The 144179-nt window shown below is 35.9% G+C and overlaps 1 protein-coding gene and 1 long non-coding RNA gene across 2 annotated transcripts; both read right to left on the minus strand.

Annotated features, from left to right (window-relative positions):
• Window positions 1–42918: 42918 nt before the first annotated feature.
• CDH19 (cadherin 19) lies at window positions 42919–82546 on the minus strand. Its single transcript, XM_013942347.2, has 11 exons — window positions 82336–82546; window positions 78189–78483; window positions 70189–70308; window positions 69342–69506; window positions 68480–68664; window positions 67000–67253; window positions 64374–64510; window positions 58937–59058; window positions 50455–50572; window positions 48027–48278; window positions 42919–43969 (listed from the first exon to the last, which is right to left on the minus strand). The coding sequence occupies exons 1-11, from the start codon at window positions 82531–82533 to the stop codon at window positions 43479–43481; spliced, it is 2337 nt and encodes a 778-aa protein (XP_013797801.1). The 5' UTR covers window positions 82534–82546; the 3' UTR covers window positions 42919–43478.
• Window positions 82542–110510, minus strand: LOC106484205 (uncharacterized). Its single transcript, XR_001292536.1, has 3 exons — window positions 110423–110510; window positions 99019–99101; window positions 82542–82562 (listed from the first exon to the last, which is right to left on the minus strand). It is a non-coding gene; the product is annotated as an uncharacterized lncRNA (long non-coding RNA).
• Between the last annotated feature and the right edge of the window lie 33669 nt (window positions 110511–144179).

The following is a 144179-nucleotide window of genomic DNA, read 5'->3' on the forward strand; positions in this document are numbered from 1 at the left end:
ATTAAAAAGGATTCTGCAGATTTAATCATTCTTGCCTGCGGTAAAAATCCATGTGTCAAAGTGGATGTATTTTTAAACTGTGAGAATATTGCCACCTTTTTCCATTTGAAATGAAAACAGTTGCTGTAACTCTTCAATCAATCAAAAACATAGACAGTGCGTCTATACCTCAGTTTATATAAATCAATGAAACTCCACCAATTTTTGTATTTGTATATCAATATACAAATTGCTGGGGATCTAGAAAAATCCATACTGATTTAATTCAAAATAGCTGTATCTGGGTCCAGAAAAACAAAACATAACATCTTTCAATAAGAAATACTTAACAGATACCAGGTATCTGATACAAACTGTCCATTTCAGGTGCAAAAGAAAAGGCCTTGCTCTTAAGAATTAGTCTTTTAGAAGTAGTGAGTGACCCCTAACACAACCAGGAATTTTTCCTCATAACTCTCCAGTTTGATAGTGCCTACCAAGAAATGCCTGAGAACTCAGGAGCGCCTCACTAAAACCATTGGTAGTCCTATCGCAACTGTACAGGAAAAAAAAAATAGTATCATCCACTCAGAAATCAGGTGCTCGGATTGAGGGTAGACGTCAAAGCTACAGACAATGTTTTGAATTTTAACCTCTAGGTTAGACTCTTATCATACTTGATTTTATGATCTTTCTGTGAAAATGCTGCGGAGACTACAACTTGGGCAAAATGGTATAGTCAGAATTTTCCTCTCACTAAGTGAACCTCAGCATGTCACTTGTATCCTGAAGGGAATACACTGGCTCACTGTCAAACATCAAATTGATTTTCAAATTGCTTTGATGGCTTATAAGGCAGTGCAGTTTGAGAACTGTGTGTTTATCAGAATTGCTTTCTTTGCACGAGCCCAGTCTCTCTCTATGATCATAAAAAATGAGTAAATTGGCAATTTTGGAATGGACAGTATGGTAAAAACTCGGGAACACATATTTAGCTGTTTTACAACTCAAATATGTAACTGATTCTTTGGCCAGGGCCTGCAATATGATTTCATACATTCATTTAGAGCTCTAGAATTATACAGTATTATTTCAGACACATGTAAATGATGAGTAGTATTTCTTTGTCTCTACATCCATGTAATGAACTAGACCAGGACTGAGGAACTCAACTCACCTTTGAGGGAAGGTATCTGGTTTGAAGAAAGCCTTATAGCTAACGAAGAAAGGACTGGTTGGTCTATGTGCTGGAGCTGGTATGCTTAAAGTTGACCTATAAATGTGCAGAGGGCTTTATATTGCATAGGCAACAAAACTATGACTACTGCACATGCCATGTGGAGTTCTTTATAAATGTTCAGAATTTTGCATTTGCAGGTGCTGAGCCCAGAGCTAAAGATGACCTGCTCTAAATAATCTCCTTTTGGTACCCTTCAACTCAGAGACTCAATGTCAAAATCAATGAATTCAACTCTTAAGGAAATTTGAGCTATGGACTGAGCAAACAAAAGGCTTTCTTTGTTCAAAAATACCCCCCCCCCCAAAAAAAAAAAGACTTTATTATTCCTTAACTTAAATACTGTAGTAGGGGACGAATACCTGTTTGCTTTGACTCCATTGTGCTAGAAACTGTTGGTCATATAATAAATGATAACTCCTACATCAAAGAGATTATAAAATAAATACAAGAATCAAAGAACACTAAGGTAAGACTAAATTTCTGAGTTTCTGAGTGAATTTCAAGAACTAAAGGCATTTTACAAGCATATCATGCCCTTCCAAAGGGAGAATAGTGGCCCTTTAAATTGGGGCTCTGCCCAGCTTTCTATCAAATCATCCATTTGCTCTCAGTTTTAGGTGTTGCAGAACCAGAACTCAATTTCTCTCAAAAGCAGTAATCAAATTCTGTGGCTAGTATTTCTTTTTCCCCACTCTATCTGTCACTGTTCACCGATATTTTTTGTTAACAAAATTTATGTGCACAAATGAAGGTGTTTAAGCAATGATAATGAAATACTAACTATCTCTACTTTCCAGCAGAGACATCTGTGAAATTAAGAGATATAGTTTAGATACAGGGAGCTGATGATGCCTGTTGCCTAAATGAGTCTGGGGTGAGTGAGAGGGGAAGAAGTGAAAAAGAAAAAGGAGAGTTGTATTTAGTTTGGAGTTGTGTTTGAAAGTGTGTCCTTTTTTAGGATGATCTTAACTCTACTTTCATATTTATAGTGCCATTATTCATGTGACCCCAAGAATGTATAAAATGAGCCATATTTATTCTCTCATTAATAAAGCTTGTCTTTTCTTTAGTGATGCAATATCATTTGTCAAAATTCAAGGAGTCTTTAAATGTTCATCCATAACTACATTAACACTTTTTTTTTTTTGAAAGTAACTCTCACCAGTTGTAAACCATCAAAACCATGTGATTTCAAGGCAGCTTAGAAATCTTTTTCTATAGCAACATACCATGTTATATCCCATAATATGCAAAGCAAAAATTATGAAAGCAAGTAACACTGTCATTAAAAATGACCTCTTTGTAGATAGGGAATGTTTTGTGCTCTTAAATAGTGAGAACCACATAAAATAAAAGAAATTTATGTATACTGGGGAAAAAAATTCAAAGAATTATGAAATGCCATGTAACCTAATCTATTATTTTTAACAGTCTAGGTTCTGACATGTATTCTGTTTCTGACTCTCCTCGGCTATGCAAAGGATTTTGAGGAAGTCAGTTTTCCTGTTTTCTTCTTACTGAATTTTGTTTCAGGAACATAAATTGTAAGCACTCTTATTCTGTATTTGTATAACAGTTAAGACAAAAGTTGTTTGTCTCAGATGAAGGAGCTCAATAATTACAATAATAAATATTTTTCAGCTTTTGAAAATAAAGATCTTTCTGGCACTGTAAAATTATTTTTCAATTGTATTCTGTAATTTTAATAACAAATATAATTGTTCAAGCTGACATTTTCAATATGACTATCAAGGATGTCCTTCATTAACATTGTCTGAAGGGGCTGAACTTTATAATGAGACAGGGTAGCTGCAATTTCATTGAAACTGGATTTTATGTTTTCTTAACAAGCCTCTTTCTTTGAGTTAAGTTAAAAAAAAAAGAAAAAAGATTTTTTTTCTGTTCAAAACATACAAATCATTTAAAATGTCAGAAAAAATACATTAAATTATATAAAGACATAAATAAGGATTTTGACAACTTAAGTAAAATTATGTCAAAAAGTTTAAAGCTTTTTTAACTGAATTTGATTGCATGCAAAATTTTTAAGGATTATGACTCATGTTGCTTGATTATGATGGATATTTTGTCTGTGCTTTTGAAAACAGAACAATTTGGCTGGTGGTGAGATATTATATCTGTGACATAGTACTAATTTTATGTTATAAATCCAGAATTCCACATATTTGTGCATATATTTCACCTTGGATATGACAGGTAGCTGCTGCAGCTGTATTTAGAACCTTATTGTTTGTTTGTAAAAAGAATCTCATTGAGCTCAGTATTACCAATAAGTAACAGGAGTTAAACAGGAGTTTAATAAGTATTAAGTAATAACAGGAGTTAAATAAGTAATTTACCATATATACAGTATGCCAGTATTTTTGTATTGGGTCCCTGTATTCCCAGGGTCATTATCAGGCATGAAAGCATGATGTTTTCACAGAGCGTCCTACCTTTACCTGTTTCAATATATAAGCCACTCTACTAATTTGATAATATTCATGCCCTACTCATCTTAACACTTAAAAAAAAATCAATATTTATGCTGAATAAAGTGAATATTGTTCCTTCATTTTGTCTATTAAAATTTGTTTGAAATCTAATCAAATTTCCATTCTTATTTTCTTTGTCAGAAGGCATTAAATGTCATATTGAACCTAATTTTATTCTCCCAATTTTTTTAAAGGACATTTTAAATACTATGGAGCAGACCCCTAAGCATAATAGGGCTTATTATTAATTTATAATGACTGATGGATGTTAACTATATAATAGCAGATTTTATATTTTAAGTACATGATCAATACATTTAATTTATTTAAAATCATAATTTATATGGAATTCATTTTCTTATAACCTTACACATTAAGGATTACTTTGAGCTAGACTACAACACTGAAAAAATTAAATATTTGACTTGAAATGCTGTCTTTCATAGTATAGGTTGGAAATCATCCTTTCCAATCCCAGATACAGGGAGAAATGTTATCTGTATGATACGTGGAGGGAATAAAGAAGGATAAATGAATATTATTGATACCACTCCATCAAACTTTATCTCAGCTCAGCAAGAGGTAGGGGTATTGTTCATTACCTCAAACACAGCAAATAATTTACTTGTTTTCTTCACCCCAGAAAAAATAACGTCTAGGACAATCTACAGTATGTCCCTGTGTTAGTAGTTCCTTGGACAGGTTCTTGGCAGGAATATAGGGTTGAACAGAAATAATCAACCCGTTCAACATTGAGATAAAAAAGAGAGTCGGAGCTCAGGTTTTTTGCTCCTCACATGTTTGGTTTTTTTTTCTCCCTATCTGCCAACAGTTAATATTGAAAAAAACAAACCTCCCTCTTACAGGGAGGAAGATTATCAGTAATATATTTAAGGACATTTTGTGAGAGAGTATCCTTCTACTTTGATGCAGTGAATGAAAGAAGGAAAAATTAGAAGTTTTTTGTAGTGACCTACATAAAGTTGAAACACTTTGTACACTACAAGCTGAAAAGTGTCCAAGGGAAATTTAAGGAAGACCAACACCTACATCATTGCATGGGAAAACATTCTTCATTAAAATGTGTTTTATAACCAGATGAGAATTCATAATGTAGAGAAAAAGAAATGTTGGATTTCACAGTATTAACTAACACTTCTGAAGAAACATCATTTTGAGTATAGAGGGTGACAGGCAGGCAAGAGAGTCTTGCTTTTTATAACCAGATTAACTATAGTGAGGAATAGCTCTTGATTTACATCAATATATCTAGGAGAGCCTAATTAGCTGTGAAGGAGGATTCATACAGATGACTAACATTTAGCGTAGTTGTTTTTGAGATGTTGTTACTAAAATTTATAATATTAGCAGCTACAATTAGGATTATTCTCTATATGGTAAATTATTAATTATTAAGTAATTACACAATATAACTGTACTCATAACTAGAACATTGGCTGCCACCACAAATAATTTTAGTTTAATGATCATATAACTATATCACTAATAGTTTATAATATTTATATTAAAATATCCTTTACTATTGACTGATTTAAACAAATAGCTGATACAAATAGATTTTTTTTTATACAGGAATTACACATTTCATGGTATATTATATACTTTGAGTTTATCTATTTAGATTTATATTAGATTGCAATGGGCAGCCTGATTTAGATAGGATATAGACTTTACCATAAAAACAGACTGTATCATCTTAGAAAATAACCTATTGCTCTTTCTCACAGATATACATCCATGCCTTCTTCTGATAAAACAATACTGATTAGTATGCAGTAGCAAAGCTTTAAATCAAAACTGACTACCAACTACCTTTCTACATATTATATATTATACATTACATATTATATATCAAATCATGTATCATACACCATATACCACATACCATATATTATATACAACATACTACATATTATAGTATATAGTATATAGTATATATTACCTATAAATAAGTCACTTCCATCAAAGATATCTATGCAATCCGTGTCATTGTATTTCCAGTCCTTGATTCCAGGTCTTGATTCATGTATAGGCATCTACTGCCAATTGACAGTATCCCTCCTGACCTTCAGCTGCCATTTCCAAGATGGAAAAGCCATTTTGTTTTGCATGAAGTTCACAGTATCCATTTGGAAACATTATAATTGCATCAATTTTATAGACTGCAAAACTGTCGTATAATGGGGCAAGAATATAAGCTGTAGCTGTGGATGAAATTTGACAATGCAACAAACTGTGGTATACCGGGGTTTTAGGTCAACGCCTGTGTGTGTGTACCCTGCCCAAGTAGTCACCAGTTTCCTGAATGGTCCAAGAACTCCCCAGCTGGTCTCTGCACAGAGGAAACAATGGACTGACTTGAGACAAAGTGATTGACTGAACTACTACCCTCCCTTCACAACAAAGGAATTTACTAATCTGAATTAGTCACAGCAAAGGAATTGACTAATTGTTGCAGGACATCTCCAGAAGGGAATTTCAGACAGTTCCAGAGATTCCCCCAAGCAGCTACTAGTGTACTAATAGACACTAACTGTATGTTCAGATGGGTTGATTAATGTCTGGGTGGAAGAATTCTGGACAGTCCCTGGGACTCCTGCCAGCCAGTTCCTGCTGTTGAGTTGACCAAACTGTACATAGATAATATTAAACAGTCAATAGAACCTTTTCCTGCATATGCAGCAATGGTCAATACGTAAAAAATGTGTGTGTGAGTGTGAGTGTGTGTGTGTGTGTTTGGGGGAGGGGTTGGACATATCAATAGCAATGGATCAAGCCTATGCTGGATTGATCACATAGGACCATGGCTCAGCTGACTATAAGAACAGAGCAGAGCAGCAGTTTGGGGAGTTTCATCTCATCCAGCTGAAGATGCCGTTGCAAGGACTTTTGCAACAGATTCCTGCTGCTATCCAGACAGCAACTGCCCAATCAGTTCAAGAGACTGGATTCCCCACACAAGCCTTACTCTATTAAAAAAAAAAAAAAAGTAAATTAATATTTTTGTTTGTTTGTTTGTTTGTTTGTTCATTTGTTTGTTTGTTTTAACAAGCACTCTGACCATGAGTGTCTGTGTAGCAATAGGAAGGCTTAAATAAACTTTTTCAAAATAGGATAGTAGTTTATTTGTCTCAGCTCTTATGTGTACTACTTGAAAGACATTAGACTAAATTCTTAGATACACAGTTTTCAGAATTGAAGATCCAAATGATGTACACTTGGACACTAAGCTCAATTTGTTGTAAGCAGGCCTTTTCAGACTCTCGTTAGTTGTTCAAACATATGTTTGCTTTTTGTAAAAGAAAAAGAAGAATAATTATCTTTCTTCAAAATCTTTAAGATGTTACTTGGTGGATTACACTGCAAGGTCATGTGGTGAGAAAGAATGATAGAATCTTAAAATCAACATGCTCACTTATTACACAAACGAGCATCTCTGCTTAGTCCAGATGATTCTTCTTTATGAATAGGCAGTGATGTGGCCTCCCTCTTGGTCTGGTGACAAGGCCAACCACCATTTTGGAAGGAAAAGGACCAAGTTTGAATGCTAGCATTCTTCCTCCTTCTTATGGTTGGTCTTGTCCAATTTTGTTCAAAGGGACATCACTGGAGTCACAAGTCAGCCAAATTCAGCCAGTTCCTTGTGGCACATGGGTGGTGTTATCACACAGCAGGGTTAAACTTAGGTCAGACAACTTCTTGTTATGTAAGGGTGTGCACATACATCAAACACAGGGCAAATAAAGAGCGAAATAGAGTCCCATTCACTTGCAATGCTACAAAGTAATTAGTAAACATTATGAACAGCCTGAGTCCATTACTTCAATTTCATTGTTTGACCTGGACAAGTCAAGTATTTGTAATCTCGGAATGGATGTATGTATCTTTTCAAAGCAGGTCTTCATGGTGAGTATTCATGAACATGAACTTCATTTTTGAGAAGTATTATTTTTTCTTATTTTAAGTTAGTTCAATTAACATTCCTGTTGGTCATTAGGAACAGTAGTTGCATAAAGCAGATCAAAATGGCTAAATACACACATCTGTAGCATGCTAGAAAACACCAACAAAATGTTCTGGAGATATTCTATACCCATGCAATTAGCTCTACTTCAAAAAATTATGGTGTAGTATTTTTATTTTACAAGAGCATAAAGAACTCTTAACTGAGAACAGTCTCTTATTTTGATGGAGAATGTGCAAACATATAGACTCAGGAAATTATTCATACTCCACAGACATGAAACCAAACTCATAAGATATAGACAAAAAAATGCACAGAACTTGCTTAAGTTCACAGAACCTATTTCTAAAAGTGACACCTACAGCAATTTTCCAAACTCCAGCATGCAGTTTCATGTTATACTGAGAGGAGACAGTGGACAATAAGGACAAATAAGGTATCCTGGTGTCTGTGGAAGCCATAAGGGAGCTGTACCCACCCAGATGAGATGACCGGGACTTTGGTAATGTCATTAATGTGCATCTTCTGCATATTGTAAAAGTAGTAATTTAATGATTCAGGAATAGGATTCAGATTTATAGATTCAGTATTCTTACCTTCTGAACTGTTGTGTGACATCTGTGCAAGACAGTGCAAAATAGTATTTTCATTAGCATGGATTATAGCCTGTGGGCTCAGAAGTTCATTTCCGCAACCTACTGAGGCACCTGATAAGATCCTTCTTCCTCTTAACTAGCTCTGATTTCTGTGGAAATTGAAGGTATTCAACATTTTGCAAGAGCTAAATCAGAAGGATAAGTCTGTAACTTGACATGACATAAATCAGTATAGCTCCAACAGAAATGAGCTGATTTATACCTACTGAAATCCAGCCTCATAAAAGTTCCTAATAAGTCGGTAGGCATTTTCTAAAATTAAAGAAAGCTTATCAGTTTTGAATATCTAAAATTTATTTTTAAACAGTATGTTTGGGGAAAAAGAATTTAGTATGATCATCTACAATTTGGTTACCCTTTTTTAATACTGTTGAAATAAAGCTCTCAGAATTCAAAACCTCATGCTAAGTATTTCATGCTAAGTATTTGAAAGGTATTTAAAACTCCTACAATAAATAGAATTAATTGAACTTAAAGAATTTAGAGAAGACCTAAAGAAATATGGGTTATGAATGAGGTATCCATTCGGTATCTATTCTCTCAACATTGTTGAAGCTCATGTCCAAAAATATTCAGTTCCTATATTTTTGCCCCCTGGACATCACTGTTTTATTATTTCTTTTCCTGTATTCATGTACACTAAGAAGACCTAAAAATACCTTAAAAACAAGATTTACTTTTCCTCTCAAAATATATTTACCAAGCTGCTCCCTCTTAGATGGCAAAAACAATTGCATCTTTTAAGAAGATACAATGATCTCCAAATGCCAAACTTTAATGAAAAATTTAAATATTCTATTCTACTGTAAACTTCATAGCTGTGCTAATATCTGTTTTGATATATATTTGCATATATATTTGACTGGCATTTGGCAAATGTGTTGAAGTCGCACCACAGCCAGTGTAGCATATACTTCTACAGAATGCCTGAAGAAAACAGACTGCAAAAACACTTGATTTCCGAAGCATGTATAATTCATTCTAGAGATTTATGGCTGCTTTTTAGTGTTTATGTATAAACAACCCCTTTAACACATACCACAGAAATAGGTAATGAATAATATGCTATGGAAAGAAGACAGAGTCTTTTGAGAAAAGCTAGATAACTGGTAAACACAGTAGATTATCAGCAACCAGTGCTTAGCTGCAGAATTGTTTTTTGTGGGGCAGACAGTGGGTTCTTTGTCCCCCAGCTTGGTTTCAGAACTTCAGGAAACACAGAAATTTATAGGAGAAGCTGTTTACATGGGCAAAGAGAGAGAATTCTATACTTCTAAGATCTTATCCCCAGACTAGGTTAAGAGAAAATGCAATCACTGAAACCCAGAGAGCCCCAGATAGTGAGATAATGTCCCTGCAGGCCAGAGGAAGAGGAATGACCATCAGTGCCCCATCTGAACCTCAGTTACTGAACCCTGTTGTCCATTCACCAAAGCAATGAGATGGCTTGTCTCCATATCCTGCTTTACTGCACTTCCAGGCACTGCAGGTCAGTGAAAGGGGAAGAGGACAGAGGGGAAAGGCTAAGTCTTGTTTTAGCTCTTGTGACTATCCGGAGAGTTAAAAGATGAATGTTTTGTGTTTCTTATTCATCTTTTAAAAGTTTTCTCAAAAAACTGATAATGATATGCTTTCTTTTCTATCATTAAGATAAATGTAAAACTACACTTGAAAGTGTTTCTGAAAGGAACATATAATGTCAATAAATATAAATTTTTGTTAAAGAGCCACATTTTGCTTTACTAAAATCCTTTTTTCCTTTTCTTTATGTCCAGATCAACTCAGCTGTGGATGAAATACAATCCCATTCTTTCATGTTTTCTCAGAGCTCTCTGCTTTGACAAGTGTCAAACCACTTTTGTCCATCATTTCTTAATGGCACAAAATAGCATAAGCTGTATGTACTGGGTTAAAATAAAAATATGAGATATGCCAATATAATGCCTGTCAAAAAAAAAAAAATCTCATGATGTTAACACTGCAATTAAAAGCAAGTCTGGTTTTGTAAGCATGTTTTCAAAGCCTCATAAAGGTTAAAATATTGACTTGAATTTGTAAACTAAATGTAGAAAAATTTTTCAAAGGAGCTGAAACTAAATAATTTTTTTTAAATGCCCAAAATATTAATAAATATGCATTCTTATTATTATTTCTCTTAGAAATGATCTTTCCCGGTGGGGGACCCACAGTGATAAAAGATTTAGCAAGAATAATCCCCAGCTTCCCTCCTGCAGAGGTGTTTAAAGGCTCAAGAAAGACATACGTGGAGTCAATCATGGGTCAGGAGGACAATACGACACATTGAGAAGATTCTAATTTTAATGTATACCAAGTTTCATGAACAACCGGAAACTCAAACCTATGTTAACCCGAATGCAATTTATAGCTTAATGCGTATACCTCACACACACACATAATATCTGGAGGAAAAGAGTATAAAGGTTTAAACTACTGTTGAATTTTTGCTCTGTCCACTCAACCACGAGCTGGTAATGTTCTACTTGTGTTCTAGGAATACACACTCTTACATGTTTGCAGGATTTACAGTGTATTAAGATCTTCCATAGTCCTCACCTTTAAACTATGTAGGGAATACAGACCTTTCAAAGGGTTTGTTTTGTTGGAAAGGGGGAAGGGAAAGGGTGAATTCTGAGTTGCTATCAGCTTCCAGAGCTTTTTGGAGAAGATTTAATGGCTGTCAAAAGATCCACAGCTGAGACTGTCCATTGGTTAAGTGATTCTGCATCTAACTCATGGAAGGAGTAAGCAGATTCACATCTTCTGTCTGAAGAAGTGGACATTCACCAGTATGGAAGGATTTTATTGTTACTATAACTTTTTAAAAACTATAGTATTCAATGGCTGTATGATGAGGATAAAACATATAATAGAACTGATACAGAAATATGGAATAATGAACTATTGGACAAAAAATACCTTATGTGCAGATTATTAATTTCTTTACTTACCTGAATTTATCAGAAATTATAGGCTAAAGAAGAAGAATGAGCCACTGAAAGAAGACTCTGGAAAAATGCCCATATGTTTTTTTTCTAAAGATTGTCTTGCAAGTCAAAGAAGGGCTGACTACAAGAAAGTATATTTTATCCTCCACTATTCCTTAGTCAGATGCCCCGAGCTGTGTAATTTATGTGAAGTCCAGATTAGTCTCTGCAGCAGTCTGGAACTGGGAATGCATAGGGATTGTTTAATACTCTAGGATTCCTCTTTTGAAGGGTTATAGATTTTGTTCTGTACCTGTTAATCTGCACTAGAGTAGTCTTATTGAATGGTTTTACCATTTGAATATGAAATGTACTCTTCTGAGGGAGTGTATGCATTATAATCATATAGTTTGCAGCAACAAAATGCATAAAGTAGCAATTTATTTTGAATTGTGTCTGTGTGTATCTTTCATATAATTATTTTAGATTGCAGAAAAGGACTATCTTAATACTCTGTAGAAATTATTACCAAAATAGTGGTAATCTATTCACCTTCAGAGAGATTAGAATTCTCTGGGCTTTTTGTACTTTTTTTTGGTTATTTCTTTAAATATTTAAAGTATTTTTTTATTGACAAAATAGAAGAAAACTAATTGCACAATAATTTATACAAAATTGTCTCTAGACACTGGTTCTGTGTCCCTTCTCTTGAGAGAAAGTCTTCTTTAAAGGTCCAAGAAATATTAATTTACTCTAACTGTCTATAATTAAAGCATAAAAATAGCTAAAAATACCATTCCCCATTAACACAAAAATATTAAATTTCAGACAGTGAACATTGTGGATGGGTAGTGACGGGCGAGTGAAGAGTTAACAGGACTGAAGTTTGTCAATTGATATGCAGAAGAACTGATAGCACCAGAGCTGACGTGCGCAAAGCTGTTGAACAGAGGACTTAACAGGACTAAAGAAGTCTACCAACCGATATGCGCAAGGACTGATATGTGCAAGGCTGCGGAATGATTAACAAGACTGGAGAAGTGAAGTCTGCCACCTGGAATCTGAACGGACCCCCGGGGAGGGAAGAAGCAATACGGAGGTGTTGTGGTCTTGCCTCGCCAGCAGGGTCCCCCCAAGCAGACAAACAGACAGTCCTGTGATTGCGAAACTCGCAAAAAGTCAGCAAAAGCAGTGTTTGCCCAGAGCCCCGGCCGTATAAAAAGAGACTTGGGAGCTAGGAGAGTTTGAGCAGGGACGGGAACGTGACCTGACCATCCTCTCCGGCTGGACCGTGAGTATCCCCCCCCTCCCCTTTTCCTGGGACGCTGGGTTAAGGTAACTCCCCGAGGCTGAGAGCCCTCTCACTAGGAGAGTGAACAAGCTAGCTTTCAAGTGGGGATAAGCAGTCCTTCCAATTAATAACGCAGTAATCGACGGTTTCAGGTTATCCGTTCTAAATTAGTAACTGATGGTTTTGTGTTATCCTTCCTAAATTAGTAATCGCATTATTTTAATGGATGTTACTAATCCAAGAACTTGTGTGAGGACATAAACATCTTTTTTATTATTATTACATTACTGTCGCAGTCGTTGCTATCAAACCTTCATAGCATGACAGCGTGACAGGTAGAATAAACCATAGTATACTTTTCTAATTTATGTTCAGTAAATATAACAATGTGCTCAGTAGAACTGTTAAAAAGGATTAGTAGTATATTAAATTATCCTCTGTAAATATTCAATAGTAAATAACAAAATTTTTATTGCTCCCTTAAAAATAATCCACAGAAATACACATTGTTTCTGGTGTATGTGTAACAATAGTTATGTTGAAAAACTTTCAGGAAAAAAAACAGAAAGATAACATAACAAGACTCTCTCTGATTAGCCAAAATTTTGTCCTTATACCCCTAAAAAATTAGAGATGCTTAAGCGAGCAGTTAGAACATAGAGTTTTTATGATACAAGATTTATTTCTCAGAACATGCTATGTGTATGTGTACACCAATCATCCCTAACAATATATGATTATTACTTTTTTCAGCCTTAGCTGGACATCAGCTGCTCATTAATTCAGATTAACAAATGGGAGTTCATGGCTTTCTATTTGAGGGTGACATATCTAGGACATTTTTGAAAACCATAGTACTACCAACAGTGTAGGCATATGTTAAGTGTTAAGAAGGTTAAAATTCCCCCACTTCATGGCTATCATAGGTCATAACTCTGCCCAGACAAATAATGAAAAATAAGATTTTTCTCTGAGATATAGGCATTCATTTTTGTTGTACATATTGCCTTCTCCCATCACAAAATATGGAAATATTTGGTCATGAAACAAAAGATGCAATTCTAGTTTCAGGTCATCTGGTAACAAAACTTCTCTTGACTTTACTGGTTTCTGTGATACATATAATTTTAGTATTTATTATAGAGATTATACACCAATTACACATAGTGCATAAAACTATAGTCACAATACACTTTCTGTTTCCTTGTCTTAGTCTAGGTTTTAAATACATTCCAAAATCTTAAAATATAATTGTTACTTTCATCATATTTCAAAACAAAGATGTAATAAAGATATCTTCTTTCAGAACTCCAGATGGTGATAATTAGAGTAGTTCCACAGACCTCAGTGGAGTTATGTTGATTTACATCACAAAATACTCAAAACCAGGTACAACTAATTCAGTACTTAGCAGGGTGTGTGTGTGTGATTGTGGTAATGAGGCCTGCAAGATAAGGCCCCTATACCATAAAGCCTCAGAGTCAGTGTCACCTTCTTGTCTCAGTTATTATAAGGTGTCTGCTATTAAAAGCTGTTTTGGTCATCTAAAAGTGGTGAGCAAACCTCCACAGCATGAATGGTTGGATCATGGATCCATGCTTGGATCTGGAGGCATAAAACAATAAGACACTGCAGCAATGTGGCAACAAATGTCTTTTGGATGTGTTGGTGCCTACTGGAATTCACAGTTGTAAGTAAACAGCCTTGGTTTCTCCTGCAGTTTCTGGGGGAGGTCAATTGCCCAGTTATAGAAGAAACAAAGGCCAGTCTCTTTATCAAAGAGTAACCTGCTACAGGCAAATATCCTTAAGCAGGAAATCCCCAAACAAAATTAAAAGCTAAACTCTAGTTGGCAAGGATGTATAACTTTCACCTTGACATTCATGTCCAAGAACCATTTCTAGGTATAACATTTCTCAAAAAAGAAAGCCAGATATATCTCTTTTCCTCCTACCCCTGCTCCTCTCGTTTAAAGCCCAGAATGAATAATATTGTCAAGGTTTGAGACTATGAGGCTGAAGTTCCTGCTTTATCAGTTGCAACTTGGATGTTCTTATCTATGCCACCCAGCGGTATTTTCTCACCACTGGGATATATTCTCATGAGCTACATTTTAAATGAGAAATAGTTAGATATAATGCCAATTGATTTCTGTTAGATTTAGGCGTATAATTGTCTTTAAACATCATGTGTGTTTTGAGAAGCCTAAAAAGATTTATAAACTTGCCCAGTGTGCCTCATTAATATACAAATGATATAAGAGATAACATCCTTCTAAATGTATACTCTTTTATGCTATCTTTCTGCATGTTTTGATGTAAGCTTTTGGATGAGATGGAATAGAATACCAATTTTAACTTGGTGCTGAAGTTTCTCAAACCCTGAAAGTAAGTGTTAATTTCATAAAGGCATGCAAATTTATACAAGCAGAGACAATAGCCCGTTGGCACTAAAACCTTGCTTTCTTCATGTTTCCATATCCTGCTGAGTGGAGAAGGTTAACCTGTCATTGTCTGGTTCATTAACTTTTTGGAGTGAGATTTCTGAATAATATCTTACATAAATTTACATGGCAAGAGATTCTCTTAACTCTGTAACCGAACATTTCAGAATCTCCCAAGTATAGCATTTGGAAATGAGCCTTTGGACTAGCAGATATTATTCAGAATGTACTTTTTAAATGGCACTGGAATGCTGTCACTGAGGTACAAGAATGAAGAATGCACCAGGTAAACAGAGAAAGAAAAGTTCTCTCTGTTTTCTTCATGAAAAGGTTCACATTCCCTGAAGATAAATTTGTTTAATGGTGTGACAATTTGATGACTACAAATAACTTCCTATTCTTTTCAGTCACTTTTGAAAAACAAGTGCAATAAAGAGAAAAATAAAGTCCTACCAAGTATGTTTTGTTTGTATTCAAATAATGTTAGAGAAACTCAAAGCAGCTGCATACCCTCATAAATTTTCCACAGGTTTCTGGCATTTTCACCTACTTTCTCCTACAGTTGTCTTCTGTCCCACAAAGTGTAACAGTGCCATGCATCCATACACACCAGCTTTCTGACAACAATTAAAATTGGCAAGCAGAAGCTTTCTGAGATGAGATCTTGTAATTGACAGACTGAGGCACTAGCCAAAGGGGTATACGTTTGGGTAATTCCTGGGCTGAAATACTGCTGGTTTGTCAGCCTCTAAAATTATTGGCAATCGCATAGTCCATATCTAGCAGCTGATAGGAAGCTGTGCCAACTGGTCGCAGGTTTCAGTAGGTTTTAGAAAAGCCGTCAGTGTAATTGTTGTCTTTAACACTGAGAAGTGCTTAGAATGCCATTGTGATAAGCATGCTGGAAACGGCATAAATAGAAAAGAGCCAGTAGAGTCCTGGAAAAGGCATTCTGCATTTGCTGTCCCCCACTGCTCTGAACTGCCTGTAAACAGAAATTATTAAACAACCAACAAGTAGCAATTAGCACAAGCCCAAAATATTAAAAGAATGTCCTTGGTGAATTGTTCTAATTATTCATGCTACACAGCATAATATAACTGGAAAATTTGGAAGAGGCTAAGAGGTGGCAGAAGCTCCATGAATCACATGGTTGCATGATCAGAACATTTCAGTGCTCTCGGATTGTCGAGCCGAGGTGTCTTGCTGCTTTGATTTAGTTCAAGGTTCCTACCACAGAGAGAGCCTAAAAGTGAAGGGGGAAGATAAGCACTGATTGGAATCTTTTGCTATTGGTATCTTTCTTTATCCTGGGGAGGACAGGAAAAAGCTAGTATTGTCAATATTTTAAGCACCTCAATACAACATCCTTCAGAGGAGTACAGAAAAAAAGTATTAAAGCTATTCAAATCATGTTGCATAGTAGGAGCCCGATAAGCTTTTTTCAAAACCAACCAACCAACCAACAAACGAACCAACAAACAAACAAGCTTCTGTGGCTTTGTCATTGTACCAAGATGGTTACCTGCTGATAGACGGAAAAGAATTGCTTGACCAACATCCCCAACCACAAGTAAGTGCTAGAACATGATGTTATAAAAAGTGTGGATTATTATATACTCATTTCATTGTTCAGTGTCATATTAGTAAATGGAATAAACACATGAGACAGCTGAGCGGAAGGTTTTCTATAATAAAGTATCTGGAAGAAGCTGTCTTTTTCTAATAACTATTAAATTAATTAATTAATAATTTAATTTTAATTCTAATAATTATTATTTTAAGCAAGCAAGCTGGAAATACAGGAAAGAGGACCAATTCTGACTAGTTGATAAAGTATTTGCTTTCCTGCTTTTTCCAAACAATATAGCATATATACACATGTACACACATTCACAAATACTATTATGTTTCAAATGGAATTATACATAATGCTCGTCAATCTCTCTGTCCAAGTACTTTACATGCAGAGAGGCAAACCCAGTGAGGATGCACGGAATGTCATTTAAGGGAAAATAGTGCTACTTGTTGCTTTGTTTGAGTTTTGCTTGAGGTGAAGATTTCCAAATGGGCAGCAGAAAAATGCCACTTGTGATTGAATTGGCAATTTTTTTAGATATTTTTAGAGATTTTTTAGATATACTATTTTTAAAGTAGAATCAGAAGCTCACTAAAAATAGAATTTCAGGGAATTTTGTATGTATTTTCCTCAATGCACATTTTGACCAAGGACTACAAGGCCATATCAGTAAAGGTATTTAGGCATTTATTACGATATTGGGATATAAGCTCAGTGTTTGTCTCAGGCTCAGAAAAAGATTTCTTGTTATAAGTGGATCAGCTCATGTCTGCTGAATCTAGCTCTACCCAGAATGCAGTAAGAGCTAATGCTTCTCTTCACATACCTCTGTTCAAAGAGCCATGGCTTAATGGAACAGACCAGTGCTTTATTTACCCTAAACAAAAAGAGAGTTGTGTTGAATTCGCTGCATAGGGAGTTCAAATAACTTCTAGGAAAGTGTCATAAACATCAAGATAAAGAGACCCAACGAGCTGGATTAAAAAGGTCTTTCACCGACATTAGGTTTTGCTATAAATTGATTTTAAAGATTACCTGGGGCAGAGTAAGGAAAAGACAAGGATGATCCTCCAGCCTGAAGATCAGGCCCCTTAACCAGGGCCCCAGTGAAGAGCTCTATGTTTGAGGAACAACTGGGCTGTGTTTGCACAGACTCTTCTCTGCCGTGTCTCATACGGGGTTCCTGGTTCCCCAAACCCTCTGTGTTAGAGGCCTATTTGGGTATGTCCTGCCTCCTGGCTGATGTGCGTGCAGTTCAAGTGACGTGCGCAGCTTGAAAACCAAGCTGTGAGATGGGGCTGGTAAGCACTGTCTCAGCGCTGGGTCAGGAAGTTCAGCCAACACTTGAGTCTGGGTGCATAGAGGAAGATCCTCCAATTTCTAAGGTTACGCACAGATTTTGTATATACTTTTCTTTAAGCAGCTGAATAAACTACAGAAGTGATCCTTAGAATAAAGATGAGAAGTTGGGTCTTTTCTCTCCTAGCCTGTAAATTGGGGAGCAAAACTGGGAAAGCCCTTTTTGTCATTTAAGAAAATTAACAATAATAAACACATTTTATAATAAGCTTTTTTGTAGAGAAGACTTACTTTATTAAAATGCCTAATAAATTACTTTAAAAAATCATATTATCAATAAAAATGCAGTTTATTTAGAGTATTTCCTGTACTACTGATGTAGGAAGTAGGTATGCTGAGCATTTGGAGCATTGGTATGACTTCAGCATAGGGTTGACCCTGGACAGATACAAATATTGCAGCCAGCAGCAGCTGGCTTGTAAGAGTCTTTTTAGACCTGTTTGGTAAGAAGAGTGCAGCCTTTCCTTTGTACACATGATGTTCTGCCATGTAATAACAAAATAAGTAGAGATTAATTAATGCATTAATAAAGTATCTTATTAATAAAATAACAATTCAGAAACATTTGCTTACGCAAACTCATTTAGTAAATAAACCACTCTTTGGATAATTGTGGTGATATAGTACATGCAAAATATCACCAGCAGTCTTCCCATATTTTACCAACTAACTTAAAAGGATATAATTTATTGATACATAACACTGAAAATATTTTAATGCAACCCCAAGGAAATATATTTCTTTCTGAATTTCTCTAAGATTATAGTTACTTTATACTTCATGCAAATAAGGCTAATGAGGTTCACTAGTTTAATAACATCTTCTTCTAATCTCAGAAGTAATTACCATCAGCCACTTAGTGTAGATGGGACATTTGGTGTATATTTGCTGAAAACAGAATGTCTATGCTAATGAAAATGCAAATTATGTTTTTTATTTGTATTCACTTATAGGAGATACCTGAAATGTTTAGTGTTTGTATTAAACAAAGAAAATAGCTGGAGATTAAATTAGCTACAGGAAAAAAATAAAAAAAACCCTTTTTATAAAAAAAATCCCATGAATTGCACCACACAGCTCCTAGTCACAGTATTAGCTGCTATCTTTTTTCCTTCTGGTTCTCTGCTAATAATCATTTTCAACACCACTGTTTGTCATGGAATGCATTCAATAAAAACCTAGAGAGTGAGTCTCATGTTTGATATTTTTATTCAATAGCAGTGGTACAAGAATGGTCACCTATACACTAAGGGCAAGACTGTAAGACAGTACAATAGGAAGTGTAACCTGCACACAGAAAAATGGAATATTTCTATATCAGATAAAGATTCACCAACAGAATATGATCCAAGTTCCATTAATTTAAGGATTTTATGACCTCACTATACTGCTTTTTTCTTCAAAGCTAGTTGTTTGGAACTACAAACAAATTTTTACACAGTCCAGACAAGCTTCGATCTTTTTTCGTAAACTCTATAGAATTATGTGGATCTTACTGTTCTTTTATGTCCTGCTAAAGAATTGATCAGAATGATTCAACAAGTGATATAGAAAGGATATATTTTTCGTTACATTCTGTAATAATTGTCTACAACATCTACAACATTTTCCCGCTCTTTTTTAGAATGTCCTGGACTTTGGGAGTCTTAATTTCATGGCAGCTTCATTGATTCTCCATATTAAAAAAAAATACCCCTACAATGTTTTTAAAATTCTTGCTCCAGCCCTAAACCCCTTGTTGACTTTCTGGTCTGTTATAAACTCTTAATAGCATCAGTATGAGAGTCACTCAAGAAAGACTTTGCCTGTTCACTATTGTTTTCACTCAGACTCTACCAGTAGCATGTTAAAGCATTTGTCCTCATGCACCTTAGTGTGTGTAAATTTACTTTCTTCATAAACAACAGAAAAAAAATATATCACTACTGGATAAAGTACCCTGGAGGCCAGTGATCTTCTCTGACTTTGAAATATTTAAAATCTGCTATCTACCCATTTTCTCATACAGTTTAATGCATATAGCCTAAACATATGCTTAAAAGAGTAGGTCAATCAACCTGTGTCAAAGGAGGACTCCAGTTCAGCCAGCTTCGTTTTTTTTTTTTGTTGTTGTTGTTGTTAGATGTCTTGAGCACAGGCTACTAAGTATCTCTCTTTTTAAGATACATCTTTAAGCAAGTATATGGCTGAATGAAATATACAGTGAACAGCTAAACTTTTCATGGTTATATTCTTGGAGTGATCCTCAGCAATATTTCACCTTACCAACTGAAAGAAAACCCTAAGGAAAAAAAATCTATAGCAATTAAATAATCAGATAATATGTAAAAGCATACAATAAAGAAATAAAGATTAAGCCTCTCTTGGAAATCAGCTTACTTTGTAAATTCTGATATAGATTTGGTTGGTTTTCATGCTGGGTAGAAAAAGTCAGGTATAATAAGTGTCAGATGAATCAACATGGCTTAGTATTTAATGAAGATAAAAATAAAACAAGTAAACATGAAAAGAAAATTGAAAGATCAATTGATGTGAGCAATAAACTGCCATGGTACTTTTGAAGCGTAACCTCAGAAAAGAAAGAATAATAAATAGCAAGAACATCTAGATTAATAAGAACAGTGATGAGCCAAGATGATTATAGTATTTTGAAAATTGTTTTCCAGCACTTTCTTCCCTTTATATGTTAGAATAAAAACCTATAATTTTTTTGCAATAGAATAGCAAGCAACAATTTTACAGGCATTTGACACTAGAATGCTTCATAAAAAGAAGTAAAAAAACATTATGAATGAGGATGAGAATTTAAACGGCTGCATTTTGTAATTTTGGGGTCATTCAGTGAACATACATACTTTCCATATATAACTGAGTAAGAAAAAATTACCAAGCAGTATACACAGAATAAAGTTAAAGTCTTTTTATTATTACTATTATTATGATTTTCCAAAGCAACTGTTGAAAAGATAACAAATTTTATGAAATACTTTGAAATCATTAAGAATAAATCTTTTGTTAAATGTTGACTTATTTATTTATTTATTTTTAATACAATGCCATTAGACCTTTCAGACTCCATCTGGCCTTGTTAATGAGCATCTTTCTTCTCATCTTAGTGGTAATTAGGTACTATGGCCCTCACTCAGGAAAACTGGGAGCATGTTAAGGCTGTTGAAGTAGAAGCTCAGCATGAAATTAAGTAAATGCTTATGAGTTCTGTTAAATTAGAGGAGGTTTCTGAATCAATGGGTTAGGCTTCATCTGGACTGTAAAACATACATGTTTTGAAGCTACCACATCTGAGTTCACTTATACATCCTGACTCCGTATCAGCTGAGGAGATGAGTGTGTATCATTCCTACATTTCTTTTCTATTAATTCCACTTCCACACAAACACAACATGATTTAGTGAACTCTTGATGGTCTATCAGGCTTCTGATCTGGATGAGTGGACAAAGAGTCTGGGCTTCCTTGTGGCATCTCCCAAATAGAAAAGTATAGTTACAGCTGTAGAAATTCAAACAGACAAATCATATGGAAAGAACAGTCTGACTGGTTGCTTTGGGGTAGTGAACTGCTTCAAATATAATGTATTACTGAAACTCCAGATAGGAAACAAACCTGTTCAAATTACATTATGTGGATCATAACTCATCTTGTAGGTTTCTTTTTACCCCCATTCAGGTTGATGTGCTCTGTGTATTTACTGTGATACCTAGAGTTATCACGTGTTGGCTTCCTTAATTACACTGATGAGAATTAATCTTCCTTAAATTTAGCTGCCCAAAAGTTAATCATGATGAAGACTACAGTGAGTTGCTGAGTTGGATAAATACATTGTTAAAAAGAAGTCCTTTACATTGTGAAGGGTGAAAGAGAGTTCCAAAAAAAGTTAGAGAGAGACCAGTTGAATGCATAGGGCATTGTAAATAATTGCAGTGAAAATAAATGTAAAACTTTTTGGGAAAAAACAAACAAACAAAAAAACAAAACAAACATATCTGAACTGAAAAACATTCATTTGTTTAGCATGTTACTGGTCTGATTAGGGAGCCTATTTAGAGCAAACTACAGTTTCCTTTCAACCGGCATGTCCAGTTTTCTTTTAAATCAAACTATGGTGTGAGAGGGAGACAGTGACCATTTATATCTTATTCTGACTTGGTATCTAGATACACAACTGTACTCAAAAGTTGAGAAGTGCTCCTGTGTCTCACTAGATAGATTTTGACATTGGTTTAATTCTGTCCATAACAGAATGAACAAAAATTGCTATCCTAATACTTCTTTTGCTGAGAAAATCTGCATTGAGGTACATAAAAAGAAGAAATAATCAGCTACTCCAAGAAAGAAGTTAATTCATTTACTTCCTAGAAGATCAAGGACTGCCTGTGAATCACACGTCTACTGATGTTTTTCTTGGGTACAGCAACTTTACTGCTCAAGGCTATGTCTTCAGGGTCCTGCCTTCATGGCTATGCTCCTGGTACCACTTTAGTTTTATCATATCTGTCTAACCTTAATTTTCATTTGAGAGATTGTATTTATTGAGTGAATAGAAATTGAAAAAGTTATTTAAACTTCTAAAACATTATCAGCCAAATGTTTTTGTTGACTCATAACAGTTCTATTAATAAACTCAACCAATGGTTTCCACAGGCTCTTAAAAAAAGGAAAATCTATTTTTTATCTCACTCAGGTGTTTCTGATTCACAGAATTTTAAATGTGTGAACACTGTTAAAGGCTTCTTTCATCTCTAGTTTCTTTCCTGTTTTTTCTCCTTCTCAGATACAGTTCAGCTTGATTTTATGTCTCCCTAAAATGAGCTGTTAATGACGTTCATGTAGGTTTATGGATTTGTTGGATAACCTAAACAAACAAACAGACAAACTAACAGAAGCTTGGCCATCTTAATGTGGTCAGCTTGTTAATCCCCACTGGTCTTAGAGCTGGGGTGTACAGCTTCAGCAGTACTAGTCAGTTGTTATACAAATATCTCTGTTCTCATACAAGACAGAAAGTCTACTGTCAGCTTCGTAACACGGAAGTGGTATTAGGTAGCACACAAACACTGCAAAACTGAAGTCCATAGTTCTGTTTTCCCCATTCTTCCTCAACAACAATCTCCCTGATCTCACAAGTAAATATATTAGCACAGATCTCTCCCTCAGCCTCCATAGCTATCTGATCAAGTGAAGAATGCATATATCAACACCAAAAAAAGCAGATCAAAAGTCCAAAATATTTGACAACTTGGCATACCTACTTAATGCTTTCTTTATTGTTGTCATTAAGAAATGGAGGATTAAATTGTTTCTCACAAAAATACTAGATTTTTCTCAATATTTTTCTTCATATTTTTCAATATTTTTATTTCTTCATATTTTTCAACTGAGATACTAAATATAATCAAGCTTCATTAGAGCTAAACATATTTCCTCTCTAGAGTCTAATGTTTTAGAATGTGTATCTGCATTAGGTTCCCAAAGAAAGAGGATTCTGAAATGTTCTCTTGGCACTTTGAGATACATGAGGCTTTCATTTAGAAATTTCTATAGCTTTTTGAAAATGAGAGAAATATCCTAAATCACAGCCTCATTACACTGATCATATGTTTGTTATTTGAGGGAGGAAAGTGTGCTTGTAATAAGTATTTCAAGGTTAAACCCTGGGTATTAATTTTTAAAAAAGAGCTTCTCTAATTTTCAGAGTACCTCATTTGATAGGTATAAACGGTTTATTTGTCAAGTTAGCATACCTTTATGCAGAGCTAATGGTCCTGAGAAATTTAGAGAGTCTTTGTTGAGTTCTCAGCAGCAACACTACTTATGGGCAAAGGTGGTGCGGAGGGAAGGTGAGAGTGACAAACTGGGATGACTCCTGCATTAGTTTTATCATATGCTGAGATGACTCCTGCATTTCATACATACAAGTCCAGGCTCTCTGCTGTCTGCAGGAGAATGTGATGGGTTCTCAAAACACCTAGTACAGGGAAAGACACCTGTGGCTACCGTGGCACAAGGCCCTTTAAAAGTTCATGAAAAGCCAGGTCAAATTATAACTTTTCATAGGATGGACATGTTTCCCCAACTAGCGTTGGGGATATCCTGTTTGTTGGGTTTGTCTTCTGTCAGGGCTATGATGTTCATGTGGTACTTTCTAAGCCCTAGTCTGTGGGACTTTTACGCTTTTAACCAATAATGAAAGGAGTGTCATGGGAGAAGGTAGGTGTGTGCTAAGACTGGAAAAATTGAGATTGTTTCTGGTGCAGGTAGAAAGTCATTAATTTCAAGTGATTAAACATACTAAATTGTCTAAAAAATTTAGATGATGTTGTCTTTTAGCTGTAGGGGATGTCTCACCACCTCTGAACTAAATAGAACGAGCGTAGCCAGGAGCCTTTGATCAGTTCGAAAATTACAAGTTATCATTTTGAATTTTCAATATCACAGCATAGATTTTAATTAAGGCAACACACCTAAGAGGCTACTTTGCAAATATCAGTATAGCATGGAAATCCAGGAACTTCAACACAAGAAGTTTAAATAACTTGTCAAAGGTCACCTAGCAAACCAGAAAGAAACAGAAGTGGAAATCAAATCTCCTTACAAACCTCTATTTCCTGTTCCAAGGGAAAAGACTTTGTTCTGTTATCCTTTCCTAGTAAAGTAATATATTATTTATTAAATAAATAAATAAATAAAAGCTCTATGCTTCTTCACTCTGTGGTATAAAAGAAAACATTAATAAAATACCATCTAGAAAGGGAACATAAGATTAGAAGTAATGCTTCAGCCACAGGGCCTTCCTTGAACTGTAGCAAAATATTGAACAACATTAGATTAATGTTGCTTCTAATCTTTTAATTTCCTTTTATTTTTCTCAAGACTTTTAAAAATCCCAAATTCAAATGATCTGGGGACTTGGTCTCTTGAGTACAACAAAGAGTTACAATTCCTTTAATAATACTATGCCTCAAGCCTTCTGCTCAAAAACAATTTTAGTTTATGTTTAAGTGTTCCTACCAATAAATCACATCCATCTGATTTTCTTACAATCTTTATTCATTCACCCCCTAGAAAAGAACATAAGCATATGCGGTGCTTTGAAATAAGTCCAATATGTTTCTTTTCTTGCTTGCTTGTTTTGGGGGGTTTTGTTTGTTTATTTGCTTTTCTTTCCAGTGAAACAGGCATCTGTGTGCTTTGTTGGCATAAAAATTTAGCAGAGCTGCTACAATGAACACAAGATAGCAGCTCTTTAAAATAATTGTCTTATGCCTAGTTCTATTTGGAAATAAATAAATAAATATATATATATACACACACACACACACGTTTATACATACACACACACATATATATATATCAGTGAAAAATAAATATCATGAAAAAACAGAAAAAATTGTAAAACTATGACCTGTCCAGCTGTATTTACCTCCTTTTTGTTCTCCATCTTCCATAGCTTTTTGAAACATTCACGTATGGAGCATTATTTTTTTTCGGAAAGAAAACTCTCTATTATTTTCAAGACTGTGCTTGAGCCCAGGTTTACCTTTATCCAAACTGGCTCTACAGAAATCAGCTTTTAGAGGCAGACTTAGGGAAAGCTTCCAAACAAGGAATGCAGAACACTATAAGGTCATTTTGTATAAAACCATAAATGACTGAATTTTCAGTCTGGCTAAACCTTGCCACAGGTCCATCACTATCGTACTATTATGATTTGCAATCTTATTATGAGACCAGCATCCGACAGCCAAGTCAATCCCCTAAAATTCCAGAAAATTCCAGCATTTATGTTTCAGGACACTGTAGATCACAAACATGTGCAGTACATGACAGATTATGTTTATACTTCTAAACTACAGGCAGCCTGGCGCAGACACACAGATTGCAAGCCATGGTGAAAGTTTTGCCATAGCTCCTTGTCTAACTCTGTTCATTGTGCAACTTGTGTGCTAAGAGGGCTGGCTCCCAACTCCTATATCATTTTGGAGACATGTAAACAGGATTTATGTTTTAACTAACAACAAAGGAGGAATCACCTTTTATCCTAAAACCTGTGGGACCCTCAGGCTCTTTGCTGTTAAAGCTCTGAAGTGTTTTTGAAAGAGTTGAACCTTTGCTGTTTTGTATGACTTTGAAGAGTCTAAACAACACAGAGCTTTATTTTAATCACAAAAAGAATGAGAGGAATGAAAAATGGCACCTCTACAATGAGAAGACATGTCTAAAAGAAGATCAGACAAAAATGTATCACAGAAATGCTAAACATGCTCAAGACAAAACTGCAAATTTAGGTTTAGTTTCATCATATGCTAATCTCAAGTCTTAAAAGTCTGACCTAGTGGTGGAAATTAAGAGTAAATCTGGGAGGATAAGTAGGTGAAAGAGAACTATATCTGATAATCTTGTTGACTGTACTAGATTGTTTACAACAGTAGTTTTCATAATTTTACTGGAGAGCTGTGTCCTCTCTCTAAAATTCATTTTTATTAAGAATAAAGGAAGGAGAAGAAGCTGGCAGAAATCCTTCTGTCAAAGAGGTAAATATACTATTGAAAATGCAGTTAAGAGAGAAAATAAGTAGCCTTTTCACTTTTTGTGTAATTAGTTGTCATATAGCAACAGGAAGGGTATAGAGAGAAAATTTTGGGTGGCACAGCATCTTTCACTGATATTAGAAGCACTTTAAGACATTCATGAAAATCTTAGTGATAAGGACACTAAAAGCTGACACCAGAATTAGCATTGTTGAGTTCCACATTCATTTTCTCTCAGTGATTTCTGTATCAGATTTCTTCAGTCTTTGAATTTGAAGGTTGTTTTCTTTTTGATGTTTTTGTCCTCTCTAACTGCCAGATACATATATGCCACCAGGCATATGAAATTAAAGCTGTGTGATTTTTTTAACTTCTAAAAAATTTGAAAGCACATGCACTAAACATTTAGCTGATAATTTTTCCAGTTGGTATTCAAGCAGAAAACAATAACACTGTCTTTTTTTTTTTTTTTTTTTTAGTAACTGCTACTTTTTAAGTTGATGCGTAAGTAAAACCTTCTTTGATTTGGAAAATAGCATTTGTATCTAAAAACTGCTTAAACTCACAAAAAATGGAAGGGAGGAGAGGAAATAATAAGTTGTATTGTATTTCTCTATTAGCCATTACATTTTAATTTTAGATGTGCCAATGAGAATATCTTTAAAGTAATAGCTTCTACTACTCACAAGTGTCAGATGTTATCTATTGCAAGCCAGGGAAGAAAACCATCTCTTCTCTATGGTCTCATTATCTTTGATGGTGCATAGGCAAAAATGAAGCACTCTCAAATAGACTATTTTAATAGAAGCCAGTATTTGATATGAAAAGTGAACACTGACAAGCTTTTCATCAAATTAATTATCTGAAATTTGTAAATAAATTACACAAAACGGCTCATCTTCTCTGCAGATTAGTGATGTCGCTACTTGGTTTCCATGTTTAGAATTCAGTGCTAACTATTTATTGCCAACATGAATTTGGAAGTTAGTCTATGAAATCAACGCCTTTATAAATGGAAACTGGAAAGACCTTTCTATGAATGCTAATTTAGTGCTAATTACTTTCTTTCTTTCTTTCTTTGAAATCCTAGATCATTTTCCAGAATTCTGTTACGCTTTGAATATGACAGTTTAATGATCTAGCATCTAGAGAACTATATATTCTAAATGTAACAAAATTGTGATATTATGTAGTATTTGAACATATTCTTGAGTCTAAATGTATAATAAATTAATTGATCTAAGACTGTTGAAGCTGTTCCAGCTGTCTAGATGTGTCAGAACACAATAATAAAAATAACAAAAAGCAATTTAGAGAATACTTCTAATCTAGAAGGCAATTAAAAATAAACTCAAACGCAAGTAGATATATATGAAATAGATGAAATATTTTTAGCCTGCTTTACAGATAGCAAAACTGATCACAAACATTCTCAAAGTTTCTGGCATTCCTCTAGAGGCTCAGAAGTTTACCTGCATGAGGTTTCATTGTGTCACTGGCACACAATACAGTAGAACATAGAAAATAAATGAAAAATAAAATCCTGGAAGTATGATAATCAGTTTCAATATCTACATTTTATGAAAAAGAATTAAAGTGTTTTAGCACATTATCTAGATCTTTAACAGAGGCTTGTGAGGAACTAGGGGTAACTTAGATATTTTCCCTGCCGCGCTAGATATGGCAGTGTGGGTCAATGGTTAAATAATACATAAGTCAAAAGCAGTGCTGAACAGGGTAGTTATTCTTCTGAAAAAGTTAATTCAAAGAAATGGTAGAAGTGGGAAAAGTTATTTGTGAAAAGTAAGGACAAGTGTTGCAATTCCTGTTTTCCTTATCATCTCATTTTTCAACTCCTCTCCCAAAGCAACAAAAATACCAGGAGTATTTAGTTGTTAGGTATAAAATTTGAAATATTTGGGCTTTCAATGATTTCTCATTGAAAAAGTTTACTTTTTAAAGTCTAAATACTTCATCTATTTTTAAAAAGAAAACAAAAACACTCTGACAGATGCCTCTTACAAATAGATGTTAATATATAACATAAAAAAAATTGTCTTTTAAAAACAATGCCAAAAAAAGATGAGACAGTGATAAAAGAGGAAGTTAATATTATACTTTCAAAGTCAGTGCCTGAAATCTTAGACTGAGTGGGCAAGAAACACACCAAAACAGCTGTTAACACAGACTGGGGCTGTCTTGCTCTTCTCTGGCCTGATGTTGTTATCCTGTCATACCTGACAAATTCATGTGAAAGTCATGCCATAGTCTCAAATTTTCATTAGCAAGACACATATCTATGAAAGTGATATAATAGCTGCAAAGAACCTCACCTCAAAGACATCTACTAAGAAGAACTTGAATAAAAAGAAGAGTTATTTTAGTGAAGCTGAATGAGTGAGTGCAATCAACAGTGATACTTGATGATGTAAATCCTGTCACATGCTGAAAAACCAGAATTTGTCATTCCTACCTGGTGCCAACTATCTGCCCTGGGATATCAGCTGAGCAGCCTGATCAACCCAGTGGACCCTTCATATACAATTTTGTAAAACACGGTAAGGGAGAAAGAATTACAGTTATGTAGGATCCTCTCTCAGAACAGCCCTAAGTGGAATTTTAGAATATTTTGGAATTTTGCATTCTCCATTACACAGACAGTACAGGGAAAGCCCATCATGCTCTAGAGAAGTTTAAGCTGCAACAGTTTTCCTTGGGGGCTAGCAATTTAACTATTTGAGCACTAGGCTATTTTCTTTACATCAATCATCCAGCCTAGTCTACTGTCAGCCAGGCAAACTATCATATAGGCAGTGAGGTTTATTCTGAAAACCGCATAATCTTCAGACAGCCTGAGGTCAGTACGGTGAATAATCCTTGCTTTTGTTCTCTAGTTAACTGTCTGTATGAGCGGGAAAAACACTATATGCAAAAAGCACAAGTCTCATATCTCTTAGTCTTTGAGAAATAGTCAAAAATGTGTCCATGTTGTGGTACTCAAAATCATCACCAAGGTTTTCATACAGAGTACAGATGTAGAAACATAACCCCATCATGCAGAAAGTGGGTTCTCTTCCCTTGCCCCCTACACAAACAACTTCTTTCACTAATTTATGAGATCTATCGTCTTATTAGAAGGAGTCTGGTAACAAGTTACCTTCGTGTGCCCCCTAGTGCTGCAGAAGTGTGTATCAGCTCTCCATGCAATCTCTGCTGAGGAGAGAAAGGCATTTTACGTAAGCTCTGACCTCATCACCAACAAGAAGGATGAGACCACTACTTCTTACAACTCTAACCTCTGCCACCCTTAAGAGGAAGCTGGTTATTTGATTTACTGTTCCTATTCCCCGGCCTTTGGCTCTCCTACAGAAGTTACTGCAGCACCAGAACAGCAGGAGGCCCACTGTAGCAGAGAAACAATGAAGCTCAGTCCATGACCTCTTTTATTCTTTTCTCTTTTTCCATCATATGAATCCTTCCTTCATTCTTTTTGTTAGACACCTTTTTATGTAATGCTTTCTCTTTGTTTGATTTCTCAATTTGTGCAATATTTCAAAGCTCTTTGTTTACAGCAAAAACATTTCTCCATTAGCTGGGATCTCTCGTTCTTCATTCTTTTTATTTGCAACAATAATAATAACAAAACAAAACAAGCATCTGCTCAACTGTAGTAAATTATCTGGCTTTCCATGCTTTGTGCAGAATAAAAGTATCTGAAGCTTATTTCATACTGTGAATGTTTTCAGGGTATAGTCTGCCCAACATGAGTATCGCTTAGAGGCAGAATTTAACCTTTGTTCTTTCATCGCTAGTTTGAAGTGTACAACTACTCTCCCATAATTTTCTGCAATATCCGGTCCTGAGTTTCTATAAGTCTTATACAACCAAGTAATTACAAAACAGAGCACCACTTGAAGAAACAAGTGTTTTATAATGCAAGGTCCACTTCTGCAATTTGCAGTGCTATTGAATACTGTTAGAATGGTTAAACCACAAAATTCTAATGTCTTTTCCCCTGAGAAGCTGCTCTTTTGAATTTGACCTTTAATAGTATATTATATCTAGCAGAACAAGCCTGGGCTAGGCTAGTGCTACAGTCCTTCTGCAGAGAGATATAGGCAGGCAGACGTAGGTATGTCAGGGGAGCCACATATGAGCTGGTTACAATTCTGATGCATAAAGGAGCTGAGTCGAGCACAAGTTAACATACTTTCTTCTTAACAAGGGTTTATTTCTGGGCTTGAGTTTCTAAAACTACAGCTGGCTGGCATCTGGACAGCTCAGGGAATGATAAAAGATAATTACATGATACTGCATCTATTTATTTTTGTATATCTATATATATACATACATATAGATGAGCCTAGTCATGGTGACAGGACAGGATCATCACTTACCTATATCCCACTTCTGTTGCCTTCTCAGTAGTGTCTCCTATAGGAGGGCACACTAAATATCTCTTTGTGCTGCATTAGGTACAGTGCATTTGCGGTGAACTTGTCAAGCCTTCCTGGACCCTTTCACAGAAGCCCTTATTATCTACATATGCATTAAAGTAAATTATTTCCAGCTGTTGAAGAGTGTGGATCAACATCCAGACTTACGGTTTGTTCTTAGAGTTACCTTTACTATGACTATAATTTTAATAATAGGAGATAAAAGCAACTCATGAGGCAGGTACATGATTCATTTACACTAGGGCAGATGGAAAAAAAAAAAGGTGCAAGATTGAATAGCCTATAATCCAACCGAACTGATGAGCATTTCTAATAACTACAGGTGGAACTGCCTTGGAATATATAGGCCTTCAGTTCTGCAATGGATCTATACCTGTTTCAGGAAGAATGCCTCCTGAAAGCATCAAATTTAGCCTATCACATATAGAAAATAAATAAAGAAATGTCTAGTCCATAACCAGAGAGCTCTCACTTTTTACAGACCAAATACTCCAGGCTACTTTGGGGTGATGGCTGGTCAGCTTGGGATTCAGAAGTGAACACTTGGTGGACATTCTCTGAGAATGATTATTCATATTTATCTAGTGTCCCCAAGGCAATAAAAGTTTTTAAGCCAGTAAGTTTCCAAAATTGTAAAAGGACCTTTGATAACTTTCAGGTACTCAGTATGTATCTCTGTCCCCCTCATCTTCCCCAGCTGAGCCCATACGTGTAAACCACAAACAAGTCTGATTTGTGGATGCTACATTAACAGTCACATGTGATTCAGCAGAAGTTTCACTTGGAGAGAAAAACAACTGTGAAATATGGAAGTTCACAAGCTGTGTGTGAGTCTATTTTGAAATTAATCCTTTAAGAAAGATTAAGACTATTTGCAGAATTGATTTATTAGAAGCTGGGGAAAAAAAAAAGAAGAGGATATGGAATAAAGACATTTTATGTGAGAGTAGTGTATTTCTAACCAAAGTGTTCAACTGATAATGGACATAAACTTATTAAAACCTAGAGCTAAATATCCCATCCAGCTGCCACTGAAAAGTTAATCACAGTGTGAAGCTAATCCTGGATATCAGGATTTTCCCACCAATAAGCTCTGCAGTATATTAAGTAGACCCTACAGTAGCACATCTATGGTTTACATGCTAAGACTTGAACCCATATGAACCATCTCAAGTTAAAAAAAAAAAAAAAAAAGGAAAGAAAGAAAATGAAAAAGAAACACAATAATCACCATTCAAATTAATATAGGAGCATGAAAGGATCTAAATAATCATCTGCTTAGTGGAAGCTGCTTGTGCAATAATTCTCAGTAAACAGTGGCTCTTCAGGTCTCTTGTAGAACAATAAAAATTCACTACTTAAATCAATGAAAAAACTATTTTCTGCAATCAGCAGAAAAATAAAAAAACAGGAGAAAGAGCTATATGTCATTTGGATTGTTTCAATAACTTTACAAAATAAGTTCAGTTGATGAAAGCTTTCCACACTGTGCATAAACATACTGCAACAATGAAGATATATTAGAGCAATGTTCAGAAATCAAGAACTTAATCTTACCATATACTCTGATGTTTTGCAATGAGATGCAGAAACATAACAGCTAACTGATAAGGTTCTCAACAAAGTTTTTAGACTAGTCCAGCAATGAAGAATGGCCCTGATATAATAAAAGTGTTGGGCTTTCAGGATTGTTTCTGTAGCATACCAATCTATAAAACTGCTGTGTTAAAGCATACAAATACAGTCTTAATGAGCCCATGTGCTTCTGCAGAATTTCCAATGCTGTTACTATTTAGTGATTTTTTCCCCCTCTATTAGTCTAAGCAAACCTGCCTGAAACATTACCACTAGTAAAGAGCTCCATACTTAAAAAAAAATCACTGCAGATATCTCCATAATGACTTTATTTTAATGACTGTTCTAACATGGCTTCTAACAGTATAGATGACTGATTGTTCCTAGCTGACAATCCTGCCTCAGTAAAAAGAAAAATACCTTTTAAGAAAATCAGTAGGTACATTTTTTCTTTTCTTCTTTTTTTCATATAGGGCAGGGTTAAGTATGCGCTGGGGGTTCAGTATATCAGTTTCAGGTGGTAGGGATTTAGAACATGTGCTGTAAATTGGATAATTAGCTTTTTGATGAGGAAGCATGCAGGGTGAAAAAGAGGCATCTGAGACCAGAAGAAGGAAGTTTTTGAAAGCTATAATGTCAGATTGATCTGCACTGTTGCCTGGAATGCGTCCCTGCTCAAAGATTAACTTAAAAACTTGAAGTGAAGAGGGGGTTGAAGAAGATAGTTGCACTATTGAAAATGATGTTTTCTTATGCTTCAGGTTGTTGCCACATAGGAATTTTTTGAAAGCTCAGAGCATGGTTCAGCTTACTATTGAATAAACTTTTAAGATCTGTAAAAGTTGTTGTTGTTGTTTGTTTGTTTGTTTGTTTGTTTTTACTTTTTGTTACCTGAAGTGACTTGTGTGTCTTAATTTTTGTCTTGAGTTAAATGTCTTCTTTCCTGCCCATCTGTGTTCTTCTCTAAGGTACAGGCTATAGGGATTTCCCTACAGCAGCTGTTAAAACAGGTAAAAGTGAGAAGGTAAATATACAAGAAAACCCTTCAGATATACCTGGGTTTAATATAACTTTTCCTGGGGGTGTGCCTGCTTCTGAAAAATGGTGGAGAGTATTATGTTCCCAGTAAGTCAAGAAACTCACATATGCTTTATTGCTTCGAACTGCGATTAAAGAAGGAAATAAGCAAGAATTGTGGGTTTTAGGGGTTGTTATTTATCTTAAAAAAAAAAACACAGAAGTTCGTATGCATTCTCTATTGACATATGCTTATTTCAGTGTTGGTAAGAAAGTTGTTCACACCTCTTAAATTATATAAACAAACAAACAAACAAACAGAAAAGCCTATCCTTTGATCTCTTCAGTGTACTAACAGCTTTCTAGATAAGCAGATGGTTGTGCTATTTATTGTGTACCTTTTCTTTCTCTTAGCTAGGGTATTTCTGGATGTAACTATTACATTTAGAAAAAGTTGTCCCTAAAGTTAAATTGACTAACACACTGCTTTCCCTTCTGAGTTAGCTAAACAAAAGAGATGACAGTGAGTATCATCTTGTGTATGAAACTACACTCAAACAGCCCTAAGTTATTGTTTGTCTGATTCTAAATTGTAAGAATATTTCATATTTGCAAGTAGGTAATGCATGACAGTTCTGGTATGTTTGGATTCAGGATGAAGTGAAAGTGACCTCTGTCAGAGCAAAACACCTACAAACAGTCCTGAAAAGTCTCAGTTCCTCATCGTTTCAGCCTATCACAGAAGTGCAACTGTTGGTTAGCACATTCCTTTAGCTTTTTGAAGTCCTTAAGTGCAGCCTTACCCTTTGGCACATTGAGTGCTTCTATCAATTTGGTGTTCAACGTGAACTTTCTGAAGGTGCCCTCCATACTATTTTCCAGGGCTTTGCTGAAGATAGTAAACAGTATTAGGCCCAGTACCAACCCCAAAGGAACACCACTGGTAACCAGCTGTCAAACTGTGAAGTGTTGACCTCAGTCCTTTGAGTCCAGTGATTCAGCTGATCTTTCACCCACGTTATAGTCTACCCATACAAACCACATTGATATTTTCCAACTTCTCTCCCCAAAGCTCTTGCTAGCCATAGCTTCCTAAGAGGCCTGAAAGAAGATCTAATTCCATCCTCGTATGCCCGAACAATATTTTTATACTCTTCCTGAGTAGCCTGTCTCTGCTTCCACCTTCTGTATGCTCCTTTTTTGCATTTAAGCAAATGGAGTTCCCTATTCAGCCAACCTGTCCTTCTGTCATGACTGCTCTATTTCCTGAACCAATTATGCTTTAATGAGGTTGTTCTTGATGATTAACTAGCTCTTCTGGGTGCCTTTCTTCTTCAGAGAAGTGTCCCAGGGAAAATATTTACCTGCTTCCTGAATAAGCTGAACTCTACTCTTCTGAAATCCAGGATCTTTATTCTGTTATTTACTTTCCTCACTTGCTTCAGGAACTTAACATCTTCAAGTGGTCACAGCAGACAGGTTTTCCATGAGTGGTCAGATCCCTGACCATTTCTGGGTGCAAGCAGAGCACCTCCTGTAATCAGTCTATCCAAAATATGCCCCCAACTGTTGTCATCTGTGCATGCTAGAAATCTCCTGCTTCGCTTGCACCCTGTGCAAGCACGCTGTGTTGCACCTCCAGCAGATGTTGGGGTGGCTAAAGTCCACTATGAGAACGAATGGGACTTTTTGTCAATTATTTGGGGGGGGTTATTTATTTTTTGTTTTTTCTCATCTTGTGTAAATTATCATATAGATTTGGTCATCTTTTCCTTAAACAATTCCTGGAGACAAGAATATCCATTCCTAAACATTTTGAAAGAAACTATCAGACTTAAACTGTCGAATGGTTTTGAATGCAAAAGATTAAAAATAGGAATATGGAGTTGGGTTGGACCACCTGTATCAGTGATTCTAGACTCCTATGAGTGTATTTAACAATATTGGAAATATCTTCTATCTTAGAAACATCTTTACCACTATCAGGTCCCTGTTAAGAGCTACAAAATGATTTCTAGCATGCTATCATGAACTCAAGAGATGTAGTAAAAGATCTGTAACATGCTGCTCTAAGAAAAGAAGATGATAGAAAGCATCTCTGATGTCGTAGGTCTCAGCAACAGCTAGAAAGTTGTTAGTTGTCTGTAATGGTATTTTGTGCCCTGCAAAGGGGAAGTGTGGGTATGTGGTTTCCTTTGTTCATTTTTTGGTATGTGTGTGTTTGGAGCACAGAAAGGAACATCAAGAAAATGCTCAAACCCCAAAGTGCACACCTGTCAGAATTCTTTAACCTACTAGAACAATAAGTAGGAGTAACCTGCAAAGCTAAAACTGGCTAAGATTGTACAGTATGGTCTCTGGAGTGAAGCCAAAAAGTGTGAATTTTACAAGAAACCTCAGGAACAGTTGACTTGTGCCCTGGACACTGAAAAAGAAATGGTGCAAACTGGATGGGCTAATTGGTGTCAGGAAGTATTCCTTTTCATTTACCCTGCTACTCAGGTCTCACCCATGTTATCAACATTATCAATAGCCTGCAAGGACTTGCTCCATCTCCAAGGGATGAAGTGGAACTCCACAGTGGTCTGCTAAAGCAGGTATTTGGTGCATTTGGATTGCCCACACAATGATTTACATTATGATGTTCTATTCCTGGACAGCAGAAAAGAAAAACAAGAAAGCACTGAATAGATTTTTTTTTCTATGAATTTCTCCTGTCTCTGAAATTTTTTGAATATCCATACTACTAATGCTGTTTCTGAACCTACTTTTGAGTTTGAAAAGTTTTGCAAGTTTGTAGCAGAAGCGTTCACTTTGTGGATCTTCTTTTGAAAAATTTGCTGTCTAATAATCAGGTCCTTATTGTGCTACACCCTCCTCCCCCAGTTGCAGTAAATATTGCAAACTGCTTCCAGGAAAAAAAAAAAAAAAGTAGTCCTCAATTTTTATTTATTTTTTGGAAACACTTTGAACTCTTTAACATATAGGGGATCTCATGCAGAAGGCTGAGGAACTCTTCCGCTGGGGGCAAGGATCTGCAAACTAAAAAGTATGGTGAACAGGCAGGAATTTCATATTGCAAATCTACTGTGATGGAAAGTCAAGGATGTAAACACATTTCTAGCAAATATGTGTAAATCGTATTGCTTCTAATGTTGGTTACTTTGCCCCTGCTAACACAGAACAACAGAAGTATCAGGGTTAACCTCTCCTTTCAGAGTTGACCATTCTTCCAGAAATAGTTGAAATTGCAGAATGGGGTTTCTTCTTAGTTCCTGACAATGATTTCTCTTTGAAAACCTTCCAAGGAGTGTATAGTCTTATAGCCCAGTAACTATGGAGATGACACTGCTTGTAACTGGCCACAGGCTTGGTGTTGGTTTAACAATGCAGACCTCAGGACCTGTCAGCTATTGGCTGGACTTGTCTTGGTCTGACTGGAGATCTGTTTACCTTGTTTAACCATAATAGTCACTTTATCATTAGATAATTGCTTTTACCTAATTTATTTTAGCTTTGCTTAGCTTTGTATTATTGTGTGGTGTAACTGTGTGTGTATAAATATGTACATATTAATTGATAATACTAACAAATAGTTATTTTGTGTAGAATCAGCCATCTATGACACTGGAATAAAATGTAGTATAGAGGAATACTGGCATGGAATGAGACTAGCAGCCTTGAAATTATGGGCACAGGAGGTCTTGTGCCCATATGAACAGTTCACCAGTGGTTAATTACCACTCATTAAAGGTATGCAACCTTGGAAGCTGGGTAAAACCAGCTTTAGGGGTAACGGGACAAATAAAAAGTACGCAACACATGTTAAATACACCATATACAGTACCTTCAGACTTGCAAACCAATGAAGAAAGATCAAGGTATGGAGCATGTTAGCAAACATAATAATGCCCCCAAGTAGCTCTTCGCACAAGGGGGAAGGCACAATCAGCATGAATATTATATTCTTCCTGGCAAAAGGCCAGCTATGCTGACGACTTGTGGCACCAGAGAAAAGGAATAGATAATAAGAAGTTTATGTCATTTAAACTGTATATAATTTGAACTTGTGTTAGTATCATCATAACTGGACTAATAATAACTTTATCAGACTAACAATAAATTCTTGCCTTTGACACAAGTATGTTTCCCTTTCCTGTAAAATGATTTTGTTTGTAATAAATTGGAGGGAATTCAAGTAACCTACTATGCAACTTGGATGGAACTAGTTGGTAATACTCAGTGGGGAATGCCCTAAACACTTCAGCTTTCTTCCCTTTATCTCATTTCGTTTTGCTTCTCCACAATTATCTGTTCAATCTTAGTCATAGGCTGTCCTTTACAAGGTTCTCATAAGGAGGAATTCTATAAGAGACCTACATTTACTAGGACTTTCTGTTCCCTTCCCTTCAAGGCACAGCAAGGTCAAGGTGGATCTAGGTAAGTGTTATATAAGGGAGAGGACAGTGTACTCTAGAATATGCAGAAGATTCTTCTTTTTTTATGGAACCTTCTCCCTAAGCTGTGCCTTTAACTTGCACTTAAAAAACAAAACAAAACAAAACACCAAAAAAAACCAATGCTCATGCCCTCCTGGTCTAGTTCCTGAAGATGGGGGGAAGCATCATAATCAAGAAACTATCAGTTGCATTACTTTTTACCTTTGACAGTGATCACAGAAAGTTTTTCAAAGTGACCTACAAAAACAGAACAGACCAGCTTAGGTGAACACAGCATTTTTATTTAAAATTACTATTCATATACATCAAGGACACACAAGCAGAGCTGCAAAAATTAACTAAAACATGTAGTCCAGGGAGCTGGGCAGTAGACTGAATATTTCAGGACCTACATCTTGTTTCCAGCTCGGGTGCACACCAGCTACATGAATCATTTGACCTCTCTTGGCCTTGATTTTATGTCTCTTTCTTTGCATTTCCTGAAATTTATGATTGCAAAATAGCTACCTCCACGAGGAGCTGACTGTGAAACCTTTAGCTGTTAGTAAAATACAGTAAAGCAATACTAATCACTCAAGGCTGCCAGATACTACTGTCAGAGAAAAATATCTGTTAAATTGATAAAAATGATCCAAGCCACGTGTGAAGGTATGAAGACAGAAAATCCTTACAACCCTAGCAGGGTAAGGAAAGCAGATGAAGCTTTGGCGATGGTTCGTCAGTGGATTAGAGTTCTCAGTGACATGAAGGAGACTTGTCCCCAGGAGTCCTTCATTATAGAACATCTGTCAAGTATAAGCTGGTCCCGTGAAGGTGCTGTGCTCATTTTGCAGTCCCAGAGAGCATCCATCCTGCCCCAAACTTTTGGGACATGCGAAGGAGCGGCATACTGGATCCACAGCAAAAGGGAACACAGGATAGGAAGGAAGGGATTCATCTCAACTTGAATAATCTAAATTATAGGCTTTGACTTTAAACTAGTTATCTAGGCTTCTACTATAGTCAATCGCATGATACTGGCACTTCCAGACAGTGATTCCAAGCATTCAATTCAAAATAGATGAATAACTTGCATTAATTTTTAGATGGCTAGAGTTGGATGAGATGAACAGCTGTGAAATCTGTGGATTTTGTGGTGACAGAGATGAATTTACTCATAATAACATCAGAAGAGTGCATCATATTTGCATGAGTAGGTTTGTATCTTTTTAAGTTTTATTCAAATAATTTCTGTAGTATCCTTTTATCTGTATCTATAGAAAAATAACAGTGTTTCTCTATAAACTAATCCTATTTGAATCCACACATGCATTATCATTTAGATTACAGACTTTAATATTATCAAAGCACCACCTAAATGACAATTAAAATGTTTCAGTATTAATAGCCATTGATAGCCACTCCCTGTCTCTGCTGTTGGAGATTTTTGTGAGGTAGTGATGGTTCTTAACTTCATTTATTAACATTTGCTCTTAGTGCCATTGCTGGCAAATATGCTCTTGAAACTTTTGCATATTTTTGACTACTGTTATAGTCTATTTGCTGAGGGGGGAGGGTTTCATACTGATCTTACAGATAAGTGGTCTCTCTGCATGTACGTGTTTTGTTCCTATGTGCACTGTAGGTAAATCTTACCGTTCTTTGTAATCTGTATGTATGAGACATAGGGCTGATATAGAGCCTAATGTGACTTTTTTTTTTCTTTTCTAAATGAATGAGAGGATGCAGATTTATTGTTGTAAAATGTTTCAACTTTTTTATAAACACAAATCCACTATATTTTTTTTTATAAAATATAGATATACAGTTTTTCTGGTAGAGAAATCTTCCAGACTTTATTAATAGTTACTCTTTTTTTCTTTCTTTTTCCATACAACTGCTATTCATTCATATTCTGGATCAAGGCTAAAATGCATTCTTTGCAAGTATGCAAAATCACATAATCTTCAACTTCTACTCCTCAGAAAGCATACATTAAAACTGACTTGGAAGCATAAAATGCACAGTGTCTTGTCAGAAATATTTTGCTCTCATCTGACAGGATTACCCCATACAGTTAAGAATGAGTGTTGAAACAACCGCATTTCCAATGCAAATTTTGAAAGCAAAGCTAGGAGTGTAATGACAGTATCTGTGAGAAAAGACAGTAGAAAAATTATGTGAATTAAAGACTAAGTTTATCCTCAGTGGCAACCAGGAGAGCTTCCCAGTGTTATGGTAATAAAAAATGACATTCTGATACACAAAATTAAAATCAAATTAAACCGTTTTATTTTGGGTGAATTGATGAAAAAGATCCCCTTTTCCAGTCACAACAGTAGTCTAAAATTGTGATGTGCTATCAGTGAGTGATCGTATTCTTTTTAAAATTTTTTACTTTGAAAATATGTATTTTTAACATTTATTAAAATATAAATAGTCTTCATTTCCTTGACTTTAAATACTAAAACTAATAACCTAACACTCTAAGCCCCTGTGAGCTAGCACCAAAAAAGAAAACCTCTTGTCATATATTTCCCAGTTCTTAATCTTTCTCATACCATGCTATAGAAAAAGAAGCATATAGGAACGTTTCTCTGAAGTATTCCTAAAGAAAAGCAGTATGTATGATCACACCTCCTTTGACCAGTTGATAGTCTCCCTTACAATTCCCTCAGGCAGGTTGTGAACTGCAGATTATAAATTTACCATCCGCTATCACACTTGTTCTCTTTCACTTCGGTCCATATTACAGATAATTACAGCTATTAACTAATTTTAAAAGATATGAGTAACGGAGGATCCTCTTGGGAAAACCATTCCACAGTTTAATAGATATCGTCATCAGAAACTTCAGCTTATAATTTACCCTTTATTAATTTCATACTGTTAAGTCTTGTGATCTCTTGTGTGTTTACTTTAGGCTTCCTCAGAATGTTTACTTTCTTCAAATAAACAGAAACTTCCATAAAACCTTTCTGCAGTCATTGTTGAGCTAAATTATGTACAGTATATCAAAAGATGTGTGAACATCTTAGGAGTTACTTAGTCAGTTCAGCGATTTCTTTCCTTTCTCACATGTGGAAATAAATCAGTAAGTTTTATTTTGAATATTGGGAATCCAGTAAGATGTGGCCCAGCAGCAAATGGAAATAATTTCTTACTTTGTAGCAAAATACTCCCTGTCCCTGCTGTACAACCACACTCTTAAGCCTTTTCAGTTAAAGATTATTTAATAACCACAGTAGGCTCTTTTATATGGAAGTCACTGGTATGACAATGGGATATGTTGGTTACAAAAGTTATTTATCATTAAAGTTGATTGTTTACAGTGAATGGAGGGAATTATAACACCAGTGCAAACATGCTTAGGTATTTGAGGCTATTTCCCCATCTAAACATACAAAATCTCTGGAGTGACAGAGGTTCAGAGGCTGCTATCATTTTTGTACTAAATACAAACTGAAAGTCTGAGGAATTAAGTCCACTGGGACCATTTGTGGAAGAAGGATTTATGCAGAGTTTTGAAACCTAATCTTAAAAATGTACTTCTCACCATCTCCAAACAAGTGCATGCATAGTTACTGCCTCTTTCTCTATCCCTCTCCATGAAGGAAATGATTAAAATGCACAATACTATTTCAACTAGGAATTGCTTTGTCATATCTGAGAGTCACTGAATACAAACATTAGAGCCATTAACGCAAAGCATTTTTGTTGTACATCTCTTAGAAATATTTTGTACTCACTCATCCGTACTGGAGTCTTAGCATCAGACTAGAGAGAGCCAGTTTTTCCTTAGGAAGCACATGCTGCTTTTTCTGCACCTAGTCAGATGATCCCCAGTATTTTTCCAGTTCTGAATATTATGAATAATGTTTCTGCCCTTACCAGACTTCTCGTTAGAAATCTCTCCTGATTTTCAAACTCCTCTGTGTGTTTTATTTTTTACCTGACAGGAATTTAAACTCTGCACTGGCACCTTTCCACTTAGCCTACATCCCTTGCTTTTCTTTAATAAACAGCAGTTGTAGCAAACATCACATGCTTGTATATTACGTTCCTTTTTATTCTTGTATAAGCTTTGTCTACCTCTTAACTATATTCAGGAGTGCTTACCTTAGAACTTATTTAAAAAAAAGAAAAAAAGAAAAAAAACATTTCATTTTCTTTATCCTGATGCCAGTTTTCAGCTGTGGAAATATTTCATTTGATTACGTGATGCAGATGCTATAAAATAAGCACCTGATGGAAGAGAGATGAATAAAAACCAGGCAGGTCCCTTTTTCCAGGCAGTCCATTTTGAATATATTTGATGACCCTTAGATGCAAAATTGCTGCTGACTACCAGTGTAGGTAAGACTAAACAAATATTCTGAGACATCCTTATACTCACTATGGATTGTTCTGGAAAAAATGCAGTGGGAAATTCATTTTGAAGTCTGACTTGAGTCTTTCAGAATGATGGGATCATTTTCTGAAGAATTGGGTTAACATTAAAGCATTTTACTATCTTATTATCTAATCCTACAGATAAAGATTTATGTTCACCAGCTTAGCATTTTAAAGATCTTTAATACTGTTACAATAAAATTGAATACTGCAGCTAATTTTATATTCCATAATAAAAAAAATCTGTGCTGGTAAATCAGTCATTTTAAACTCTTAATAAAAGTAAAAATGCCCAGATGTAGATAGTATTTTGTTGTAAGTACAGCAACATATAATGTAGTTGATTGTGGTATTTAAGTTGAATATTGATTCTAACTTGAACCAATTTTTTTTGTATGTTGTAGTTGCTAAATTAATTATTGGTTTTAGGCACTTACCAATAGTTCCATTAAAAAAAAAAAATTAGTAGAAGATACTTGCTGATGTAATAGGTCTTTATTTTTACATTGATAGGAAAAAATGTTTATTTTAGTTTTATCATTTTAAGAAAAATAAATAGATAATTCTGTAAGTCCTTCTGACAATTGTTTTAGAATGTCTAGGGTCTACTTTTCCACATAAGTATATTTATATAATTAAGCATTATACAAATATGCATGTTTTAACTTTGGTTAAATTAATATATTCAACAGCAAAAGTCTCTCTTAACTTTGGAAACAGTTTAAAGCTTACAGATGACAGAATATTTACAATATTCATTTATGGCTTCTACTCCTCCTGTTGTACTTGCAGGATTCAGTTTTTCAGCATCCAGAACTGGGCCTAGATTTTCAAAGAAGCACAGTTTGTGTCCAGGCACCTAAATAACGACTAGATTTTCAAAATGGGGAGTGCCCATCCCTCAGCTCCTGACACTCCTGGCATGATTTTCCAAAAGACCTCCATATCCAACAGTTTCTAGAAAAAAATGTTTATTTTAGTGCTTAAATGTGGACTGATCTCTGTTTAAAAATCCAGACTTGGTTTTGGTTGCTAAGCACTTAAAAAAAAATAATAATAATAATAATAAAAAAAAGTAACTAATCCCTTACACTTCTATGGGAAACATACATGCTTGCAAGCTGTTTAAATTGAGGCCCCCAATCCATAAGGTACTCATAATTCTGATCCACATCTGACATGTTTGAGCCTAAAGAGCTGAGGGATCCAGCCAAAGAGCCGGTCCCCTCAAAGGCATACATTTGAAGTGAGTCATATGGAGGAGCACTGGGATCGGTATTAGCTTCTTCAAGCTTTTCTAAAATGAATTGCCTGAACACTGCACTGTCAGGGCCAACCTGTAGAGACTGTCTGCAGAGGCTGTGGATTTCTGTGGTCATGTTCTTCCGAGGTCTGTGCGTCCTCATGACAGTACGGGTCCTCAGTGCTGAAATATCGAAAGCTTCTGTGTCCTCCTCTCCACCTCCTTCATCATCATACCTGACAATGTTCTCTCTGAATTCTTCCATTTTCTCCGAAAACAGAGACTTCTGCTGCTGCTGCCTTATGGCTACAATTGCCAAAATGAAAACTGGCAAGAAAGCAAAAACACAAAGGAAAAATAAACAGAACCAGAGACTTTGAATGTGCTTGGAAACACCTAAAAGTGGTAACGTGTCTTAATATCAGTGCTATTGCAAAGTGAAACTGTCTTCACAGATTTATAGAGCTGTAATCTTTATGGATTTTATGGTTTTGAGATGAACATAGTATGTGGTGGTAAAATGGTTATGAAGGGACTTATAAAATGGGTGAATGAAATGGAGCCATTCTTTGGGTAAATGAGAGCTTGAAGCAGTGATAGGAACACAGGTTATGCTTTTTGAAACTGCTTTGCTTTATCATCTAATATATCAATTCCACATTCAAAATTTAATTTCTTTCTCTCTCTCTCTCTTTCTCTCCCTCCACCTATCTCCCTCTCAGATCAAAGCCTCAGGAAGGGCGGATGAAAAATGAAAGAGAGTGAGTGAGATATCCTCCTCAACTGGTAGGAAGTAATTCAGTTACATAGACTGTTTAGGCTGTGGTTCAATTATTTCTGTTACATTGGTTTGGATATTTGAAGACTCACTAAAGTTTGGGAGATGTTGTAGAAATGCTTAGTTACCACCAAGACCTGTGAATCAGAGCAGCTTGTTTCTTACATATTTGAACTCTTAGACTTATTTTGTTGGGTTTTTTTCTTTATTTAGAAGCATTATTCTTTTTTAATCTTAGCTCATTTCACTCTGAGCTGTGTGATCCATTTCAAGTACTCTATGACATTCACAGAAATGAATGATTTCAGTTTTTAACTAAATTTAACTGTAGTTGTATTTAATAAATAAGTAGATTGTGAACTACAATTCTTTACTCAGGATGTAACATGACAAAACTGCCACCAGATTTTACCTCACTTATGGGGATGAGATACCTGAAGTACTTTATTTCCCTGTATTTATTATCTACTATACTATGTGAGTGGGAGATATTAGCACCAAACTTGACAACACTGGAAAAATGAATTTCTACAATACTATGCTACATTTACAAAACAGAAAGAGGAGTTTCAGTTCTCCAAACCCTTTGCATGATGAACTCTTCTTCTGATTTCAGACCATAAGTGACAAAGCATATTATGTAAAAATCATTTATTATCTAATTTTAAATAACCACCAAAATACTTTACGTGATTTAATGTATTTTGAATATGTATGTCTGTGAAGAGTATGGTAGATTGGTTTCTTTCTGTTCGTAATTGATGTGTGTGTTGGTGTTTCTGCTTTGACTTTTGTGGTATACATTGGCCTATAAAGCGCCAAGTGTTAATTCCATATGGAGAAAGGGTCTCTCTGCAGGTAATCATGAAGCCCATGATGAATATTTCCTTTGATGACCTAGACAACGCAGTGACAGTGCCCGATCCTCACCCCTTTAAGTGCGTAAAGCAAAGTGACCAGGCCCAGTGACCAGACCGCAAGCAAAGAAAACCTTGAAATGCATACTAGCTTGCTTGTAAACTCACACTGACTGGAAGGTCTAATGCAGTGACATTGGTGAGGAGAGCTGCTTTCCAGTGCCAATAATGAAGGTTGCCTGGGACAAGGGAAACTCAGATTCAGATAAGGTGACTTGGGAACTGCAGGTGAGTCTAGAAACCACAAATTTCAGTCATATGTTCTGGTTTTCTCTGTTGGAAACCAGGAGCTGGTAGTAGGGGAACTGGTATTTTCCTGGACTTTGATATGGAATCAGGATATGGCTAGAGTCTGTCCAAGAGTACTGTCATCTAGACATAATAATTGTGAGCCACTCTTCTGTTGTTTTAATCCCTGTTCCAGCTACTCAGTGTGTTCTTAGGGATAAATAAAAAACATTCTGATTTTTTGTAGACCATTGTATTTCTGCAGTTTCTGCATGTCACATAATCATGGCAGCCCAAGGTCATATAAAGACTCTGATTCACAGTTAATTGATAAAGGTGCTGCTTCTGGGGAACTCAAATGAGTCTGTGGGACTGAACCACAGGGTTCCATTCTGGGAGAAATTTCAATGAGTTCTCACCAAGACATTCAGTCAGGAGGCCAAAGGTGCAACAACAGGAAATAATTAAAGCCAGCTTCTATTCCCTACACTAAGAAAAATCTAACCATAAGCTTGCAGACAGAATGAGGAATATGGGTGATCTTTAACATGTTTAACTTCCTTTTTCACTGGTACAAAGTCAAAATAATTCCATTAACTCTGTTGGACTTGTCTTTCTTTTTGTATTGCTACAATGACAGATCAAACTACAGCATCAGAACAGAGCTGCCAGCTTTCATTTTCAAGCTTCACAGCTTTCCTGTGGTTAGTGATGATATGTTTAGTGTTGTATGCTGTTATTTATAGACTGGTAGAGGTCATACTGTATAATGAGGGTAGATAAAAGAATGTTCTTCACCTGAATATCCTACACTGAAAAAAACAGGGTTTACTTAAAACTGCTTTGTAATTCTTTCAGTGACATAGAAGTTTTAAAAATATTATTAATTTTATTTGCTCTCATTACAAAATATATTGGGAGAATAATTACCCAGGAAAGTTTTGTTTCTTAAGGCAACGCAATTTCTGTTACTATTACTTCTTTCTTTCCTGATATTATATTGTGTAACTAGGTATTACATTGCAGTTTTCTTGTTTGTTTTGTTTCAAAGAAATTCTAAAAGTAGGGAAAAATATAACTTATGCTAGGTCTGCAGTTTATAATGATGATTTGATATCATGCCATTTTAAATTAATGAAATTCTGATTCTATCTGTTTTCTGAATTTGGAGCTGTTTGTTTGAAAATTTTCATTTCCAGTAGAAAAATTTGTTTCCTTATCATGACCCATCACTAGTTTTGTGATATTTCTGGATATAACATTTTATGACATGTTCCATTATATGGCATAATATGGACATGCCATATTATTACATAAGCAGCAGGAACTTTGAAGTCTTTCACTGTTTCTTTACTGAATCTTGCCTCCAGGCCAAAGACCAACATGAGTGACCAAGCTCTAAACTCAGTCACTTGGCTGGGAACACAAATCTAGTCTACTAACTACATCACTCCTTTTTCATTCTTGGCCTCAGAAACTAGCATACCTTAACCTTCCCAACTCAGATAGGCACAGAGTTTGAGGACGGGCATTTAACCCTTGGGGCATGATTAGAAATACAGTATGCCAACCGTTATAATGTGTCCGTGTCATCATATAGTTTGGTAGTTGGAAAGAGAATAAACCCATCATCGCAGGGATTGCTGCACACTTCATCGGTGAGAAGTCTGTTTCCCTGGCTGTTGTCACTCCACTATGGCTTGTGGCAACTGTCGCCCTTTGCAGGGCAGAAACAGCCAGCCTTGGGTGGTGGGACTGGTTTTGTGGGTGGCCATTCACCAGCTATGTGTGACAGGGGCTTCCCTCTGCAGAGGTACAAGCATGCCTCACAAGCCATTCTTATGTATTTAGACAACTCTCGAACTCATGTCTCGCATCCATGACTTCCTAAATGTAATGGAGGCTAATTTGGAGTCTCCTGAGAGGAAAAAGGTGATGTTCAACACTTGGAGAAATGGCTGTCTGGAGATGCTACATTATTAACTGAGAGAGCAACTCCTGTTTATTTCTGGAGATAATATTGCTTCCTGATAGTATCAGAGTCTTTTTTTTTCTTTTTCTTTTATTATTTTGCTCTGCATTTTATTATTTGCTCTACATTTGACATAGCTAAGGCAGAATGAGTAGGGTTCTGCTCGTACTAATCTAATTCTAATACAGCCTTTGGCTTTCCAAATCTTTATTATTACTAATGCTGGAGGAATAAGTAGGACCATAATTCAACTAAAGCCAACTTTTAGGGCCTTGTGTTAAAATTCTTTCTTTTTTTTTTTTCCTTAAAACTGAAAAAAAAACCAAACAACTTATAGTCAAGAAAACAGAAAAGAGATTAAACATTTGCCTTATTGTGATTTTTCTTAATAGGACAGTACTTCCAGTCTTCCACTCTAGGGAACATCTTTGCCACATAATAAAGCCTACTGTAAAAGAAAGCAAAGTTATTTCATTTACTAGTACTTACCTAGGAGAATTAGTACGCAAGCCAAAACAGCAACTAAAGCTTCTGTACTCAGACCAATGGAATACATGAAAGCTCCATATCGACAAAAGAAGATGTTAACTTCAATGTCACAGTCACAGACAGTGATAGTTAGAGTGTTTGTGCTTGTAAGTGGTGGGGTTCCATTATCCAGAATTAAGATTGGCAAGTAGAAAGAAAGCTGCTCTTGTCTACTGAAGCCACTTTTTGCCGTGAAAATTCCAGCAGTGTTATCTAGAAGATAAATTATATGCATGATATACATTTATCACTTTTTAACAATGGCAATAAAATCTAGTGGTATCTGACTGTACTATTTAAAAACAACAGTACTGTGCAAAACTACACATTAGAAAAGGTAAGAGCGTTAAGCCAGGTGCTGATATGTGTTATTTTGGTGTCATTCCTGAATAATTGCATTTATTTTGGCAGATATATTCGAGGGGCAGTAGGAGCTCTTTTTAATGCTCAAAGATAAGAAAGAAAAATACTCATTCGTATCTAACACCTGCTCAAACTAGGTTCTTAAAATGGTTCCATATAACCAGCTGCTACCAGTCCTGCAGTTCACAGATGAACTATAGACAGTTTACCAATCAAAAAGCTCCAAAAGTGTGTCTGACAGCACAGAGAGAAGGCGGTTGGAAAGGAAAAGGAGAAAAAGCAAGAAAAGAGTGCACTAAAATAGTCATTTGTTCATTCCCTGACTTAAAACTGGAGCTAGCTGAGCTCATACTACTTAAACTAGGGAAAAGTTGCTATAGGCTCTTGCCTTGCTTCGTATTTAACTTTTAGTGTTCAGAAATTAGCTCTGCATGAAACCTAATAAGTAGCATAAGTTCAACTTCTGCTACATATCCTAATTCAAATTTGAAACTTGTCTTAGATTTTTTTTTTCAACAAGCTAAATGATCCCTGCCTAAATCTGTGTATAATAAAAAGAAGAAAAGAAACATATAGAAAGAAGAAAACATGAATGAAAGAAGAAAAAAAATGGATAAAACATAAATATTTACATGTTGGGATTTTTAATCATGACAGGGGAATTATTGTATGTATTTACATAGAAAAAAGAAAAACATTTCTACAATTATCTGTAGCATACATCTATCCAAACAGTCTACCAAAGTTAACTCCCTCACATTTAAGTCCCTCTGGGTTTCTTAGTCATAGGATAGATCCATTCAGAGGATAATTTTGAGATAAAATGCTTCCAGATATGTACACTCATTTTTGCTTTTGTCTAAGACTATCCCAATTCACCCAGCTATTTCTGTGAATTGAGGCAGAAAAGGAGAGATTGATGGTTGACCCTACTATGTTTGAAAAGATTATTTCTGCATCGATAGCCATTGGAAGGAATTGGACCTACACTCTGTGTGTAGCTCTGCTTGGAACTTGTGCAGGATGCAAAAGAAATGGGAAAGGCTCCCCGTATCGTACACAATTTGACCTTAATGTAGCAAGTTTTCTCCTGGCAGCGAGAGAGAGGTTAATGAAGCTGGGAAATGAAACACACACCAAAACATTGACTTTAACATTTGCGATATTGAGAAAAGTAGTTTGCCATTTAACATAGTCTGAACTTTCCAAAACTTATTCCCTTTGATTTATTCACCTAGTCAGAACATTCAAATAATTAACAAAGTCAATAAGAACAATGTGTACTTTAGCTGAGTCTGAAGAAGCTCTTCTTCACAGTCTTAGCAGACTGACTTTAAGTGGTCTTCTTTCCTGAAATTCCATCAGCTATTGAACTTAAGTTTTCACTTCAGATTGGGTTTGGTTGTTATCACTCTATAGGATTATTCTTAAGAATCTCAATCAACCCAGATCTGAATAGCATTAAAATACATATAGAAGACATTCATATGATGTCATCAATAACCAGTATACATGTTTTAAACTGTGTTAGAAAATAAGATTACATTCTTATGTATTTCTGTTTAGAATTTTGGTTTTGCTGCAGTAAAAAAGTAACACACTTGCATTAACAGCAATTTTCTGTTTCTGGCAATCTTGTTTCTTAGAAAGACCAGTGATTTTAATAAGAAAGTTTATATCTCCACATCCTACATTAAGAAAACAATGATTAAGGAATCCCAGTCTATTTTTGATCTCAATATTTTTTATTTCCTTTGAAATAAAACTGTTTTTTGCTATTTAGGTTACTCAGTTAAAAAAAAAAAAAGAGGGGGAGGGGGAGGCATAAAACAAAAACCCAACCTCCTAACCTCTTTAGGATTACTGAATTATTGTTATGAAATATGTCTCATGATGTGTTCATATCTTATACCAACATTTTCTATCTTTTTTTTTTTTTAATATATATAGAATTGGTGATGATAGGACCATTAGAAGCATGACTCTCATTAGGAAGGTCTTAAAGAGCTTACATGAGTGACACTACCTTGATTATCTTTGACAGTAAAATGTGAGTTGTTTGTGGCCTCCTGAGCCAAGGAGAAGAAAAAATGGTGGCCTTCTGCTGAATCATCTTGATCCACTGCACTGATGTTCTGAATTAGCTGGAAACATAGATAAACAGAGTTATTTAAGAATAAAAGTATATACTTGTTCTTTAAAACAATGAAAGAGACAAATTGTGTTATAGTAAACAGTTGATGCTGGAGATGGGATCTGTGAATATATATGAATGTACATGCACTCATAAATGTACACCTGCCATACCCAAACAAGTCTCATTGAGACTTGCTGGTGTTATAATAGGTATTAAATTGTTCTGCAAATCCGCTGCTTTGATTTTTCATCTGTTTGAGAGAGGTAGGCATTAAAACTTGGAGAAAATATGAAAGATATCCCAGATCAAAAGACAAGGGGTAAATAAAGTTTCCATTAAAAATATAAAAAAATAAAAAAAATGTATACAGTATTTGTCCTTCCCCCCCCCCCCAAGGTGAAAGTATATCATTCTACATTTGAACAAATCCCTCTATACAAAATCCATTTCCTTCCGGCCCACAAGACACATTGACATCATTCAGCTTGTATATTGCAGGTGCAGTAAGTGAGATATGATGACAAGCTCATGTGCTGAATTGTTGATTCTGGAAATTGTAACAGATTGATTATGGAACTGCTTGGTAGGTTTTTTTTGTTGTTGTTGTTTTTTCTTTCCCTCAAGAAAACAAAATAGCTTTCTCTTACAAATATGTCAAACCAGATTGCAATCTGCAAGATGAAAATCAAAATTACATTTTATCATTGAACGTTTAACATTTAACGTTTTAGCATTGAAAAGAATATCTTTCCTCTTTGTAAATAAACAACCACATTCTGGTTAATATAATTAGTAATATTTCTGATTACAAAGAGCTAATATTTGTCGCTTTTATCAGTGAATATTCAGCGACTCAAGCATCACAGCATATAATAGCCAGAGAAGATCCTCACCAATCAGGAGGAAAGCAATCTGATGCAAGACCATCAAAATTCAGAAGTGATAACATCCATTTTAAACTCAGGCTCTTTTTTGTCAGTCACCTCATGCTTGGTAGATATTTGTACCCAAGAGATTTCAAGTCTCAACTCCTCTCAGCCAGAAAGCACGAATGCTACAAGGGCTATTTTAGAAGCAAAAACAGTAGTAAGTCAATGGAAGTAGACACCAGCCTTCAACCTGTGCCTTTGAAAACCCTTTCCTGATTAAACCATTTTTCAGTCAAAGATCTAAGATTTCAACACACATTCTTTTTCTTTTCAAACAAGCTGAGTTTGATGAAAGCATCACAGCAGAGTGCAAAACGTGGTACATACCATAGAAGCACTGTGTTTTTTGCGCTTTGTCCTTTTTTTATACATGAAAATTATTTCCAATCTATATTTTGACCCCATGGAAAAATGAAGACTTTTGTGTGTGGGTTTTTTTTTTTTTATTGCCACTAATGAGATGAGTGATTGCTCAGTGATGTACCTGGTAACAGTGTACAAAGAACAAAGCTTCTTGAGAAAAAGTTTTCCCTTTCTTCAGAGCAAAAAAATAAATAGCTAGGGTGATGTAAGTACACAAGTATAGGCACAAGGGTCAAGAAATCAGAGTAGAATAATAACTGATCCCTAATACTATCTTGAGAGTAAATCATCTTTTTTTTTTAATGGAATATAATTCCTAGAATATTTTAAATATCAACAGCAATAGAGACTGAAACTCTATAGATCCAGTCTAAAACAGGAACAAGTAGCACATTTTCCTAATATTATTCTGCTATATACCTCAACAAATTAAAAAGACTTTGCTGGTCTTTGCGGAAGATTTGCTGGTGACTTCATGTTTACTGCTGAAAAAAATCTTTTTATGGATATGTGTTTGTCCCTACAATTCAGGGTCAATGAAGCTAGACTCAATATACAAGTTAATACAGCAATACTGTACAGTAACACAGATGTCTTAGTCACATTAATATATTCTTATTCTTAGCTTGGCTTCTCAAGTAGGGAAGAGCACCCCATGAATTCAGGTCTACCATACTAATGAAATACCTGAGTTGACTTATTCAGAGCTTGATCGTGTACCCCTGCTTAGCAGACTGTTTCTTCTACAGTCCTAAGATTTTCTTAAACTCAAAATGAAGTGTCTATTTGTTTATGCTTTCAGTGGTGTCTTTTTCTGTTTGAAAAGTAATGTGAATTTCAAGGAAATTTCTATGGGTGGAAAAGGGGTTAAACAGACTGTTTCAAATTTTTTTGAAAGAATTGTTGTCCATTATTTGCAATTGTTATGAGCAATTTAACATAAATCTTATGGTTGCTGGGTTAATGAATCATACAACCATTTTTCCCCAGTTTGTGTAAGGATGTAGCTTACTAAGACCCTGATTCTAAGATAAGAATCACAGAAATTTCAAATTTCCTTACTTACTGCAACTTACAAAAAATGTGTTAACTATAGATGTGATTTTTATACTCCCATTTTTCATTCTGATTAATAGTTATTTAAGCAGGTATTAGGCATAACTTTGGAAATTATATTTTTAAGTCTATCATTTTCCCCCATAAATTTTAGCTATATCTGAATCAAATCAATATAATTCTGAGGAGCACATGTCTAGCCTGAAGAAAACTTCCATTGCTTTGATCTGTCCTGTACTGTTCTACACAAACTTAAGAGTCCTTATGGTTTTCTACGCATATATGCAAGTGATTCAGGGCCAACTCTTAATGTTTATTTCTTACTATATTCTGCTAAGATTCAGCAAAACCCAGATGAGTCTATAAAATATTCAGAGAGCAACAGGCAGATCTGATTTTGCTGAGTCTGAAGGAAAAAACAGCCCAGAAAGAAGAATATATTTTTTGCAGGTTTCCTAGACTTTTGTACATCTAAACTAGGAAATTCTAGCCCTTCACCAGGGAAACTGTCATTACAGACTGAAAAATAGCACTTATTGCTTCTGAGTTAAGATTCAAAAAAACCTACTTGTTTAATGAGTAAGCAAAGAAAGGATGGTAAATGGCATGTTGCTTCTGCAGGATTATATCATATTGTTGCATTGACTTGGCTGAAATTTAATTGTTGTAAAAGTTTCTACTTCAAATGTCATTAATCTCGAAGCTTTAATAATCCAGTAGCCCATTTATAAAACTACATTTCTCTAAAACTGAGATTAATTTGGTGGATTCTTTTTGAAAATCTGATTGAAGTTTATGATGGCTTGACCTTATTCACTGTTTCTGTCCAAAAACACTGAGAACTGTGCTGGGGACAGCTGGTGTTCCTTTGAGCAAAGGTTAGTAAGACTTGTCATAACTTCACAAGAAAAGTGGTGGCCTAAGATACCTAACTTCTTGAATCCATCTGATTAGTGGACACTTTCCACCATAACATCATCAATGGTGAAATCTAAGATGTTGGTAACAGCCTTGATCTCTCAATGCTTATTTATTTTGTATAGAAGGGATTTTCCATAAACCTTCTGAATAGCTACTAGAGTATTGTTTGTCCTGCAAAGAACGGGTCATGGAGTAGCCTGAGTTCCTGATATTCTTGATGAAAATTCATTGAAAATGTATTTCCTCAATCCAAGTTGTCTCAGTGAATTGGAATTATGGAAAGATCTAGAAGGAATGGGGAAGCTTCTCTATTAAGGTCTTTTCTCTCCCCCAAGTTCAGCTTAAGGCATAGATCCCCATCTGAAAAACAGTGCTCATTAATTTTGATGCTACAGTCTTCCAAGCGTATGATTTGGAGTCCTTTGTGTGTGCTTCCATGCACAACTGTAGTATTAAAAAAGCCTTGCTGTTCCCTTTAGACAGATAGAAGGAAATAAGAACTGATTGGCTACCTCTCTCCTTCTACTTAATAATTGTATCAACAACTTTAGAAGGTTCTTGTTTGCTTTTTTTTTTCCCCTTTCCACTCAACTTCCGTCAATGAAGTGTAGGAGCTGTGCTGTGTTTTACAGGATGTAGGAGATTAGATCATACATCTGTTTTGGGAATACAGAACTGATTTTGCTCAAACTGGAAGAGGTCTTACAAGCAGTTGGAGTTTTCTCATGCCATGAAGGAACACTTCCTTTGCTTAATAATGTTTGATGACCAGCAAAGTTTAGTATATGTAAAAGATGAAACGTCTGCTGTCATAATGAATACCTACGTTCTCCAAGTAGACCTTCTAACTGAAGGTCTCTCTTTTGGCCACTTCTATCCCTTTATAGAGGAGCAGGTTGGCACAACATTGATCTGAGTCCTCTGGACCTACTCCAAGATATTTCTGCTCAGCTATAAATAAAATGGTGAAGAACTCAGAAATGGAATCACTATTATCAAATTCATGCCATGACATTTAAGTTCCTTTTTTATCTTTGTTTGTGTATGTTGATAAACTGTTCCTACCTATTCCATTCCTCTATGATCTGACATTGTTGAATCATGATCTGTATAAAAAAGAATAAAGAATTTGCCATGGGCCACTGAGCCCACATTCTGAAAATGTTACACTCTGTCCATCTGCAGGTATAGCTTAGAGTAAGGGACTGCTAGAATGTATGATGTTTCCAGGGCTTCACCCACCTTTGTATACTCTAAAGCGATACCCTCCTTACTTTTCTTTCTTTTTTTTTCTTTTTTTTTTTCATCACTGCTTCTCAGATGCTTTTTGTAAATGTTCAAGGGAACAAAACAAGGTGAAATAATTATTGCCTTTCTAACCCATCAATTTAACTTCCCCTCTATCAAAAAACAATTTTACACCATGACTTGTTAGAAAGGATCTGTTTTGGCAAACTGCTAATTTTTAACATTAGTCATATACCCCTAGAAATTAATATTCTTAAATTCCCCCCCTTTTATTCTAGTAACATTTCATATTAGTACTCTTCACTTTTACAGTAACTGATGACTTTTATTATATGCTAAGTCCTGAGTAACTTTTTTTTTGTTGTTTTCTTATCTTTAATTCTAAGTGCTTAATGCATAGTCACTTCTATGGATCTAATAAAAACTACTAAGTAAGTTGCAGCATCAAAGTCAGTTCATATGTGATCCTCAAATTAAAGGAATTCAGAATTGCCAGAATAAATATGCATTAGAGAAGGCAGTGCTAATTCAAAACGTAGATGTATTCAGTGCAGCTTGTCTTCAGCCAAAACATGTTTCTTGCATGATAGGAGGAAAGACCAATATCTTCAAGGGAATTGAAATTACTATACATACAACTGGATACATTCTGGATGCTCAGCTTGCTTACATGCAGCCCACAAAGACGTTTGACATAGCTTATTTCAAGCTCTCAAGCTGCAGCTTCAGGCTGAGTCAATTTCTTAATGACTTGGGAATAAAGCTTACTGGGTCAAATCCTTTCCTGCTGGGTTGTCTGTAGTGTTACTTTCAGGACAGATTTGGTCTATTTCGTTTCCTGACCAATTTCATAGATTGTCTGTAGAATTCAACAGTTTGTAGTTATTGTAACACACACATAAAGGAAAGCTATAAAGAACTAACACCACATCATGGTCATCACTTACCTTCATATACAACACAGTTATAAGGTCAGAAAGGTCCAAGATGAATCAAAATGAAATCCCACATTTGGATGGCTTATAAATATAATTCTATTAGATCTGATATTAACTACTGCTACAATAGAGTAGAATTCTATTTTACATAGCAACTTTCATGCTCAAGTTATTTTGAAAATAATATATTTAGTACTTGTAGTGCAGTGAAACTGGTTTTACAATGTGCAAAAGAAAACTTTATTTGTGCATAGTATATAGCTGACGTGGATTATAGGACTGTTCAGAACAGTAACAAAAAATGGATCACGAAAAATCCATTGGAAAAATCTGAAAAACATGATGAAGGGATTTAGAATGTTGCCAAAATACCTTTTTCTTTACATGCATTTTTATTGTTAAACTCTTGTTTCAAATGATAGTCCCAAGGACCCAAATCTAATCCTTCTGTTTGAATGTCTTCCAGAGGCTAAACTAAAGTTGTCTGTACCTCACACAAAACCATAGTGCAGGGACGTTAAGATCAACATTCATTCAATAAAAACAGAAACAAAAATTTTGATAATTTTTCATAGAATAAAAAACTTCAAAGCAAGCATTTTTTTCTTAGTCTTAAGCTATTGTTTGGATAATTAAGACAACACTTTTTAATTTGTTTTATTCATGATGGTTTTTCCCTTCTTTATGATGGCCTAGTATACTTTAGGACTATGCACAAATAATTTTCATATCACATGACTCTGCATTGCTTTAATATAAACCTGGCTGACACCAAGCAAAAGCCCTCCAAGGTCAATAAGACAGTCCACTTTTTGGCAAAATCTTTCCCCCTGCAGTGCTTTTCCTTCCTTCCTCCCAAACACTATAAGCTGGGAAGTACAAATATCTTTTGGAGTATCCTGTCAACACAGCTCAGACACAATTCAGCAGAGATAAGGAAAGGAAGTGAATTCCAGAGGTGCAGAACGTCTCGGGGAATATCCCTCAGCATGTCTTTTTCCAGTTAAATAGGAAGAGATAGATACTTTTGATATACTATTTTACTTCAATTTCTATACAAGCTCTGATCTCAACTTGTAACATGTAAGCAGAATCCTGAACTGTTTTGAATTGATTGTAGAAATATGGCCAAATTAAGATATTTAATTGTCTGATTGAGCCCTTCAATTGCTTAAACTAATTCTTCTGAAATGCAAATTGTGTTATTCAGTGGACAACCACTTTTAAACCTCTTAGCTTATAACTGATGAAAATAAATAAACATTTTATGTAAGTAAAAAGTGCAAAAATGAATAATAATTGTGAAGGAGTATTAAAAACATCAACTATCAATTGTGTTTTAAATCTTTAAATAAAATATAATCTCTGACTGTGATAGTTATGCACTTCAGTTACAGCTTCCTTTTGTTCTTCCTAAGAACATTTGTTAATAGGAAGATTATTTAGCATTGCTGTCTTTGAATAGCCTCCAAAGGCTTAGCTAATGTTGCCTATAACTCTCACAAAACTATAGCAAAGGAAAAAAAATAAATACCCCCCCCCCAACTTATTTAGAATAAGTGTTTTGTCCATCCTTTTCCTACCTCATTCAGGTGTTATAATTTTATTCAGGAATAATCCTGTATTCTATTCCCAAAGAGTTGCTTTTTATCATCATCATTATTATTATTATTATTATTATTACTATTACTATTACTCCTCCTCCTCCTCCTTCTCCTGCACTTTACAGTCACTCTTTCTCCAGTGGATCTTAAAATACTTTAAAAATAGCTTCATTTTTTTCAAAAAGTAACTGCTACTGGAGTAACAGATATTATTTAACAGTAAACAACTACGCAGTGATATCAGTCTTGGAAAATAATCTACCTGCCTTTTTACGTTGTAAGCAATTGCAAAACATGTCCATTTTATAAGCTTCCATACTTAATTCTGTGATATTCTGTTGAAATGAATATGTGAAATGAAACATAAATGAAAACAAAGCAAAACAACTTGAACAGGAGTGGCATGGTTATCCCAAAGGTCTCTTTTGTATGTCCAAAGAATGCTTTAGAGTAGTGAAAGAAATTAGATTTTCTATGTCTACATCTTTCTGTTCTTCATGCTGTACCTTTTTTTGTTTTACTTTTAAAAGATGTGTTTTTTACAATTTTTTTTTAGAATCCTGAGCAAAGTCTGGCTGTGTGCTTGTGGCCACTTTGGGGCTTAAACTGTAAAACTGGATAATTTACGAAGATGTATAGCTGTGGAGGAAAATGAAGTTTCAGTGGTGTACCTGCGGGATTAGGAGAGCTATCCTATGTGACTGCGTCCACCTGGGAAACAACAGGGAACTTGTAAGTAGGAAATGAGGAGAACCTCAAAGGAAGGACACTTTCTTCACACAGCAATTTCGTAAGTAGCCAGCTAGGGAAGGTATTGCAAAGACCATGACTTAAAGATCTTTAGACTTCCACTGAATTAGACAGGGTTCGAATGTAGTTTACAATGAATGATTTATAACCAAAGTATTCTTAAAAAAAAAGACCCTTCTAGACTATGCTGTCTTGTTGCAGAAATCCCCAGGCCTAATTTTTTTACTTCTGTGATGTTACCGTGACTCATATCTGTCTTTTACACTGTTTGCTTCTTTCTAGAAGTTTCATTCTGTACTTCTCTATCATCAATTTTGGCAGACAAACAATGAGATGTACTAGTTTTGTTTTAGAGAGGGGAAAAAGTGCACACACATTTTCTGGAACCTAAATTTCAACTTACACATTTATCTATCAACAGAACTAATTTTGGAAATAGACAAAATACAGCCTGTACTTGCAATACAGAAATAATCGATATTAGAAGGAAATCACAACACCTCTGATCACGTGTCTAGTTTATTTCAAGGAGAAAAATGGTGGTTAACTCCTTTGCACTCACCTGGCCAGAAAATGCATTTTCACACACAAATGTTTCATAGTATTTAGGGAATTCAGGTGCATGGTCATTAACATCTAGAACTTGGATGTACACATTTGCTTCTGAAATTTTTTCTGGATTTCCTAATGGTTAAAAAAAAGAAACAAATCTAAAGTTTTAAGTAATCTACTACCTATTTGAAAGAAATGTAGAAATTAGAAAACTTTACTTAATTTTTACACAGAAGAAAATAGTCACTGAGACCCACAGATACATTTTATATTGTACCTTTTTTAATATTCCTGTTCAAATATATCCCATAATATGATTTCTTATTATGTTTCTGATTGGGTTTTTGCTCCAATCTCATAATCTGAATTCCCAGCATCAATCAGACAGTGTTTTCTTGATTTGTTAGGGTTATATTTACAAAAAGTTGTGTTTTCTTTTTCCCACAAACCATCAGGTTAAATTACCATAGTATATATAGAAATACATAAGCATATTCAATACATAATACTGTATTTGTTCAGTCATTCATTTACTAGGTTGGAAACTGATTTAATGTTAAAAATAAAATCTGATCTGGATAAATTTAGTAAGGTTTTGTTCATGTGGAGCATCTCAAGCTGATGGATAGCACAATGATCGGTCACAATCCTTTAAGAAATTCTGTTACTCTTCCACTTCTTTATTATTCTGAAATATTGAAGTTTTTAGAGCAAATTTTCCCCAAATATACATACTTTCAAATCACTTCTACCACTGCTAGCCATGGAGTAATTGTAGTGGATATTCACACTTAATCCTAGTTGTCAGAAGGCTGAGACTGCTCTGAAGAACACAGTTTGAATGTGGAACAGAGCTGTTCTATCCACTGGTCTTCAAACACTTATTTGCAAAGAATTTGTAAAGAAATCTGATTTTACCCAGACATGCCTGAAGTATTACTACTGACACACTCGATAGACCGAGCTTATAGCTTTGTTCCAAGTATTATTTGCGCAACAGATTTAATTCTTAGGCATTATGTGCTCATGAAAGCTGTACTGCTTCAGTTACTTGAGTATACTCTACTGCTGTGGCTTTAGATATAAAAGTTATGTCCATATGGCTTATTCCTATTTGAAAAGGAAAATAAACCATGCCACTGTAAAGCACTTTTATTGCTGTATTTACTGCATTTACACAAGGTTTACAGCTATACCTATCTCAGACAAAGAGAATCCAGATCTAACATGATACAAAACTTGTGTATAGATTAGGCCTAAACAAAAAATACTTGCTTATGTGATAAAAATGCTCATAAATGTGTCACCTGAAACCAATAAAAGGAAAATTTGAGGGTACCAAATACCTCTTGGAAGTCTTTTGCCTATCAGTAAGGGTTTGACCTACTCACTAGGGTTTGACCCACTCAGATGGCATAGCTCTAATAAATGTCTGCTTTCCCTACAATTTAATATATTATTCTAGTGCCTAAGAAGTTTCATGTTGACATTAAAATGATTTTTTTGTTGGATAAGGACTGTTTGTTTCATTGAATAAAGTCATCTTAAGACATTTCAGGAATACTAAATAAGTTTATTTCAACCTGCTCTGTCTAAACCACAAATAGGTCATTAACAAGAATATTCATATAGTTAAAATATGCTGCATGACGTGATTACTATCACTGCCTCTGACAAGTTCTTAAGTCCTTATGGCTGTTTCTTAAGTTAGTCAAACAGACCTTTAAGAGAAAAACAAAACATTCTCCTTTTTGCCTTCCCTCTAACAGTAGGGGTTTGGTTGGTTCTTATATTGCTTTTTTATGTATAATTGACTAGTTGCTTGGAGTAAACATCTGTTTTCTTGGATCTTATGGAATCTGTGCTGATTGCTTTGAGTCTTTTGCCAAAGGAAATGGCAGTAAAAGCAACTACCACAGAGATAAAGGGCTAGATATGCAGCAGTTTCACATTGACATTCCTCCTGTGAAATCATCAGAGCTGTTCTAATTTCCAGAAGTTTATGATCTGTCTGTGTCTTCCTAAAAATATTTTTTTGTGAGATGACATTTCTCTTGTTGAAGCCCAACATACATATGACAGGCAATGATATGGTGCTTGGTTTATTGTTTAAATAAATGTAAAAAATAGCATGTATCCTTTTTAAAAATACTACTGAGAAATTTAGGACTGGCTTGTTCAGAAGTGGCTTCTGACTGGCTTGTTCAATAAGCTTCATGGAAAACATTGGTTTTAATGCTTACCTTCAAATGCCTGCAGGAACAATCAGACAGTACCTTCCAGCCTAGAGCTGCCATTCACACATTTATTTTCTTTCACCGAATTGCCCTTCCTTTTAATTTATTTTTGGTAATGATCTTGTTTCTGTTTCCGTATGTATTTGAGTTATTTTTTATTTTGTGTTTGTTTTTTTGGTTTTGGTTTTGTTTTTTTTTCATCAGTGTGTGCTTAAGTAACAGGGAAGAAATTTCCCACATTGCTATTGGAATATAACAGTATGTCAGTTTTAAATCTTTCTGAAACCTTAGGAGTTTTGCTCTGGGAGGGAGTAACACATTGCCAAGAAACTCCTGAAATAGGTTTCCAGTAAATATTCAACAAAGGTGTTAAGTGAAGCAGAGTGACTCTCCAGTTCTTCACTGGGAGGGAAAGTAGGCAACACGTGCTTTGCCTCACACAGGAAGACAGCTGTCAGAATCTAAATACAGCTGTCTTACTCAGGCTCTACATTAAGCTAAAGACCTTTCAATGAGCAGAGAATTTCTTCATCATAATCTCCATGACAGAAATCAGTACGTGAAACACAAGATCTAAGAAAGCAGTTTGTCATCTGCAATAGGTTGTATCAGTGTAGAGAATAAGTTGATGCTTTAATGACTAGAGACCAAACTGAGTAACTCACTCAGGAGGAGAAGGGAGTTGTGTGAAAAAAAGCAGACTCTCTCTAGGGACAAAATAGAACTCAGTACTTGCAGGAGATTAACGAAAGTTTAGGATTGTCACTAGTCAGTAAAAGGAAACTTTGAATAATAATGATAATAATTAAAAAAAGAAAAAAGTTCAGTTTAGGCTAAGGCAAGTTTATGATTTGTCTTTCTTTACTTCCCGAAGGAAAGGGAGGAAGAATTTAGTGGTAAAATTAGAAAATATAGGAGTAATCCAAAACGTTAGAAGTCTGTTAATAAAAACATATTTCACCAAGGTGAGGTGACAATTAGACATTAAATTAATGACATAAACTGTGACTGATATCTCCAGAAAGCCACCAATACTGTAAACATGTATTACCTCTGAAACCCACTATGAAAAGTTTTCTGTGCGAAACCCTATGGGCAGATGATTCTGTTGACTCTTGTGGGTAAGTCTGCTTAAGACTAATAGTGCACTGTTCCACTGGACATATGAGAATCAAAGGAAGCTTCAGTGAGTTGTTTCCACTGCAAATTTTTGTTGGCCGTTTATAGCTCAATTGAGAGAAAGCTGAGGCAAGCATTCCTCTTCTAGATTAATAAATTGTCATTCAGTTATCTTTGGTTAATCACTGTCAAGTAAAGCTGATGGATTAAGGGTTTCTTGCTTTAATGTGTTGTTAGAATGCTGCTGTTTTTGCTTGAATCTTTTACTAGGTGGAAGCCGATTAACACCAAGTAAACCTCAAACATGTAAGAAACTTGATTTCTCTTGAGCTAGAACTCTCCTAGGCATAAAGCAGAACAAGACTGAACAGATAGTAGGCTCCCAATGCTTGAATCTTATGTCCAACGGATTAGATCTATTTTTGGGTACTTTTGAGACATGCTATTGAGGTATGTTCCACTCTAGAAGCTTGCAATAGCAAAAGCAAGCTTCTCTCACTAACCTCTGATCCCTATCATAACAATGGGGGCAAAAGGCTTAGGCCCTGTACAAATGCCAGGACATAGTAGGCCCGTAGAGAAGTTGCTGTTGTAATGCAGTTTCAAGATTTGTCTCACCTACACAGAATATCTAGTGTGGATGAAGTCTAGTGGTGTTTTGATTTGGCTTCAGTGTATCCACAATGTCATCCACAAAATGTCTTATACGCACATTGGGATTATATTTCAAGGAATAAAATGCCACTAGTTGATAATATAAATCATTTCAGGTATGCCCAAACCAAGGTGACCTAACTTCAATGCTTTGAATATAATTTTATAGACAGTGACCTTACCATTGTTGAAGAAATAAAGAATATGAAGAGAATGAGGGCTCAGTCTCTCTACAGTAACTTTCATTACTGTAAAAGATCTGCTTCCTTTTACGGCAGGAGACACTTATTCATTTGTAACATTTGGTCCTTTCCTTTTTTATTGTTTAGCTAAACAGAAAAGTCCAGACCAAAGTCATCCTGCTGTGTTTCCATAGAGCTATTCAAGGCAGGACAAAAATATGCCAGAGATCCATTTTACCATCACCTGCCAGCTGTCCAGCAATGTGAGAAGTAAGATACACTTATGTTTAAAAACTCACAGAGAAGCTGAAAGGAAGATAACACTATCAATTCCCAAACACAAAATGGAGACTCCAGTGAATATTGCTAATGACTATCCTATATTAAACTTCTAGCCATACTATTCTGACCTATATAGAGAAAATATTTCTCTTTAGCACAGTGCAATTGATGAATATATGTTTAAACTGGTCTAAACAATAAATAGCATTAAACTGAGATTCAGGATGAAACTAACATATTAAAAATATTTGGCAAAATTTGTTTGACCTATTCATAGGCCTCCAGTTTCAATTTTTTTTTTTAAATCATTCCTAAGAATGGATGGGATTAGGTTTTTTAAATAGTATCCAAATAATCTTGCTAAACTGCATTATAAATCAGTAGCTGTTAATTTTCTAGAGTGATGTCCCAGAGTCAGGCAACTAGACAACCAAAAGCACAAACAGAAGTAATTTGCATTTGGCTTTCAAACAAAACTGACAGGTGAAATCTATATGAAGGATGCTTCACAGATTTAATTGTCACTGAAGAGAAGTCTAGCTGACTTAGGCCTTACATTCACAATTAATTTGAGCCACAGTTTCTGACTGGAGTTAAATTAGACCCTGGCTAATTTCACACTAGTCAAAAATCTGGTGTGAAATTAACCAGGGTCTAATTTAGCAGAAGATCTTGCACTGCAGGAGCAATTCATACGTTTCAGTGTAACTTGAAAGCATTGCAGTCTTGATCCTATTACAATTTCCTTTCTTTTTTTTATAAGGTCATCTTTTATGATAAAGCACAGGACCTTGGAGTTCAAATACATTCTGCTTCTATTTAACTAATCATTTTAATAATGCTCCTTAACGTAACAAGCAACAGTAATATAATGAGAAAGAAGCGTGTATTCTCCATGTAAAGAAAGCATATTCAGATGATAATTACAGTATGCAGGATATAAAACACAGTGTTCTTTAAGTTTCTTACTCACTTGTTTCTGTGGCTGTAACAGTTATGTTGTGCCAAGCAGCTATCTCTCGGTCCAGAGGTTTAGTTGTAATGATTGTTCCATTGTGTTCATTGATGCTGAACAATCTCTTTAAATACATGCCATGGACAATAGAATACCTGCACCAAAAAAGTAAAGAGATTCCCTAATACTGAAATGTTCTGTCAGAAAAAAGGACCTATAAAGCTATTGTCAGTTGAGAAAACAGACCTGTGCATATATACATATAAATATGTGCTGCAACAACTCAGAAATCATGAAAAATGTACGCTTATAAACATTTAAAATTCACTGCTGCTGAGATCAAAGCTCTTCTTTTTACAAAACTAAATATGCCTCAGATCTATATTAATGTGAACTGAATCAGAAATGCATTATTCATTCTTATTTCTAAGTCAGGCTCACAGCAGGTGAATGACTTCGTTGAAAAGAAACAGCAAAAGTGCCACTTGTGAAATGAATAACACTAACAGCTAAGCGGAGGTATAATGGTAAATCCATTTTGTCATTGCTGACATGCTCTGATGCTGAGGGAATGGGCATTAGAAAGAAAGAAAGACAACTATCTGTAATGAGGTGTCACCAAGCCAGGGTACACAATCTTAACATGAGAGATGACTGCAAATGAGTCCAGGGTTCCAGAGTCTTAACTTAAAGGATCTGGATGCTATGTCCATATGTGGACATGCACATGCATACATACATACATATATACACCCCATTCAATTTGGTAAAGTTTAATCCCGTGTCACAGGCCAGCAAGGAACTGAAAAAAGACACCAAAGATATTGGCTCAAATGGAAAGGATATGTACAAATATTTTTCATGACATATAAAAAAGAATGTGTGTCACAGTTCCTCGCAGAATCTATTTCATGGAATTAAAATCTGTTTCAATAGTTGAAAGATTCTTACTGTTTCTGTTTGGAATTCCCACATTTAATTATTCCCTCTTTTATTCTCTCTTTCATTTTTCTTGATAATATCCTTCCATCTCATGTTGGCACTCAGGACTCTAGCTCAGATTATGTGCCAGCAGTTGGATGGCTCTCTTGCTTATTATTTATAGTTACCTTTCAGTCTGTTTGGAAAATCAGCAAGATGGTAAATTAAAGAACCATCATAACATAGTCAGAGATTGTTCTTTTCATTTGAAACAAAGGATTGTCATTTATAAACCTCTATTTTAGGGTTTTACACCTCAATCTTAAGTATTTTCTATTTATGTGAGTGTTTCTCATCCTCCTCATTGAAAGCTTGTTTAGGGTTTTGTCATTGTTTTTCTTTGTTGTTTTGGTTTTATTTGTTTTTTGATAGATAATTTTCAGAAAATCTATGCTGGATTTTTTTAAGTATTTTTCATTATTGAAATAGTGTGGTTTTCTTGCATGTTTTTGTTTCTTTTATTTATTTGAGAAATGGGGTCCAAAATGCAACACAGATGTTTTTCCAAGCTATAAGTAAATGCTCTCATTTGCGATAGTGATGGTTTAGAAATTGGATGCATATGTGTGGTACTTTTCCCAATAAACTCATCTTTGTATTAAAAATGCCTAGCTTTATTTTAAAAAAACTCAGTGGTGCAATATACACTTAAGAGTAATGGGGCTATACAGACATACTCACTTCATAACAAACTCCATCAAAATATTTCGGATTCACAGATATGCATTGTATTTACATGTTTTGTAGGAGATACTGAAGCATCTGAATAAACAACAAACCAAATCCAACTGTTTTGAAAAAAGTGCAGGTATATTTTTATTCTTATCTAATTTAACCTATGACTAGCTTACTAAATAACAGTAAATTGGTATAAAAACAAAGCAAATGGTATTGCATTAACGATACTTCTGAAGCCTGAATTATAGATAACAGTATGATTCTTTTGCTATTAGGAATCTGTTAAATTAATCCACATACCATAAGTTATTTTGCATCTCACATGTTTGTCCCTGTATTCCAGGTTGTCTAAATTGCACAGTACATGGTGACATCAAGTAACTCGACCAGCTATTTTAATTATAAATCCCAAGTAGTGATTAATTACCTATTTCCTTCCTTAAGATACAGCAAAATGAGTTTATAAAATTAAAAGCCTGTGGGATTTATATATATATATATATAAAATATCTCTATGGGGCAGCTGTGGTAACTGCAGGGAACTGGTGAATTTTGGTCGTGCTGAGAAGGGTAGATTCCCATTGAGATGTTCTGTTTCTCTCTTCCACCAATGACTCCATCTCTTCTTTTCTCAAAAAGTAATTGGGAACAGATTGGAAAACCTCAAGGCACTTGCAGTTTTGGCTATGGTACCCTAGTTCTGCTGTTATACTACAACCTCTCCCAGTCCACTATTTTAAACACTGTCCCACTTCAAAGTGATTGTAAAGATGCACAAACAAAGCTAATTTATTCAGTTTTTTTTGCTAGGGGCCAGGATTTAACCGAGGGTAATTTAGGTTATCACAATGAAAGCACACTTAATTGTAATCATGAACCAAAGAAAGGAACCCTTGAAGTTTATGTCACAAAGCTAGTCCTTGGTGCCTTTGGACATCCCAACTGTATTTATGTATGAGGCCTATTCATGTTTTAAGTTAGATACCTGACTGGGCTGTCATCATTGTCTGGATCTCTAGCAGTTACAACGCCTACCAATGAGCCACTCACAGCCCCTTCAGCAATCTCCATCACATAGTTCTCCAAGGTGAAAACTGGAGGTTCATCAACATCTTGCACATTGATTTTGACAATGGTTGTGTCTTCAAATGGTCCTTCTTCCAGAAAACGTTCATCAATATACCTGTTGACAACTTTTGCTCGAACATTATATCTCCTCTTGCTCTCATAATCCACCCTCTGTTAAGAAACAAAGTGAAATTTGGAATCTTTCTTTGTTCACATTTGAAAATTAATAAAAAATCAATATCTGGTGTGAGATTAAAGCCAAAATAGTGATATCTTCTTTCTGAATGTTTTATATGCAGTTTATTCCAAGATTTCTTTTTTAACCCTAAAAACACTCTAACAATTATTTTGTGGCATACTTTATTTGGCTTTCACTGCTAAAGATTGATTTCCTTGGCATGGAGGCTTGCTTTATTGTTAAAGTTAAACAACACTGTGATAGAAGTCTTCCCATAGAATGTCAGTCATAAGCAAAACAACTTTCTTTCTTGGTACTCCTATTTCCAACCAATGTAGGTGGAACTTTAATGAATGTTATTCTTGACTTTTGTATAAACAATGGCAATCAGTTAATCTGCAGGAGTTAAACTGAATTTCTTAAAATTTAGTCTCTAAAAGAAATAAATTCCAGGAGGTAATAAAGAATTTAACAAACACATAGTTATATTACTATTTTTGACAGTTGTTATCCTCTCTAATTAAAACAAGAAATATTAAAGAAATATCTTCCTGCATTGTAATAAATCCAAATAGAAAAAAACCAAAATTATAGCTTTCAGTTCTTCAAGGTCCTGGATTTCACTAGTGACTATTGAACCGTATCATCATTTCAGACCCAGAATATTTCCTCTTCCTTTATGATACCAAGATAAATCATACAGTAAACAAAAGCCTCTTAAATATCTTAATTAATAAGTCTAGCATATTTTGAGTGTTTTTAGTATATTTTAAAAGCTATGTCATGATAACTTTTCCACTCAATCCACTGTGTATCTCAGTATCTTAATACGTTTTGTCTTCAGTTAAATTAACAGGAAGCTTTGGAAGGAAGGAAATAGTGTGTACCTTTTATTGATGAAGATTTTACAGATTTTGCAGAAGAGAGAGAGAACATTTTCTCTCAATAGGATACACTGTTATTCATATCTGGGAATAAAATTAAAATACTTCATCTGTCAGTACTGCATTTAGCCAGTAACAGGAATGAGGCAAAAAAATAAACAAAAGGAAAACCATATTTCTTTCTTTCCCCCTAATATTCCCATCAAATCATGAAGCCTGTAGAAAGAAAAGCAATAGTAAAATCCAAAGGAATAGGCACTTTTAAAATCTCTTGCTTGTTTGAGGAGGTTCTTTCCAGTATTTAGAGATGTTCGATTAGGTTTCTGAGATCTCACCTTTTTTAATAAAATAATTCCTTCTTGAGTCTCATTGTCAGTAATGATGTCAAAAACATCTGTGCTATCTCCTTCAATGAAATAGTTCATGGCTGCATTCTCCCCTATGTCGCTGTCTTCTGCCATGAGTCTGCCTATGGTAGTGCCCACAGGAGCCTCTTCAGAGATGCTCATATAGTAGAGTCCTAAAGAAACATACACTGACACAATTCAGTGATCTACCTGGTTAATAGCCATTATAGCTATGATGGCATGAGGCTATCAGAAAGTTGGGGAAAGGCACTAGCTTTTATTAGACGCACTGAGGTACTTTGGGGGCCGAGGAAGACAACCTTTCCACCCATGAGTCCTTCTCTCCCAGCCCCTCTTTAGGAGTAAATGAAGGGCTGAAGTGCATAAACTACAGCACTATGAACAATCAGTGGAGGGCAGCACTTCCCAACTGCATGTTATTAGCTCCTACTGCCAGCCCAACTGGCAGCTCTCACATCACTGGAAACTCCCTGGACTGAGATTTCCGACAAGATTACAGAATCCTTTTAGCAAAGACTGAAGAAAGGAGAGAAAGAAGGGGAGTGAAAACAGTGCTAAGTATCTCACTGCTCAAATCTTAGGCTTAGGTAGTGCAAACTATGTGGAAAGAAGTTTAGGAACTCCGTTGACTCCAAAGGCTAGTGATAAAAACAGGAGCCAGAAGTCTTTGGACAATAGTAGAGGTGTTTGCTCTATTTGGAGTTTGAACTTTTCTGTTGAAATTTGTGATGCTGAAGACAAACACAGACAGACCTCAGTGAACTTAACAGAGCTACAGTAGATCTAAATTTCCTCAAGTCTTCAACAACTATCAGTAGCCTATACTCACGCTGTTGAAATTTAGGTGCATTGTCATTGATGTCAGAGAGGTTGATGGTAACAGTGGCTGTTGCTGAAAAAGCCCCTGCTTGTCCAACCATATCTTTGGCTTGGATGATGACCAAGTACTGATCCTTTGTTTCTCTATCCATTTGGGAAGACATTCTGATAACCCCTAAAAATGAAAAGTACATTTTTAGGGCCCTGACATATAATAGTCACATTTTTCCCCAAATCTGACTACATAATAAGGGTATAAAATGCATCATTGGACACAGTTATGAATTTACACTCTAGATAGTGCACAGCACACCTGTCCTAACGCTGGGAATTAGCACTCTTGGCAACATCCAAGCTGTATGGTGTATCCATTCTGCAGCATGGTAAGAGTACTGGTCCCATCACTATACTAGGGAGCAAAACACACCATATCTCTCTTCTACTATATGTAACCATTTTTCTTCCCCCAAAATCAGGATTTTCAAGGGATGTTACATATCTGGGGTGACGACTTCTAATACACAGATAAGAATGGCCACATAATGAGCTTGAGAGCTGTTAACTCTGAAGCGCTCCTGGGTCCATTTGTTGGATAGGGTACTCAGAATCGAACTCTGTTTTCTTTAGCAAGATCGTTTGCTAAATAAATTGTTGATTCTCTAAAGAGAGTGAGAGAATGTCTCATTTAAAAAAATGAAATTTTTAAAATGTGGAAATTATGCAAAGACATACAAATGTAGGATGATAGGAGTTGATATTTGTGTTGAACTGAAGAAAGAAAATGCCTGTTTCTGCTAAACATCCATTTTATGATATATTACGGATTGATTTCGGCTTACAAGGGTATTCTGCAGTACCTGTCTTTGGCTCCACAGAGAAATAAGGCTGTCCCTGAATGAGACTGTAAAGCAGACGTGCACTATTCCCATAAGAAGGATCATCACCATCTGTAGCTGTTACCTGTGTAACAGATGTACCTAAGAAAAAAAATATATATATGTACATTAAACATGTAAAAATACTCATTTAAATTACTTATTAAGTTTCTATGGATTACCTACAGGTTTACTTTTTTGAACCATTGCCCATGCATCTTTTTTGTATTTTTTTGCTATTATCTCTTTTTGGCCTGTTTCATTTTGTATAAGTTACTTCATAATTACACAGCATCAAAATTTTAAGAACCTTTTAAGACACCACTTATATTAGCAAATCGTCCTGAAAATGTTCAGGAGTAAATGACACCTTCTAAAATTCATCATTAAACAGGGAAAATGTTTCTTCAGTAGCTCTTTTGGTTCCATTCAAATTTTCAATTAAAATAAAAAGAAATAGCATATGAATTTTCAATGGTATCTTTATTTATATTGCTTAAAATACTATATATCTTACTCTTTTTATCCTAATTTGTAATATCTGAATGGAGCATAGCAAGATATTTCCCCTCCCCTTGTAAACTCTTCAAAGTATTTTATGAAAGTTTCCCATAAGAATAAGAAAACAAAACCAGCTTATCAGCAGTATGACCACCGCATGACTGAAAGAAATAAATTGTTAACAAGCAAAGCAGCCAAGAAATATAACAAGGCTCTTATAACGTTTTATATTCTTGAGTCTTTAATGAGCCTTTCCCAGTGCCAAAGACATAGCAGAATCAATCTGCAGAACATGATTTCATCTCTGGCTAGTAGTCAGTAATATCCTAGAGCCAAGATTAGCAGCAATCTCATGGGGCCATCAGTGCTGATTATCTTTTTAAAGGAAATAGTCATAGTAGCATCATTTTATAATGTAATCATTATTTTTGTCCATTTTTCTCACCTAGGTTCTGCATAAATACACAAATATCACTTCTCCTGAGGGAGAGCAGGAAATCAAGCTACTTTCTAAAACTTTCTAGCATATGTTCACATGGTTGCACCTGAATACCAGTATAGCTATATAGCTAAGTTGGAGGAGAAAAGAAGAAGACATGATGGGGTGAAAAGTGTTTGGCCAGAAACACCTTTACTATGGCAAACTGAAAGTTTGTACTTGTCCCTGGTAAAAAAAAATATATATTCATTTCTGATCTTTCTAATAGTTCAATAGTTTTATTTGTTAATAGATCTGAAGAAGGCTTTCTAATGTAAAGTATGCTGAACTTGGTGAACAAAATATTTTGATTATTTTCAGAAGCGTTCCTTTTTTTGTTTTCTGTCAGCCTACATGTTTCTCAGCCTACATGTTTCTACATGTTTAGTCTACAGAACTTCAAGTGATTTTATAATGCATGCTATCTTCCCTCAGAGTGCAGGTACACTTTGGAGTAAAGTGTTACTCATTGCTACCAAGTTTAAGAGTGAGATACCCTTAAAAACATACCAATGATACCAATTTTCTGACATATACGTTATACACACACACGCGCGCGCGCGCGCGCGCGCACACACACCTATGCCAGAAATATGGTATTTATTTGTGTGTGTGTGTGTGTGTGTGTGTGTGTGTGTGTATCACTCCCTATTGCTTTGGAGAAATGTGAAAGATAAAATGACAGACTAATCAGGGCATATATATTCTTCATAAGTAACAATATTCCTTAATAAGACTGAAGAGTAAAGGAAACAGAAACACCCAGCTGTTAACTCCATATCAGTGTGGTCAGTGGAAACTGTTCTATTTTAACTAACAAGAAGTTCATGCTCTAAGATAATTCAGCATGAGGAGAACACAGTTGTTTTGAAAAAAAAAAAAAGAGTGCTAGTTAAGAAGGGTTCCAGCACCGTGGATAATCCAAGGTACAGTCTGTTATAGATGCCTCTTTCTGATATAGAAACCCAAATGTGAACAGTGAAGTTCAGAAATGGACTGTTTATGGCACCATGTTTAACAAATAAGGAATAAGATACAACAAAAAAGAATATATGAATGCAAAGTTGATTACAGCTTTTTGAATCTCACTCATTTAAAGGCAGATTTTTCTACACAGTTTCTATTCATTAAAAAGAAATCCTGAAACTAAAATGGCATTTGATGCTTCTCTAAGCTCCAGCCTACTTTGCTTCCTTGTTGATTCTTCCAGAGTGTGGCAGAGGGTGGAAGTATGGCATTTGTATGAGTGGACTTAGTGAGATGCAGCAGGGAAATGGAGAGATAGGCAAACAAAGGGTATCTAGTAAGGAAAGAACAGGTTTAGAGGATAAGAAGAATGTTTGTCTCCTGCATTCTCAGTAGGAAGACTTTATTTTAAAATTGGGGTGGCAGGAGACCACATAAAGGCAGGGCTGTGGGTTCTCTCATTTCTTGAGGACAGAGATCTCATGATCATGATACAAAGCTCTAAATTAAATATAGATTGAGCAGTGGGCAGGAAAAAAAAATGTTATCCCAAGATTATATATTTTTTTTTTCAGTTTTTAATTTCACATTGCCATGAAACCTATTTTTCTATCCATACTAAACAAAACAAACAATTTCCTGAATGGAACCATGCTTACCTAGACATTTGTTTTTGAGTGATAAAAATTACAGTGCTAATATTATGCTCTCAATAACTCTGAAAACATGTTTAAGGCATTTTTTTTCACTCCTTGTTTGGGAGGAAAATAATTGAGCAGATTCAAAAAACGTATTTTGAAACAATCAACTAGCACATTTTTTAAAAAAAGCACCTCCTGACATTCCAGGCATGAAATGTCATAATTGACAATCTAATTATGATAGCACTTTGCATCATTTATGTGCAAAAGGATATGATGCCAAAGAGGCAAAATAACTGAATATGTCTGTGGGCTTTAAAACATATATATTTGAATAAGGGAGTCTGTGTGACATTGATATGAAGTTTATCCCCAAGTATGTCTTAAGTGCACAGAAATGTCTTAAGCTAGATAGTAAACATGTTTACACTTTCTTTAATTTTTATTAGCATCTATTTGAAACAAACTACTTTTTGCTGATTGTTGTATAAGATTTTTCTTTGTATTACTAGAGCTTTGGTTTTGTCCCTCTTGAACAAAGCATAACAGCGTAATTTATATCTTGCAGCTCATTAGGTAAACTATAGGGCACTCATGTACGATATAGTTATTCGTTTTTCTAACTACAGCCTGAAATCTATAAAAAGATTAAGTACTGATATATTATTGCACCTGACTCTTAACCATTCCATCAGATATACTACGTTTGTACAAGTTTAACAGCTATATGGGAGGTACTTAATGTAAAATCATACAAAATGCCTGAGGGAAAACCAGTCTTGTACTCCCAGAAGAGTCCATTTGCTGATACACTTTTCATTTACTGTGACACTCAAATATAAAATCCTAATAAAATTTAATACTGAAGATAAAGGAGAGCTAAGAAAGAACTAAAAGGTATTCTAATTTGTTGTCACATTGGTATATGTATTGATATTTGTACCTAACTTTAGGCAATTTTTTCTAGGGAAAGGTTGGACAGGTTCTGTGAGGCAAGTAATACATGTCTGGCTGTGAATTATTCTCTCCTTGCTTTCTTAGTTTCAGACACAATGTTTACTAACAGTGAACTGCTTTCGCAAGTGTTGACCACACTTCTTGAGCATGTTTTCTGTAGGAGAATTACTAGGAGATCCCACGTCTAGGATCATTGAGCCGAACTGTTGCTAGAGAGCTCTGCAACGGAGTGAAGGACAAAAATAAGTCTCTCTGTTGGGCTATATCATCTAAACTAATTCTGGTCTACACCCTTACTAAGCCAAAAGAAATTCTAGTTTGTGGTGAGAGAAGCACTGAGAAGCACTAATATAGTGAATCAGTACGATATTGATGTTGCAAATTTTGGTTGCTTACTGTTTCCATCTGTTGGGAAGTTAGAAAGCTTATTCTAAGGATTAATCCCTTAGGGTGCATATTGAAAGAAGTTTCCCTTCAGAAGTACAGACCCTACACTTCAAGAGCCAGGGTAAGTTAGCCCAGAAAGAACTTTGTGGTCTGGCTTGGCTGTTTCATGTATTGGAGCTGCCTGATTTTAAAGCCGGACAAGGTACCTTCACATTATGTTATAGTTGAGACACACCCAAAGCAATTGTGTGTCTTACATGAAACAAAGTATTTTCCACCACAATGACTGGTATAAAGGGGACTATATAACACTCCCCTCATATTCTATATACCATACATACACACTAATATACACATTAGTGTACTAGTGTGCATATGGCAGAAGTAGGTGAAAGAATTATTTCTAAAATAATGATGGAATTAATGCTAAAGAGGTCAAAGATAGAAGTGGTATAGAAAATATTTCAGGATATGTAAGAGTTGACCTAGATTCACATATCATACACTGGGTAGTGACAAATCTGTGAGTTTACTATTTCAAGCAGTCTGTGTCTAAGGGGATGCACACAGGGAGCTAGTCTTATTTTTTACCCATTCTGACAAACTGAGAGAGGAGTGTTACTTCTTTTTTTCTTCTTCTTTTTTTTTTCATTTCATATATTTTTACATTTTTTATGGAATCTGTTTTGTCATCTTACAGGAATATCACAAAATAAAATAAATCTTTTACAGTTTAGTTGATTTTATGCAAAGTTACATGGTATTTTCAGAATATAAATGTATAAGAGATGATTCAGGAGATTGGATAAAGGCTGCTGAACCTTCCATTCTTAGGTTGTCAGTTTGTAGCCAACCCAAGTCAGTCCAAATTGAAGACTCTCATCTGACAACTGCTTGTTGATGGTTTCAGGTGAGAAACAGAGGTATATGGGAAAAGGTTACTACTGCTGTATTTGGCCATAAGTATCACTCTAACTGGCAAGTTCATCCAAGAAGACAAGATCTCTTCTCTTTATGTTTGTGTTTGTTTTTGGTTTTGTTTTTAAGATGCAATTATCCACTCTTCTTTAAGACAGAAGCTTTCTGGAAAGATAAAGTAGGAAGGATTTCAGAAATGAATTGTTCATATAGTTGTTTGAACGGTTACAGTTCTGGGTGAGTATAAATCAAGTCACATGAAATTTTTAAAAAGAGACCAACTGCCTAATAACAACACTTTACCACAGGAAAAGAAAAGACAAAAAAAAATTGTTAAAGTCCTAAATCTGTGTAACCCCAGATAAAAATACCCAGATGATCCTATGCAACAAACTAGCCCCTTTATTATAATGGACACATCAAAAAAACAAAAAGGTACTTGGCAGGAGACCTTTCTTCTCATCTCCTAACTTGGGTGAATGATCCAGTTATATGGGCCAGAAGTACCCTCTGATCCACTGGCAAATTGTGTTAGAAACTGAGTTATGTGACCAAAAGCAGGGCTATTCTAAATTTGTGTTCTTTCTTATAAGTTCAAATGCTGAAGTCTTGAGTGTGGGATAATGGTCTGTGATTATCTGTGATCCTCCCTGCCGTGGGGTAAACAGTGGATACAAGGGGTGATTTGCGGCCTGATGCCCATGCCGGTGAGGGGTGAGGCAACGCTCAGGGCGAGGCAGAGGTCTCACCACTCCACATTGCTCTACCCAAAATGACACCTGGGGTGAGGCGGGAGTCTTGCAGCCTGGTGTTGTTGACAGGGGCAAAAGAAAAAAAAGGCCATCAGCCATTGACACCCTCTACTGAGCTCAACAAGGACCAAACATCCCATAGTCTTTGACTCAGCCCCACCTCGCCAAGAGATGCATAAACGATTCAGTGCATAAATGATCCTCCATTTCGAGGACGAGAACACCAACCTACAGATGGGCCGACGGGCCTGGAACTCTCTCCTCCCCAAACAGGGACGCCTTTTTGGTAAGGTTTGCGCCTCCGGCAACGTCGGACGTTACCCCGGGAAAAATACCATTGTTGAAAGCGCTTAATTATCAGTTTGAGCTCAGAAAAAGTAGAATTTGTTGCAGTAAGTGCATTTATCACCGGCAATCCTGAACCTGTTGATCTGTCACTTTAATAAATTGTCTATTTTGATCAACTTTGTGAACCTGACTCAGCGAAAGTCCTTTTGAGGAGGGCTTTGGCAGGCAAAGTTGATTACCAAAGGGGAGGGCCTTTCTTATTTTGCCCAACTTTGTGAACCTGACTCAGTGAAAACCCTTCTGAGGAGGGCTTTGGCAGGCAAAGTTGATTACCCCTTCCCTCCCTTCACGCGACAGTAACATTGAGACAAACAAGTCAGTGTGGACGTAGCAGTGAGCGAACAATCACAGGCCCCTAAAGTGATTTCCCTGATAGAAGCTGGGTAGAAGCAGGGTGACTACAAGATAAGTTGATTAAATAGATGCCTTTTGTGGCTATTGCTGGTAGCAATGGTGAGCTACTGGTTCCCTGTAGGAACTCTTTCCGATTAAACCCCAGGAATGAATATCCTTGTCTTGTTACTGGTATCTAGGCTGGCAGAGGATGATACAGTTTACAGCTCCCTGTGAAAGATTCAATGAATCTACCCTAAAAGTTGAGCAGGTAATGCTGAACGATGCATAGTTTTTATTATCTTTTATGATCACTGATGCTATTGAGCTAATGAGCTCATTAATTCACACAGTTTAAGTAGCACAATATTTGAATTTCTTTTCTATATTATTTGCAATAGAAATAACCGAAAGAGAAAAAGGTAGGAATTAAGAAAAAGTTTGGTGGGATTCTTTCAGTAAGTCTTAAAGATTCCATTTTTCCTTTAATTTTCAGAAGAGTTATTTGGAGATGATAGTATCTATAATGTGCTCATTTATGCCAGCTGCTTTCACACTTTTTTTTTTTAAGGATTTGTGTGTGTGTGTGTGTGTGTGTATACATGCATTTTTGCGAGACATTCTTTGTTTCATATTTGTTGTATGAAGTTTCCAGAAACACGGCAGATCCAAGCCCAGATCTCTTTGACTGTGTAGTTATGGGGTAGAAGGGGTACAGGTTAAGTTGTTCCTCTTGACAAGAAAATTGCAGTTCATGTGCTTAGGAAATCTGAACACTTTCCTTTACTGTACACTGACCAACCCAAACAAAGGGAAGATGACTGATAACGAAAGAGGTTTGGCAGTCTAAGTAGGTAGGCATCACACATGATGTGAGGATGTTTATCACATCAGCCCCACATCAGCTTCATACCTTTCCTGTTTTGAACCTATTACTTATAGGAAGGAAACTGTCCCCATTCTTGGGGGGTGAGTGAGTGGGTGCCTGTGGTGTGAATTCTTTTCCAGTTACAGTACAATATGATTTATACTACACAGGGTATAATAAAGGCCTATTGTTTAATTATTAAGCAGAGTCAGAGTAGACTGAAGGAGGCTGTTGAGTACTTTTCAGTTCAACTGAGCTTATATGTACTTAAAAGAGCTAACCAAGGTTAGAGGCCTTTAAAGTTTAAGTACATGCTGCTTTTCTTTCACATGGGTAGAAGCCTGAAGAGTTGACAGGTTGTAAGAAAAATCATACATTGACCAATTTTGTAGAGATTAGGCTGGTGTCCTGATTCAGAAAGTAGTGAAATCTGCCTGCCTGAAATCTTTTTGGCAGTATCAGCTGGCTACAGTATTCTATCTATCTTAAAGTGCTATGCCATGTATTTTAAACATGTATAAATTCCAAAGCTGCATCACTGATGGGAAAGAAAATTCTCTATAGTCAATGCAAGCATGAATCCAGACCAAGATTCTGCAAAAGGACTTTGACACATGTAGCTACCTAAATATTTAAAGGCAAGTATGTTAAATCCTAGTACTCATATCCTTCAGTTTAAGCAGATATCTTTGTAAATGTCCAAGCTTGTAAAATGCTCTGACTTCCTTCTCACTGAAAGGCAGTCTATAAAATATTCTATTAAGATTTTATATGAACATAGCTATCCAGAATAAAAGCAGGAAATAAAGAGTTTGGTTCATAACACGCCATACCTTCAGGGGACATCTCTGGAATGGTAGCCACATATGGTCCATCCAAGAACTGTGGTTCATGATCATTGATATCTCGAACCTTGATGATAAATTCTGATTCAGGCTCAACAGGAAGGTGAGTGTTTCTGTTAATTGCTTGTGCTCTGAGAGTGTAGAAGGATTTCTTTTCTCTGTCCAGTTTCTGTATCACATGAATCTTACCACTGTATTCATCAATGACAAAAATGCTCCCAGCTCCCTCTCCAGTCAAAATGTATTGTAGGTTGCCATCCTGCTTGTCTAAATCAGATTTCAGCTGTAAGTACAAAAAAGAAAGAAACAAACAAACAACAAAAAACATAACACAGCACATTTTAGGAGGGATAAATTTTTGAAATATTTATTTTAGGATTTGTTTGTTTTCATTCTACAGTGAACCCTGTCACTAGTAAATCTTCTTGGAAACTAATGTTTAAAAAGCAGCTACTGTCACATTTCTAGCCAGATGTGGCACAGTTTTAATTTATTGATGTAACTAGCTAATAAATGTATAGTTAACCTAAAAAAGGCTGCTTCAGCCACTTTGTAGTCAAAGAAATGAATGAAAGTACATGCCTTAGCTCATTGCTATATCAGCTCCGATAGATTTCTGCTGAAAACAATGGAAAGGGCATTAAACATTATCTCGAGTGTACTTCATGTGTTTTAATATTCCTTTTCTACTCAGCAATACTAGGTGTAAATATGAGAGAGAGTGGTGTTCCACTTATGTTGAAATATTAAAGAGATATAAAGCCATTCTGCAGTATAAGTCTCTATTATTTATTCTGAAATAAATTGATAGACATTTTCCATTTCCTTCCAGGATGATCTTCATCTTGTGTTGTCTTGCCAAGATGAGTTTTACAATCATATTCTTCTGATGAAACTTAGCCCTGGAGACTATTGCAGTCCAGCTGCATTCATGCCATCAAAATTGTTTTGTTAGTGTTAACAGTATGTTATAGCATTTTTTTTTATAGTGATAACTGAAATTCTTAACATGCCAAGCATGAACAGTTGAGTTTTATGGGAACAACAATTTCCAGCAAATCATTAATTCTCTATTTTTTTCTTTATTTCTTTTGGGTTTAGAACCAAAGATGTCACTATACAAAATCTCTAATTATTGAAAAATTCAGCGTAATAAAAAGTTTTATTACACTTGTTTCTCTTACTAAGCAGAATGTTTTAAATGCAAATAATATTTCTACCTGTTGGCTTCAATAATCTCACTCTTTTGCTTTGTTCTTACTAGTTCTCTAAGGCCAAAGACATAGAGTCAGACCTAAGAGCTGTCAGTTCTAGGCCATGATGGTAACTTTTCATCAGTCAATATACTATCTCTAATATAATGCATATTATCTGGTGGTCATGCAGATGAATAAGACAATATAATTTTTGGAGACATAAACCATCATAAAAATATTTGCTTATTGTAGTGCAGCCCTGACTAAAATACACAGTATATTCAAAAAGATTCTTAGTGATTAGGTTTAGGTTTGCAGACCAAGGAGAAAGTTACCTTGGCTAACTAATTGCTGGAGTTTAGAAATGAAGTTAAAGCTTAGCTTTCTCATTCCAGAAATGTAAGTGTATGTGCACTTGCCATTCTGGAGGTCTGTCAGTTAGCCTTCATTTCACATTAATGCCACTTTGGAGGATATCCACAACAGAGCTTATCCACAAGTCTGTCTGTCCTCCTAGGAGAAGGTTGTAGACTCTCCAGATATTATAAAAGAACAAATGCTTACTACCTATGAGCTCTGCCCCTTTCTGACCCTGCAGGTCAGTGTAGGATGTGCGGTCACAGAGAGGGAAAGAAGTAGCTGTGGGCTGTGAATGGCACACTTCCCTACTGGATCTACTCAAACTATTTTGGAATAGCTTTTGAGGTTTCAAAAATCATTTCAGTTTTTCTTTGCAGCAATGCCCATATCTTTTAGAGATTCTCATAATGCATGATCATCAATACATATCAGCTGTACAGTTTATTCAGAATGTGGTTAGGACACTGCTCTGAGGAATACAGTTTTGAGTTCTTGCTCTACCTGAGTCATTTCAGAGTTTTCAAGCCTAAATTAGGCAGCGTTAATTTTCCTTACCAATACGAGAGACACAATTTTCAAGCCTATGGACTTTAGAACACTTTAAAAAATGACCAACTTAAAGTCAAACATCTTCCACCCAAGTGGCTGTATTTAAAATCATGGCAGGTCCACCCCTCTGTGAGTGGTCTGGCCCCACTCGTTTTAACACCATCCAAATTTAACACCTGGCTAAAGGGCATTGCAGACTCTTTTTGATCTGTAAATCTGGGTTTCCTCTTCATGAACACCAGGGCATGGGAAAGATGATGTAGATCTAAATCTTTACACTAATATGGAGTTGAGATGCGGCCAAAGAGTGCATCAGTCCCTGAAAGACTGTAAGCCTGCCTAGGACTGGCTATGCAGACATAATCTGTGTGAACCATTTCACTCATTACTACTTTTCCCCAAAAGATTTTCATGGCTATGGCCATGTTAAATGAGAAGTCTCTTAGAAATGACATTTACAGAGGAAACATACAGAAGGTTCTCTGCTTACCTTTTTATTAAGCTAGGCACAATAGAATAAATGGTCTTTCATTGTAAATGAGACCAAAGAATTTATGTATTTGATTTAATATCTCTGACATTACAGTGCTAGTGGACACATTCTCTTTCATTAAACATGGTAATGGAAAAGGATTCATGACTTTATGTTAAATGAAATTTGAAGATTGAACTCTGAATTAGACCATGAAGAGAAGTTGTGATATGGAATACTGACAATTAATAACAGAGACAGTTTATCTTTGTATTTTTGTTGATGCAGTTTCCTGCAGGGCCTTATTTACTAAAAAAGTCTTTGCTTGATCATAGACTGTCATAGACTTACTGAAAGCAGAGCCTGTTCTAGTTAGTAGACAGCCACAAGTAAATGTGTCTGATTTAAACAGTTAGACTGCAATGAACTAACAATAATCCTCAATTAAAATTCCAGATAGTTTACCTGGAGCACTGTGAGGAAGAGAAAGGCAAGATTATGAACATGGTCTAAAGCTGTATTAAAATACGTGACATTTATGAAGTTTCTTTTGAAGGAAACTGTGTTTTCCAGCTGCAGGAAAAAATAATAACAATAAAAAAAGAATATGTCTACACTTGTTCTTTTAGAAGTGAGACATCACGATTCCAGAGTAGTTACTTCGAAGGGGCTGTGAAAAAGTAATTAATGAATTTTGAGCACTTCACCCTTTGGGCCCAATTAAATTTTAGTGCTAGTTAATTAGCAGTTAAACTTATTTCAGTTCATTCATCTAGAAAGTGCCTTAAAGAAAAGAAACTAGCTCTCAAGATTACAATTACTTCTAGCTTGCAAAAATAAATAAATAAATAATAATAATAATAATAATAATAATAAACAGAGAGACAGAAAAAGGGGAAGATAAAGTCTCATTAAGAAAATTATCTTAAAGCGCATTTTTAAAGGAGGGTGAAAAATAATTGCTCATTGTGCTAAAGCTACATTAATCTAATGAACCATGCAGATTCCTGTAGCTTCTCAGTGGTAAAAGGATTTAGTATTAATCTGCTTCATTAAAAATTAATGAGGGGTAAATCAGCGGCTACTTAGTGTAATAGAAAATCATGCTAAATACTGTTTGTAAACTACACGGCACTCGATATGGCTGCTTTGATGCAGCGTCAAAAATAGCACAAGCAAATTGCCAAATGTTGATGAATGAGTCCTCAGCTTTCATTCAGATGGCAAAAAGGAAATTTTAAGCTTGATGCCTACATCTACTGTGTATGGTTTACTTCTAGTACAGAGTGAGTTTGGTGCCTCCTTGAGAGTTGAATCGGATGAATGTAGGCCCTTGACATTGCAGTGACCTCTAGCCCATGGAGATGTCTCATTCTAAATCGGGTTACAGGAAAGGGCAAATGATGTACTGGCTGATTTCAACTCCCTCAGCTCCTCCTCCAGCCTATCTTGATATTTCCCGATCACTGGAGATGCTTGATCTTCCAAGGCAAGGTAGTAAGTTGTTAATAAGCACGCTAAATCAAACCTTATATCTCCTTGCGTCATGACATCATACCTGTCCAACATATAAAGGCTGTGTTGGAGTTTGTTCCTCAGTTGCAAAAAGTGGCTCCCATACCCAGCCACGTTTCACTCTTCGAACTGCTGTGAAAGACTGATTTGTGTTTTTAGTACTTTGTTTCTGCTTGCTTGGAGTGCAAGGACAAAGCTGAACCAGTGTCAGCACAAGAGATAGCAATGTGTAATAATTCATGCTGAAACCTCTTTTCAATCAGTTTTCATCTGTAGAAGAGGAGAAATAAAAATAAAAATCTTTAACAAAGTATTTCTCTGCCATCCCTTCTTTACATATTGATTCTATGATAATCTAAGGGTTGACTTGCAGGGTTAAAACCTCCCAATCCTAAAAGGAAAGAGCTGGAACAAAGTCTGTTTCTGATTAAAATAGAAATTCTTTTAGAGACTCAGTGGCATAAAAGTCAAGCGTTCAACTTTCTTTTATGAATATCCTGCACAGGGACTTTCTATGCAAAAAAGGAAAACCAACCTTCAATTAATTCATCTTCCAAATTAAGCTGGGTAATTGTATTGTGTAGCCTAGCAATAATTTGATTGGAATAATTGTATGTTTCTGCTTAGACAGGGCTCATTTTAAGCTGCAGTCACAGAACTGCCTGCAGGGTGAACAACTAGCCTTAGTGGCCCTAATGACTGACAGCTGAAACAGAGGAGTGCAGTTTTTTTTTTTAAACTCTTCTTTCCCAACTCAGCAAAATGCCTGCAAAAATGCCAAAGGAGCTAGTGTGCCAAGAAGCAGAAAAAATGTGCATGTCTCCTTCCTGGTCAGCAGGAATTAAGTGCCATATCCTATTCTATTATCTGTGACATTCTTGTCTTTAATTAAACAAAGGGTAAATATATCCTGGCAGCCCTAGGGTCCAGCAGCTAGTTTAATTGGCACAAATTATTCCTTCAGAAAACCAAGGCTTTTTACAAACTATATGCTGTTGGTGTCTAGTGATTTTTGGCAAAACTAACAAAACTACCAATTTTAAATAAGGTGCAATGTTTGGTTGGGAATGGCCATGTTCTGTGGTGTGAAGTGGAGAATTCTGAAATTCCATACCACACACTTTTTACTTCTTAAAACCTTACTTGAAGAATAATATTTCCTTTGCAGGAGCAAAGTCTGGAATTTATTCCATATTAGTCATTTTGTACAGCACATTGGAAAAAAAATATTTGGCTGTATTTATTTTAGGCCTGAAAAATCCATGAACCTTTTTACCTGTCAAGGATAAAATGTGAATTAATATAACTTTTAAGATGATGATTGAAATACTAATGCTATAAACAATATCTTTCTGTATACAAATAAAAACATCATATTTGCTTAAAATGATAGAGATGTCACATAGACATCTCTTTCCTTCCTTCCAGGAATTATGCATGGTTCTAAACATTGTTCTGTTAAAATCTGCATACAAATGTTTGTTGAGAAAATTATAAAGGGGTTCTAATAGTAAGGTATGAAGAACTGTAGGTCTTAGACTCCTGATTCCAATTTCTTAGGTTTTCTATTTTTCAACTTTAAAGCTATAACACCACAAGAGAAGATTTTAATGGGAGGAAAGGGAGTTAGGTACTCTTTTGCTTCAATTTTATGTAGAAGAATCCTTATTTCCCTAAAGCTACAATAATAATATTTGTGGCATGGAAGATGAGGCCCACAAAAGCTCAGCCTGGGTCTCAAATAAAGCTGAAGTGAGGCTTAAAAGGCCTCAAGGTCTTGAACTGTCTCTCTGTACAAAGAGTGCATTTCACTCTAAGCACTAATTTGCACAGAATCTACTCTTGAAAATAAGTTTTCATTTTATTGCAGTACATAGCAAAAGACAGACAACTCAAAAGAAAATAAGTAGTTCAATAATCAAAGAGACCTTTCAGAGGAATTGTAAAAATTATTTCAATCACTATTTAAATGAGGAGACAGGTGTTCAGCCTGGGCCGTAGCAAATGCTGCTGTCTACCCATTAGCTTGTTTTTCAAGCATTTGTTCTGACACTGCCCACCTAGTTCAACAAAGTATTCTTGTAGGCTAGTATTTCATGCAGACTGGATTGCAGAGAGCCATTAGCAAACTCATTTGACAGACTCTGTGTGTATACACATCAACTTAATAAGGGTATAGAATATGACTACACTGGTCTGCTGTTGCCCACCTTCTGGCAATGCACTCAGAAGTTAGCCATCAATGATGGACAACTTAAAAAATGTAATTAACATTTGGTCCATTTCAGTGACCCCTCTTCCTAAATTGTGCTAATACCCTATGATATATGTATTCAGGTATCACATCTGTAACATAGTGGGGGAGAATAAACATTTTCAATTTTGAGATGTGGCATATTTCATTATTTGTATAAAATTTCTTTTGCTTAAAAATATAGATTTTAAGCAAATTATTGTGAAAAAGACAAAAGTATATTATGGAATTGAGGGCTGTATTCTTTTTGTTTTCCTCTTTACTACATCAGACATACTCCATTTGCCTTTAATTTCAAGAACTTTCAAAGCATATTTCTTTCCAACATCTTTCTACCCATTTGGCATTAAAAACCTGTCTCTGGTGAGCACATGTTGCCATTCTCTATAGATCTAATTGTTCACTTATGAAACAATCACCTTTCCTACTATTCTCCAGACTGTAATTTACGCTCAGAAGTAACATCTAGAAACTAATATTTTGTTCCCTGCTCTATTTCTCGTCTTTCCTTAAAAAAATGAATTTTGGTGTTACCTACTTAAAAAAAAAAAAGTTTAAGATGATTCTGTGCTGAGAGCACTGACTAGTATTCTCTCATTATTCTGTTGTACTCTTCTGTCTTTCCATATCCATCAGTTGTCTCTTGTTTTACACTTAATTTGTAAGCTCTTTGTAACTGAAGTGACCTTGTACTCTGTGTTATAATATGGAGCAGAAGGGAGGCTTAGTAAAAGCACAGAGCTTTTAGGTGGTATAGTAATGTGAACAAATAGATAAATTCTTAACAGAATAATCTCTCATTAAAAAAGACATGTATTTTCAAAGATGAGCAAGCAAGCTATCACTAATAATTTCCCAAGGGAATGAGAGAAATGGGGACCATTGTTCTGCTCCTGTCCTGTTCTTCAAAAAGTACATCTCCGCTTTCTCTGTCACTTGCATTTGTTTGCATTGGTTTAATAAAGACTGATATACAGAAAAGAGTAATGAGAATATCAATTTTAGTTGCAGTAAGTAGGCTAAATCTTTTAAAGCAATATCTTCCCTTTACACCCATCATGAATTTCCTATAGGCTAGGAACAGGTTTACCTTCTTGGCATAAGGTCACAGAGTACCTTGTTAGGCGTGTTCCAGAACTGTCTCCAAAACAAATGCTGTTACTATTTGAAACAGGATATTAGTTTTCAGTGTCTTATTAGTTTGACATGGTTTTGAATTCCCTTTATTATAATAGTAGCTAATTACAAATTATGACAATGTTACTGCCTTATAAAATAATACCTGTTACTGTCTAGTATTGCATGAATAACAAGAAGAGTTAGAAGTTTAAAGAATACAGCCTCTGGAAAATATTGAAGTAATTTGTATGTTGGGGAGGGGAAACACTAAGGGTGAACAAGACAATAACCTTCTAAAACATTTAAATATATATACATAAATAAGATGGGGATAAATTGTGCTCCAGTTCTGTTGGGTGAAGGATAAGAACAAAGTAGCTTAATTTTGTAATAAAGAAAATTAATTTGGTTATAAATAAGACCTTCTAATCAGAGGGTAACAAAACAGTGGAATACAGTAACAGGGAAGGTCATAGGTACTCGTCACTAGACACTGTTAAGAATGTCCTGTATATGTACTTCACCCTGTTTCACTGCTGGATCTTGAAAAAAGTGACTTCGGAGAAAAATAGTGTTCTCTGTTGCTGAAAGTGCTAAACAGAACCAAAAATGTCAGACTGAAATACATTCCTTTTGTGAAATTTGGTGTTATCTTTGCTTATTTTAATAACATCAAGGAAATAAAAACAAAACAAAAAGGGGAACAATTCATGTGAGCCAAATTCATTAATATTCAGCTTCTGAAATACAGTTCTTACGTATAGGCATAACATGATCTTGTTTCAGTTATAAATTCTGCGTGTCGGTCTTGGTATGATTGTAACGAAATTTATCTCCCTTGTTTAGTGTTACCTTTAATTTTCACTTAGGAGGACAAAGAGGAAAGAGTACTTATAACCAACACCTACAGATTACTGTGTTATAAAAAATTTGATAGAAACCTTCATAGTTTCAACTCTACATTTGTCATTGGTAGCATGTCTTCTGTACCACAACTTTTACCCTACCTGTATTTTATATGATTGATTACTGATAAACCTAGTGTATTATAATGCTTCTTCTCTACCTTCTTTCCAGAAAAGATTATATCTGGACTCATTCTCACTGTCCACAGTTTAGGCTGCACACAATCTGGCTGACACTTATGCTATATTACTTTTATAATTCTCAAGAAATGAATCAAATATAGATCAACTCTTCTAATTAGTTATTATTGTCTCGATACTTAAAAATAATAAACACTTTTTTTTTTTTAATCTGTATGGAACAATGATAAAATCTTCTAGTGTGTGCCAAGTAGTGGACTTAATCATATTCTTGGTACTTCTGATGATCACTGAATTTCACAGAGAAAGCAAACAGATAATAATTATTTGGTGTGTCAGAAACCATTACCATTTTCATTGCTTTTTAGCTTTGCAGCCAGTGCAAAGGTAAATCTTATACAAGTCTTCCATTTTTCATGAATTTCACAAATACTGTTAAGAGGCAGCTGAAAAAAGCGTACTACTTCCTAAGAAATAAATACGGTATAGTTGGCTCCAACTATGCTGGATTCTTCTTCTGGCTCCACAGCATCAATGCTGTGACAGTAATATTTATCTGGACTGGTAAAAGGCAATAGTGGGAAGAAATAACTAAAAAATTGCAAGAATTTTTTTAGTTGTTTAAACTTCATTTTTTTACTAAATTCCACTGTTGGCATATGCCACAGAAATATAGTGGGGGGGTTGGTTGTTTTTTTTTTTTGAATCTGTAAATTTTATAATGTGCCTGCTGTAGCTCAGATCACATTTTCTATAATGCCCTTTAGCTTATGTTTATCTGCCTGATTTCTTTTCTTTATTATTAATTTAGTGTTTAATAATGTTTTCATTTTAACTATTATTTGTACTGGATCTGAATATTTTAATTTAGTCTCCTTTGACTTTCTGGTCTTTTACACACTTTTTTTTTCCTTTGATAACTTTGGAATGGTATGTCTAACAAGTGTGCTGAATTCAACTCTACTGTGGCTACCAGAAGTAGCATTTAAAATATAAAAATATCTTCAGCAGTTAATTAGGGCTATTTCAACAATAGCCTTTCTAGTGTGTTGCATGAATAGCTGATTAAAAGCTATTGCTTAATCTTGAGAAATGTCTTCTTTAAAGGACAACTTGATATGACATTTGACCAGATCATATTGACTGGTAGTGCACATTAACACAGTATGGTTGCATGTGTCTCTACTCATCACCTAACACTTCACTTATATGGAGAGCAATTACTTAGATGTTATGAATGTGACATAAATTTCACTTCATTCTAATCAGTACATTATTTTCTTCATTTTGTAAATATGCTGTTGTACTTTTAGAGAAGGCCTTCAAACTATTATACAGAACTGTCATAATAATTATCTGTCAGTTATACATGGAGAAAAGAGCTTTAGATAAATGAATTTGTTAGTTGATTAGTGCCTTTAAGTCTGTGGATTTTAATCAGTGTAGAGTTGATGGACTAGAAATCCTATCATTCCAATTGTTTTATAATTTTTGACTGATTATCTTATCAAGTAGTATATTAACATATATCATCCGACCCCAGTGTTTTACTAGAAAATCTGTGGCAATGCAGAAAAGCCTGGGTGCCGTTTCAGGTGACAATAACCTGAGTCTTCAAAGCATAGCAAACAGTTGGCAGTTCATAGTAGAGATTCCAGACATCTTTTAAAGTACCAAATTATGATGTGATATTTAATTCTCAAATCCTATATCCGATATTAGAAGGATACAAGAATTATAGAGAAAAGTAGGCTATATGTTTTAAATGAGAGGAAAAGGGTCAAAACTGAAGTGTGAGATTTCTTCCAGCAAGTGGAAAAAGCAAGTGGAAAAGCTGATCCTGTTCAACACACAAGCCAAAGGAGATAGTGTGGAGTATGGGGTGAAATATTTTGTATTTTACAACGTCAGACCACAGTATATCTTTGGCTGTTATCATTTCCTCAGTAGAATTATATTAATCTCCAAAAGACATGAGTAAACCAACATGGAGAAATACAGCAAGCCCCTTTCTCAATTAAAACTGATAACTATTGGTGCTCACGTAGTTTATTTCTTCTGAACTTTGTCATATCTAACTGTCTGCAGTATACCTATTTCGTAATGTCTGTAGGCAGACATTACGAACATTACGAACACCCAGACATTCTGGGCTCCCCAGTACAAGAGGGATGTGGCACTACTGGAGCAAGTCCAGTGAAGGGCTACAAAGATGATTAGGGGACCGGAGCATCTCTCTTATGAGGAAAGACTGAGAGAGCTGGGCCTGTTTAGCCTGGAGAAGAGAAGGCTGAGAGGAGATCTTATCAATGTGTACAAGTATCTGAAGGGAGGGTGTCAAGAGGATGGAGCCAGACTCTTTTCAGTGGTGCCCAGTGACAGGACGCGAGGCAGCGGGCACAAACTGAAACACAGACAATTCCATCTGAACATGAGGAAAAACTTTTTCACTGTGAGGGCGACAGAGCACTGGAACAGGTTGCCCAGAGAGGTTGTGGAGTCTCCTTCTCTGGAGATATTCAAAACGCGCCTGGATGCAATCCTGTGCAATGTGCTCTAGGTGACCCTGCTTGAGCAGGGGGGTTGGACTAGATGATCTGCAGAGGTCCCTTCCAACCTCAACCATTCTGTGATTCTGTGACAGGCATACAAGATGAGATATCCAGTCTCTGGTCCTTTTCAAACCTGCTCCAGCAGAATTTTTAGAACCAAGCAATTGGTTGCTGATCTGCAGTTTCCTGGAGTTATATGTACCTGGGACAAGAATATTACATAGGCTCAGTGTTTCTGGGTCCACTTTGGCACCCCTCAGGTTACTGCTGCCATTGCTGAGAATCTTTGAATAAAGATTCTCATAATTTTGGAAAGGTAAAACTATTGTTTCACTCGCTACTATCAATCATGTTATGCGGAGCTGAAAATGCAACTTCAACCACTTCAGTCATGCCCTTGGAAGAAGGAGACTCACATCTTCCAATTGCAAATCCTTGGAGATCCTTTAGAAACAGGCAGCCTAGCAGAGACTACCCTACCTGTCTACAAAATCACTGCGGGGGAAAAAAGTGTCAACCACATTACTCTCATTAACAGAGTAGAGTTATGTGGGGAGGGATAAACTTTTGGTAGATGGGACTCTGTGAAACTGCTTTATTTTTGTGGCAGTAATCTTTGGGAATGTTGGTTCAAATGAGCATTGTATGTGGGTGGGACTAAAGGGGATCTGATATTACTGTGATCTTTCCCTATGAGTTCTTTTGTTACTGTTTTTCACCTGGAACCAAGAGAGTATTAAAGTTAAATCTGGAACCTCAGAAAGCAATAAAGAAAAACTAAAGGATTCTTTTGGAGTCTACTGAAATTCCCCAAAGGATCCTGAAGATATCACAAAGAATGTCATGCTGAGGAGCTTCAGCAGAATCTGAACATAATTAATCCTTCAGGATTTCTCCCAGGTAGGTGTGGGAAACATAGCTTATCCACATGTTATTAACTGAAGAACTGAAGCTAACTGTTTCATAGACAAAAGACACTGATATCCCTACTTCATTTTCTTGCGAAAGAAAAACAAACAGAAAAAGAAAAGGAATGTTAGTTTTGCTTGTAACAAGCTATATAATGATATTGCCAATACTGCTGATTTGAAACAGGTGGTTTAAACTTAAATAGAAAAATATTCTAGGACTGAACTGTGATAATTATGGAAAGCAAGCTTGTATTAAAGATTTTGAGTGTAGATACACCTAAAGTTCTTTTGGATTACACAGTTTTTAGCAGCAGTTATTAATACCTGGATTAGAAATTTAATGTAGTTGACTGAACTGTTGACTGAACAGTGTTTCTAAACACTGATAAATGAATGATTGTATTTGGTTCTGTTCCATATTTTGCCATGTGATTACATCCTACTTTAGTCTAGCTGTTTCCAAGTGAAAGAAAAATTTACCTGAGAATTAAACATTATGAGAAATTGTGTTCATTTTCAGCACCCATTCAATAGTTTCAGCAATTTTATTTAGACCAAGAAATCAATTTGGTAAACAGATGCTAGGATGCTAAAAGATTCAATTATGCCAGTAGCTGTGGTGTACTATACTACTTAAAAATACGTAAATGCTTAGTTTTAATTGTGGTTTTCCTTAAATATGAGTATTATTTATTTTTAAGATAGTTTGTAGTAATGAAACTTCTGAATAAAAACATACTTTTACCATAAATATTTTGCTGATTGAAAAGACTAACACACACAGACAGTAAAAACAAAAATACTTGCCTTCTGGCATTTTCTTTTTTTTGTAGAGAAATAGCAAATCCAATTACAAGATGTTTGATTCACTGGGCAAATCCTACTGGAACATTTTCGGCTCCACAGGATACCACTCAGTACTGTAGAACCACTTGTCAGCATAATGATGTAAAGGACCACATTCTGTGATTCACACTTGAATCTGTTTGCCAGATGATTTTCAGAAAAGCACTTCATGAAATACTCCAAAATTCTCTTTAGTATTCACTCTCTTTTTTTGATTTCAGTCATAATTACTCTTTTCATACCTTAAGACTAATAGCGCAGTGGATTCACCTTTACCAGGGCTTTTAAAAATACTCAACTTCTCCAAACATTAGACACCCAATGTTAAAGAGTAGTTTCAACATTTCAGTTAAGCTGATGGTTTTTGCTGTATTTTGCCTTACTGTTAAATTTATGGTTTTGGCTTTGGAGTGAATTCTCCACATATGAGGTAAACCAGACACACCTTTGAATGATGTCAGCCGGGCTATACCAGTAGGAAACCTGAGTGAAATCAGATTCAAGTAGTAGTTGCTTGTTGTTGAGCAAACTTACCAGGACACGTTTATGAAGTAAATATAAAGCCTAAAAACAGCTTCAAACACCTTATGAACAGTTAAATAACCCCAAACCTCACATAAAAAAAGAAAAAAAAAATAATTTTCAGCAACTAACTTTGTTTACTAATAAAATGCTGCTATTGAGACAGACAAAGCAGTGAACAATTACTTTTAACAGGATGAAGGGTTTTCATTATAAGGTAGAAAATTTTCTCTGATACATAACAGAGTTTAAAGATGCAATTTAGATTCATGAACAGACAATGGCTCTTGCATATTTATGTGAAAAACAAAACCCCACTGTTTAGCACCAAACAATCCCCCTCTGCTCACCAGCACAGTGCAGGTCAATTGGAAAATTGCTGAAAGAATGCATCATCCCTCAGAAAGGTTTCAAACAACGTGAGACAGGAACAAATAGAATCTGACTGCCTCTTGGGAGAAAAAACGAAGAGTATTTACATTTTTCAGAATAGTGATAATTAGAGATTGAAAGGGCCTAATTGTCAAACTTACAAAAAAGTTAATACTGTTTTTTGGTTTTATTCTCTATCTTAGTCTAGTTCTCAGCTGATGAGTCTTCCATTATCCCCCACAATGGAGTAATATAAATTTCTCTCCCACTTAGCCCTCACTGGTTGGAGGCTTACCTCCATCTTTAGGTCTCCCTCAATTATTCTTTCACTGTTCTGCTCCACCATGAGGAACACATCTCACCCTTCTTCACTTATACTATCAATTATGTTAAATGCTAATATCCTTTTCATACCAAAGATGTATCAATCCAGTGTTGTTCTTCTTTGACTTCATTCAACTTTGTAGATGCTTTTCAGACACTGAGATACTCAGAACTAGAAAGGGACACAGTATTAGGTTATCCAGGCCAGGTAAATGGTGTTACATAATTAATTTCATTCATCCACGTCAAAGGTCTTCAAACTGGATTTCTTTCCTTTTCTATGCTGTTTCTATGCTGTGCAATAAAATATACCTGGTATAGTCCAAAAAATGCAAGCAGATTACAAAGTGTATGGAGATTTGCAGACTTTTTTTTTTTTTGAATGGAATCATGTTTTTATGAGATTCACAAGACTTTTATTCCTGAAAATAGAATGCCTTTTCTAGTTATTGATATCCCCTCCTCCAAAAAGTATTGACTTTATCTTTAAAAGATATAGTCTGGAGATGAGTAAACCTCTAGTCCAAATGCCTCTGATATTATTAAAAAAAAAAAAAAAATCAGTTGCATAGTATCCAGGACCTTGATCTTATCACTCTTTATAGTTAAGTTGTCTCTTGTCCCTGTGATATCTCAGAGCTTCAGTTTTGTTTATTTATGTAAGGACTATGTACTTTTCCATAGAATGGAGTCCCACTTTCCCCTATCTGCTTGTTAGCTACTTAGGACATGAAATATACCTGTGTCTGTAAAATGAGGGGAAAAATACCATTTATACTTCCATTATCATTCAACATATCATTCAACATAGTTCACTCGTTACCTGTAATCAAATTAAAATATCCTGGGACGTTCTTATTAATTATAGATTCCTTTTTGCCTAAAAATCCATTAATCAGAAAGTCAGGAACATCATTATAGTTTATGTTGAAACTTACCTTTTTAAAAGTCATTGTTCAAGCTGGACTGTGTTGTTGGTGATTTTTGTACTATCTTATATCTAGGTTGGAAATAGTCATTCTTTGAAAAGTTCTTAGCTCTGCTCTGTACACCCACAGTCTACTTCTGCTAAAATGCTGCCTTCCTAATGCACTTTTAACATGTCCTAAATTCTGTTCATTCTTCAAATGTATTACATTATTTTAGTTGCAAAAAAGCAGTGAGAGCAGTGGAGAATTAGATTCAAATTTCAATATTACCAAAGACTTCAAGGATGGTCCCAAAAATCAGTTTAATATTATTAATAAGATTACTTATACTTATGGGTAATGCTCTTTGTAGAAAAAGGTTGTCTTCTTACAGCTGTCTTTGAAGGTGGGAAAATATTTTGTTATTTCTCCTTGTTTTTTATTCTATTTCTTTAACCCCTCATTCATTCCTTTCCTTTTGCAAGCAGTTTTCAGCTTAGTAAAACAAGATTCTTCCTCTTCCTCTGCCTAGCCTATGTCAAATTCTCCCTTCTCACTCATGAAGGCATGGAGGCTCCCTCCCCGCTTTTTGACATTCTTCATTTAAAATCTGTTTGTCTGTTTAGACTTAAGATTGACTATCTACCTGTTCACCTGTTAGTCCTGTCCCCACCACTGCAACTCATCTGCAATAATAGTTTATTGCAACTTTATCCAAGTTTTTTTTAACTCTCTTCCATCTTTGTGTGTCATTATTCCCTCTTTACCTGTATGAGTCTGTCACTTCTGTGTTCAATGTTATCTCTCAGTCATACCTCTCTGTACAGATTTTTTTTTTTGATATTTTACTTCACAGAACCCTATTGTAAAAAATAAATGGTTCTGCCTTCTATTGTTGAGCCAGAGTCCCCGTGAGTCATTCAGAGCGTAGTTTTGCCTATTTCAAGAGTAACTATAATTTTGTAGCCTTAGCTTTTATATTTCAAACTGAGCAGGTATCCTCAGTCGCTTATGTATTACTAGAGTGTTAAAACACATAATCAAACTCAACATTTTTAAACTTCATTACCTTATTTTTCTGACACCCAAAGAACCTTCTCAAGCTGTAAAGCAAGCAGAGAGAGCTAGAAACAGAAGGAGTTCCTACTAAAAATAAATCCTGGCTAGTATGAGTCAGAACATGAGATTTAATAGGGTAGGATTCATAGTGAGTAGTAAGTGACAGGAAAAATCGAGCAACTAGAAGATCCTGGCTTTTAGAATGCAAAAATAAGACAATGATAATTTGACTTTCTTGATGTGATTGAGAAAGAGGCTAAACGCTGAGTCAGACCTGGACTAGAAAGGAAACCTGAAGTGTGGTAGGACACTGGCAGTTTAGTCCCTGGGAGTCATTCGCAGGATGAATTGCCTCACTGTTTGTGCACATTGTTGTAGAGCAGGGCTGTAGAAATCAGCAATCAGTTCTGTTGAACTTTTCAATTTTCTCCTCGGGTTTAAAAGTCAATTATTCAAAATCTGAAGGTCTGTCCAATTTAGCTCAACTGAAGTTATTCAGAAATATTACTACTAAAATAATTTTTTGTCCTTTTAACTGTAATCTTTAAGAACTGCAGAAATTCAGTGCAAGAGAGCCATGTCTGGAAGAAAGTAGCAGAACACTTTATATTAAGTATTCTCCCAGTTGTTTCAAAAGAATATTAAAATCACTGAAGGCTAGTGTCAGTGCTGTGACATTGGTGCAGTTCGTTGCATGATCAAAGTAGTTTCTACTGAGCAAAGGAAGTAAGAGAAGGGATTAAGAAAATTTATAGAAGTTACTGTGATTGGACCTTCCTGAGAAAGTGATACACCACCACTACCAAAAAAAGTTTTGCAGCTAAAAGAGCAGCAGAAACTATGGATAGCACAAGTAGTCCCAAAAGATTTCAATGATCCATGAAGTACTGTGTTGCAAAGCAGGTGACAAAAAATTTAGGAGTTGAACTAAGGAAAGAACAGGAGGCTTTAGCAAATTGTAAACTTATCCACAGGTGCGGTATAATCAAACAGGTCCTGGATTTCTGTTTCTTTTAAATAATACCTCAAAATGTGTAATAGCAAAATATTAATTTCTTGAATAAATAAAGAATCAAAGTAACAAGATAAAGAAAAAAAAAGGAACTAAATGAAATTTGAAAGTATATTACCAGTAAAATTGACCTTCTGTAACTGATTTCTTAACTTTATTTGCATTTATTTACCTAAATAGAAGCATCTAGGAAGTATTATTATCTAAAGCCATGGCTGTCCTTGCAAACTTGCCTGTAAAAATTAGACCAATATGGTATTCAGTAGGCAAAATATGAGCAGGAGTATTTCTGTCATGAGCATTTCAGTCAATTTTATTTCCATCTATATTAGTAAGTTTTATATGTCACCATAACTTCAGCTAGCGACTCATGGAGAAGAGCAGTGAAAAAACAACCATGGATCTCCCTTTTCTCAGTTCTTTAATTAGTATGTATGTGAGAGGAGTGGGGTTATTTACACTAAGAAGTAATATTTTAAGAAAATCCCAGAATAGAACAGTAAATATGAGTAACATTCAAAATCAAATATCCTGTGTTTGGAGATAGGTGAAAACCTTCATAAGAAGTCAAATATAATTTCCAAAAGTGGTTATTACAATGGTTATTAATTGGTAGCAAATCTGTTCATAACAATTAAAGCCAAACTGAAAGTGTTCTGAAACAACTTAATGAAATTGTGATTTTGGGAAAGTCTGTCTGGTTTTTGCTTTTGGTTTTGAAGATATTCCTCCATGTATATTTCTGTCTATTCAACACAGTGATGTGTGTGGACTTTATATGATGCCTTGTGTGAGGTTAAAGTGCTTCCAGCTGAGACCAGATTGGAGGATGCAGTTACATAATTTTACCGAGTCATTAGTATTCCCTGGGCTGATTAAAATGATAGTCATATCCCTCTACATGGAAATATACATATATATTTTTTTTTTGGTCAAACTGACGCATATGATTTTAGGTAATTTGTTCAGAGTTCATCCCTTCACAGTGGTTTATGAAAATCTGCAGTGAAGAAGGCCTGTTTTAAAGTCCATTGACTTGAATGGCTCCTTTTCAATACACATCTTGGCTTTAGATTTGGCCACCAGCATGTCTGCTTTGTAGACATTTTCATTCCTCATTTCGCCTTCCTCACGCCTGAGAGCATTCTCTGGTTCCTATGCAGCTGGGTGAATACCTTCATATAGACATACACATATGCCTGAGCCCTCAAAGATGCAAGGATTGACTAAATCAGATTGTTTAAAACTGCCCACAAAAATAAGGCTGTACAACAGAGATTACTGAAATAGGTTTCTGTGGATAGCTCCTTTAAAGCTAGTTTCATCCACATAATTCTCCTTTTAGGAGTCTCTCAGGGTTTCTGACTGTTTAATTCATTACAAGCCAGCTGAAACTGGGCAGTCCTTAAAGTTGCCATAGTAACCGATTGGACAAAGACTTAATTCACTAGTTTGTATAAGCCAGAACTCATATCCTGCAGACAGTAATGGTTTTAAATTATTTATGTCTATAAAGTCCACTGCTAATGGATTATATATATATTTAATAAATAGGTGCCAGTTCCTTAATAGTGAAAAATGGACTTCGATTGCCCCATGCTGTTTCAAAGGTAGTTGCATGTTTGATAATAAGCCAGTCAAAAAGTCAAGGGGAATGAAAAAGAATAAGATACTGTGGTATGGTAACAGCAGTGCTTTCCAGGTCAAGACAGGTTAGGCATTATGTTATTTATTAATAGTTCATTTTGAAGAAATACCCCTAAATGAGCCGTTAAACTCCATTAAAATAGAGTGGATTTACAGTAACAGAGGACAGGGCACTTTTGCAATCCAGCAAAAACAATTGGCCTGCAGTCTGTTGTCATTTTTCCAAGTTCACGCATACAATTTGTAGGGACGCTGCTCAGATAACAGGTTGTGGAGCAAGACTGTATGAAAAGTCTCTCGAAATATGTTTTATGAATCACATCATTATGTCACGGTGTGATTTACTAAGGGGTACTGCATTCTGTTGTGTTAAAACAAGAGTGTGCATAGTCACCTGTTGTGTTAGGCGGTATCAAGATGGGATGTGTCGAAACTAAATAATAAAAAATAATGATATATTTGCTTACTTCAGAAAAGACACAGTTTCTCAACTTCTTGATCTCAAACTGAAAATCTTTTACTGTGAATTGAATGGAGATCACCCACTAATAGATTACAGATGTATTTTTCTAAGTCCACTTAATTTTGCCCTCTTTCCCCTTGTTTTCTGCCTTATGCAACATTTAGCAATTGGGCAGATTAGAATCATCAACCAGGCCTGCTGCACTATAACTTTCTTAAATAGCACTGGTAAATATAGATATCATAAACATCCTCTTGGAACTTTGCATTAGTAAATGGATAGAAAAGACCTTTTAATCATTGAATCTACTTATAACTTCAACACCTTACAGAACCAATGCTATATAATTTAATTCCCTAGATTAATGAATTCTGCAGCTCTTTTTCATGAGATTCCTGAGTACATCAGTTATTCATTTTAATCCTGCAAGTGTGAAATGAACAGCCCAGATGGGAATTGCAACTACAGCTTTATTTTATTTTATGTTGCTTTATTTCATTCTTTTCATACATTTTAATTCTAGTGCCATCTTTCAGCAAGGTGTTGAACCTGAAAATTTTCCCTGCACATTTAATTCAAAGAGCAGATTGATACTATATTTCTCTCTGGGTGGAATTCCACTGCTCATCATGCTTTTAGATTTTACCACTAGATTTACATTTCTTGTCATGCCAGCTATCTCCTACCATTCCCTGTTGTTTGGGTCCTATTATAGATTCTTGCAAGATGTTCTCAATTACTGTTGCCTGAAACTTCATTCAGTGGTGCATCACAATTTCACTAGAGCTTTGTTTAAAAAAAGCTAAGCAGAAAATATTCAAATGACTGCCTGAAAATTAGTGTAGTGAGATAGACTGAGCTTACTCCCCGATCTTATGTTTTTCCTACAAAAAAAAAGGATGTACAAAAGCACTAAAAATATTTTAGTCTTGAGTTCTTCCAGTTGTTGCCAATAACTTTCAGCCATGAAGGTAAATTCTGCACGTTTGCCCTCTCATTCTGCTTTAAATTACTTTTGTAACCTCCTCAGCCTTAACTGAAATATGATTCAAAATGTGTGTTGTTGATACTTATTATATTATTGTACTATTTCATCCCCACAGCTGTGCAGTAATATAAAAAGCAAAATATAAAAGCAAGGACAGCATATTGGAATAGTATTATGGTATCTTAAGAATGGCACAGAAATCACACTTTCTAGGAAGAGGTCAGAATGGTTATCCAAGAAAGAGTGCTTGGATAGTAATGTTAAAAAACAAACAAAACAAAACAAAAAAAACACTGAGTAGAAAGTATAATTTTCCCAAAAAATAAATATAAGGGTTTAAAACTTTCTTAGGTGAACAAGAAAATAAACAATGTGTATAGAGTAACTAATAAATCTAATGTGTTAACTTTACACATTGCTGAAAGAGAAATAATGTCAAGAAAAAATAAGTAAAATTAAAAGAAACAAGTATATGAAATATTTACACACTTTCTCTGAAAGAAAAGAGGTAACGTGCCAGCTAGAACAGGGAATAGGTAAGGGATCTTATGTCTTCTGATTTGCCTTTCAGGATGTCTTACTATTTTCTGCTTAATATAAGGCAAGTTTTAGAGAATGCACATAATATTTAAAATGAATAAATGGAACAGAACTATTGCTTAAAATTGCAATTAGCTTGAAAAAATCATCATAATAATAATACCTTGAAGAACTCTGAGTTGTTTGAAGGCTGAAAAATTCCAGGCTGGTCAAATTCTCTGAAATGTCTAGAAGGATTATCTTCCTCTGTTAGATAGAGAATAATATAAATTTTGAATAAGGGATATCTCATAGCAAAACAATTGGTTCATATCCACAGCAGAAGGTGTATTTAACTGGAGATCGTATCAGTAGATTTTTTTCAAATATTGATGTCAAACTGGATGCTGAACTATTTGCAGCAAGAATCAAATAGAGAACAAGTAGGCTTTGCGAAAAGGCAATCTTAAAACAAAATATGATCTATTATCAGGATTATAGCAATTCAATCTATTTGGATTTACAGTACCATCTCTGTGGAAATAGGAACTGATCCAGTAAACAGGCCACATAATTCATCTGCAATGAAAGTATTTCACCTTGAAGAGCACTTTCTCCACTGGCTCTCACCAGAAAATCATTTTACATTAAAAAATTTCTGTGCTTTTTGCTCTAACTGGCAAATGAATTGTAAGCAGGCCCCTTTTTACCCCCTCAAATTACTACCTTACACTTCTGCAATCCTTCTAAAAGTATAGTTTAACATGGTTTTTTTTTCAGTAGCACCACAAGTTTAGACTGCCTATTCCCACTCTTCTATCACAGTCATATTTGCTGCCTGTGGTCAGCCTCTCTTGCTGTTTGAACCTATGAATTGAGAATTTGCATGTTATGAATTGAGCAAACCAACAAAACAAAACAAACAAAAAAAACCCCTGTTTTTTTCCAAGTTATTTCGTACTTGTGTCAGTACAATAGAAGAGAAGGTTTAAAGGCAGGAATGGTGTGATAAGGTAGGAGAGTGACTGGGATGCTTGCAGTATGTTTATGGCCTCAGCTCCTTACTAAAGATGCTACTATTTCTGTTCAAGGCTAAAGTTAATGTCTTCAGGTCATGGGCTTCTCCATGTATGGTGTTCAGATTGTTGAATATCCTAGCACAGAATCTAAGAACTGCAGCGAATCTCATTACATCTAAATACAAATGCTCACCCTTCTTTAGAATGCTAGGACAATATTTCAAAAATAAAAATAATGTCTAGGTTGGAACGATATTCCTTCAGTTGTTTGTTTTCTATGTAGAAAAGAAAGCAGACGGATGAAAAGAACTTCAGGGAAATTAATATTTCAAGCTAATGGCTTTTGATAGGCTTTAGTACAATATCCTAACTGATATCTAAATATTGCAGACTGGCTCTGCACAATATCCAGTACGAAATAGAAAGTACATGGAGACTAACCACTTGATATCAAGCACAGTTGATAACCAAGATTCTTCCTAACTTGCTTATTCTTTATAGAAAGAGTTTTTTGACTGGATAGAGTTTAATGGAGTAAGTTAAACTTTACAGACTTTGCCTAAGATTATCAGCAAATGGTTATTCTGGTAAAAGATTCCCCTCCCGTCAGTATAACTCACAGGAATGTTACAAGAGAAAGATGTTAAGTATCACCATTTTGCTTTCTTTATCAGAGATCTAGAAATGGCAGAGTTAGGGCATACTATGAATATTATAAACAAAGAACAAACTATATATATCTATATATATACAGTTACTGTATTTTTAAAGTACTTCAGAAGTTCAAAGTGTAAAATAATTTCTCAGACTAAAACTTATATTTCTTTAGCACACCATTAATAGAGTATAGTATCACTGTACATTCAGGCTGTAACCTTGTAAAAAATCCCCTGCCTCACCAAATTATGTTTGCAAATTAAGTAATTATATGCAATCTAAATGAACAAGCAATCAAATTCAGTTTTCTTTTTTTTCATATACTCCCAATCAAGTCTTTATATTTAAAAAACAAAAATTATAAATGGTGGTAAACACACAGATCTATATGCAAATTATGAATATATATCTATAGCTAGCTCACTTGTAGGGAAGACCTGAACTTCTAAAGTAACTATTGTTGAGGTTGCACTCTAAAGGTCTTTAAGTCATTATGACTTCAGAGCAGGCCCCTTTAATTTAGCTTCTCTTCTTTATCAATTGTTTCTATGGCATTTTGTTACCACAGCTTAAAAACATGTTGCTGTTTCAAAATACAAATGACATTTTTCACATATGAAAAACAGACTATTTAGCTTTTTTTTTTTTCAAAACTTGGAAAGACTCATGTTCTTTAAATTCATTTTCTCTTTTTTTTTTTTTTTTCCTTTTCCCTTGAAACAGGGGTGGAAATATATATAATTTTCACCTAACACTAATTTTGAACTAGATCTGTTAACTTAGTGGAGCAACACTCGGCACGGCTGACCACGCTGTGATTAATAAAACCTCATGTAATTCATCAGCAGTTGGACTGCAGCTTGCATGCTTGAGCTGCATGGTGTGACTGGCAGCGGGGCTGGGCTAGCTCAGCACCTGCTGGTTATCTAATTCTCCCAGCTGCGGGAGGACACGAGCCATCAGGGGCTGCTGAGGCTGTCACCTATGGTTCTGCCTTGTATCAAGCAATCGATGTGTCCGACTGGCAAATACCTTGCATTGTCTTTTACACAGATGAACTTGCCGCCACTTGACAGACTTTCAGCCTTTTACACCTATTAAAGAGGGAAACAATAATGCTGTCTTCTTCTCTCTAGGGTTTTCTGTATGCTACCTCTTACTGTGTCCTAAATGAATCAAGAAATCAATTTGCAGCCTCTCTGCCTCAGTTAAATCAAACTTATTCACAGTTTCTGCTGAGTAAAAAATATCCAGTGCTTCTCCACAGGTATCCACTGCCGCTTTGACAAGATACATCAGATCCTTGGCCAAACTCTCTATGACCAAAATGTTTCATTTTCCTATTTTTTTAGCTTTATTTATCCCACTTATATTACCTTTATTAGTACAATTTGTGTGAATTATTTCTACTCCTAGAATCAGTGCCTGCTAACCACAACTGCTAAATGAGGTGGAAAAATTAATTTTATTACCGGAAGAGCAAAACATAATAAGGAATAAAGCTTCTTTTTGTTGACAAATTGTGACTGGAAGATGAAAGATTACAGTGTTTGTTACACAGTCAGAGATGTTATAGGCCTGCTATTAACCGAAGAGTTTGTATGTTTTATTTCCATGCCTGCGAATGAGTACTGTTTATGACATGGTTTGTGTTTGTGTTTTGAGTAATACAAAGCCTGAGGCTCTCATGTTTTCTTGGGGTTCGATTTATCATTTTAAACATTGAAAGTTTGTGTTTTATCTGTATTTTATTCTATTTTAAGAAAGATAACTAAGATAAATAGTCCAAATCACCCTCTTTCTTTCCCTCTAGAGAAGATCTTGATAATTAACCTAAACCAATAAATTTTCTACTAGATATGTGCAATCAGGTCAGATGAACTACATTCTTTATATTATAACCATCTTCACAGAAATATTCTATTTTTGAGCAAGGGGGGGGGGTTGGGTTGTTTTTGTTTTTTCACTTCTGAAATCATGTTAGGAGTATAGCTCTCAGTTCCTGTCTCAGATATATTCTGCATTTTTGGTAGAGTTGGATGATTTCTGTTAAAGTAAATTACACCAGAACAAACATAATTTATAGATATATCATCTTAAAAAAATGTTTGGAATTCTGTAAAATTCTAGAAACAGTGATGTTGAAACATAAAATAAGTACTTTCTAGAAACAATTTTGTTTGTAGATAATGTTACTCTTGGATATAGTACCAGAGGAATCGATATTTCTTCACATTTTCCATTATATATATATAAAAAAAATTCTCCCAGAAACCTTTTCTCATGTATTTTTAATCCCTAATTTATCACAGATTATTATCAGAATATTTTCCCTCCAAGGGATTAGTATGATTTATGATTAGTATGATTATTATCATACTAATAGTGTCACACTACTACAATATCATACTATCATATGTACGTCATAGATACTATTTCATAGTATAAAAATAAAAGAAAAATGTTTTCTTGGTTATCAAAAAAGCAAAACTAAGTTTTCTATATTTATGCGCTTTATAATTCTCTGTGCTTTTGTCACGTATGTATTAAAACTCACATTTTTCATGCCTCATAAGTGAATACAATACTCCAGTAAGTTGCTTTTCAGTCTTTTAGTGATAATCAGTCCATCCTGCAATAGCTTTCTCTACATGAGCCTGTGAAAGGCTCATCTTACTTCCCCAGTTCAGGTGTAACGAACATTGTTCTAGCATAACCAACATTAAAATTAAAAAAAAAAAAAAGCCACACAATTCAACAATTCTAAACACAAAAATTGCAAATTCCTAGAAATCTCAAGTTGCTTTCTGTAAAATGCTACCAAAATTATGACACCAGAGTTTAGCTTCATATATCCTCTTGAAAAAGTATGCTTTTTTCCTCTTTTTGACGTTTATAATTAGTAACAGTCAAGTATAGTCTATCATTTTTATGATGCAACACTTTGTGCTGTGCTGCCTTGTTTGCTTTTGAAACAAAATGGACTGAATCAGGTTATAGTAACTCAGACTTAAGCAGTGCTGCTCCACTTGGAAATCAGCTTTTATTTTGGAAAAGCTACCTAGCAGAAAATAATACAGAAGAGCAAGGATTTATGACAACTTGCCTATTATTCACATCACTGAATTATTTACATTTCCAGTTTCTCTGATATATGTAAAAAACATTATTATAAATTTATATTTCAGGGCTTATCTGAATGATTCATACATTCTACATTACTTGTAGACAGTAAATTTGGGTAATATCTTTTCCTCTTGCCTTGCTGTAGGTAGTCAACCTAACTTTGTTATTCAATCCATACACTTCATATTCTTCAAACATATGCGGTATGTTTACAGAGAGGTAGGAGAATATGTGGAGAGGCCCTGAGATTTTTTGTATAAAAAGTTTTTGCTAATTAAAAATCAATTTGTTAACACTGGATTATTAAGAGCATGTAGATAGGCCTATGGGCAATTTTGATGATTGCAGTTGAAGAACTGACTTATTTGTCCTGTTGAAAACAGACATTTCAGCATCTGACCTGGGGTAAACACCTGCAGGTGACAGAACCCCCCGTTACATACAGCTTGCAGTACCACCATACGTTAGCTTATTGCATTGAGGTATTTCTTGAGGTATTTTCTACCTTCCCACATGCAGTCATCATGGCATGTGACACATGGCACGCGGCCCGGGCTGGGCCTGGCTGACAGCAGTGCCGGCGCACAGGCTGCGTTAGCCCGACAAGACGGGGAGCAGCCTGGGGACAAGCCCAGAGCGACACCTCCAGTGCAAACAGCCCCGTGGGGGCTACGGGAGCTGCGGACGGGAGAAACTTCCCGAAGGGCCCAGGGTAGGCGAGGGCGCCAGCGGCAGCTGGGAGCGGACGCTAAGGGGGTTCGACTGGGCAGGTCCCGGGGGGTGTCCCCGGCCCCAGCCCCGGCCCTGGCCTGGAGCTGAGGGGTCTGGGAATGCTGGGGAGAGGCACTGAGGGGTTTGGGGGGAGAGGGACTGCAGGGGTGTTTGTGGGGGAGACTGCAGGGATACCACCATCTTTCCTGCCATGGGATAGGGGAGTCACGTCATTCAAACAAATTGCATGTGGTTATGATTAAAATGTTTTGGTGACTGGGTCTGTTTAGTCTCCATGCAGTCAAATTGGTCTTAAACAATGACAGTCCTATCATCTAGATTCTGTTTTCCCTTAATCTTCAAGTGAAAGAAAAGCTTTTCTAAGATCATCACTTAAAAAAAAAAAAAAAAAAAAAAAAAGCTGAGTATTTGAGTAGAATATCACATGTAAAGCACCAGAAAATGGGTCTAATTTTAAAACATTAGCACACTTTTGAAAACGCACATATGAAAAGTTGAGCAATCAGCACAGTTTATCTTTATGTGACATTTCCAAATGCTATTTATATATTTCATGGGTCAGTCTTTTATGAAAATAGCTACGTACTCCAGCTATCTAATGATCTGGCATTTGAAACAAATTCAATTTATATGTTAAATTTGATGTTAGGGGAAAACCAATACACTTACTACATTTTTGTTATGTAAGGCTGGTTGTCATCTTAATTTGTCTGGAAACGTCTTTTTATTTTCCAAGGGCACATTGTGGGATATAAAGTAACATAAATCATTCTAGCTCATCTACCATTGGGAATTACTGTTAAGGGTAAATTTTGGCCTAGCAATATATATCACAGTGATACATAAAAAGTGCACCAACCATGCCCTCTATCTTCTCCGACAGCTATCTGCGTCTCATGGAGAAAGAGAGTGAGAGATCAGTATTTTGAAGATGGACAGGCAGTAATTGAAACTACCACTGTTTTCCAAACTGCTGGCAAAGGCAGGGGTTTTAGTCTGCATCGTGTTGGCACACATACTTCTCTTCTTCCATCCTCTCCCTCAAATTTCCTATGCACTCTGAGGGATGCCAGGAAGACTGGGAAATATGTTGTGAATGGATCTATAGTCAGAGCTCGCTTCCTGAGGTAGCACAACTGCTCAGTACCTCTTATCTGGGACTTAGGTGCTTTACCCTAAATCCATGCTCTAGAATTTGGATCCTTTACCAGTTCCTTTAACAGCACCTTCCTTTTAAAGGACATGCAAAAATGGAAACAATAATATTTTGTAAAAAGATAGGGAATGGTAAAAATTTGGGGGTCTTTAACTGACACCATTTCCTCTCTCCCTTAAGAAAAGTAGGACTGTGTGAGGAGACTAGCTATTTTCATTGCTTCTGATTTTGTGGAGAAAAGATACTGATTTTCACAAGCCTAGAAGACATCCTATGGCTGAAGCTATCTAATATCAAAACAGTTACAAAAAACTTAATCATCTTTCATCATTCAAAAGGGAACTCTCTCATTTTGTAGTTTTATGAGTAAAAAATCTTAGTTTCTCATAACATTTTTTAAAGATAACTCTGTTACCACTGAGATCACTGTTGAGAAATTTCAGTGAGAAAGGACCCAAATTAACTTTAAATAAACACATGTAAGGATAATTTTTTTAAAAAAGTCAGAGTTGGGAAAACCCCATTAAATTTAAATGGAATCCTGTCCCTTTTCCTTTTTATGCCTCCTTCTCAATGAATTAAATTCTGATTTAATTATGGAATTACTCTGTTGTAATTCTTTCTGCTGGAAAAATGTAATTTCACCACCAAGGCCTGAATAAAGGCTTCCACAATGATGAGGAACTCTTGGGCAACATGGCCTCTTTTTATGTTCTTCATCTGAAGGAAAGAAAAAGAAGGAATTTACACTGTATAGAGATAATTTCCCATTTCATATCAACTCCAATGTCATGAATAATACTCAAAAAACAAAGTTATGACTACTTCTAGTCTTTGTCCGTCTTCTCACAAATACATACAAATGAGTAAGGGCACTAGAAACCTTCTGTAGCAGTTTGCACATTGATACACCTCATGCCAGCGTATAACAAAGCATGACACTGTACAGGCGTGCATGTTTATGTGACTTTGCAATAGAATTTCCCAAAATATGCAGAGAATATTTAGAGTATTTTGGATTATATAAATTGTAACATGATGATAAGCCATGATTTTCTCTGCTTTATTTATGTGGTTTGTTGGCTGACTTATGGAAATATTGATGCTTCCAATCATCCAGAAATCAGAGATAAATGATTTAACAGAGATTCACATCTTTCATCTTTCTGACTTTTTCATGTAAGTTTAGTCACCATGAGTAAAACTCTCAGGAAATGGGTTCTGTTCACTTGTGACTACATCCAGTGAACAATGCTCCATTTAGAAAGTAATATATAATATAGCTCCCTTTCATACCTTCTGTTAAATTTCAATTCTGCTGTCTGATTTAACAATTTCAAATAGTTAAAGAGACAATAAGTAAATGAAATTTCCTGTGTAGAACCTTTTTTATCTTTTTTTTTTTTTGACCAGTTTTGTAAGATGGCTTTTATATAGAAGGATATCCTACTAAGACTTATGAACTGTGAGACATGAAAAATGTAACATTTTGCAATGTAAATTGTTCCTATCATCAATTATTCTACATGTCCTATTCACCATTCTGAAAAGTTTCTCTGCAGGGAAAGTACTGTATATGCAATGAAGAAAAGAGACTATCCATAGTCTGTTTTCCATTTGCCAAGCATTATCCCTTTTAACACCTTTTATTTAAAGAGAATGCAGCAATTGGCTACACCATAAAAGTACTGACAATGAATAGCCACAAATGTTCTTTATACTGCATGTGAATGAGGGCAGGACATTTAAAATTGCTATTCATGTTTAATGTAATTGCAAAAATAGAGTGTTAAACACAAAATTGTCAAGAAGAATGAAACTTCAAGAAGAACTTTAAATTTCTATTTCAAACCCATGCTATTTATCACTGACTGTCTTCTTAAATATGTGTAAAATACTGAAAAGTGTTGATTTTTCAGAGAGATTTTATCCTACCTAGATCCAAATCACAATAAATTCATCAAGTCAGTGCTCAGTCACACTGAATTCAATTATTCTTTTATTTCTATTTAATAATTTACTCTTGTAGGGTAGGTTTTGGCTTCCAACATGTCATAGCACCATGTAAAAGGTAAAAAAGGGAAACCTTAAAATGGCAAAAGTAAGTATAGTTCTCACTTTTTCTGATGTTTAGTTAGTATTTCTTAAGTTGCAATGTCTATCACACAAAGTTGGAAAAATGCCAATAGTGCCAATGCAAAAAAAGAGTGTCCTCAAATAATTAACATTGCATCAGAATATAGATAACTTATAGGCCTCCATGAAGATAATCTTAGCAATTTTATTTCAGACATTGCCATATTTTCAGTTGCAGTATTATATTTGCACACACTAGAACAATCTTTTACTGAGGTTTTAGTTTTTTTGAATTGAGTATTTTTGTGCTGTTTATCTGAATGATTCCTATGTTATTGTCGCAAAAAGAGGACTACATAACGTTAGGTCAGTGGCCTGTGAGTGCGAGATCCTCATTTAACATCACCTTCCATATGCAAGGTCTCTGCTATGTCTGTGTCCATGATGAAAATCCTAGGAGCAATGCCTTTTGCAAACACTGTTAACAACTGCAGCTTGTTAGCATAGTAATTCTTTTTATACTACAGGCCATTTGAATGCAAACAGGAGACCTGGATGTGTTCATCCAAAGCATGCTTATGTTCCCAGTTTCGTCCCAGGAAGACTTATTCACACTGCTCAGTCCTCATTAACTGCCTCTATAAAACATATGTATCTTGCCTGCTTGACAGCACCTGGCATAACTGCTTCCACAATACTCAGGGCTGTTGTAGTCAGAACAGATGACTACAGTCCATAGTCTCTGGCCTCTAAAATAATTCATCTTCAGAAACAAGTATTTTGTGGGGTAAACAGGTTGAAGGGATGGATAAGAAAGACCTTTCCTTACGTCTTTCTTCCGTTTAGCATCTTATAGGTGCAAGAGCACTTAGTGCTTGAACGTACTTGAAATACTGAGAAAACTAAGGGATAGTTGTGGTACCTGCTTTACTGCCTATGGTAGAAATCAAAACTTTTGGTGACTGCAATGTGAGTAAAATATGACTAATATTTTTCAGCTGCAACAGAATTAACACTGTAATTCTGGATTACCTATTGTATTGTTAGAGCCGTTGGCAAAGCCACCTATTTTCAATTAAACCGATTCTAAAAAAAAAACCAGCTAAATCTTCCTGATTAGAGTTAAATAAGAAGCTTCCAGGAGTATTTATAGCCAAACTGATACAAAGGCTACAAAATGAAAATTTCAGCCCAAAGAGTTATAATGTATCAAACCAACTAAACCAGAGGGCTACAATGAAAAGTAACAGGTAGCCTAAACTGTGGACATCATTAAAAATCTGCCTATATACCATATCACATACTGTCTTATTATTTTAATATCAAGATGTACTGGAATTGGATAATATTTCCCTCTTTGGTTAGTAATTTTCAACCATTTCTGAGACAAAGATAAAGTATTTTGAGTTTGTTGTGAAATATTTTACATTATAGCAGGTCTGAATATAAAATTTGCATTAGAACTTCAAAAATTAACTAATATTAGGTCCATTAGTTACATTAGTTACATTAGTTACATTTTTTTTTCTAAGTGTGCTGCTTTCTGTAGATTTGTAATTTTGTTCTTCAATTTTAAGTGAGTTTTCTCAGAGTATTTTGAGGGCAAATCCATCTTTCTTCTCATCTTTTACTTAAAAATGATTCCAAGAACAGACTTTCATTGTCTGTTAGTAGTTATTCTGTTACATTTTTTAGTCCGTGAAAAAGTCTGAACTCCAGACACAGCTCTCTATCCATTTTATGTAAATACTTGGTCTAATACTTCTTGCAGAGAACTGCGGAATGTTGAAATGTATCAATATAACTTTTACAACTGAGTCCACAGTTTTGGCGGGGGGGTTTTATACAAGTATAAATTATAAGTAGATTATCTAGAATGCATTTGTGACCACAACTGAATTTAAATTACTATCTATCATAAAATAGTGATATAGTCCAAAAGCCATATTATTCCTAGAGGTTTCATACCAAGATAATTTGTAAAACTGAACAAACTGATGGACATTTTGAATTTTAATGACTAGTCAACAGTTTTTTAAACATCTCTGGCTATAGTCTAGTGTTTTAATCTTGAAAATAGTCTAAGCAGAGAGTTTGAACATGAAAAATAAATTGTAGCTGTACCCCCTAGTAGCAAGCTTAGAGAAGAAGCATGCAAAAAATATTTTGATAGTTTACTGCACTATTGTTTGAACATCCTGCTCATTAACTATTTGTCATTTTACACTTGTTATCCAATAAAAGCAAAGTGTGTGTGTGTGTGTGTGTGTGTGTGTGTGTGTGTGAGTGTCAGTGTGAGATATGAAAAACATTTCAGTTACCAGATATGGGATTTTAAAGTGAAATGGGAACAGAAATGTGCATGTAAAGCTAAAACAAAAAAAATCATTTCTAAGTGTTTCTGTAAGACAGCAGGCGACTTTTCAGTCATCTTGATGTCAGCCTCAGAAATGGTGAGCCCATTTTAATGACAGCCACTTAGGTGAGTGTAGATGATACCTTCACAAATAATCTGTTAGAGATGGGGGTCTTGCAGGAACAGATAGATAATCATCATGAAAATTTTAATGTACAAGGTGTAATGTACAAAAACCAGGTCTAGTAATGATTTCATCTGGTAAATCCAACTTAGTAAGTTAGATTTCCACAGCTGTAGAAGTTAGATTCTGAGGAGAAGACAAAAGTAGTTTTCTCCCTCTAGAGGTTTTGGGTGGCTTCTAGTTTTGTCTTTGCCTTTCTTGGAATTTAGACTAGAGACAACTAGCTAAATATTTTAAATTTAGTTGGTGAAGATAATGAAGAAAAAAAGATCAAGATCTTACCTGTGTAACTCCAGGGCCTTCAAGGTTTAAAGAAATTAGTAGCTTAAAATTCAGATTAAACATCTGATGAAGAGAAGAAGTAAGCAGTTCTTTACTTCACAGATCCTTAGAAAGCTTTAGGAGTTACAGCTTCCTGCCAGAGTAAGTCACTTCTGCTTTTAGTTTTGAAAACTCACAGTATGACGCTGCTTACTGCATGCTATTTTGGGTGCCCTGAGTAAAACTATGAACACAGGCACTTTTGTGCAAAACATCATAAGGCCTCTCTGATGTTCATTCAGAGTTCAGAATTAAAATGCAGAAGGCTCTAGCAAGCAAAATACAAGCTAATTTTCTTTTTCCTTGTGGAAAAATAAAGTACTCCCTGGCAAGTAACCAAGGTGGTAAGAAGGTAATTCATCTTGTGTGAGAGTATTTTGCAAGTGAAAGGGACATGCCTATGTTTAGAGATTAGTCAGGGAAACAAGTGATCAATTTAGAGTAGTCACAAAAGTTAGTAAAAGAAGAGAGTTTCTACAGTCTTTCCCCCCCACACAGCCTTATTTTTCTGAGTAATTTCATTTCAAGAATCTGAAAAAAAAATTAAAAAAAAATCCAAGGTATAATTTTATGTCCTTCCTTATGTATTTTGACAACCTTATGAAATAAATTATTTTTCTTGCAACTGTCTAATAAAGTTAATCTTTGTCCACTAACTAGAGTTATTATTTTTAATCAACTAAAAAAGATAATAACACAATCTTCAGTAAAGAAAAAAAATGAAAACTCCCCTCAAAATCTTGTGTAAAAAATCATGCAACATGTTATAACTTTTTTGTAGAAATTAAGTTTTATGTTAAGTCAATTTAGGAATTTTCACCAATAATTCAAATATTGATTAGAAAGAAATTAAGGTTCTTTGGGGAATGTTTAAGAGCTGTAGATTACAGTAACACTTCTGTAATGATTACGAATGGCTTACATTTGTGGTCTAATAATTTAGTTCTTAGGGCTACACAAGTATTAAATCCAACCAAAAAAACCCCCAAACAAACAAACAAGCAAAAACCACCCTCATCTATGGGAAGTCTTAAATGTTAAACCAACAAACATTATATTTTGTTATACTTAAGTATTCTGTTAATGATAAACTAGAAAAATGATTTCCTAAAGCAGTTTTAGATTTTTCCATTATGAAATTGGTAGCTTAGGGGATAAATATGCCTTCAACCAAAACATTTTTTTTTCCTCACAAAATTTCCTGCTTTAAATAGAAAATTTTGACTTCCTCAGAAAAGTGACCTGTTCCCCTTTCTTTCTCCTCATCCAGTGAAAGAAAATTTAGTAATTGTTCTAAGGTGAAAAATGAGAACTTCTTGTCTGTACTTGTCTTGTGTTTTTAACATATTTTTTCTGCAATGGAAGGAAAATAAATTCTGACTACCTCTGCAGATCTTACTCAGACATTCAGAATCTCATGACCAGAACACAAAAGATGCTGAGTGAAGGTATGTGCTTCTTCATCATATCTAATATTATAAAAAAAAACACCACTAGATAAGGTTGTCAGGTCAGAGAACAACAGCTGTGTGGAACGTAGTCTACAAAGAGAGGAGTTCTGATTGAGGTATACGTGAGTTCTGGTATAAAGTTCTGGTATGAGGACTAACACAGAATCACTGTTTGCTGTATTTATGTCTACACATCAGGAGCAAATTAGCTTGTTTCAAAAGAATTAAAAAACAATATTACAGTCCTTAAGACTTGAAATGAATGGATGTAATGTAACACACGAGAACTGTCCATCTTGACACAATCAGAAAGTAATATATCCTCTACAGAAGTATTTTGTTCATAGAATACCCCAGTCAGTTCTGCAGGCCAACAACATCTCTCCGAGGAGCTAGATTTTTTGAGAGTATTCAGAGTTACTTCTCAGTCTTTTGAGGATTTTATCCTGTTAACTGCTGTTACATAAATTATTTAGCTTCTTTATCAGGCTGGAAATGAACATGCAATTTATCAATTTACATACAATTTATCACAATACAATAAAAATTATATAATTTATATACAATACAGTCTAACAAGTAGATGGATTGGCTAATATTTTCTTGCAATCAGAAAAAACATGAAAATTAAAATTATATCGCATGCAACTCTGATAACACTGTATTTTTAGTAATATTTCTTTTTCTTTTCTTTTCTTTCTTTCTTTCATTTATTTATTTATTTTTTAAGCAAATACCAAAAGCAAGATGACAAAACTCCAGATTTCTTTCTAGTGCTCTTAATTAAAGCACTTAAGTCTGTGCTAGGAGACACTGTTTTCTCCTAATAAAACTTGATGTTAGATTTGAGTGAGGGATTCACTATAATGTAAGATCACATTTTCATATCTTCTGCACTTTTTATCAAGCATCTCTTTTTAAGAAGCAGGAATGTTTAGGAACAGCTGTAATTTAGTAAGAATAGTGGTACCTTACTTTTGGTTCACAGTCTCACATCAGCTCTGTACTGGTGCGCTATAGTTTCTAGAGGATGCAAAATGGAAAAAAATAAAGGAAGAGGAGGGGGCTCTCTTAAGACTTGTAGAAACAGAAGAAGTATAACTGGAATTCAGTGATATGTTGACATTCACCTCCTGCAAATCAGATTTTTTTTTATTGACAGTCCTTCTCACTGACTTTCTGGGAACCCAGAAGAGGTTATGTTTCATTCACCAGGTCAGAATTAACTAGGCATAGGTGAAAGAAAGGGATAACAGCATTGTTGACAGTTGGTAAAGAAGATACGCTCATTTACTGAGAATGCTGAGTCTTGTCATGGGATGCACTTTATGTAGGATGTGCCATATGAATGGAACAGAAATGAGCAGTAGGAAGCAAATCAAAAAAATAGGTTTCTTAGAAATATTTTTTGAAGAACAGATGAGGCGAACTGGCCAGCATTTTGACGGGAGGTAGATAGTGTGCAGCGATCAGAGAAAGTCTGCACCTTAAAAAAAAGAAGTCAGGTAAGAGGATGGTTTCTCAAAATTATGACAAAACATTTCTCAGCTGAGGAGAGAACACATTATCCTGTCTGTTGTCAATACGGGTATGAAATTGAGTAGGTCCTTTTGTTAGATTCTTTGAACACAAGAAACATGGTCTTCTTCGTGCCTTTCAGGGTCTATCTACGGATAGCTGATGTGGAGGATGGCCCTTTGGATACTAATGTAGATGGAAATTACACCATCTAAAATCTAAATGTAAGTTTATACAAAACAAAAAGCACACAGGGAAGATGTTATTAGAAAAGGAGTGTGTACCCAGTATGGTGTTTGCATGCAATGAACAGTTTCTGCTTCTTTTTGTCTAGGCACATTTTAAATACCAGCAGCCTTTTTTTGATATTAAATTTCAAAGGAAATAATTTGGACTGTCACATATTGACGAAAATAATTACCCTGTTAGCTCTTTACTGATCTCTCAGACCATGTTATTTCCTGCAGAGAGGGATCTCAGCAATATGGTAGCTTTCAGCAGCCACTGTCACCTTGACTGTTGTCACAGCTTCCCTCCAAGGTGTGTTAAAAGCTTAACATCATCTTGCTCCACAGGGGAGGTCTATTGCTTGCTGGCAGCAGGATTAGTAGTGAAATCAAGATGAATGGGCAACTCAGTTCCAAAAAAACATATGACAAGCTTTACTCATCACCTGAGCAAAACCTCACTGAAGGTTTGGAAAAGCTGATGAGCTTTATTTTACCTAAATAAATAAATAAGCTGTCATATAGACATTGGGATTTGAGAAAGTTCAGAATTCCAATCAAACTGTTCTTTTTTTCCTTTTTAGTTATTTCTAATGTGATTAAAAATAGGAATTTTATCTATTCAAAATCTTTTATTAGCTTAAATTAGCTGATTGCTTGGAAGCAAGGTGATAAAAATGGTGAAAAAGGTAGGATTAAAATGTCTATACAAGTTTGAGTTTTGATTGCCTATCAATCATTTGTAAAATGATGTCTATTCATATCTTTTAATGTTAAATTTCTGTTCAAATATAATAAGTTTAAACAATTGTGTTTTGTAAGTATATGCTTATGTGTTCATATTCTTGCTATAATGACTTGAAGGAAGACAGTCCCAGGCATTTGGGAGAGTTAATTATCTTTTTTATGACAATCTATTCCATTTCCCACAAACTCAAAATAGAGTAACATGGGAAACCCTGAGGCATTGTTTATTTTTAAACAAAATAGGGCACACTACCAAAAAAAGGAAAAAGGAAAAAGAAAAAAGAAAAAGAATTCAAAATTAAAGGATTAAAACGGGGTCGGTTCTCATTCAGGGAAATGAATGAGGATGTATCCTCATCTTTGAGTTTGCCTACTTAAGAGGCAGAGATCACTTGGACTGATCACAGGTTTGACTCTCTTAGGGTTCATTCAGTAAGACTACAGGTAAAGGTGGAAGTAGGAAGCTTAAATGGTTCATTCTTGAATCATTTTTGATTACAGGGAGAATTCAACATACTGATAGATCCTCTGACAAGGTCAATTTTTTTTTTTTTTTTGAAAACTCTTGGAAAATCAAAATGGGAGACAAACAAACCCTGAAAAAAAGAGAGAAAAAAACAAACTTCTTTTCCTATGAATAAATTGCATGTTTATTAGTTTACAGAGAATAAGAGGCAGTGGTTTTATCTAAAAATAAAGGTAATTATTTTAAAAAAACCACTTAGCTAATAAAGCTTCATACTTTGGAAAAAGTTCAATGAAACTAGTCAAATGTCTGCCAAATTCTATGGCAGTGTTCTATATAAAAGCAGCATCTTAACATATGTGAAGCATTAGCTAATGGGTCCTTTCCTAGGTTTTGCATGGGAATGCATTGTTTCTGTGAACTAAAATTGGGGGTGTTATTTATATCTTTATTTGGCCTCTGTTTAACCTGCAGCTTATGATATTTTTGTTTCACATGCAGTTTATGATGTTTAATGGTATATTACGACAGAGAAGATTTATTCTTTGATACTTTTTTATAAATGGTATTTCCAATTTTTAAGTAATAACTGATAACCTTTACAAATATATCATGGAAAAAAAGATAGATTATTCAAATATTGATCTGATATCAGTGTAAGCTGAATTTACTTAGTGCAAAATAAATAGATGCATCAATAGGTAAATAAGTAGATAAAAAGTCAGGGAGAGGGGCAGAGCTGAAGGTTTCAAGGGCAGTGATTCCCCCAAATCGCCCATGCCCAAATCGTGCCTGTTTTATTTGGAGTGGACATTTGGAATTTGCATCAAGCCCAGTAGAAAAATTATTCCAGACTATCTAAGCAGCCCACAGAATTCTATAAAATGCAGGTGTGGAGAAGGCTCTCTGTAAATAGCAGCAGTGGGGTATGAACAAGAGCAATTAGAGCATTCATAACATTTTCATCTATTCGTTCTCCAAGGAGTGAATACTGAGTTTGGGGCATTTAGTCTTTTTGGATTATTGAAACTGGACCTCTTCCATTTCTTGATGGGCTCTTTATGGGGATTCCAATGTGAGGCTTCCCAGAGCGAGTCAGCTATTTCCACTTCAAGAAGACACAACTCTGAGGGGAGCCAGGCAGAACCAAGAAAGAAAGGAGAAGCAGGGATTCAGGAGGTGCATAGGCTGAAATCGAACACATTTTTTACGCTCCAGAACAATATCCTGTCACTACACAGGATAAGTATACTATGCCAAATGACAGCATTTCATTAAATGAATGATTTTTTTCCCCCGCTTTTTCTCTAGTAATATCACTGCAACTAAAATTCAGTTTCCATAAATATGCATTATAAACCACAGTTTTTGGAATAGACACCAGAAACTATAAATGAGCCTGCAATCATTGTATAGAAACACAAAAATACATGCACTTACTTTACTATACTAGTGAGACACCCTTCTCAAGAAAATATTTGTAATCATTTTCAAAATCTCTTTGCTTGTGTCTTTTTTGTTTGTTTTAATATTTAATGGCAACTTGAGTGTTTGCATACTTTTTTTTTGCTGTATGATTCTGTGCTTTCTGTGTTGTGAAATCCTTTTTTTTTCTTCTTCTTCTTTTCTGTATGGAGAAAAGAAGTCAATGAATCACAACAAAACATAATTACTTAGAATAAGTATCTACTTAGTAATACATGTGAAAGTCAGTGGAAATGGTGCATAACGTTCTTTATTAAAAGAATCTGAATATCAAAGTATAATCATGTCTTTCCAAAGGTGAACTCTTCTCCTTCTCCTCTCCTTCTCCTTCTCCTCCTCCTCCTCCTCGTTCTCCTTCTCCTCCTTTTCTCTTTCTCCTTTTCTCCTTTTCCTCTCCCCCATTTCTGTTCCCTTTTCCTGTTTCCTTTTCCCTTCCTCTTCCCTTTCCCCTTGCCTTTACCTTCCCTTTCTCTGTTACAGTATAATGCATCATGTTTGGAAAATAACATATAGGTACCTTGTTATTCTTTCCTATTTATACTCCTGTCAGAGGACAAAGCCAGTAGGAGCAAACACACAGCAAGAAAAACTTCAGGGTGATTCCCTGTAAGAATGGAGCTCCCATATTGTTATACAGTGTTTAGACTGAACAAAAATGGAGATGTCATCCCATCTTTGAGAGGTCTCATATTGGTGATCACACCGTAAGAAGAGCATGAATTTAGCTGATCTCTGTAAATAAATGGTTCATGGTCTTGCACCCATCTCCTGCAGAGGTTAGCAGCTACTACTACATGCAGATTAGACTGTGAGATAGAATTCAGTCACGAATCATAAAATATGGTGAAGAGTAACAAGACGAATATTCCTTCCCAGTTATTTAGTATTGTAACCCTCATACATCTTTTTGCATAGCTGAGAAGTCTGCCACAAATGTTAAAGACTATTTGATCTCTGCAGTAGGTAGGTAGATATGTAAGTAAGTTATAATATACCCATTTACATCTAGAAAAAAATGGAGAATGAAGGGAGAGGAAATATTAGAAATATTAACTACAATTTCATGAAGCATGTTAGGATAAAGATCAAAGCTATAAGTTATGACTCATCAGCCCAGTGTTCTGCTCCATTACTGTGTCTCTAGCACAAGAACTGGTGTAGGGTTTATGTGGCTAGGTCAGCCTAATTTGAAAACACATTTATGCACAAAATTCAGTGACACAAAAATAACCCTGTTGGGTGAGCTCAACAAACTAAATGAAATATTTTGGTTTCAGAAATGTCAAAGTGTTTCTTTTTTTCTTTTAATTAAACCCTGTGACATTTCCATTCCAAAAATGAAATGAAATGAAATAAAATGAAATGAAATGAAATGAAATAAAATAAAATAAAATGAAGGTTTTCCTGTTTGAAGAATTTCCAAATGTCAGCATTTCGTTCCACATCCCACCAGCACAGCCTAAATGATAGTTCTGAAACTGACAGCTAGGAAGACAATTGTGAAGTGAAAAGCCTTTGAGATGAGCTGCTGCATGGGGAAAAGATCTAATTCTTATCCCTGCTGCCAAGCAGAGCTGCAGGGGGAGAAGAAAGCAGGAGGACAATATTCTTTCTTTATGTCAATGAATACTAAGAAGATGGCCCAGGAAGAGTGCCCTAGAGCTAAGCTGCAGGGACCCTAGCTAGCTTCATGGACCCTTCATCTCTATTTTTTTTTGGCATGAAGGCACAAGACAGGGGAAAACAGAAAGCCTTTTTTTTTTTTTTTTTCCCCCTACTCTCTGCTTTTCTAGAATGAAAAGTCTGGACTTTTTTCAGTTACACTCTGAGAAAAAAGGTCTTTCACTCTGCAAACAGGAAATTAAATAACTTTGCTTTGTATGCTCCACATGGCTTCTTTTTTTTTTTTTCCCAGAAACCCTTCCCTCTTTTTATTTATTGCTTTAATTCAGGACAGATTAATTTGTTGTTCTTGTTGTTGCATTCCCACCCCCCACACACACACTGAGATTCAAAAGTAATAGCTTGAAAAAGGGAAGTTAATACAAAATTTACAATTCCATTCTGGGGACAAAAATTTAACCTCAGTTGCCAAAATATTGACATGAGATTATTTTCTATGTTATTCTTTATTCATCTAAAATTAGTAGGTTCTTTTGCCCCACAAATGTTATTGCTAATGAAGTAATAATTTAATTTAGCTATCATTACAAGAATGAAAACAGCACAGTAATTATTTTTTGCTCATAATCCTAACTCTTTTGTTTTGTTTTGTTTTATTTTTATCTAGAGAGTATATGTTTGCTTGCAATATATTCTTACCTAACACAAGGTAAAAGGATTACTGTCTTAGTGGAATAACAAAAAAACAAAACAAAACAAAGGGACTGGGTTTAAAGTGTTCCCCCCCACACAAAAAAAGAAGACTAAATGAATTACTTCAGAAGAAATAATTCACTCTATCTTCTATAAAATACAGCTTTACAGTGTGATTTATTTTTCTGCATTTGTCACTGTAATATTCATACTGAGCTACTCTTACTTAATAGCTGTATATAAATGTAAATATAAACAGTGTGTTAATTTCATGCCATAGTCTTCAGGCTTTTATAATTAAAACTAGTTTGAATTTACACTGAAATCTATGGAAGCCCTAATGCAACTACTCTGGGTGCATTAAGCATCAGAATCCTAAACTACAGGCTGTGTTTATAAATAATATCAAATTTTATAGCTTCTTGAAATATGCTGCCATACTTATTATAAAAGAGTTAACATGGCAGTATCTACCCAGATTTATAGTTGATGCAACATAAGTTCATCCTACCTTTAAAAGTCAAAGACAGATTAGATAGTAGTGAATAACTGCTGCTTGTAAAACATTGTGATTTGGCCTGCGAGCAGGATGGGCAGATGTAAACTTCACTGACTGCTGTGTAACCTGCGTCAATTAGACCAGATGAAGATCTTGACATGAATGTTCATGTAACAGCCCTGAAATGCATTGACCTCTACGAGTCAGAGGCACAGTCATATAACAAGACCTGGCCTGATATAATCAGAAGACAAAAAGCAGCCTAGTTGCGCTGAGATATTATACAATAAAATAAAAGTATTTGCAGAGGCTTTTCCTTTTGGCACCATCAGCTATTTATGAATTTTATCATTTGGTGCCATGGATGTAAGATGTTTGTGTGGAGTTATTTTTAACGAATATATGCTGTTAAAGGGCTTTACCCAGAAGAGAGAGAGGAAGGGATATATGACTGTGGTTGATACTGGTGTGTCAAAAGGAAAATGAAAATACAGTAAAAATATAGAATAAAAGATTTTAAACTGTTCTTTTTGGGGGAGGTTTTTGTTTGTTTGTTTGTTTGTTTTTTGCAAAGGATTAGAGAATAAACAGGAAAGCTGCATAAAGGCAGAGAAGTGATCTTGCGAGTGAAAATTAAGAGTATTTAGGAAACTTTCTGCCACCAGTGGAGAATACAAAAGAAGTAGAAGACAAAAAAGAGGCAAGGAAAAACAGTTAGATCTCCTCTCCGCATTATGCAGAAATCTAGCCAAAAATAAATATGCCATATATGCAGTAAGTAAGCTGGGGAGAGAGGGTCATGAGAGACTGAATGTACTAAATTAAGAACAGCCAGTTCATCTTTCCAAGAATAAACCAGATGGAGAAACGGGGACTTCATAAGCTTGGATGCTAGCCAGACAGAGGACCGGCTTTTCTGGCAGTCAGGAGAAGGGGAGAGCGACCTAGGAGCAGCACAGCAAGGTCCCAATCAGGCGAAAAATTAGGTAGCCCAGAAGCAAGGTCAGCCATGCCTTGGGTGCTGGCCAGCTCTCCACCAGCCAGATGGAGAACAACTCATACAGCTGTCAGGCCACCCCCTTCGGAAGTCAGCCTGCCTCCGCGCAAACAGCAAGGCTGTGGGATTTCAAGCAGGGAAGGAAGCTGGTGTGAGAAGAAACTGTCTTTGCCGTTAGATGACTCCACTCTTTCGAAAGGGCTTGGGGATTCAGGGAGCTAAATCCAGCAAGGCTGCAAAAGAGGCGCTTGAGTCTATTTTTTGGTGCAAAAGCCTGAAGCTCTATTTTCTCTTTTTGACCTTGATCGAATTCCTTGTCTCCTGAAGTGCAGAAGAAATCTAATAGTATTTACTCAATTTGCTCAGTATTTTCAGAATCACTGGTAAAATTTATTATGGGCCCAGTCACAAATCTGATTGTTCCTTCAGAACTTCAAAGTAGCATACATATTATTGTTGCTATTAGACTAATTAAAATGTTTCATCTTTATTTCACAAGAAAAAATTGAAACACTTTTTACTGTTCACTCAAGATAAAGAGTCTGACATAGCTTTGATTAGTGTAGTACTGTAATTTATTGGTGTTACTGTTGTTTTAATACTGATATGAGAAAACAGAATTAGGCTTAAATTGTAGCTCCAGAATTGTGCATTTTTCCATTAGGCAAAACTCATCTCTGTGTGTTGTTTCCTTATATGTGAATATTTTATAATCTGCAAAGGTAAAATCTTGCCCTTGAAGATTCACATTGGCATTGCTTTCCCTTCAACAGGAATATCATGCCTATATCCAAATGCAGATTTGGAAGCAGTGTTTACACCATAAAACAGTACAATGCAAATATACCTGAGCTAGTGGAGGCCTGAGTTAACAAGTCTATAAACTGAGATCCAGAAGTGATACATATACATATACATATACATACACATACACACACACACACACACATACATACATATATATATATATAGCTTCATTAACAGGTAATAGTGCAGCAGAAAGCAGGGCTTTTAGCTTAGGCACACTTCTGAGCTTATGTGATTGTATGTATCTTGGTAGAATTGATCTAGTTTGCAAAAAAATAACAGACTTCAGAGTAGTGATAGGTATAGCTCTTTATCTCATCTGCCGTCTTAATCTCAGTGTCAAGTGCTGTATGTGTTTGGAAGCTAAACGTGTGCAGGTAAGCAGAGCGCCCTGTGTGCTGTGGAGGCACTGTAGTGATGCAGATTACCTGATTGAAATATGAAAGATCGCTGAATCTGGTAAAAAGAAGAATGTCAGGCCCAACTCAACAAACAGTGTAACCATAGCTATATAGTTCTTCACGACATTGTATGGACTGGCCAGCTTGGTTTCTTCTAGCATTGGTATCTCTATTTTACCATCTCTATCGAATCATAGTTTCCAAGTGAAGTAAATTCTTACATCCAAATATTGTTTCAGATCTTTGCTACCATCAGTCTGGATGGTATGTTGTAGATAAAGTAGCAATTTAAAGATTTACAGCTAAATAGTTTAAACTGTGTTACAGAAAAAGAAATGAAAGGACATATAACAGTCTAAATTCTGCCTTACAAATATGTCTCAGATATGCTCTCGCCCACAGAGAATAATCTCTGCAGGGCTCCCTGCCTGGTATTCATTAAAAAAAATCTACTATGTAGGAGTCTATCAAGACAATTAGTTAATCAGCATACTATTTATCAATGACCTGCTGGCTGTTTTTGGACAAATTTGTCCCTCTGTGATCCACTAAATTAACTTTAAGCATGTTTCTTGTAAGAAAGAAACTACTCTGCAACTTGGATCCAACAAATTGTTAACACGAGTATGTGTGAACTTAGATGTTTCAGAGCTTCAAATTCTTTCTTCTTAGATCAATTAATGCTTGGTCTCTGGCATGAAGTATTTTAGAATTTTAAGCGAAAAAATATTAAATATTTATGAGTAGTTATTAATATGGCTTTGTTCAGTCCTCTGAGCAAAATTAAAAACAACAACAACAACAACAACAACAAAATTAGTACACACACATGCACACACATAATGGATAAGAGTTGAAAAAAGAGAATGTTCCCCTCTCATTTCTGTTAAGAGATTCAAGAGGAAAATTTAAGATATTAATAGGTTCAGTTTTGTAATTTCTTGCTAGGTTAAAGTGTGTACTTTGCATATTCAAAAAAATAATAATGATATTCTTGATTAATTTAATAAAATTTAATCTGCCTGTTACAGATAATAAACTAAGTTCTTCACAGTATGGAATACAAACAATTTTTATCATCTCAACTGATTGAAGTAAAAATTGTTTTTTCCCCTGGTTCATAAAACTTTCCTGAATGTACTTGGATGCACATTAACAGCATCCAAATATTTCTTCTTTAACACAGTAAATACATTCAGCTGGTAGTCTAATAATGATATTCCCAGTGAAAGTTAGATGATTTTGCCCATAAATGTCCAAAGATTTCTGATAAAAATGGCACACATTAAATTTTCACAATAAATTTACCTCATTAAACAGCTACAGTGGATAAGTAAAGTATTATATGACAGCAAGGCTATTTCTAAAAGGTCAACTTCAACAAAAGCAGCAACAAAATATACAGAATAATATGCCAATATTCTTTCAGATACTAAGGGTTTCTCATCTTGTATTTTTTTTTTATGTCATATAGCACTAACTTTGCATATTACCTTTATAGCTTAGTACTCTACTTATTTCAATCTAAAACTTTACAGTCATCCTTAAAATAAGCAATTTATGAGGGAATGTAGAATAATTCAAACATAATTTATAATTTTTAAAATTAACATTTCCTGTTACAATAATAATATTCATTCTGTAGAGGTTACCGATATGACATTTCATTTTCATTCATATTTGGCCTTCTGCCCTTTTAGCTTCTAGGGCCAATGCACTGGCACAAACCAATTCACTCTTTAATGCTGTGTCTTTACCACTTGATTTATTTCATAAATCATTTAAACTACTAGAAAAAGATACGTACTCTTGATGTAATTCTGGAAAAATTAGGGACACTGTTCAAGAAATAAATTCATTCTAATGTGCTACCCCACTGGGTTAATGATATTAGTTTTTCATATTATGTGCAAACATACCTAGGAGACGCCAATGAACAGCAGTTTCATTGTGTTAGGCACTGTATATACAGAGAAGGTGGTAAGTTCCTTCATCCAAAAAAATATGCAATCTAAATATTTCAGTGAAAAGTGTAAAGTTCTGCTGCTTAAAAGGTTAAGTCTAATATTCATTGAAATATTGATTCATCTTTGATATCTGATCTGTTCTTTTTAAGCAAAATCAGAAAGATGCCAGAAAATGGATTCTTTTATCAGTAATAATAAGAAAGCTCACAAAACTTTTTATGTTCAGATCAGATTACTTCCAGTGCAATGGACTCATTATCTGTGAATTGTCCAGTACCTGTGGGTCTGAGAAGGTGGAGATTTTACAAGAACACACCATTGCATAAGATTTTGAATATTCTGCTTGGTGACTTTAGCAGATCAGAATCAGGAAAAAAAAAAAAAGTTTATAGGAGCCACTCTTTAACACTTGGTAATGTCAGCCATAGTCCAGATAGTAATAAAAATTCTGTAGTAAGTGATTATAGGATAACATAACTCCCACTTTTTTTCTGAACCATCAGTATCGAGAGCCTGATCAAAGCCTTAGTTTTTTTCAGGTTTCTCCAACATTTTCCTGAAGACAAGGAAAGGCAAGAACATTTCCTGAGAAGTATGGTAGATCCAATAGAAAGGTCAGTTTCTTCAAACAGTGATAATATGGCAGGCACATTGACCTAAATAACTGAACCTTTCAGGAGAATGAAGAAGTTAAAAGTGTGTGTCATAATACTGACTTTGGGGAGATGAACTTTCTTTACCAGGGTTTTTTGGTTTTTTTTTCGTTCCTTTCTGTTGCTTGTTGCATTTCCTCTGCTGTATCTGAGTCTCCATCTCATATATATATCCTATTACCATCTTTATTTTTTCTTGAGTTTGAAATTTCTCACAGTTAAATCCAAAATCTAAATGGCTAATTGTTAGTTTTAATGTGAGTTTGAGAATAAGGCTATATCAATAATTACAAAAAGGAAAAACATGAAGCTAACTTGGACTTTGCAGGGCTCTGTAAATGTGAAGGTCTCTGCCAAAGGCACAAGGACTGGCTACGATGCACTTCTTGAAGAAACAAGGAGTAAATACATGCAAAATAGTTATTTCCAAATTCTATTACATCCAAAGCCCCATTCAGGACAACGTGGTAAGATGGTGTGACTATTTGTTTCTTATTTTGCAAAGCTTGAAAGAAAGTTGATAGTACAAGCAGATGGAAGGAATACTATTTGCTTCAACAAATTTTTCCAGAGTGAGATAAATAATAATCTGTTATAAGCTAATAATCAACTGTACAAAAAAGAAACAAAATCAGCTACCTAGTAAAATGCAATGATAAAAAATATATTTTGATATTGAAATGGATTGCTGAAAACAGACAATTGTTTTAAAATATGGCACCAAATTAAGGAACAGTTGGTATTTACAATCAACAGATGTTAGAGATCATTATTTTAACCACTGGCAATATTGTATCTTACAATAACCAATATATTAACACAAAATGGTGTGGGAGCAAAAGGAAACGTTGTGAAAATACTCTCAATTTTAAGGGCAAAAAAGCACTGTTGATTAATGTTCATTGGGATTTTTAAAATGCAGTATATACCTTAAATGATTTAACAGGCACAGTCATGCATTTCTCAATAAAAGAGAAAGTGGGGATCAGCACCATTTGAGTAGAAAAGGAGCCTATGTGCATAAATCAATAAGAAAGTTCACCAAACTCTCTGAATAAAGAATGAAGAGTTAAGAACTGCGAGACTGAAACCTGATTATTTAGTGCTAAGTGGGAAAGAGCATATCACCTCTGCAACAGAGCAGATGACAAACATCATTATTGTGAACATCAATATCAACACGTAAGCTATACACACATTTGAACAGTGCAAAGGTAATACTCCCCAAAGGGAGATGTCACAGTCTGCTGCTGGCCAAACAAGGCAAAGAACTACATTTACAGCACTCTGTTGTAAATATACTGTTTCAGATTCAATGGGCCATTCAATGGAGATGTCAAAAGAAGGATGTGAATCTACACCAACAGAGTATCTGGCTCATAGCACAGAAAAACGGAGAAATTGATTGCCAGAAAACAAATAAACTAAAAACCTCCAGAAGTCTTTCAGGAAAAACTGCTTAAAGACAGGATGTGACCTGGCCTCAATGATTCAGTAGTAGATCCAAGTTATTATATATGTATATATGTATATACACACATTTATTTATTTATTTATTTATTTATTTATTTCCTAGAGTTAACAGCTACAGAAGCTATAACTCTACATGAACTTTGAGAAAGAACTTCTGAGAATGGTCTGCCTTTACTCTCCCCCATTGTTCTGTTTTACTTACCACTGGTTTACAAAGAAGACATTATCTTTAGGGAGTATGGCTTCTTTTTTGCTGATGATAGCACAGCAATAATTTAAATACACAAATTCAAAAGATATATAAATAAAAGGCCTGGGATTACATGTTTCAAAACTATAGCCTAATGTTTGGAACAAGATATATCAATGAAAATCAGGATAAAGACATTACAGAATCACAGAATCACAGAATCGCTGAGGTTGGAAGGGACCTCTGGAGATCATCTAGTCCAACCCCCCTGCTCAAGCAGGGGCACCTAGAGCACATTGCACAGGATTGCATCCAGGCGCGTTTTGAATATCTCCAGAGAAGGAGACTCCACCACCTCTCGGGGCAACCTGTTCCAGTGCTCTGTCACCCTCACAGTGAAAAAGTTTTTCCTCATGTTAAGATGGAAGTGTCTGTGTTTCAGTTTGTGCCCATTGCCTCGCGTCCTGTTGCTCGGCACCACTGAAAAGAGTCTGGCTCCATCCTCTCAACACCCTCCCTTCAGATACTTGTACATGTTGATAAGATCTCCTCTCAGCCTTCTCTTCTCCAAGCTAAACAGGCCCAGCTCTCTCAGCCTTTCCTCATAAGAGAGATGCTCCAGTCCCCTAATCATCTTTGTAGCCCTTCGCTGGACTTGCTCCAGTAGTGCCACATCCCTCTTGTACTGGGGAGCCCAGAACTGGACGCAGTACTCCAGATGTGGCCTCACCAGGGCTGAGTAGAGGGGGAGAATCACCTCCCTCGACCTGCTGGCAACACTCTTCCTAATGCACCCCAGGATACCATTGGCCTTCTTGGCCACAAGGGCACATTGCTGCCTCATGCTTAACTTGGTGTCCACCAGCACTCCCAGGTCCTTCTCCGCAGAGCTGCTTTGCAGCAGGTCAACCCCCAACCTGTCCTGGTGCATGGGGTTATTCCTCCCCAGGTGCAGGACCCTGCACTTCCCTTTGTTGAACTTCATGAGGTTCCTCTCTGCCCACCTCTCCAGCCTGTCCAAGTCTCTTTGAATGGCAGCACAGCCCTCTGGTGTATCGGCCACTCCTCCCAGTTTTGTATCATCAGCAAACTTGCTGAGGGTGCACTCTGTCCCTTCATCCAGGTCACTGATGAAGAAGTTGAACAAGACTGGACCCAGTACTGACCCCTGGGGGACACCGCTAGCTACAGGCCTCCAACTAGACTCTGTGCCACTGATCACAGCTCTCTGAGCTCTGCCATTCAGCCAGTTCTCAATCCACCTCACTGTCCACTCATCTAGCCCACACTTCCTGAGCTTGTCTATGAGGATGCTATGGGAGACAGTGTCGAAAGCCTTGCTGAAGTCTAGGTAGACAACATCCACTGCTCTCCCCTCATCTACCCAGCCAGTCATTCCATCAGAGAAGGCTATCAGATTGGTTAGGCATGATTTCCCCTTGGTGAAGCCATGCTGACTACTCCTGATCACCTTCTTGTCCTCCGCATGCTTGGAGATGGCCTCCACGATGAGCTGCTCCATCACCTTTCCAGGGATGGAGGTGAGGCTGACTGGCCTGTAGTTCCCTGGGTCCTCCTTCTTGCCCTTTTTGAAGACTGGGGTGACATTGGCTTTCTTCCAGTCCTCGGGCACCTCTCCTGTTCTCCATGACCTTTCAAAGATGATGGAGAGTGGCTTAGCAATGACATCCGCCAGCTCCCTCAGCACTCGTGGGTGCATCCCATCAGGGCCCATGGATTTGTGGGTGTCAAGTTTGCTTAAATGATCTCTAACCCACTCCTCCTCCACCAAGGGAAAGTCTTCCTCTCTCCAGACTTTCTCTCTTGCCTGCAGGATCTGGGGTTCCTGAGGGCTGGCCTGAGCAGTAAAGACTGAAGCAAAGGCGGCATTCAGTAACTCTGCCTTCTCTGCATCCTTTGTCAGCAGGGCACCCACCCCATTCAGCAAAGGCCCCACATTTTCCCTAGTCTTCCTCTTACTGCTGATGTATTTGAAGAAGCCCTTCTTGCTGTCCTTGACATCTCTAGCCAGATTTAATTCCAAACGGGCCTTAGCCTTCCTCGTTGCATCCCTGCATACTCTGACAACATTCCTATATTCCTCCCAAGTGGCCTGTCCCCCTTTCCACTTTCTGTAGACTTCCTTCTTCTGGTTGAGTTTTGCCAGGAGCTCCTTGCTCATCCATGCAGGTCTCCTGCCTCCTTTGCTTGACTTCCTACTCATAGGGATGCACCGCTCTTGAGCCTGGAGGAAGTGATGTTTGAATATTAACCAGCTCTCTTGAACACTCCTTCCTTCTAGGGCTCTAACCCATGGGATTCCTCCAAGTAGGTCCCTGAAGAGGCCAAAGTTTGCTCTCCTGAAGTCCAGGGTTGCGATCCTACTTGGTGCCCTGCTGCCTCCTCGCAGGATCCTGAACTCCACCATCTCATGGTCACTGCAGCCAAGGCAGCCCCCGACCTTCACATCTTCCACCAGTCCTTCTTTGTTTGTTAGTACGAGGTCCAGCAGCACACCTCTCCTTGTTGGCTCCTCCACCACCTGTGTCAAGAAGTTGTCACCAATGCTCTGCAGGAACCTCCAGGACTGTTTGTGCCTAGCTGTGTTGTCTTTCCAGCAGATATCGGGGTGGTTGAAGTCCCCCATGAGAACCAGGGCCTGGGATCGTGAGGCTGCTTCCAGCTGTCTGTAGAAGGCCTCATCAACTTCCTCATCCTGATCAGGTAGCCTGTAGTAAACACCCACAAGAGTGTCACCTCTGTTAGCCTGCCCTTTGATCCTTACCCATAAGCTCTCAACTCACTCTTCATCCACCCCTAGGCACAGCTCCATACATTCCAGTTGCTCTCTCACATAAAGAGCAACTCCACCACCTCGCTTTCCTGGCCTGTCTTTCCTAAAAAGCACGTAGCCATCCATGACGGCACTCCAGTCATGCGAGCTATCCCACCATGTCTCTGTAATGGCAATGAGATCATGGCCCTGCGACCATACACATATCTCTAGTTCTTCCTGTTTGTTCCCCAAGCTGCGTGCATTGGTGTACAGGCATTTCAGGGAGGTGATCGAGCATGCAGGTTTCCCAGGAGGGGTAAAAGAGGGTCCTCCATAGCCACATCCCATGCGCACTTCCCTGGCTGCATTCACCTGCTGGAGGCATCCTGACGTGAGCAGTCTTTTGCCAACTACCCTGTCACTATAACTCTCCCCTTCCCCCATCTTTCCTAGTTTAAAGCCCTCCTTACCAGGTTGGCCAACCTGTTGGCAAAGACCCGTGTGCCCCGCCTCGTGAGGTGGATCCCATCTCTCGCCATCAGTTGTCGATCTTCAAACAGGGTCCCATGGTCGTAGAAACCAAAACCCTGTTGACAACACCAGCGGCGCAGCCAGTCGTTAACCTGGAAAGTCCGTCTCCTCCTTCTCTCATCCATCCCCCTCACTGGCAGGATTGAGGAGAAGATGACCTGGGCTCCCAGACCCTTGACCACCATCCCCAGAGCTCTGAAATCCTGCTTGATGGTCTCCAGTTTGCCCTTGGTGTCATTGGCGCCCACATGGAAGAGCAGCAGTGGGTAATAGTCCGAAGCATGGACAAGCCTTGGCAGTCTTTGCATGACATCTCTCACACGAGCCCCTGGCAGGCCACAAACCTCTCTAGACAAGAGGTCAGGTCAGCAGATAGATGCCTCCGTCCCCTGCAGCAGGGAGTCCCCCACAACAATCACCCGCCGCTTTTTCCGGGCGTTCCGGCAGGGCACAGGGTGTGTTGTCCCAGGTACTTCCCTTGCAGCCATGCCCATCTCCTCCTCATCCTGGAGGGCACTAAACCTGTTCTTCAGCTGCAAGTCTTCGGGAGGAGTAGGAGCCTTTCTCCTCCCACGAGCAGTGACCAGTTTCCAGCCTTCTTCTACGGTGTTATGATGTACCGTTTCACACGGCACAGAGCCCTCTGGCAACTCCACTGCTGCAGGGGGTTGGGACTCCCGGAGCTGTACAGTTTCCGAGAATACCCTGTCTATCTCCTGCTCTGCTTCTCGGATGCTGCGCAGCCTACTGACCTCCTCCCGTAACTCCCTTACCTGACGACACAACTCGTCAACAGCAGCACACCTCCTGCAGGAGAGCTGACTGCCAGCCCAGGCCTCCCGGAGAGGCCCCAAGCACTCCCTGCAGCCTGAGACCTGTAGAGCTGCATCTACTGTCAGAGGGTCAGTCTGGGTCCAAGCCTCTGACACAGCAATTCCAACAGCCGCTGGGGAACGCGCTGTGCGGCGTGTCACGACCATACTTGAGGAAGTGTACACCACAGGGAACAGAAACAAAGGTCCCTTTGCGCGTCCCTTCGCGCGCCCTTCTGCGCGAACTGCTGCGCAAACTGCTGCGTCTGCTGCTGATTAAAGTCATCCCAGTTTACTTGGGTGCAAGGTTTTGACCCGCTTTTTCAAAGACTTGAAAATCTTCTACAGTTCAAACTAGATTTGATATTCCCATATTTGTGCTTTAGTATTACAGTTTAATATGCTTATATTTTATTTGTCCCTTTTCTACTTTCTAATAAAGAAATTGAATCTGTAAAGATAAAGGAGACAGGAGGGGAATGATTTACATAATGTAATTCATACAAAGGTGCTGTAAGTGGCTCATTTAGATATAGTTTTGACATATGGGCTAAATTAAGACTTTAAATAGTGCAATACATATTTTAATGCAAAAGAAAGAGTATAAATAGGACTCAATTAATGAGCGGAAAATATAAAAGACATTCTGGAAAAGCTATAAATTGCTTACTAAAATGAACCAGCAAAATTAATAGATAATGACTCTTGTAGCTCACTGTCATGTCCTCTTAGCCACAACATCCATCAGAAAAAAAAATGTGCTTACACCCAGTTATTTTACCTATTGAAGCTGCATGGATGAACACTCTGATGAGGATAATTGTAAGTCTTTTAAATTGCCAACGCAGAGGTAAATCAGAACTTTGGATAAAACAAAGTTACTGCTTCCAGTCCCACGTATTCATGCTCAGCTCCCTCCTTCTGAAGTGGCAAAGAGGCTCTTATCTAAAAGCTCTTGACTCTTCAGCATGAAGGGATGGCTTTCGATCCCTTCTCCTGCTGGGAGCACTGTCTGCCTCTCCCATTCCTTTTTACTGCAAGAGGCATTTACTCGCAGATGTCAGAGCAAAGGCAAAGCAGACTCCTGCACCGCACCAGGGGATGGCGAAAGGCTCAGGAAGGAGGGGAAGGGGCAGGCCTCTGTCACAATTCAGAAAATACTGGCGTGACAATTTTTTCCCCCGGGGCCTGGAAGGAGGGTCGCAAGGCAGCAGTATACATAACTGTGCATTTAACCACAGAACAATTAAGATAACAGAAGGTTTTATTCCCTTCCTATAACTGTTAAAGCTACTGCATATTATCACATTGTGAGATTAAATAATTCACTTCAGGCTTCAGCAATTTTATTTGCCACTTAAGGAGGAAAAACTGATGATGTATTGTGATCATTTATATTATGGTTGTGAATCATGACTTTAGCACTACCATCCCAAAACAATGTACAGTTCTACTTTGCGTGATACAAAAGCTACATGAGATAGTTACCATCTCTTCTTTTGTTAGTGAACTATCATTTTAGTTCTTCAAAAACCGACAGATTTTTTGATGTAGACAGGTATGTATAATGCAAAATGTGAAGATCATTCCTTCAACTGCTCTTTGTGTTTGATCTTCTTGTATCATTTTTCTTCAATATTTTTAATTTCTTCTAAGTCAATCTAGCCAAACCTGTATCTAAGGCTGTGTCACCCTTAGCAGGGTCTCAACATTTTTTTTTTAATGCGGTTTCAGCCTAAGCTGTATTTCTAGTCTTTTTTTTTTTCTTGCTCCCTGTAATACAGATAGTCCCTTTTTATTATAATTTTATATATCATTCCCCATAATACTGTTTCTGAGGCTACTGGAATGCTTTCATTTATTGTCTACTGAGTAGCTTCTCCGTGTCTTCCAACATTTCCAACATTTTTCACCCCGAATTATGTTTCCATTTATCTTTACACACTGTTGGAAATGATCATGTACTGCAATATCAAAAAAAAAAAAAAAAAAGGAAAGGAAAGGAAAGGAAAGGAAAGGAAAGGAAAGGAAAGGAAAGGAAAGGAAAGGAAAGGAAAGGAAAGGAAAGGAAAGGAAAGGAAAGGAAAGGAAAGGAAAGGAAAGGAAAGGAAAAGAGAGAGAGAGAAAAAGAAGGCATAAACTGTGTCAATAGACGTAAAACAGGGCCAATATGCTCTACCTTTAGTTTGCATATTATGATCCAAAGAGTCCTTGGTCTGAAACCCAGTAAACGATAGAAATAGCACAAGAGGTTTGCCAGAGAGAGAAGAAGTCTCTACTGAGAAGAAAAATATGGGCTATGGACTTCAGTAAGCTCCCAGCTACAATCAACATTGATATCTTTCTTCAGAACATTTCTGATTCGATGAACCCCTATCTTTTCACTAGATTTCTCTTAAACAGAAATGTTCGGATCACTTCTAGACATTTTGTAATCATTATTACTCAGCTACAGAGAGCTTTGCTATTGTTTTAAAATGACAGTGTCTTTCTTTTTTTGTGGGGGAAGGTGGGAGAAGTACTTCCAGAGTAATACTGGTGCTGGTTTACAGCTTTAGGGACAAAAGTGACAAATTTTAAAGTTGCTCTGACATTCAGGCCTTCAGAAACATGGGCATATGGAGGTCTATATGTGTACATACTGTTTGTGTGCACTATAGATATCTATGGTTTTGTTTTTGTTTTTTTACTTGTTGCTATTCCCCCAGAAGAAAGAATGGGAAATTTGGCCACTTAGGTATATCTGATTTCTTATATCTGCAGACATTTGCAGGCCTGAACCTTTCTATATGTAGTTTATCATGACCTGTTCAGTTATGTTATCGTGCTTTGGCCACCTTGTCTGGTAGTTGTACACTTAAAGCAAAGATGCATTTTTCTGTTCTGGGAAATTCATGTAAAATGAATAATATAAAATATTAGGTTTGGTCATTCAAGCAGTCTCAGGAGAAAACAATACAATAATTTATATTTGAGTTGACAGTGTGGAAAAATATGATTGAGAGCAAGTGTTGTATTCACACTCTTGAATGTAGAAAAGTAAGCTATTTTAAAGGAAATTACAAATATCACAGGGACAGTAACATTTCAAGCAAATTGATAGATATAAGAATGCTACATCTGCCCATTATTAAACCATCTAGGCAAGAAGAGTATATTATTATAGGTAGGACAATCTTCCCAATTATAGGTAGGAAAATCCTACAAGATGAAAGGCTCATCATATAGGATATTTAAAAAGACCTACCAAGCTACTGCAGTGTTTAATAAAGAACAGCTTAATCATGATAGTGCAGTATATTACAGTATATGACTTTAAAACATTTTTAATATACTAAAATCTGCTAAGAATGTAAAAGAAAGGAAACAAAAAACATAAAGGAGTCAGATAAAGTATTCTCCATGATCATCATGGACAGGACAAAAAATAATGGACCTTATTCTAAACAAGAGACTGCAAGGATAGATGTTAGAAAAACATTTTCTGAGAGTAAGAACAATTAACTGCTATTTCTGGACTATAAGTAATAGGCATTGGAGTAGGAGTGGTTTAAACAGGAGTTTATAATGCGATGTAGCAAGAAAAAGGTTGAGGGTGATAGAGGGCTAGATGCAGAATAGAAGTTGTGTAATATCCATTTAGCTTTTAGATCAGACTAGTGAAAAATCTGTCAACAGCGTTTTGGGTTCAGCTGATTTTGCCTTTGGGCAAAGGAACTATCTAATGACAAGTTAAGGAACATCCCAGTCTTATTTCCTATGATTCCAGGGTTCTAGAATGTGAAGTTAACTTAACATCCTGTCTTTTTAATATCAGAAGGCTGACAGGACAATTTGTTTCAAAAGTCGGCTTTCCAAATGTAATAAATTGTCCTTAGCTGATCCTTCCACCTATTACTCATCACTTACAGATTGATCTGTCCTGAATAGATGTAGATTTTGTCAGTCTTCAATGGCTTTTGAACCCACTGAATGAAACGTGGATGCATCATTTTCTATATTGTTATCCTACTATCCGTTTCTGAACTCTTTTAAATCTTCTAATGTGTCTGGTCTCAGAATGTTCTCTGTTCCTATTCTTACCCCTTTGTAAGGGGTACATCAACATCAGATAGACTGGCATCAAAGCTAGTAGGGATGGTGATTTTGATTTGCATTAGTCACTGTACCAGCTGGATCTCATTTGAAAATCAGGCCTGTTTTTGAGTTGATCATGAGATCTGTAAAAAGCATAATGCTTTCTGTCTTTTCTAGATCATGACAAGGGCCTAGGAAAGGGTGACTTTAACCGTTCTATTTACATCCAATTTTCATTTTTGAAAATCAGTGAAATAGAGCAATCAGTAGTTTTTCTTCCATCAGAAAAGTTACTTCATTTCTGGATTAGGATTATTTTAAGAACATTCTTGAGATTTATATCATTGGTCAGTTAGAAATTGCATTTTTGGGAACCTATCAATGAATGTGCCTTTCACTCCTATACAGAATTAACTATGTCAGGTCAGCCAGACAAAAGAACAAATTGGGAAAGGTGTTTCACATGTTCACATAAATGCATATATTTTTAAATTAAATATTTCAGGGCTGAATAGTAATGCCAGAGTGTGAGGCTTATTTGTAATATGCAGGTTTATCCACTTTAAATAAAAGACCTTGCATAACTCCCAAATGCTTTTTTTTTGCTCAAAGATAGATAACCTAGTGCCACTTATGAAATATCCTAAAGTGCTTTACATCAACAAAAGTTACTGTCATAGGTATCTGAGTGAATTTTTGCTTCACATTAGATTATTATTTATGTCAGTCCTGCAGATATATGACTCCTTTACAACATATTTTCATTAATATTTAATAGGTTATTCTTAATGAGTTAGCTTTTTTCTCTCTTAGCATTTTTTTCTTCCCATAGAAGCATTTGCTACTAGATAAAATTGTATTTTTAAAACTAGTGTACCTCAGTGGCTTTTTTAGTGAAGAGTGTGTTTCTGAACTGTTAGTAGAGCAATATTTAAGAGAGAATCTTATAAAGGCTGGAGTACACCCTATTTTTCATGCAGTAGTGTAATAAGAAGCAACATAACAGGCTAGGAGGAAGAACCTTGAAGTGGTAGCTACCTGTGTAGAAATGAAAAACCGAGAGAAAGAAGTTGAGTGACCTTGCCCTGTCATGTGGGACCGTACTCCTAGATCAGTGGCCAATTCTAGCAGGACACAGGTACTTGCCTTAGTGACCTTGACTTGCTGTTGCTGGTGGGTGTCAGTTAGTGTTGTAAAGAATGAAAAGAAGAGGTGGACTGGTGATAAATAGAAAAGAATGGTGGGGAGAAGAAAGGAAGAGAGTTTTACAGAAATTTTATAGAAATCTCCAAACAGTAAGAATCCTAGGAGAAGCACTGGTGGCCCAGCAAATGTCATATTTGCTGGAGGGAAGGAGGGAAAGGTAATTTTATTTATTTTATTTTTGTTTCATAAAGTTTGAGTCTCATACTGAAAACAGTATTTCACAGTTATATATGGCCTTCTGTGCTTTGTGAATTGTAATAATGATTCTCATGAGAGAATAATTTAATTCAGTGCTTACACGTCTCTAACACAGAAGGCAAACAAAGAAATAACTTACTTAGCAATGCACAGCAATGCTGTGCTATGAAAAGGAATCTTGCTTTGTTGATGACTGACGACCATATCAGATACAAGACAAAGTGGCCAAACTATTTTCTTCTGAGGTTTGGTAGATTGCATTTCTTTTGAGCTCCCATATTATCAAGGAGAAGAATGAGTTGTTAGCTTTGTTCTTATTTCCTTCATTGTCTAATTCATCATTTGGACTTTTTGATCCAGAACAGAACCCCTGTAGCTGATGTACTTTTTATCTGCATCCCATTTTAAAACTGAAATGGCAACCAAAGAACAACTCAGTACATGAGTATTTAATTGCTGCTTCTGTGTTAATTGAAAGCAATCACAAAATGGTTTATCTGTGAAGCATACTGTGGTGGCAAAATATATTTCAAAGATAGTAGTTATAAAATAAACCACACATTTCTTTTGTAATAGAGTATTTTCCTTTCCTGCATCTACCTAGTTTATATGAAATCTCATAGAGTAAATAAGTAGAACTTAACAATCGCTGTTAGGCCTTATTTTAATGTCCAAGACCGAGGTCCTACTGTTAGTATCCCAAAATCTGCTTTATTTTCAGTCCTCTTTAATTTTGGGCTCAGATGTCTCTTGATTTGCACTCTCTTGAACATAATGCACAAAAGGAATATTTTATTTCAACAGAAGAAAGACTTCCCATTTGAATACTTTATATGGAACAAAATACCTATCTGTGTAATTCTGCTGGCTGAATATATTCATAAAGTTCTTTACATCTTTGTTGGTTTTCCTAAATGAGTAAATACAAAAAAACAGTAAATGAGTGTGAGCAAGGTCTACATAATCTGATTCTAAAATGCTCTTACTGATTTTTTTTTTTAATAATATCTCTGACTGTCACTTCTTGTTCTCTCTAGTAGTTATTCTTTCTTTTTCTGCACACTCAGCAAATATAGGCAGCCCCATGCAGCACTGGGAGATTATGCTCTCTGCTGAGCAGTATGTCTCTGCCCTAGAGGATGCTGAATCTTAGCTAGCCAAGAGGACAGAAAAAAAATATATGCTCTCACTGGATTGCCAAGGATACTTTCTCATCAAGCAGACAAAGGTTTTGAATGTTTTTTACTATTTTTCTTTTAATGACCCTTATTCTGTTCTTGTGTGCTACAACTGTATCCTGCTCTGTATTTTGTGGCAAAGCTGTACTTAGGCTTATGTAAATAAGAGTCATAAAAATAAAATTATTGTCAAGACCTTGGAAAATTATAGACACACACACAAGTACACAACCTCACAGGTACACATATGCACACCTATTTACATCTATAACTGATGCCTCTAACTAACTCCCAAGCCTCATTACTTCTTTCTGCAAACAGGAACTTAGATTTTGTTGAACATGCCAAAGATCAGTTAACCAAAAATAAGGTTTAAAAGCTAAGACATATGAATCATTTGGAAGCTGACTGACTTATCATGAATGTGGACTGTTATCAATGCAAGCAGACATCTGGCTCTATTCACTTTGATTTACTCTGTTGAGCTTTTTTAACAGATGTAAATCTTTTTTGCCAAGACAAATGGAGTGGTAAATAATATAAACTAAATGCTCATTGCATGAGAAAGGGAATGGTGTCAGGGATCTAGCTGAAGTAAAAGCTCCATAAGATATAGCTTTCATGCCTCCTAAAAGATAGACTCCACAGACTGAAGGAAAAATAAGAGTCTTTCTGGATAAAAAGAAACAGCAACAATGGCGCAGGGATGGGGGCGGGGGAGAGGGCCAGCCCTGCTGAGGCTGAAGTCCGTTTTCCCCCCCCACAAAAAGCAGCTCAGCACACAGTGGCAGATGTCACCCAGACAGGGAAAGTGGCAAGCGGCCATCTCAGCTCTGTTTGTAACTTCTTTCACGAGAGTCTAGCAGCTTTTTCCACTCCATTCAGCATGCTTGTGAGTGCTTGATTTGTTCCAAAGACAAAAAAGGGCAAGAGCTCCAGAATTCAATAGAAGGTCAGAATGGCAATCTTTTTTGCCAGGTCGGGCTTCCTTTTATACTATGACATCTGGTGCCATTACCAGAACAAATTAGAGCAATTCAAGTCACCAGCAGGGGAAAGAAGGTTTTCTGTTTTTCATACTGTGGAACTACAAATCTGAGAACAGGAACTGGGGCTCCTGACAACTCTGGCGTAGCAATAGATTTGCTACACTTGTTTTATAGATTCATACTGCAACAAATGTAATCAGTGATTAAGTTAAAGATGTCCATCCTTCAGTACAGCCTGCACAAAAGGAAGAGAAGAAATAATTACACTGATGAGTTTGCACTTCGTTTTCAGCCTGTTACAGCATGAAGCACTAGCAGATCCAAGGAGTCACAGTGCAGGATATATAGAATGGCTCCCCTTCCCCCATTTGGCATTTTAATGTGTGTGGCTAATGTAATTGCATTTTATTCTGTATTCCAGTAAATAATAAAGCATATTTTACTCATAGATAAGGATGAAGACTCCTAAGACTATCTGGAACATGAAACCGGTTACTGATATTAAACATTTTTCAGTATACGATTTTTTTTTAACTATGTTCTAAATTCATATTCTTCTCCATTTACTCTTATACTTAAATACATAGAACCAAATTCTTTCTACTGCCTAGAAACAGGGAAGTTGCACAGTTAATACATCTTCTAGGTGCATTACCTGGAGGCAAAAGCAAGTCTTAAACATGTAATCTATGCTTGTTAGTAGGACTCTGTTCAACAGCAAACAGTTTATTGTGTCATATTGGACTGAATATTACTTTCAGGAAACTTTTAGTTTTATTGTTAAAATCTTTCTTCTGTAATAATTCAGTTTCCATTTTGATCATATAAACTTCATTTACAAAATATACCTTGCTGTGATCTTTCATTCAAGTGGAAAAATTGGGTTCTGATAAGATTGAGCAAAATTTCATGCATAATACCAAGATATCTACTCCATTAATTAAAAAAATATAATTTTCTTAAAACTTCAGACTTTATGGTGCCCTCTGTTAACTCAACATTTGTATAAATCTCAGTTTCTGTTTCAGATCCTATTCTGAGAAGCATCTCTGACACCTTACTATTGTGTTGATGGCCTTCAGATGATGGCTCTGATTTGTAGTACTAAGTTATGTGCTCTTCAAATCCATTGCAAGTTTTCTCTCAAACTGCAGATTGTTTGACTGACAGTATCACTATTATACACTTATAGTGGGCTCCTGAATAGATTTATAGCATAAAACTAAGCCCTTGAAAATAGATCTTTAAAAATATCACTGGTACCTTTTAAACTTAGATGAGTCATTTGTTCATGCTTTGATATGGAAGAACTACACTCAGTGCAGATTGAGTAGGACTGGAGGACTTAAAAATTGAGTTCTAGTGACACTCTAAGATTAATCTATCACTAACCATACAGTAACTGTCCTAATTCTACCAATAATAGCAACTTCTATATTTTTTGCTTTCTTTTATACCCTCAAATGCAATTTTTAATTTTACAGAATTGTGATCTCATGAAAATAAGATGTATTACTGACTTAGTTCAAAGGGGCATAGTGCAAGGTTTTCACCCTGCTGTGTATCAGTTCTCATCTGTTAGTGTTTTCTCATTACATCATCTGCAAGCAGACATGATCCTGCTTCACCAACACAACCCTTGGTACTCAAGGACATCAGTCATCAAACAGATCAACAGCATTTTAAAAAGCTTTTGGGAAACTGGAAAATACTTTCTGAACAGCTAGATTTACAAAAAAAAAGTCTTTCACCACTAGGTATCCTGAAGATTTCAAACTCCCCTTAAAGATGGAGACCTTATAATAGGAAAATTATTACTTGCATAACCTGGAAGCTGAATCACTGTAACTTGTTTTGTTTGTTTGCTTTTTACAGCTTTCAGCACAAACATTAAAAAGATAAATTCAAACCTGTTGTGTTGGAATTTTAGTGTAAATCCACTCATTTCATAGCAGAATTTTAGGTACTAATCCATAAGACTCCTAGAGTTTATATGTGAGACTCAGTTAACAGAGTTTGAGTTACTTTCTATGTCACCAAAACAATAGCAGTGAAGATAAACTGAGACATCTATTATTAAGTATAGCATAGTATGAATGGCAGGGTAATATATTGCCAGAAGAAGTCAGGCTGAGCCTAGGCTTGCTAATATGGAGATCAAAACTGAACCTACCCAGATATAATCTGCATATTAATTCAGCTCATGGAAGGGGACAGGCTACCAGAACTAATTTACATTCACATATGTGGCTGCATTTGGCCCATGCTAACTTATAGGATAAGCATAATGGACCTTCTGAATTATCAGTAAAAGTCTGTGAATATTTTTTATTCGGTATTTGGCAATGTTGGGTTGTTATCAGCAAAAATCTGCAAGTATTTTTTATTCAGTGTTTGGACAATGTTAAGTATGATGGGTTAATGTATTTTAAAAGCATAGTATGTCTTCAGCTATATAAAATAGTTACCAAGTTGAGAAGCTTACGTTAAGCTGTACCTAAACTTGTTTGTAATAACTAGAAATCTTAATTTCAAATTAAAAGCAAATATTACATCCTCTGATGTTCAGCTCCATCTAAGACAAGCCATCTGATCATAGTGCAGATGCTATATCCCTTTATTAACACGTATCTTTCACCTTTTTTGGAAGTACTCATGTAATCTCAGTTTAGGATCACTGTCAGCAACTGTTTTGTGCTCTACATTATGGACCACAAGGGAGGGAGAGCTTTAAAAGAGTTGGATTTCACAGAGCGTATTTTTACCTAGAGGCATTTACCTAGAGGAAATATTTATTTCTGAAACAATATTCCTCATCTTTATTGTTTCATTGGAATCTACAGATTCCTGGAAATAATTAATGACAGTGGGTCTCAAGGAGAGAATCAAAATTATCTAGGGCCTTTATTATGATACATTGTTTCATGACATTTGACAGCGACAACTTCCTTAGATGAATGGGTGTTTTAGGATACTTGTTTTGTGTATTATTTTGCTCTACAAATGACATTCATTTTACTTTTTCCTACAAAGAAACTTACCACTTCTTGAATAGGCTGACAGAATATGAATCATATTCAAGAACTTTTCTGTTCAAAATGCATGCCAACCAAGACACCACTTCATTAAGTACTTTCAATTAGTCTTCCTCCTAGGCTAGTTGTATCTTTTAACTAGCCTTTAAAAAAGATGCCTTTTAAATGCCCTGTAATTAATGTTAATTGGTTTGGTTAGGGCAGAGGAAGACATGCTGACATGATCAATGTCATAACACTCTTTCTCCAGAGGTGAAGGAAATGACCTTTTAAAAGTGATGGTATTTTCCATTCTCTATTTTTATTGTCTTACACCTTCAGATCTCAGGACCTAAGCTGGACCTAAGTACCTGCAGCTCAGTAACCTGGACCTAAACCAAAATGGCCTGACCATCAGTATCCAAAACTAAGATTACCATCTTAAGTAGTTATTACGACTAGTAAAACACAGCTAGAGTTCAACAGTTGAAATACACTCAAATACCAATGCCAAGTCCAGGAATTGAAAGAACTGCATTTAATTTATTATAATAAAATCATTTTGAATGGACTTTTCCACTAGTTTCCTACTCATTATAACTACAATCCTGTACTGCAGAGTTTACTGAGACATAGGATGATGGGATGTTTGCAGATGTAAAATTACTCTCCTTATTATTATTGCTAGATATATTTCTAAAAGTGTGTACCTGCCAGTTCTTATTGCCTTTATATACTTGGAGTGCATAGGTCCTCTCAGATAAAAGCAAAGCTATGTGCTGTTTCCCAGAGACTGAACTTGCCTTCACAGATAGAAATGTTTTTCTTTTTTTTTCTTTTTTTTATTTTTCTCCTCACTAGAGTGGATAGTCAGAGTCATTGTTCAGGTAAAGGTAAAGGTTTGTAGAAAGTCAAAGCAGCACATCTGGGATCAGCTGTTCAGTGGCAGGTCCCCATTCCAAGTGTAGGAGTTTGTGTAGGAGTTACCCTCCTCTCACCTTCATAACTAGAACAGTCAAGACTTCCCTTCTCAAGTGCGTTGGAAACACACCTGCCTGAATAGGAGGTTTTTCTGCTGGTTTGTTGTAGAAAATGGTAATAACTGTCAATAAGCTGACTTTCACAGAGAAAAAGAGAAATCTGTAATTCTTTGTTCTGTATGTGAAAAGTAACAGTTATATACTGTCCTCATAACAGTAGTTTGGCACAAAAACAGCCTAGTTTTGCTGTAGGCATACAGCCAATCATTTTATGCAGGCTAACAATAGCAAATGATTTCATAGGCACAGGATCTGCACTGAGCTCACCCAGAGGCTTGAAGTCATTCACGCAAGCTCTCTGTTCCACTCAGTCCTTTCCCCCTTGTGCCCTTCACTGACATCCAGAACACAAACCATTTTGACTGAATTTGATGTTTATATGAAGTTCTCCCTTGCCTGCAATGTTTGGGTCTTTTTGCCTGATTTTTTTTTTAATGTACGCAGCTAAAAATCAGTATCAAAAATTTGAATTCTGAGACCCGAGATAATCAACATACCTTCCATTTGCCAAATGAGATTAGAAATAGGATTTTTTTTTTTTTCCAAAGTGGCAAGTTAATTTTCTGTGTTCAAGGATATACTACTTGTAAATGTGATTTAGACTTTGGATTTTAGGTGAATATAGGGGAGGTATTAAGTGTCATATTGTGGTGAGTCCCACAGTGAACTGCTAACATTTCTCAGGCTTGACCTGTGGCATCAAGTGAGGTTACTGAAAGATATCCCTTACTCTAAGAAAAGGAATATGATAACTAGAATTTCCCAGCTGTTAAAGCACTGACCCAGGCACTTTGAATTCAAATAGGATACCTGCTGCAAACTGCCTCTACGTGTGTCACTTAGTCCTTCTTTCACCTCTCCCTAACAGTTCAAGGAGCTGCACAGTGCCTGGCTGGAATCACACCCCCGAGGGAATCTTCTCATTGATTTCTTTGGGAACTGGACAGATGCTCCCAGCCAGCTATTTTTTATACTTAATGGGTGTAGACCTCTAGAGTAAAAGGAGACTCCTTTTCTATCATGGGTCTTTGCAAATATGTTTGCCTGTTTAGATTTTGTGTTTCAGTAGTGGAGATGTAAAACACAATGTATGTCTTACACAGGTGATAATGAACTGAAAATTTCAAATGCTTAAAAAAAGAGTAATGCCAACCTTTTCAAGATTGGCTATCAGATCCAAGGGGAACTTTTTCTTCAAAGCCACATGTGTTGCTGGTGGGAGATGATGGTGTGAGGAGGTTGTTGTTTGTATGTTTGTTTTAAGTGCATGTTCCAATGAGCCTGGAAATACCTAAGTATGACCATTTCCTCCCTTTAGTTTTAAGTGTACTTGCAGTCACATTCCTGCTGATTGTCACATCAGCTATCTGACATGTCTAGTCAAGAATGTTTCTCATTTCAGTGGGATGGCAGTGTCCCTTTTAGGGGACAAAGTAAGCCTTCCAGAAGAATTCTGGTTTTAGCAGATTATAATAATATTTCACAGATGTTTTCTTCCCAATTTAGTTTCTTTGGGTAAATCTATAAAAAACAAGGAACAGTTAGCAATGAACTGTGCCATAGTGTGTCACATCTAAATTGTTTCTTACCTGTTTTTGTGAGAAAGAAAGATTAAAACCATGACTAGATATCCTAAATGCATTTCTAACCTAGATCTGAGGTCAGTCTTAACAAATGGGTATACTTTATCTCCTCAGATTTTTAGAACTAACCTTTAAGGCTAAGTTGGGGCATTTTGTGTGCTCTCCCTTGACTTCTTCCTTCTCTTTCAGTTAAAGAAAGAAAGAAAGAAAGAAGTGCACTCCCATAGGACACCAACTTTTCCTTTGTAAGTTTTCCTTTTTTGCATACTTCTTGTTTTCCTCTCTTCTCCGCTCCAAGCTTTTCTTTAGCGTCACTTCAACAAGAACATCTTAAAATTAAGGGGAAGAAATTGTTGGGTGAACTGGTGATAATAACTTGTTTTGCTTCCCACAACTTTCCCTGTATTTTAAATTATGCTAGCATGGTGTTTTCATGTTCATATTGCCTTTTGCACAGGTTCAATAGCATTTGTGATATAATTCACCACATTTTCAATAGGTGCTATTTCTTCCCTCCCTATAAAACAGCTCATGCTAGCCCTTTGGAATTACTGTGAAACAGAAAAGTTGTGTTTTCCCAGTATTACCTGGTATGATGATTATTTGCCACAGAATTTAGAACATTTAAATATGTTTTGGGATGTGATATTCCAGTCTCGTCACTCATACTGAACACTATCAAGATCAAAGGATCAATGATAATCATATAGAGCAGAAGGCTCAAACTGTGATAATTAGCCTTATGGATTGTGAAGCACTCCTGAAAGATGTAGATAGAGACTTGTAGTGTGTCAGAAGGGGAATAAGATTAGATTCCAAGGAAAGTGAAAAGGAAGGAATATATGTGGGTGATTCTTTTTACACCTGTATGATCTACAAAATAGCTAACATATCTATGAAAAAAAGTAAATATATATACCTATGGAAAAAATAACTAATATATTTATGTGTTTTAATTCTATTTAAGAACAAATCATGAATTTGATTTGAACACATTTTATCTGAAAATTTTGTTCAACTTAGGTTAAATTATCAGCTGTGGACGTGATAAACTTGGCTCAGGTAAAGAAAACAAAGTATGTCAGAGATCTAACTGAGCACCCTTGTTTGAACACTG

Source organism: Apteryx mantelli, chromosome 2 (assembly GCF_036417845.1).
Source record: "Apteryx mantelli isolate bAptMan1 chromosome 2, bAptMan1.hap1, whole genome shotgun sequence".
Classification (NCBI taxonomy): domain Eukaryota; kingdom Metazoa; phylum Chordata; class Aves; order Apterygiformes; family Apterygidae; genus Apteryx; species Apteryx mantelli.

Coding starts and splice junctions, on each gene's coding strand:
- CDH19 (XM_013942347.2), bottom strand. CDS start 82,533: ATGAATTATTACACATTGCTATCTCTTGTGCTGACACTGGTTCAGCTT. Junction 78,484..82,335: donor AGCCTTTATATGTTGGACAG/GTATGATGTCAT, acceptor TTGTACTTACAG/CTGAAATCTGATTTAGACAA. Junction 50,573..58,936: donor AAAATGCATTTTCTGGCCAG/GTGAGTGCAAAG, acceptor CTATGTTTCCAG/CTAATTCAGAACATCAGTGC.